General features: G+C 49.6%; 1 protein-coding gene across 1 annotated transcript; it reads right to left on the bottom strand.

The window, feature by feature from the left end:
• Positions 1–10,179: 10,179 nt before the first annotated feature.
• On the bottom strand, positions 10,180–120,013 carry LOC119976361 (transmembrane protein 255B). The gene is given in 10 exon segments (XM_038816845.1): positions 10,180–10,540; positions 14,379–14,510; positions 27,699–27,745; positions 27,748–27,857; positions 37,348–37,433; positions 41,150–41,230; positions 42,934–43,023; positions 85,606–85,668; positions 98,543–98,685; positions 119,764–120,013. Coding segments are annotated over 10 exon segments (951 nt in total). The 5' UTR covers positions 119,816–120,013; the 3' UTR covers positions 10,180–10,393.
• Between the last annotated feature and the right edge of the window lie 9,623 nt (positions 120,014–129,636).

Here is a 129,636-nt window from a genome sequence, read left to right as displayed (position 1 = left end):
GACGGATAAGGGTGGGAATGTGGTGCAGAAGGGGGCAGAGGTGAACGGGGTCTTTAGGGACTTTTACGAGGAACTGTACCGGTCGGAGCCACCGGTGGGGGGGGGGGGGGGGGAATGGAGAGCTTCATGAACAGGCTACGCTTCCCAAAGGTGCAGGAGGAGCTGTTGGAGGGGCTTGGGGCGCCGATAGAGTTGGAGGAGCTAGTCAGGAGGATTGGTCAAATGCAGTCAGGTAAGGCACCGGGGCCGGATGGGTTCCCGGTGGAATTTTATAAAAAGTATGTGTGGTGAATGTGATTCACACCGGATTATAATCTGTATATACATGTGTCTATATTGTAAGTGCAGTTGCACTACCTGTCCTCCAGGGGGAGTAGCTCTGGGAATGCTCGAGTTGTACCGGGCTTCTCCCTTGGCTCTGCCCAGGACTCCTCCCCCGGAAGCTGCTGTATAAAGATCAGTGCCACATGGTCAGCCGGCCAGTTCACCGAAAGTTCAATGGCTAATAGGTTGGCTCTGTTGTGAGTATATTAAAACCGCTATTCTAATCCTACAAGCACGTATCCGTAGAATTGTTGGTTCCAACAATTTAATATACTCAGGAAACAGTCGAAGAAATCATGGAAGCAGTCCTCAAGCCCGGACGCCTAGAACTCGACCCAGAGGATGCAGAGGCTAAGGAAATTTTTTCCCACTCGCTGAGATGTTTTAAAGCCTACCTGGCAGAAGCCAGCACCGCCGGAACAACGGAGGAACAAAAACTCAGCCTACTGCACGCGAGGGTAAGCCACAGAATCTCCACACAGCTAAATCCGGCCGGTTCTCACACCACAGCGCTGGCAATATTGGACAAAATGTACGTTAGGCCCATTAACGAGGTTTATGCACGCCACATGTTTACGACCCGCCGTAGCGGCCTACAGAAACGCTAGCCGAGTTTGTAAGGGAATTGAACAATCTTTCCAATGACTGTAATTATCAAGCCGTTACCGCGGCTGAACATAGGGAGCTTGCTGTGCGGGACGTTTTCGTGGCGGGCCTTAGGTCTAACTATGTGTGCCAAAGACTGCTAGAAAAGGGGGCCCAGGACTTAGACACTACTGTGGAGGCTGCTACCACTATGGAAGTTTCCTTCCGCAGCCTCACCTCATTTCCCGCGGACCCCACGACCTCATCGTGGACCCCCGACCAACAGTCCCCCCAAGCCTGTGCCGCACGGCCCCCGATCAGCTGTGCTGGAGTGGCCCCGTGATGACTGCCCTCTGAGTTCGTAGTGGTGAGTTTCAGAGTTTGAAGGGGATGGATCCCAAGATGGCCGCCCCATGAGTCACACATGGCCGGCCGCATGGAGGAGGATTGCCAAGATGGCTGCCCCCATGAGTCGCACATGGCCGGCCGCATGGAGGAGGATTGCCAAGATGGCCGCCCCCATGAGTCGCACATGTCGGGTGGGGGCGGAGTCGGCATACAGGCTGCAGCATTTCGGGGCCTGCAGGCCTGTGAATTCAGGGAATGAATGCTTTGAGCCGTGGGAGGGTTAGAGGCTGGGGCTTTCTTCGCCAGACACACTCTGGCATAGTGTCTTCACCCTGTTCGGTTCCCCCAGCTACGTGCACAGCGACCGGGGTTCGTCCTATATGAGCGACGAGCTGCGTCAGTACCTGCTCGACAAGGGCATCGCCTCGAGCAGGACTACCAGTTACAACCCCAGGGGGAACGGGCAGGTGGAGAGGGAGAACGCGACGGTCTGGAAGACCGTCCTACTGACCCTCCGGTCTAAAAAAACTCCAAGTCTCCCAATGGCAAGAAGTCCTCCCAGAGGCGCTCCACGCAATCAGATCCCTCCTCTGTACAGCTACAAATCAAACCCCTCACGAGCGACTCTTCATTTTTTCTAGGGGCACAACCACGGGAGTCTCACTTCCGGCGTGGCTGAGGACACCAGGCCCGGTCCTCCTGAGGAAGCACGTCAGGGGGCACAAAACTAACCCCCTTGTTGAAAAGGTGCGCCTCCTCCATCCAACCCCCAGTACGCATTTGTGGAGTTCCCGGACGGTCGCCAGGACACAGTATCCCTTCGAGACCTGGCACCCGCTGGATCCAGCCCCCCCCCCACCCCCGCTGAGGAACCCCTTACCCCGTTCCCTATGCTGCCGCCCCCCCCCCGCGCCCCCGATTCCGCAAGCTCACCCCACCGGTTCCACGTGCCAGAACCAGCCCGCCCCCAGCTCCCCCAGTCTCCGGTCGAGCCAGAGGTGTATAAAATTCGGACGAGATCACCCCGGAGTCTGCCATCGTACCCAGATCTCAACACCCACCCAGCCACCGCAAGAGGCTGCAATCCCGGTGCTCCGCAGATCGAAAAGAACAATTCATCCACCGGGCAGACTAACTCTGTGAGCCACCACTCCCGCTGGACTCGATTTTTTTCACAGGGGGTGAATGTGGTGAATGTGATTCACACCAGATTATAATCTGTATATACATGTGTCTATATTGTAAGTGCAGTTGCACTACCTGTCCTCCAGGGGAGTAGCTCTGGGAATGCTCGAGTTGGACAGGGCTTCTCCCTTGGCTCTGCCCAGGGCTCCTCCCCCGGAAGCTGCTGTATAACGATCAGTGCCACATGGTCAGCCGGCCAGTTCATCGAAAGCTCAATGGCTAATAGGCTGGCTCTGTTGTGAGTGTATTAAAACCGCTATTCTAATCCTACAAGCACGTGTCCGTAGAATTGTTGGTTCCAACAGTATGCGGATCTGGTGGGCCCCCTGTTGGTGCGAGCTTTCAATGAGGCATGGGAGTGGGGGGCTTTGCCCCCGACGATGTCACGGGCGCTGATCTCTCTGATCCTGAAGCGGGATAAGGACCCCTTGCAGTGTGGATCATACAGGCCAATCTCGCTCCTCAATGTTGATGCTAAGTTGCTGGCGAAGATCCTGGCCACCAGGATAGAGGACTGTGTGCCAGGGGTGATACACGAGGATCAGACAGGATTTGTCAAGGGAAGACAGCTTAACACGAATGTGCGGAGATTGTTAAATGTTATTATGATTCCGGCGGTGGAGGGGGAGGCGGAGATAGTGGTGGCGCTGGATGCAGAGAAGGCGTTTGATAGAGTTGAGTGGGGGTACCTGTGGGTGGTGCTGGAGCGGTTCGGATTCGGGGAGGGGTTCATCAAATGGGTGAGGTTGCTCTATGAGGCCCCGATGGCGAGTGTAGTTACCAATGGAAGGAGGTCAGAGTACTTCAGGCTCTACCGTGGGACCAGACAGGGGTGCCCCCTGAACCCCTTGCTTTTTGCACTGGCGATAGAACCTCTGGCTTTGGCGCTGAGGGAGTCGGGGAGGTGGAGGGGCCTGGTGCGGGGTGGGGAGGAACATAGGGTATTGCTGTATGCGGACGACCTGCTGTTGTGGCGGACCCAGAGGGCGGAATGCCGGGAGTGATGGAGCTGTTGGCTGAGTTTGGGAGCTTCTCGGACTATAAGTTGAATCTGGGCAAGAGCGAGGTATTTGTAGTGCACCCGGGTGATCAGGAGGAGGGAATTGGGAGGCTCCCGTTTAAGAGGGCAGTGAAGAGTTTCAGATACCTGGGGGTGCAGGTGGCCAGGAGTTGGAGGACTCTCCATAAGCTTAATTTTGCCAGGCTTGTGGAGCAGATGGAGGAGGAATTCAAAAGGTGGGACATGGTGCCGCTATCGTTGGCGGGTAGAGTGCAGTCCGTCAAAATGACGGTTCTCCCGAGGTTCTTGTTCCTTTTTCAGTGTTTGCCCATCTTTATCCCCAGGGCCTTTTTTAGGAGGGTGACTAGCAGCGTCATGAGCTTTGTTTGGGCGCATGGGACCCCGAGGGTGAAGAGGGTCTTCTTGGAGAGGGGTAGAGATGGTGGGGGGCTGGCGTTACCCAATCTCTCGGGGTATTATTGGGCGGCCAATGTGTCGATGGAGCGCAAGTGGGTGATGGAGGGGGAGGGGGCAGCATGGAAACGGTTGGAGATGGCGTCCTGTGGAGGCACAAGCCTGGGGGGGCCCTGGTAACGGCGCCGTGGCCGCTCCCTCCTACGAGGTACACCACGAGTCCGGTGGTGGCGGCTACCCTCAAGATTTGGGGGCAGTGGAGGCGACATAGGGGGGAAGTGGGGGGCTCGATGGAGGCTCCATTAAGGGGGAACCATCGGTTCGTCCCGGGGAACATTGATGGGGGGTTACAGGGTTGGCACAGAGCAGGCATCAGACAGCTGAGGGATCTGTTCATTGATGGGAGGTTTGCGAGCCTGGGGGAGTTGGAGGAGAAGTTTGGGCTCCCCTCGGGGAACACGTTCAGGTATCTGCAGGTAAAGGCGTTTGCTAGGCGGCAGGTGGAGGGATTCCCTTTGCTTCCCGCGAGGGGGGTGAGTGACAGGGTGCTTTCAGGGGTCTGGGTAGGGGATGGGAAGATATCTGATATCTACAAGGTAATGCAGGAGGTGGAGGAGGCATCAGTAGAGGAGCTAAAGGCTAAGTGGGAGGGGGAACTGGGGGAAAAGATCTGGGATGGGACATGGGCTGATGCCCTGGAGAGGGTTAACTCTTCCTCCTCATGTGCGCGGCTTAGCCTCATCCAATTCAAGGTGCTGCACCGGGCCCACATGTCCGGGTCTAGGATGAGTAGGTTCTTTGGGGGCGAAGACAGGTGTGTCAGGTGTTCGGGGAGTCCAGCGAACCATGCCCATATGTTCTGGGCATGCCCGGCACTGGAGGAGGTCTGGAAGGGGGTGGCGAGGACGGTGTCGAGGGTGGTAGGATCCAGGGTCAAGCCAGGCTGGAGACTCGTGATTTTTGGGGTTGCGGTGGAGCCGGGAGTGCAGGAGGCGAGAGAGGGAGGTGTTTTGGCCTTTGCGTCCCTAGTAGCCCTGGCGGAGGATCTTGCTACAGTGGAAGGATGCGAGACCCCCCAAGCGTGGAGACCTGGATCAATGACATGGCGTGTTTTATTAAGCTGGAGAAAGTCAAATTTTAACTGAGAGGATCGGTACAAGAGTTCTTTAGGCGGTGGCAACCTTTCCTCGACTTTCTGGCTCAGCGATAGGGTACTGGATCAGCAGCAGCAGCAACCCGGGGGGAGGGGGGGGGAAAGGGGTGGGGGGGGTGAGATACATGCGTTGATACGGTCTTGCGGGTGTTACAAATACTATGGTGTTGTATTGTTGCTTTTCATTGTTTGTTGTAATATTTTCTGTAACGAATTTCAATAAAAATTATTTTTTTTAAAAAGCTTCTGCACCCGATCCTCTGAAAGTGTGCCTTACCTTGGTCCACTCCCCCGCCCTATCCCATAACCCCATCTGACTTGCACATCATTGGACATTAAGGGGCAATTTTATCATGGCCAATCCACCTATCCACATCTTTGGACTGTGGGAGAAAACTGGGGCACCTGGAGGCAGACACGAGGAGAAAGTGCAAACTCCACACAGTCACCAACTAATATATACCCCTGACTCCAGGTGACCTTATTTTGAGCATTAATCTTTTGCACAGCACCTTATTGAAAGCTTTTGGAAATCCAGGTCTACTACACCTACTGGTTTCATCTACTAGTTAATGTAAGGTAGACAAGCTTTTAAGTTTTCGTTTTCACTGAATTTGTGGGAAGTTGAAGATAGGTAGTAAAAGAGGAGGCAGCTCTCACACCTCTGCTTGAAGCAGTTGGTTTTAGAAGGCTAAAGATGGAACATCACTCTCAGCCTTGCTTGAAGAAAAGCCATACTATGGAGTCATGGTTAAGAAAACAGATGTTAGGGCAGCACGGTGGTGCAGCAGTTAGCACTGCTGCCTCACGGTGCGGAGGTCCCAGGTTCGATCCCGGCTCTGGGTCACTGTCTGTGTGGAGTCTGCACATTCTCCCGTGTTTGCATGGGTTTTGCCCCCACAACCCAAAGATGTACAGGGTAGGTGGATTGGTCACACTAAATTGCCCCTTAATTGAAAAAAAAATGAATTGGGTACACTAATTTTATTAAATAAAAACAAAGAAAACAGATGCTGGAAATCTAAAGTTCAGCTAGTTAAGGAAATTAGAGGAATGAAGAGAAGTGTCCAAGAAGTCTGGAAGTAAATGAACAGACAACAAGGTAGTTTTTAAGGAAGAGTAAACAAAGTGTTCTGAGTTAAAGAGCCAATTGCAGCAACCAGCTTTAAAGTGAGACAGCACCCTTCAAAAGTAAAACAAACATCTGATAACATTTTAATACAGTACGGGAATAAAGAGTTAAAGCAATTGTAAGCTGTTTGAACAGCAGTCAATACAAAGAAATCCTAAATGTATTGGTGTGGAATTTTGGACTTGAATTGCTATTTAAAGTGAAGCAGAAGCTTGGGTTAAAAGAGTCATTTGTAAAACGCTGGATTTTGGATGGCAAATTGCGAAGGGAATGAGAGAAGATTTGAAAGCGTATTTTTGGAAGCAGAGTTTGGAAACAGTCATGTGATCATCATCTCGGGGGATTCTGAGGAGAAAGCTAGACACTAACTTGGGTTCAGAGCGGAGGGCGTGTATTTGACCACAGTCATCTTGTGTGCTTAAAAGGGCCTTTGTGTTAATTAGACCATTGTAGATTAAGATGTACTTTGCAATCCGTGTTAATCCTAAAAACTGTGTATAATTGTTAAGCTAAAGGGGGAGTAAAGGAGTATTGCATCATAATCCAATTTTCAAATGTTTAATAAATGTTCTTTTCTTCTTCTTAAAACTAATTAGGGGTCCTGTGATTATGCTCCTCCATGTTTTGCAAAGAAGTATTTGATCCATGGTTCCATTCTGGGGTCTTCATTTCCAGTTATAACATCAACTGGTATCATAACAACCTTCAGAAAGGATTTTTGAGATATATCTTTTTACCATGTAAGTCTAATTACAAAATTTGAACCTACCTGTTCGAGGAAGTATTGTGTAATGGTAAGCAACATTTAAAAAGCTAAGTGTTAATGTATATGAAAGCTTGATACTGCAAAACCTTGTCCTTTTTATTCAAGACTCATAATGTAGACTTTTTCTCAGGCTTATTATTGGCATTTTCTTATTTACTTTATTTTGTGTTCTGAAATAAGATATCCCAGTGGAGCTTATTTGCAATGGATTCATATGAGGTGAAGTAACAGGCATTTTGTAGAGCAGCATTGAATTAGAATAACAATTTACTGGATTTAATATCTTATCTTTGTTATTTCAGTCTGTAATGCCCACATTTTTGTTGAAGATATGCCGGCCTGTGGGAAAAAGACCTCCAATCATAGGGAGGAAACTGGTTTGAGGGCATAATTCAGTGTGGTCTGTTTCTAGAATTAGGATACTAGATGTTAATAAGGGACTTCTTAGATTAGAGACTAAAGGTTTAGGTTCCTGGTTGAGATTAGGAAGGTTCAGCAGGATCATGGGAATAAAAAATATTCTTTAACCTGGAGCCAGCCATTTTCAATATTGTTTGGGACCACAAACTCCAGCTAGACTCTGTTATATCTGGAAGTAATCGGTGAGGTCTAGTGCCTTTCAATTTTGATGGAAAATCATTTGCCATTACTTGGGGTTCGGTGATGGTTCTAGCCAACATGCGGAAGTTGCTGTTAGATGAGCTCCCAAGGCAAAGAAAGCCTTTGTCGGTATAAATGTACCTCAAGCAGATAACTGGATGCAAATGCATAATTCAGTTGAGGCAGTTTGATCTGTACACCATAAAAAAACTTCAAGGAATTATAAAAGCAGCAGAGGTCAGAAAGTAAATCACCCCGTCTCTCTCAATGCTAGTAACTTTTCATTGTGCTTAATGCCCCCACACAAGAAAACAAAACTTTGACCACAGTTGCATTGTAGAGATGGTGATGCTTTTGTCAAAAGGCAGTAAACTTGAGTGTGCGATAGGGTCTGATGGCATACTCAATGCCATTTTGTTGTTCATACTGTGTTAACATGTCAAATTTTCCAGGACTCAAGTTTCTTTCCAATTCCGAGAAAGCGGAAGGCCAATGCCCATAATGCAGGACACTAGTAGGAAGGAAACCAGGAGATATCAAAGTTCATCCATAGTGCTAAGGTCATGAGAAGAAAATTAATATACAGCAGCAGAGTAACGAAACATGCAACATCAATTCTAAATGTTGGGTTTCCATCCAATTTTTAATGCTAATCTAGGGGTAGATTTTCTAGCTTGCCTCTTAGTCAGAGCTGTCTTTGCGTTTTGGCTGCCTGTTATTGATGTTGCTTGCAGTTCAACTGAAATGAAATTTGGGTGCTTCCCAATGACAGGTGGCCAATTGATTGGCAGGCGGTGGTGTAGTGGTATTGTCACTGGACTGGCCATCTAGAGACTCAGGGTAATGCTCTGGGGATCCAGGTTCAAATCCCACCATGGCAGATGGTGAAATTTGAATTCAATAAAAATCTGGAATTAAAAGTCTGTCGATTAGTGAACCAAAAATGTCCTTTAGGGAAAGAAATCTGCTGACCTTACCTAGTCTGTCCTAAATGTGACACCAGATCCACAGCAAATGTGGTTGACTCTTCAATGCCCTCCGACAAGCTACTCGGGTCAAGGGCAATTGGGGCACCAAATACGGGCCCAGCCAGCGATGCCCACAACCCATTCAGCTGATAAAATGCTGTTTAATAACAGTGGGAGTGCTGTACTATTAGACATTATGCTCCATTAGGGAAGGAATTTCACAGCTTAGGATCTAGGCAGCTGAAGACGTGAAAGCCAATGGTGGACTAACCGATAAAAATTGGCAAGGAGCACGTTACCTCTCATAGAATCTGTACATTAGTTCTGGCAAATGATGATTTGTGTGCAATAGGAATTGGTTTCTCAATTCCTCCGGGTGTAATAACAGGAAAAATCCAACAAAAGGTCCAACATACATTTGAAAATTTTAATATTCATATTATACCAATTAACATTCTGATACGGTAGAGCCTTTTCACACTGAAATAAAGTTTCATGATATAAATGCAATGAAAAATAGCGAATTCAGTATTATTTATCTGACCGATAGTTTGCAGAAAACAGATGTTGAAATCATTGTTTTCGTAATGCAAGATCAAAGAATGAATCAGAGTCTCTTGGAGGTGCTCCATCCTCCAATTCCTGTGACTCATGCACGAAGCTGAAGTAAAATAAAGAAATTAGTTCAACCACATCTCAAAGGAGGAGAGGTTAGGCGAGGCTGTTCAGAGCTTGGCCCAGACGGCACAGCCAGTAATAGTCAGTTGAAGGTAGCCATACAAGGGCCGGTGCAGACTCGATGGGCCGAATGGCCTCCTTCTGCACTATAAATTCTATGATTCTATGATGTGGAGGTGCCGGCGTTGGACTGGGGTGAGCACAGTAAGAAGTCTTATAACACCAGATTAAAGTCCAACAGGTTTGTTTCAAACACGAGCTTTCGGAGCACTGCTCCTTCCTCACCTGAGGAAGCTAGTGTTTGAAACAAACCTGTTGGACTTTAACCTGGTGTTGTAAGACTTCTTACTGTAGTCAGTTGAAGGAAGAGGGAGATGGACAAGAGGCATGAGTTGGAGGAGCATTGAGCATTGGAGGGCTGCAGGAGATTATGAAGATCAGGAAGTGCAAGCCAACTGAAAGATTGAACATGATGAAAATGTTGGTAGACTAGGAGCCAATGTTCTGTACGACACTTTGTACTGTTCCTTACGGGCTGGAAGTCAGAGTAGCTGCAGGTTATAATTCCAAATAAGTGACAGGCATGTTATTCCATTCTGTCGCCTGATGAATTTAACTGGAATTATCTCTACTTTATACATGAGTTCTATTAAACAGCTATTATATTGAAATTGTATGATATAAATATTTACAATGATTTAATAAAAAGCAAATACATAACATTGTTTTATTTATCATATGTATGCCATAGTGATAACACGATGACTAAGTGACTAAGATACTATTGTAAGTGAGGTGATTGGGAGCCATTATATATCGCTATAGGTTACGGTCAACAAGAATAAAAATTGGGAGAGTGCTGCCGACTCACTATCATTACGACTGAGCTTAAGAGGAACTTCTTCACCCAAAGGGTTATGAATCTATGGAATTTCTTGCCCAGTGAAGCAGTTGAGGCTCCTTTATTAAATGTTTTTAAGACAAAGATAGTTTTTTGAAGAATAAAGGGATTAAGGGTTATGGTGTTCGGGCCGGAAAGTGGAGCTGAGTCCACAAAAGATCAGCCATGATCTCATTGAATGGCGGAGCAGGCTCGAGGGGCCAGATGGCCAACTCCTGCTCCTAATTCTTATCTGTTTTACACAATCAGGCAAGGTCTTGATCTCCCTCTTCAACTCTAATCTTTTTAAACCTCAGATCTGAAACTGAGGTAGTTTACACACAGGCAGACAATAAGTGTTCATATTGGATAACCCAGTGATTTTTCTGGCATCAAATTATATAATGGGGCAAATGGTGGAGGGTTGCTGTCCATCTTCGGCTGGTTAAGACTGCAGCAAGGCAGAGGTGCAGCCACTGGCATTGACATATAATGAACAGAGGGTATCTGAGGAGAGAGCGACAACAGTATTGATTAACACTTTGTATTTTTTTAATGTATATTTTTCAATAATGAATACATGTGTTGTGTTAAATGTGTTTTTATAACACAGGTTAATTTTTACTGACGTACATCCACCAGTGTATTTTCATCTCTGTAGTTACAAGCACTGAGAAAAGGATGTACGCGTGCTTGAAATTTCTTTGTTGATTTGTTTTGTTGATAACCAATTCCTTACAAGACACTGTTCTGTTACAGACTACAAAATGTGAACAATTCCTGCCTCATGTTACGTTGAAACAAGGGAACCTCCCCAGCTGATTTAATCTTGCTTGTAAATTCAGAGATAGGATGTGCATCCTAGTCCAACTGGATTTGTTTTCAGCTGATGTACCATAATAGTTCAGGAGCTGTTCGCTGTCAGTTCAATTATATATTAAAGCAGTGCAGCTGGAAATTGGAGAAAATAAGGCCAACAGTTCACTGTTGCATTAAGCTTGTTTGCATACATTTTTACTTAACACTTTTTCAGCCCTATTCTACAATTCTGCAGTTAATCTAGTTAAGCAATGGAAGATGGATTAAATGTCGACAAATACATGGTGATGTCTGTTTGATCAGGGGCAGGATTCCCCGCTTCGCAACGGCGGAAGTGAGAATCATGATTGGGCGGAGAATCGTGCGAAATGGAAAAAACCCGGCGCTGGATTCTCTGATCCCCGCCGCCGAAATTGCGGTTGGGGACGGAGCGGAGAATCCCCGATGACGACAAAATCGGGGGCGGTGCCGCTTTTGCGATGCTCCGCCCCCTGAATAGCACCGTACTCTAGGAGTACGCTGCGCGTTGTATCCACAGCCTCTTTACATTGGCTGAGGCCCGGCCCGCGATGCTCTGTCCCCGACCGGCCGAGTTCCCGATGGCGCGGGACTCTCATGGCCTCACCCGTTGGGAACTCAGCGTGGTGGTTGCAGACTCAGTCTGTTGAGGGGAGGGCCGATCCGTGGGCCGGGCGGGCATTATTCGGGGTTGGGGGCACTGTGGTGGGCCGGTCCGGAGCGCACGAGGTGGCCAAACGGGGGGACTATTTTTGCAGGCCGATCCACGGGCTGCGTCCACATAAAACACGGTGTGGCTGCAGACCCACCAATTCTGCAGACCGTATCGGCAGGTAGAGCTGGGAACGCTACACTGCTTGGCTGCTAGCATCCCACCCCCTGTAGCAGGGAATCGGTGGCCGTTTTGCACCAATTTTCCTGGTGTAAAACACCACCGTTTTCACGCCGGTGTGGGGACTTAGTCTCCAGAACGGAGAATCCAGCCCCGTTTTGTGCCTGGTGCCCATTCCGATGCCGTGCTCCAGTCCCCAGCTGGCAGCGGTATCGAGGTTTGCGGCCCGCACTCAGGGATTCATGCAAAATCATCATTTGCATGTATTTTATTATCATTGACGGCTTGGACACCTCATGTTCCAACCCTCCGCGATGCTCCGCTCCTCTTAAGCAGACGTTTCACGGGTGCGAATTGGTGCAAGTATTTACAAGCGGGGTCTGGACGCCACAGCTGCGGAGGAGAAACGGGAGGCTAAAAAAACTGAAAAAGCATCAAACATTGTCAGGCTTGATAGGGGTTGGCTGCCCAGGCCGGGGGTAGTAGTGAGGAACGATGTAGTGCCATGTCTTTGGACCTCGGGTGTCCCCCTCAGGATCGGTGTAGAACATAGAACATAGAACACTACAGCGCAGTACGGGCCCTTCGGCCCTCGATGTTGCGCCGACCTGTGAAACCATCTGAAGCCTATCTGACCTACACTATTCCATTTTCATCCATATGTCTATCCAGCGACCACTTAAATGCCCTTAAAGTTGGCGAGTCTACTACTGTTGCAGGCAAGGCGTTCCACACCCCTACTACTCTCTGAGTAAAGAAACTGCCTCTGACATCTGTCCTATATCTCTCACCCCTCAATTTAAAGCTATGTCCCCTCGTGTTGGTGTGTCCTGGCTCAGACCGCCATTGCTTCAGTATGTGTTTTAAATGCACCCCTTTGGTGCTACTTCCAGGCTTCTGGCTGCTCACACTGCTGAGTGCTGACTGTGGGGGCATCCAAATGGAGAAGTCTGGCCCATATTGGAAATGGTGAAATGCCATTGTAATGATACACTTTCACAGACATCGGCCGGGATTCTCCCCTACCCGGTGGGGCGGGGGGTCCCGGTGTAGCGGAGTGGCGCCAACCACTTAGGCGTCGGGCCTCCTCAAAGGTGCCGAATTCTCCGCACCTTTAGAGGCTAGGCCCACGCCGGAGGGGTTGGCACCACGCCAAAACCGGCGCCAACGACCTTTGACGCCCGCTGCCCGGCCTTCGCCGGTTCGCGCATGCGCCGGTGCGTCAGCGGCCATTGATGTCACCACCGGCGCATGCGCGGTAGGGGGTGTCTCTTCCGCCACCGCCATGGTGGAGGCCGTGGCGGCGGCGGAAGAAAATGTGTACCCCCACGGCACAGGCCCGCCCGCCGATCAGTGGGCCCCGATCGCGGGCCAGGCCACCGTGGGGGCGCCCCCCCGGGTCCGATCACCCCGTGCCCTCCCCCAGGACCCCGGGGGCCCGCTCGCGCAGCCAATCCTGCCGCCACCAGAGGTGGTTGAAACCACGTCGGCGGGATTGGCCTCTCAGCAGCGGGACCTCAGCCCATCGCGGGCCGGAGAATCACCGCAGGGGGCACGCCGAGCGTCGGGGCGTGATTCCCGCCCCAACCAGTTCCCGCGTAGCGGAGAATTCCGGCCACGGTGGGGGGCGGGATTTATGCCGGCCCCGGGCGATTCTCCGACCCTGCGGGGGGTCGGAGAAATTCGCCCATCATCTGTGAACCCAAAAAGATTTATTTTTTTAAATATAAATTTAGAGTACCCAATTCATTTTTTCCAATTAAGGGGCAATTTAGCATGTGGAATCCACCTACCTTGCACATCTTTGGGTTGTGGGGGCGAAACCCACGCAAACACGGGGAGAATGTGCAAAATCCACACGGACAGTGAGCCAGGGCCGGGATTCAAACCTGGGACCTCGGCGTCGTGAGACTGCAATGCTACCACTGCGCCACCGTGCTGCCCTAAAGGATTTATTAATAAACAGCAGCCTCATGGCTGCACCTGATTCCCTACATGTTGTGGTGATTGTAGATCTGAGTAGATGCAATACAACTGAGCAAGCACTAGAGGGAGCACGGGAGAGCTATATATACACAGGGACAGGAAGTGATGACACTTCACAGAAGGCAGAACTCGTAGCAGGACACAGACACACAAGCAGGCAGCATTTGAGGTTGCCGTAAGTTCAGCTCTGAAGAGAGAACAAATTCACAATAAAGCATCTTCTCCACCTTTGAGACTACGAGCTTTATTAAGACACGAGGAACAACACACATGTTTCTTGCCTAAGAGGGGACTCCACGCGCTGGGGTGATTCCCTGCTCTGGGTCCTAATTGGTCCACCAGGCCAGGTGACACTTAATCTGCTGTGTTTCCCTTAGAGGGACAATCATCACAGTCATATTTTGCAATGGGCTAGCATTGGAAGTCCAGGGAAGGGCATGGCCTATTTAAACTGATGTTAGTATCTGAAATGAAAAGGAAAAGAGTTCTTCACTGACTTTTTGCAGGCAATGACAAATTGTCACCAAAGCCAACGAATCCAACATGAGGAGAGAGTTAGAGAATTTAGTCAAAATTGAAAATTATTTCCATCTTTTTATGTATCACTGGTGGATACGTACTGGAATAATGTGCAACCTTATTTTTAAAAAGCATTAAAAAAAGACAACATATCTGAAGCACTGCGTCTACCTCTTGTTCTTGTTGGAGCAGAGGAGCTGTTGGAGATACTGAGGGCTGCGTCTGTGACTGCTCTTCTGCCTTATGTCTGGAGTTTTGAATATTGAAGAGCTGAAAACTACCATCAGGTCCAATGAGAGACTCCTTAAGGAAAACACAGAAAGAAAATTTCAAAGTTTTATCGGTAAGATAAACCTCACAACAATTATTGCGCTAGCCTAATAAGCACTTTATATATTCCAACTGAGTACAGTGTGGTAATTATTTGTTTGAAATGGCAATATTTCCTGAGAAATAGGTAACAAATGAATAAAAGATTTTACAAACAGGATGCGATAATATCAATTATTTCAAAGCACATAATATTATTGTAAGTGGCATGATCACATTGGCAATGATGCACAAATCACCCGACGTTCAGCTCCACAAAGCACCTACATCTTCACGCCCACTTCAATAATTAAAGCTGGCACCTGATTAAACAATTTCATCTGTAAATATTGTTATTTTCAGTGTTTTTGACCAATACGTTCCAATTCTTTAAAATTTAACTTATTCATACATCAGCATCTTTATATATAAATGAAATTCTATTTGCAGGCATGGCTCTTATGGAATCTGATTTAATTTATTCTGTGGTCAATGGCCTTGCCTCTGTATTGCTCCTGAAATGAGCTAAACAATTTAAAATGGCAGCAGGCGGGGTGGATAAATTGCCCCAAACTGTTTTTCGCCTTCTGGAGTTGACGTATCCTATCACAGTTGTCACTTGCTAACTTGTCAGGGATTAACGGATGAAATTTTGGTAACAACTGCAGACTAAGTGATGATGATATCACCATTCAAGCAAGCTGAGAAAAGCATAAAATGTGGGGAAGGTGCACTGACATGAACTTTAGATACCAGGGGGTGCAGGTTGCCTGAGATTTGGGGGGGCAGGGCTCCGCAGGTACAACATTTCTAGTTTGGTGGGGAGAGCGAAATCTGATCTGGCAAGGTGGGATGGTCTCCCTCTGTAATTGGCGGGTCGGATACAGGCGGTTAAAATTAATGTGCTGCTGATTTTCAATGCCTACTGATTTTCCTGCCAAAAGCATTTTGTAGAGAGATTAAAGGGATGATTACCTTGTTCCTATGGGGAGAGAAGGTGGCCAGAATTAAAAAGGTGCTACTACTGAGAAGAAGGCAGGCAGGGGGTTTGGGTCTTCCGAACCTGATGTATTATTACTGGGCGGCGAATGTGGAGAAGGTGCAGAGCTGGGTCAGAGGGGGTGACTCCCAATGGGTCAGAATGGAGGAGAGTTTGTGTAGGGGGTCGGGATTGAAGGCACTAGGGTCAGCACCACTCCCGCCTGCCCCGGGGAGATACTCGGGGTGTCCGGCACTAATAGCTTAGTTGAGAATTTGGAGGCAGTTTCGACAGCACTTCAGGTTGGGGGCAGGGTCAAGGGAAATACCGATTCGGGGAACCATAGATTTGAGCCATGGAAGTGGGATGGAAATTTACGGAGATGGGAGGAGAAAGGAATTAGAACACTAAAAGATTTATCTCTTGGGGGTCGTTTTGTGAGATTAAAGGAGCTGGGAGCAAAGTTTTGGCTGGAGCAGGGGGAGATATTTAGATACATGCAGGTTCGAGACTTTGCCAGAAAGGAAATACAGAGCTTCCCAGTAGAGCCGGCTTCCATATTGCTGGAGCAGGTGCTGACGACAGGGGGACTGGAGAAGGGGGTAATATCGGGGGCTACTTTGGAGGAGGAGAAGTCGCCACTACAAGGGATCAAAGCAAAGTGGGAGGAAGAGTCGGGAGAGGGTATGGAGGAGGGGTTCTGGTGTGAGGTGCTCCAGAGGGTAAACACCTCCATCTCGTGTGCGACGTTGGGACTGATACAGCTGAAGGTGGTGTACAGAGCACACCTTACAAGGGCAAGGATGAGCCGGCTCTTGGAGAAGTAGAAGCTGTGTGTGAATGTTGCGGGGGAGGCTCCGCAAACCACGTTCATATGTTTTGGTCCTGTCCAAAGCTGGAGGATTACTGGAAGGAGGTGTTTAGGGTAATCTCTAAAGTGGCGGACGTGAAACTGGACCCGGGCCCTCGGGAGGCCATATTCGGGGTGTCGGACCAGCCGGGGTTGGAAACGGACGCGGAGACAGATGTTGTAGCCTTCGCCTCGTTGATTGCCAGAAGGCGGATCCTGTTAGGGTGGAGATCAACCTCTCCACCCTGTGCCCTGGCGTGGCGGGGGGACCTGCTGGAATTCTTAACACTTGAAAAGGTCGTTCCGGTTGCGGCTATGACTAGCTAAGCCGCACATTTGGAAGCTCCTGCAACAAAGGTGTTTTTGGGCCAATTGGAGGGCCCCAACGGCGCTGAAAAAACGAATCCCGGTGGGGGAAGGTCCCCTGAGGAGAACTAGACCGATTTTATGGTCGGTACCCGGAGTGGAGCGGCAAGAAAAACGGCAGCAGCTCCCCAAAAAAAGCGGGGGAAGAAAATCAAAATGGCGGCCGGCGGTGCACCGGAGGAGTGGAAGAAATGGGCGGAGGAGCAGCAGGCCGCTCTCCTCCGTTTTTTCACGGAGATGAAAGTGGAACTCTTAGAGTCCATGAACGCGACGGCCACCAGGTTGGTGGGAGCCCAGGCGATCCAAGAGGCGTCGATTAAAGATCTGCAGCAGGAGATGGCCGCGAGGGAGGAGGAGGCCACAGTCATCGGGGCAAAGGTGGAGGTGCACGAGGCACTCCACATGAAGTGGCAGAGCCGCTTCGAGGAGCTGGACACTCGGATGAGGAGGAAAAATTTGAGGATCCTGGGCCTGGAAGAAGGCCTGGAGGGGTCGGATCTCCCGGGATATGTGGCGGAGATGTTGAGCTCCCTGATGGGGGAAGGGGCCGGTCCGGCGCCCCTGGAATTGGAAGAGGCATACCGGGTCATGGCCAGGAGGCCTAGGGCAAACGAGCCCCGAGGGCGGTGCTGGTGCGGTTCCAGTGGCTAAGTGATCGAGAGAAAGTCCTGAGGTGGGCTAAAAGGGAGAAAAGCAGCAAGTGGCAGAACTCGACGGTAAGGGTGTACCAGGACTGGAGTGCGGAGGTGGCAAAGCGGCGGGCCCGGTACAACCGGACAAAGGCGGTGCTACACGCGAAAAAGATCAAATTTGGAATGTTGCAACCGGCGCGCTTGTGGGTCACCTACAAGGACCAACATCATTATTTCGAGTCCCCAGAGGAGGCCTGGACCTTTGTACAAGAGGAAAAGTTGGACACGAACTAAAACCTGGGAGCACCGGCGGTCGTAGCCGCCGGGGGACTCTTGATTGTGCAAGTGGCCCTTTTCTTTTTCAGGCCAGGTCGGAACTGGGTAACAGTTTCGTGGAGTGTTTGGGGTGTTTTTTCTCGAACGGTTGACTTTTCTGAATATTTTGAAGGTTTCGAGTTGTTGGGTGTTTCTGTATATTTGTACTGTTGAAATCTCTATTGTGGGTCGTTGGCTTCTTATGGGGTGTTTTTTCCCGTTTCCAATTTCCCTTAGTTATTTACCCCTCTTACCCTTTGTCTTTGGGTGCTTGGGGGGGTTTTTTGTTCTTTTTTTTCTTTTCGGGTTATGGTTATCTGCGGTTATTTATACTGTTTGATGGAGGGTGATGGTTGGGCACACTGTTAGTTGATAGTTAGTTAATTATTTTGTTATTTAAGTATGTAGTTAAGTATTTATGTATTTAGTTGCCATTGGGTATTTGTATTTATATCGTTAAGTTGGGGAGACGGGACGGGGGGGGAGCGGGTTGATTATGCGGGTCTTTCTCGGGGGTTTTAAGGGGATCTTTCACGGGCGCAGATGGGGTGAACCGGGAGGAGTCGGAATGTGGCAGGAGCAGCCGGGTCAGCGGAGACCAGCTGACTCTCGGGAGTACGATGTGGGGTACATCGCGGCTAGGAGGGGTCCTAGCCAGGGGGGGGGGGGGGGGGGGGGGGGGGGGAGGGGGGGGGGGGACTGGGGGGGGGACACCGGGTTGCTGCTAGAAAGACCAGGGACGAGAAGGGGAGAGCCGGGGGGGGGGGGGGGGGGGGGGCCATCGCTATGGGAAGCGGGTCAGAAAAGAAGGGATGACCCGGGGCGAGCAAGGGACAAGACATGGCTAATCGACAGGGAGTAGGGACGGGTCGCTCTGCGACCCGATTGATCACGTGGAACGTAAGGGGGCTGAATGGGCCGGTCAAAAGATCAAGGGTCTTCTCACACCTGAAGGGACTGAAGGCTGATGTAGCAATGCTGCAGGAGACTCATTTGAGGGTAGCAGATCAGGTCCGCCTGAGAAGGGGGTGGGTGGGACAGGTGTTCCACTCAGGCTTGGATATCAAGAACCGGGGGGTGGCGATTTTGGTGGGAAAGAGAGTGTCGTTTGTGGCGGCAGAGGTGGTGGCAGACAAGGAGGGCAGGTACGTGATGGTGAGGGGTAGGCTGCAGGGAGAGAGTGTGGTACTGGTAAATGTGTATGCCCCGAACTGGGACGACGCGGGTTTTATGAGGCGCCTGCTGGGCCTCATCCCGGGACTGGAGGCAGGGGGCCTGATCATGGGAGGGGACTTTAATACGGTGTTAGACCCTGGGCTGGATAGATCGAGTTCCAGGACGAATAGGAGGCCGGCAGCGGCAGAGGTGTTAAGGGGGTTCATGGAGCAGATGGGAGGGGTAGACCCATGGAGATTTGGTAGGCCTAGGGCGAGGGAGTATTCTTTTTTCTCCCACGTCCACAGAGTGTACTCTAGGATCGATTTTTTCGTATTGAACAGGGGGCTGATACCGAGAGTGCAGGACACGGAGTACTCGGCCATTGCGATATCGGACCATGCACCACATTGGGTGGACGTGGACATGGGGGAGGCGCGGGACCAACGCCCGCTGTGGCGCCTGGATGTAGGGCTGTTGGCGGACGAAGAGGTGTGCAGAAGGGTGAGAACGGGCATTGAGAACTATCTGGGTACGAATGACACAGGTGAGGTGCAGGTGGGGACGGTCTGGGAGGCCTTGAAAGCAGTGATTAGAGGAGAGCTGATCTCCATAAGGGCACACAGAGAGAGGAAGGAGAGGCAGGAAAGGGAGAGGCTGGTGGGGGAGCTCCTAGAAGTAGATAGGAAATATGCGGCGGCGCCAGAGGAGGGGCTATTAAGGGAGCGGCGTAGCTTGCAGGCCAGGTTCGACCTACTGACCACTAGGAAGGCGGAAATGCAGTGGAGAAGGGCGCAGGGTGCGGCGTATGAGTACGGGGAAAAGGCGAGCAGGATGCTGGCACACCAGCTTCGTAAGCGAGATGCAGCCAGAGAGATTGGGGGAGTGAGAGAGAGGGGTGGGGATGTAGTGCAGAAGGGGCAAGAGGTGAATAGGGTCTTTAGGGACTTCTATAGGGAATTGTATAGGTCTGAACCGCCGAAGAGGAGAGGGGGAATGAAGAACTTTCTCGACAAATTGGGGTTCCCAAAGGTACAGGAGGAGCTGGTGGAAGGGTTGGGGGCGCCGATAGAGCTGCAGGAGCTAATTAAAGGGATAGGCCAGATGCAGGCGGGGAAGGCGCCGGGGCCGGATGGGTTCCCGGTGGAGTTTTACAGGAAATTTGTGGACTTGGTGGGTCCAGTGCTGGTGCGAGCCTTCAATGAGGCGCGCGAGGGGGGGGTTCTGCCTCCAACAATGTCGCAGGCCCTGATCTCCTTGATTTTGAAGCGGGACAAGGACCCGGTCCAGTGCGGGTCCTACAGGCCTATCTCCCTCTTAAATGTAGATGCCAAGCTGTTAGCAAAGGTCCTGGCAACCAGGATAGAGGACTGTGTGCCAGGGGTAGTCCATGAAGACCAGACGGGGTTCGTGAAGGGACGCCAACTTAACACAAATGTCCGGAGATTGTTAAATGTGATTATGATGCCAGCAGTGGAAGGGGAGGCGGAGATAGTGGTAGCGCTGGACGCGGAGAAGGCATTTGACAGGGTGGAGTGGGAATACTTGTGGGAGACGTTGGAAAGGTTTGGGTTTGGGGAGGGATTTATCAAGTGGGTAAAACTGCTCTATTCAGCTCCGATGGCAAGTGTGGTAACAAACGGGAGGAGGTCAGAATATTTTGGGCTCCATCGAGGTACTAGGCAGGGATGTCCCCTATCTCCCTTACTCTTTGCATTAGCGATTGAGCCGTTGGCGATGGCACTGAGGGGTTCAGGGGGGTGGAGAGGACTGACAAGGGGAGGGGAGGAACATCGGGTCTCGCTCTATGCGGATGATTTGTTGTTGTATGTGGCAGACCCGGAGGGGGGAATGCCGGAGGTAATGGGGATACTAGCGGAGTTCGGGGACTTTTCGGGATATAAATTAAATCTGGGGAAAAGTGAGGTCTTTGTAATACACCCGGGAGACCAAGGGGAGGGAATTGGGAGGCTCCCCTTCAAAAGAGCAGTTAAAAGTTTTAGGTATTTGGGGGTGCAGGTGGCAAAGAACTGGGGGACCCTACACAAGTTGAACTTTTCCAGACTGGTGGAGCAGATGGAGGAGGAGTTTAAGAGGTGGGACATGGTGCCGCTGTCGCTAGCAGGGAGGGTGCAGTCAGTTAAAATGACGGTCCTCCCGAGGTTCTTGTTTTTGTTCCAGTGTCTGCCCATCTTCCTCCCCAGGGCCTTTTTCAAGAAGGTAACGAGTAGTATCATGGGGTATGTGTGGGCACATGGCACCCCGAGAGTTAGAAGGGTCTTTTTGGAGCGGAGTAGGGATAGTGGAGGGCTGGCGTTACCCAACCTTTCAGGATATTACTGGGCGGCAAATACATCGATGGTACGAAAGTGGATGATGGAAGGGGAGGGGGCAGCCTGGAAGCGCATGGAGAGGGCGTCCTGCGGCAACATAAGCTTAGGGGCACTGGTAACGGCACCATGGCCGCTCCCTCCCACGAGGTATACCACGAGCCCGGTGGTGGCGGCCACCCTCAAGATCTGGGGGCAGTGGAGGCGACACAGGGGGGAAGTGGGAGGTCTGATAGGGGCACCACTAAGAGGGAACCACAGATTTGCGCCGGGAAACACAGGAGGGGGATTCCAGAGCTGGCAGAGGGCGGGTATTAGACAACTGAGGGACTTGTTTATAGAGGGGAGGTTTGCGAGCCTGGGAGAGCTGGAGGAGAAATTTGGGCTCCCCCCGGGGAACACGTTCAGGTACCTCCAAGTGAAGGCATTTGCCAGACGACAGGTAGCGGGGTTCCCCGCGCTCCCCGACAGGGGGGTGAGTGATAGGGTGCTATCAGGGGTCTGGGTCGGGGAGGGGAAGATCTCGGACATCTATAAGATTATGCAGGAGGTGGAGGAGGTACCAGTAGAGGAGCTGAAAGATAAGTGGGAGTTAGAGCTGGGGGAACAGATAGAGGACGGGACATGGGCAGACGCCCTGGAGAGGGTTAACTCGTCGTCGTCATGTGCGAGACTAAGTCTCATTCAATTTAAGGTACTGCATAGAGCCCACATGACGGGGACAAGGATGAGTCGGTTTTTTCGGGGGTGAAGACAGGTGTATTAGATGTTCGGGAAGCCCTGCGAATCATGCACATATGTTTTGGGCATGTCCGGCACTGGAGGAGTTCTGGAAGGGGGTGGCAGGGACGGTGTCGAGAGTGGTGGGGTCCAGGGTCAAGCCAGGATGGGGACTTGCGATCTTCGGGGTTGGGGTGGAACCGGGGGTACAGGAGGCGAGGGAGGCTGGAATATTAGCCTTTGCGTCCTTGGTGGCTCGGAGGAGGATCCTGATTCAGTGGAGGGACGAAAGGCCTCCGAGTGTTAACACCTGGTTAAACGACATGGCAAACTTCATCCAATTGGAAAGGATCAAATTCGCCCTGAGAGGGTCGGTGCAGGGGTTTTCCAGGCGATGGCAACCCTTCCTAGACCTCTTGGATCAGAGATAGAAACTGAGGCCATGACAGCAGCAACCCGGGAGGGGAGGGGAGGGCGGGGGAGGGGGGGAGGGGGGGGGGGGGGAGGGGGGACAACGACGAAGGAAGTACGGTAGCGGCGGTGGCACGGGCAAGGCCTGCCCGAGGACGCTGCTAGAAATGATAAGTTGGTCTGACTGTCGGTTCGCCGGCGGGGGGGGGGGGGGGGGGGGGGGTTTTTTTTTTTTTTCTTTTTCTTGTTAAGTAGGGGGGTTTGACTTTGTTTTGTTATAATTTAAATGTAAATGTAGGGGGGGTTAAAATGTTTGTATTTTGAAAAATTCAATAAAAATTATTTAAAAAAAAAAAAAACACTTGAAAAGGTCAAATTTGAACTGAGGGGAAGGATGGAGGGGTTCTACAATTCATGGGTGTTATTCATTATGCACTTGCGAGAATTAGATCACATCGAACATTGAGGGGGTTGGGGGCTGGGAGGGTTGGGGGGAGGGGGACTGTGTGTGTTAATGGCGACTATGGGTGATTCCTGATTCCTTTTTGTCATTTGTTTATGTTAACATGCGGGATAATGTCTGGGATTTGGTGGGAGGATGGGAGCGTTATTATTGATATGGGGATTGACATTACATTCGTTACTGATTATTGTTTATTGTCGGGTGTACATTTGGAAGAAAATGTGAAAAAGGAGAATAAAAAAATGTTTTTTTTTAAAGTTGATGCAGTGCATCTTCACCACAGCCACTGTGCAGAGGTAGTGGAAGGAATGAATGTTTAAGGTGGTGGATCAGGTCCTATCAATTGGGTTACTTTGACCTGGATGGTGTTGAGCTTGTTCGATGTTGGAGCTGCACTGATTATGGAGAATATTCTGCCACTTGTGTGTTATGCCACAAGACCTGTGTCTTATAGATGGTGCACAGGCTTTGGGAAGTCAGGAGCTGAGTTACATGGGCAGAATTCTGAGTCTCTGTCCTACTTTTGTAGCCAGATATAGCACTTGGGGCGAAGGGGACAAAGGGGGGGAAGGAGAGATTAGGCTATTGAGTTGGATGATCAGCCATGATCATATTAAATGGCGGAGCAGGCTCGAAGGGCCAAAAGGCCTCCTCCTGCTCCTATTTTCGATATTTTTGTGGTTGGCTGGTCCAGTTTCTGATCAATTCTCAGGATGTTAATGGTGGGATAATTCAGCAATGGTAATGTCATTGAATATCAAGGGGATGTGGTTAAATTCCCTCTTGAAGGAGATGGTCATTGTCTGCCACTTGTGTGGTGTTAATATTACTTGTCACTTACCAACCCAAGTCTGAATGTTGTCCAGGTCTTGCTGCATGTGGGAATGGACTGGTTCAATATCTGATGATTTGCAAATAGCACTCAGCTCTTTGCAATCCTCAACGAATTTCCCCACTCTGATTTTATGATGGAGGGAAGGTCATTAATGAAGCAGCTGAAGATGGGGAGGTAGTGGTGTAGTGGTATTGTCACTGGGCTGGTGATCCAGAGACCCATGGTAATAATCTGGGGAGCAGGGTTCGAATCCCACCATGGCAGATGGTGGAGATTGAATCCAGTAAATATCGGGAGTTAAAAGTCTAATGATGACCATAAAACCATTGTCAATTGCTGTAAAAACCCAGCTAGTTCACTAATGCCCTTTAGGGAAGGAAATCTGCCAACCTTACCCAGTCTGACCTACATGGACTCCAGATCCAATGTGGGTGACTTCTAAGTCCACTGAAATGGCCTATTCAAACTGCTACAAAGTCAATAAAAATAAAAGGAAAGAAATACAACGGACAACCCGGCATTGACTTTAGGCACTGGAAATGGCAACAGCCGACCCAGCATAGTCCTCTTTACTAACAACTGGGAACCTGTGCCAATGGAGAGCTGTCTCACAGGCTAGTCACACAACAGCCTGACATAGTCATACTGTCAGAATCACACCTTACAGATAACGTCCCAAACACCAGTATCACCATGCCAGGGTATGTCCTGTCCAACTTGGAGGAAGCACTGAGGGTGGAAAGTGCACAGAATGTACTCTGGGGGACTTCAATTTTCTTCACCAAGAGTGGCTCGGTGTTTATTATTGTCACAATTAGGCTTACATTAACAATGCAATGAAGTTACTGTGAAAATCCTCTGGTTGCCACACTCTGGCACCTGTTCGGGTATTCAGAATGTTCAATTCACCTAATAGCACTTGTTTCGGGACTTGTAGGAGAAAACAGGAGCGCCTGGAGGAAACCCACGCAGACACTGGGAGAATGTGCAGACTCCAACTGACCAAGCTTGCATAACTGATAGACTGGGTCTGCGAGAGGTGGTGAGGTAAAACATACTAGACCTCATCCTCACCAACCTGCATGCCGCAGATGCATCTGTCCATGTCAGTATCGGTAGGAGTGACCACTGCACATCCTTGTGGAGACAAAGTCCCATCTTCACAGTGAGGATGCCCTCCATTGTGTTGTGTGACACTACCAATATGCCAAATGGGATAGATTCAGAATAGATCTAGCAAGTGAAGACTGGTTATTCATGAGGCGCTGTGGGACATCAGCAGCAGCAGAATTGTACTCAGCCACAATCTGCAACGTCATGGCCTAGCATATCCCCCACTCTACCATTACCACCAAGCCAGGGGATCAACCCTGGTTCAATGAAGAGTGCAGGAGGGCAGGCCAGGAGCAACACCAGGCATACCGGAAAATGAGGTGTCAACCTGGTGAAGCTACAACACGGGACTACCTGCATGCCAAACAACATAAGCAGCAAGTAATAGACAGAGATAAACGATCCCACAAACAAGGGGTCAGATCTAATCTCTACAGTCCTGCCACATCCAGTCGTGAATGGTGGTGGACAATTAAACAAGTCATTGGAGGAGGAGGCCCCACAAATAGCCCCATCCTCAATGAAAGAAGAGCCCAGCACATATGTGCAAAAGACAAGGCTGAGGTATTCGCAATAATCTTCAGCCAGAAGTGCCGAGTGGATGATCTATCTCAGTCTCCTCCAGAGATCCCCAGCATCACAGATGTCAGTCTTCAGCCAATGCAATTCACTCCACGTGATATTAAGAAACGGCTGAAGGCATTGGGCGTAGCAAAGGCTATGGACACTGACAATATCCCGGCAATATTACTGAAGACTTGTGCTCCAGAACTTGCCGTACCCCTAGCCAAGCTATTCCAGTAAAGCTACAACACTGTTATCTACCTGGCAATGTGGAAAATTGCCAAGGTGTGTCCTATACATAAAAACAGGACAAATCCAACCCAGCCAATTACCACGCATGTCAGTCTAATCTTAATCATCAGTAAATTGATGGAAGAGGTCTTCAAAAGTGCTATTAAGCAGCACTTATTTAGCAATAATCTGTACACTGTCGGTTTGGGTTCCACCAGGGTCACTCAGCTCCTGTCGTCATTACAGCCTTGGTTCAAACATGGACAAAAGAGCTGAATGCCAGTGGTGAGGTGAGAGTGACATCAAGGCAGCATTTGATCGATTATGGCATCAAGGAGCCCTAGTAAAACTGGAGTCAATGGGAATCGGGGGGAAAACTCTCCGCTGGTTGGAGTCTTACCTGACTGTAATGGCCTCCAATTAGCATTATTGGTTGGCCAATTGGAGTATGAGCTCCCTCAATGATAGCTCATTGAGGGGGCTTATATAAGCACCTGTGTAGGCTTTGTGATCCAGTCTAAAGTTGACTGGAATGCTAGCAGCACTGTTGGAGCTGCTCTTGTATATAGTTATTGGCAATAAATATTGGTGTGGTGACGGGACTCCTGCCTCCTGTGGATCATTACACTGACACAATGGAAGATAGTTGTGGTGGTTGGAGGTCACTCATCTCAATCCTGGGACAACATTGCAGGAGTTCCCCAACCTAATCAATGACCTTCCTTCTAACATAAAGTCAGATGTGGGAGTGCTCGCTTGCTGATTGCACATTCCTCAGACTCCTCAGATACTAAAGCCGTCCATATCTCAGTACAGCAAGTTCTGGGCAATATCCAAGCAGAGGTTGACAAGTGGCAACTAATATTCATGTCATATAAGTGTCAGTCAATGGCCATCTCCAACAATCCAGAATCTGGTTGAGAATCCATTTAGGGCAGCATGGTGGCACAGTGGTTAGCACTGCTGCCTCAAAGCGCCAAGGACCTGGATTCTATTCCTGCCTTGCGTCACTGTCTGTGTGGAGTTTGCACATTCTCCTCGTGTCTGCATGGGTTTCCTCTGGGTGCTCCGGTTTCCTCCCACATTCCAAAGGTGTGCAGGTTAGGTGGACTGATCATGCTAACTTGCCCTGAAGTGTTCAAAAGGTTAGGTGGGGTTATTGGGTTACAGGGATAGATAGGGTGGGTCATGGGCCTAGGTAGGGTGTTCTTTGGGATGGACAGTGCAGGCACGATGGGCTGACTGGCCTCCTTCTCCACTGTAGTGATTCTATTCTATGACTCAATGACATAAGATGATAAAAGGTGAAAATGAAATAAAATGAAAGTCGCTTATTGTCACAAGTAGGCTTCAAATGACGTTACTGTGAAAAGCCCCTAATGGAGCTTTTTGACAAAGTATTGACAAAGTTGACATAAAAAGCAATGCTTTCTCTTGTGGGGCAATCTAGAACGAGAAATCATAGTTTTAGGATAAGGGGTTGCAGATTTAAAACAGGGATGAGGAAAAATTACTTCACTACCCAAGTACTGAGTTGCTGGGACATTGAGTTAATTAAGGAGGAGATGGATAGATTTTTAATGAATGATGGGTTGAAGGGTTATGGAGAATGGGCAGGATGGTGTTGAGGCCGAGAGGAGATCAGTCACGATCATATTGAATGGCAGAGTGGGCTCGAGGGGCTGAATTGCCAACTCCTGCTCACAGTTCTTATGGTCAGTCCTGTATTGTAGTTTCATCAGGTTCACACCTCATGTTTAGAAATGCTGTTCCTGACATGCTCTCCTGCACTCCTCATAGAACCATTGTTTGTCCTTTGGCTTGATGGCAATGGCAGAGTGAGGGATATGCTGGGCCCATGAGGATACAGATTGATGATGAACGCAATTCGCTGCTGCTGACGGCTCACAGTCCCACATGAATGGCCAGTTTTGAGCCACTGGATCAGTTCTCAGTCCACCCATTTAGCATGGCAGAGGTGCTGAACAATATGATAGAGGGAGCAAATGGGACGTAATCTAAGGAAATACAAGATGCAGCATAATTGTGAGTTCTGTCCTCATACTTGTGTTATATGTTTACACAGATATATAAGGGCGTCAGAAAGTCTAAACATGCATCCCATAAATACATTGACCACCAACTGACCGAACCTGAATGAAGAAAAGCACCCATTATTGAAATTCTGATAATTCTTGGCAATTTTACATTGTCTTACCATGCTTTTAAAATTACCAAGAACGGCAGCGGTGATAATTCCCAAATAAAGGCCGCCACATTGAGCATGGTTACCAGCCAAATCATGATGTATACAGACTGAACCTCTTGGCAACTCTTCACTCCAACAAACTCGAAGTAATGGTTCAAATAATCACCACTGTAGAAAGAAAAGTACATAACTGATTAATGATTTTCTACCAAATATGAGTTGACTAATATCTGGGGCGGGCTTTTCTGTTGGCAGATGCCGAGATTGGGCGGAGAATCGGTTCCTACGCTGAAATTGAGGCGGGCACTGATTTGATGCCAAATCGCAGTTCTCATCTACCTCAACAGAGGCGTCAATGTGTCCGGAATGCATGTACAGTAAACACCGTTTGCATATCGTTAGCGGACCTGACCCAGTATTCCCCGGGGCCTCCGCCTCCAATGGGCCGAGTTCCCGACAGCGTGGTTCACTAGTGTTTTAAAAATCGTGAAACCGGCGGCGTGGCTGAGAAGAGGCAGGACACAGAGGGGTGTGATTGTGGGATGCCAGGCCGGAGGACACTGGTCGGGCTGGCTGGGGTGGGGGTGAGTGACCAGGGAATGGGCTGTGCGGGCCGGGTGAACCTGAACAGGACTGGGGCAGTGTCCAGGCATGGGCCGCCATTGCCGCAGCCTGCAAGGCAGCCATTTTGCTGCGCACCCCACTGACCACCCACCTTGGCCCCTAGTTCTACAGAGTGACACCGACATTATGGGTGCCACCACATCCGCATCCCACCCTCCACCAACCAGCTGCCACCCACCAGCGGGGCATCAGATAGCCCACTCAAGGGCAGTGCCTACTGTAGCCAGGTCAGCCAGCCATGGCAGCCGGTATAGGTGCAAGGTGGGGGTTCTGCCGCCCTTCGGGTGGGGAGGGGGTTCAAGTTACGGATGCGTGGGACACGGTTAGTGCAAGGGGCACAGTGTTGCCTACTCACCCTGGCCACCCTGAGGAGGTTGTACAGTTTTTTACGGCATTGCTGGCTGGTCCATATGGCGTTGCTCACGGCACTAACCACCTCTGCCAGCTACGTCCAGGCATGGCGGATCGCTGGCAGCCTCTTTCCTGGACCGGGGCACAGGGTCAACGGCCTCGCCTCCACGGCGTCCAGGAGAGTGTCCAGCTCGGCGTCTGTGAATGGGGGGGGGGGGGTTGCTTTCCTCGTTGCCATCTTGTTGGCTGGGAGTGAAGTGTGTATATGTGGTTGCAGCTTGTCAGCCTACTGAGTCTTGGACCATTTCTCATTGGAATCGTTGTTTTCCACGTGCCGCCGGTAATAGCCCCTTGACATCAGTCCAGGTGTGGTGCCAGTTTTGCTGTCATGGAACTGTGCCAGCGCCAACACTTAGTGCTGGATTCTCCGATTGCCGACACCAAAATCGCATTCGCCGATTGGTCGGAAAATCCCTTTTGATGCCAAAATCGAGGTCGGCACCTGTTTTTGGATGCTCCGCCCCCTCCAAAACAGCATAATCGGTGAGTGTACTGCACACCGTTGGGACAGCCTCAAATTCCTGACGGCATAGATCACTTGTGGTGTGAGGTTTCGTCAATCTCGCGTGGCGGCTGCAGACTGTGTCCAGCGCCATCACAGTCCCGGGTGGGAGTTGTTCCGCTGGCCGGGGGTGCTTCGGTGGGGGCTGGCGGGACTGGTTGGGGGGGGGGGGGGTTACAGCGGGGCACTATCTGGCAGGCCGGGTCCGCGTGCAGTCGGCGCCAAGCTGTACAGTGTGACCGCTGCAGGTCGCCGCCATGTGCATGCGAGGCCACGGACCCGATAATTCTCCATCCGTTCCGCAGGAAAGCTGCGGGTTTTACGTGGCTCAGCTGCTGGCCCCCCACCAGGCGGAGCATCAGTGCGGCGGCGGCACCAGCTTTTTGGTCGTAATATTACACAGTTATGAGGGATTTTGACAGAGAAAGTTGGAGGAAACTGTTTCCAAAGACAGGAGATTGGTGACCACGGGAAAATATTGGGAAATCCTTTAGAGATACTCTTACTCAGTGAGCTGTCATGATCCTGTGTCACAGAAAATAACCATAGGTGTGCGTTGCTTTAAATGTGGTGGAAACAGGTTCAAAAATAGCTTTTTAAAAAATAAATTTAAAGTGCCCCATTCTGTTTTGTTTCCAATTAAGGAACAATGTAGCATGGCTAATCCACCTATCCTGCACATCTTTGGGTTGTGGGGGTGAAACCCACGCAGACACAGAATGTGCAAACTTCACACGGACAATGACCCGGGCCGAAATCGAACCTGGGTCCTTGCCGTCATGAGGCAGTAGTGCTGTCAGAGAGATCTAGATGTACAGGTCCACAGGTCACGGAAAGGGGCAACACAGGTGGAGAATGTAGTCAAGAAGGCATACGGCATGCTTGCCTTCATTGACCAGGATGTTGCCTGGTATGGAGGGCATTAGCTATGAGGAGCGGTTGAATAAACTCGGTTTGTTCTCACTGGAATGATGGAGGTTGAGGGGCAACCTGAGAGAGGTCTGCAAAAGTATGAGTGGCTTAGACAGAGTGGATAGTCAGAGGCTTTTCCCCAGGGTAGAAGGATCAATTACTAGGGGGCATAGGTTTAAGGTGCGAGGGGCAAGGTTTAGAGGAGATGTGCGAGGCAATTTTTTACACAGAGGGTAGTGGGTGCCTGGAACTCGCTGCCGGCGAGGTGGTGGAAGCAGGGACGAAAGTGACATTTAAGGGGGATCTTGACAAATACATGAATAGGATGGGAATAGAGGGATACGGACCCAGGGTGTAGAAGATTTTAGTTTTGACGTGAAGCATGGTCGGCACAGGCTTGGAGGACCGAAGGGCCTGTTCCTGTGCTGTACTTTTCTTTGTTATTTGTTCTTTGTTCTTTGCTAACCACTGTGCCACCGTGCCGCCCAATAATAGCTTTTAAAAGGCTACTGAATTCACAATTTAAAAAGGAAAAGACAATGCAGGACTATGGGGAAAGATCTAAGGCGGGATTCTCCGTCTGTTCCCAGTAGCAGGATTCTCCGTCTGTTCCCGGCAGCAGGATTCTCCGTCCGTTCCCGGCAGCGGGATTCTCCGTCCGTTCCCGGCAGCGGGATTCTCCATCCGTTCCCGGCAGCGGGATTCTCCGTCCGTTCCCTGCAGCGGGATTCTCCGTCCGTTCCCAGCAGCGGGATTCTCCGTCCGTTCCCGGCAGCAGGATTCTCTGTCCGTTCCCGGCAGCGGGATTCTCCGTCCGTTAAGGCAGCGGGATTTTCTGTCCGTTCCCGGCAGCGGGATTCTCCGTCCATTCCCGGCAGCGGGATTCTCCGTCTGTTCCCGGCAGCGGGATTCTCCGTCCGTTCCCAGCAGCGGGATTCTCCGTCCATTCCCGGCAGCGGGATTCTCCGTCCGTTCCCGGCAGCAGGATTCTCTGTCCGTTCCCGGCAGCGGGATTCTCCGTCCGTTAAGGCAGCGGGATTTTCTGTCCGTTCCCGGCAGCGGGATTCTCCGTCCATTCCCGGCAGCGGGATTTTCCGTCTGTTCCCGGCAGCGGGATTCTCCGTCCGTTCCCGGCAGCGGGATTCTCGTCCTGACTAGTAGCAGTAGCGGGGCCGACTCGCAAAGGAGAACCCCGGCCGCAATTGGTAGCTTCTTAAGTGAGTCAGCACTGAGACGATAATCTGAATGGCCTTTCTGTGCTGTATGATTCTCTGAAACTATGAATGTGTTCTCTGCCTGACCAGGTTCCACATGTATGCTAGCAATTGTCACTCGATCCAACCAGCCATTCCTGTGGCTTCACTTAGTGTGTTAGCTAACTTAACATCTGTTCATGTCAACTTGATGACAGTTTTATTATGTGAACTCATATTAATGAGGAAATTGATGCAAATTACTCAAGTTATTTTGTACAGGACCTGCGCGGCCAGCAGTGGGAGGAAGAGTTCCACCAGTGTGGGGTTTCTCAAAGGTGCGAAAACTGAATGTATTCTTGTTATGACTGTTATGTATTCTTGTTAGGACTGTCCACTACTGGTAGCATGTTATGTTCCTCGCGTTTTTCTCCAAGATAGCCAAAGTTGAAATGTTGACAAAGAACATAAAGGTATATATTTAAATCAAAACTAGTTTACTTTACACTACTTAAATTGGTTTGCACACCCTACTGAGTAACAGTTAACAAAATAATAGTATTGACTCCATGATACAGTAATTATCTCTCTAATATGTAACCTACTCTCTAACTCAACCTCACACAATCTTTCTACATCAACTTCTCGACCAGCTTCTCCCAAAATGCCTAGAGACGCAGCCTTTTATAAGACTACTCAGTGATGCCATCCACTGTTGATATACATGAACATCATCTTGTTAACCCTTTACTCTCCTTAGATTATATATCTATTAAATGTCTACCTTTGTTTAGTGGCAGGTTTTAACTTCCCTCTGTATTTCTCCACTCGACCTAGCCATGGATAAAAGGCCATGACTCGTTTAAAGTGACTCTATTGTGCTTGAATTTTAACTCCTCTGGATAAAACAGGTATTACCTGCTGGATAGTTTGACAAAATAGAATGAAAAGTATCGGAACCTCAACAACAGTTAACATGTTGGAAAACATCATGATTTGTTTTGAGGCTTCAAATCAACTTTTGTTCAGCTTACAGTCGGGCCTAAGGGGACCTGGCGCAGGGGTTTTACTGGTCACCTGCAGGTTGGAAAGCAGGGGGTTCGATCCACAAATTAGGGCACCGTATCGTCTTTCGTGTGAAGAAGTGCTTCTTGACATCGTCCCGGAATGACCTAGCTCCAATTATGCGTTATATTCTTTGGAAGAAGACCTGGAATGAAGTGTTCCATTTATCAAAGAGGCTGATTTAAACTTCGTTCCTCCAGGATAATGGGAATCAAGACTCCACCACTAGCTCCTGTCCATCGCAATCTCTTTTGTTGCAGTCCAGATAGTATCACACTGTGTGAGTAAATATTGAATCTTCAGAGTGGCACATCGGCTTTAAAAGCCAAACTATATAATGTGCGCAGCTGCCAGTAAGTCAGATAAGCAGTATAAAATGCAGACACAGACAGCAAGACCGGCTTCTCAGAGATCAGGGTGCCATTTTGAAGGGTGTCCAGATCCCGTGAGGGTCCACCACACCCCCACCTACAGACATTGAGACCTCCTGCAGACATGATCAACACCCCCAGTCCTCAACTCTGGAGGGCGAACCCCCCCGCTCTCCCCCCCCCCCCCCCCCCCCCCCATACCCCCACATCACTAAAGGTCTGCACGATTCCAACCACCACCACCAACCACCAAGGCATGAGGGTGACCTGGCCCCACACCCATGCATTTTTGTGGGCATCAGCGCATCGCACCCCCCCCCCCCCCACCACAAGTGCGTGCACCCCATTATTGTAAACTGAGGACCCCCCACACCTTAAGGGCCCCCCTTTCAGTCCTCCCCCTTCGCTCCCCCCACCTTTCATAACCCTAAATGAGCCATACGATTATCTGGATCACGCCCTCGCTGGGCTTAGCAGATCGGTTGTATTGCACTTGGCTCAGAGCGAAACCCATTTTGGGCCTCTCCCAAATGGGAACGGCGCCGAGAGCAATGGAGTGGGAAAATTGCACAATTGCCGCTTGATGGTGTTGGATGCCCAGACCGTGTAGAGCTGCTGGAAGACTGATGTGGCTTTGCCAATTATTGTGTGGATTACCCTCCCTGGGGATGTTGTTTTCTAGGTCGGTGATGGAAAGGCCTTGTTGTCATCCAGTCATCATTGCCTTGGTCTTCTCTCAGCTGTTGCCTAAACTGGCCTTGGCACCACCACTCTCAAGTCTGGTGGTCAGGTCTTGGAGCGTGCACGATTCTTCAGCCAGCAGGGTGATGTCTGTAAAACCCATATCTGTCGACTGTTGGTGCTGCTAAAGTCTGCACTCGTCATTACCTTCCTCGTAATGAGGTGCTGATGTAAGATTGGACCACCAACTTGTGTTCGGCAAGATCTATCTGAAGAAGGGAACAACCACAATGTCACAACAATCATTTGCAACCGAGAACCTGAAGGTGAAGGATACTTAGGTCAGTTTGCAGCTGTGCTTCTTTAACAGATTCAAAATACTAATGAGGTTGGGCAATTTACATTGAAAAACAGTGGGAACTCCTCAAAAGCGGGATTAAGGAGTGTGCAGAAATCACCATGGAGGAGAGGAACCAAAAAAGAATGATGGTTCACTGACCCAGTGTGGAAGTTGATTAATTAAAGAAACCTGGTGAAGATAAGAGGGATCAGGAAAAGAACATTGAGCATTGAGAAGAACAGAAGACTGGATGAAGCCATGAAGAAGAGATGTATGAGAGACAGATGGATAGAGTTTAAAAGCCAGGAGGCAGAATAAGCAGCAAATCAGAATGACACCAAGCGGCTGTACAGGATTGTTTGGGAACTGATTGATGCAAGAAGTAATACCACTGTACCAATCCAGGGTAAGGATGGCAAGATGCTATTGACAAGACGAGGAGCAGGAGGTGAGGTTGGTGGAACACTTTCAGGAGATCCTCAACCAGCTTCATGCTCAAATTCAATGACAGCACTGCACCTCAGTAGCTGAATGGCAACCTGGGAGAAATCGACGGATCCAAGGGCCAAAGAGCCATCAAGGGCCGGCAGAACAGCAAGACACCTGGTATTGAAGAGATACCAGCAGAGCTATTGAAGGATGGCAAGAACGTTATCACGATAGAGCTCTCGGACATGCTCAACAAGATCTGGACTATGGAGGATATCGCGGATGACCGGTGGCAAGGAACAATTGCCCAGCTGGCAAAGAAGGGGAACCTCAGTGGCTGCAACAACTGGAGGAGCCTAAAATTGCTCTCGGTACTTGGCGAGGTCTTCAGCAGTGTGCTCAACAGATTGAAAACAGAGGTAGACGGTACCCTTCATGGAGAACGGGCAGGTTTCCGGGGTGATAGACCTTGCTGTAAGCAAATCTTTCCACTGAACATCATCGAGCGGGTCCTTTTGACAGCATCCAGCAGAAGTCCCTCTAGTGCAATACAAGAGCGTACAGCATCCCAGAGCAGTATATTAACATCTTTAAAGCCTTGGGCCATAACTCCAGCTGCTGCATCAAACTAGCATGGGTACTAAGTACTCTTTCACCATCCTCACAGGAGTTCGAGAAGGCTGCATACTCTCATCATTTCGTTCCTCTTGGCTATTGATTTCATCATGAGAGAGGCCAAAGGTGGTGTAAAATAGTACAAGTATTTATAATTCTTCCATCATCTCAGTTTCTTTGATTTTTATTATTTGGGAGTATTTATAGAAGGCCACCTGTTCAACTACAAGTGTCCCATAGTTAGTCCCACTCTCCTTCCTAACGGCAGATATCCTGTCTAAACTAAAGGTGCTTGCCAATAGTATTTTTAAATGACAATTTGAAATTTGAACTTCAGCAATGTCAGTGTTTCATATCAATTTAAGTGTGAGCACTTTTGGATGATTCCTTAACAATTATTACTCGGCAATGTAACACGTAGGCAGAATTATTTAGAACTGAATCATTACTCGGCAATGTAATACCTAGGCAAAATTATTTAGAACTGAATCGGATTCTGTCAGACTGCTGGGAGAAGTTCCTTTATGTTTAAGTTACAGATGTTTAAGTTTAATTAATCTATCCCTTTATTATTCAGTATTGGATTTTAATGAATGCTAAAACAGGGATGATATGAGACGCACACATACAAGAGGAAAATAATGAAAATAAAAGTCGGATTAGTAGCATTGTATTTATTATGCTGACATATTTCAGAGGTCGACAATGAGTGGACATCACTTTTATTGTTATTTCATAGAATAATAGAAGTCACAGTGCAATAGGAGGCCATTCAGCCCATCGGGTCCGCACCAGCCCCTGAAAATTGTGTTGACTTTTATTGTAAAACTACCAGTTTTTTTAGCAATTAATAAATCTGCTGTGAGTGAAAATTGTACTTTAGTGAAGACCAGGGGCTGGTTCAGCACAGGGGTAAATAGCTGGCTTTTAAAGCAGACCAAGGCAGGCCAGCAGCGCGGGTTCAAATCCCGTACCAGCTGCCTCGAACAGGCGCCGGAATGTGGTGACTAGGGACTTTTCACAGTAACTTAATTTGAAGCCTACTTGTGACAATATGCGATTTTCATTTCATTTCATCTAATTGTTAGACATAGAGACTTGTAAAAGAACCTTGTAAAGAGGAATACATTAACAACATTTAGGTTGCGCATGTGCTACTATAAACAAAATCCTCATTTAGTCATAAATGTTCAAAGGTTTGAAAATGCTGGTTAGCACAGCTGCCTCACGGCGCCGAGGTTCGATACCGGCTCTGGGTCACTGTCCGTGTGGAGTTTGCACATTCTCCCCGTGTCTGCGTGGGTTTCGCCCCCACAACCCAAAGATGTGCAGAGTAGGCGGATTGGCCACACTAAATTGCCCCTTAATTTGAAAAAATAATTGGGTAATCTAAATTTTTTTTTTTTAAAAGGTTTGAAAATGCTTTGCGGCTGAAATCAATTTCTCCTGTCTTTTGTTAATTCTGTGCAGTTTAATCTTTGTTTTGTGTGACATGTGTGTTCTCACGATGACAGGAAATTGTGACTGAGTGGGACTTACCTATATCTTCATCAGCTAACCAAAAACATACTGATTTGTTCAAAGAAGACCTGTTTCTTTTTTAAAAATAAGAAAATACACTGGCAATGATGGCTGCCGCCAGTCACCTGATGTCTGGTATTGTAAGTTGACCAGTTTTCTGAAAAGCTCCTATATGGATTGCATTGCAAACCTGTCCAGACATGTTGCTTGGAATTTCTCATCTGGGGAGTGTCAAGGTCCACTTCAAATTTAGAGTATCCAATTATTTTTTTTTCTAATTAAGGGGCAATTTAGCATGGCCAATCCACCTTCCCTGTGCATCTTTTGGGTTGTGGGGTGATACTCACGCAGACATAGGGAGAGGGGAGAATGTGTAAACTCCACACGGGCATTGACCCAGTGCCGGGATCTAACCTGGGACCTCGGCACCGTGAGGCAGCAGTTCTAACCACTGCGCTACTGTGCCACCCGTCAAGGTCCACTTCAAAAAGATTCTTGAAAGGAAGGTATTAAAAATGCAAAGTGCTAGACTGTAATCAACATTGATTTTTTCAAGACTATGGGAACTGCCAACCAGCTTGGTACAATCAATAGACTTTTAGAGAAGTCATTTGGAAAATCTGCTGAATAAATTTCTCTCTCTCGCTGAAGTCTCCAGGAAAGTGCAGTTGCCTGAACTTTAATTCAACTTTTCAGCATTTTAAAGGAATTGAGCTAACTTCAAACAGCCGCACCACCCAACTTGATTGGCTCCTTATTAAAAAGTAAATACATTTGGAGTGGACAAGTCATTTACAGGATTTTGTTTTTAAAAATAACAACCGAGGGGGCTGAAGACAGGGCAGCTAGTTCACCCCTCCTCACTCTGGTCATAACAGTGTGCTCGCCATTCTTTTGTGCACTTGTCTCTTTCTCAATCCTTTATGTCCCTTCTCCTTGCTCTTATATAAATAAACACAGCTATTTGTATGATACAGAAAGAAGGGATACTCACTTTGCACAATTGTACAAGTCACAGCAATAGCAAGTACTACTGCGTACTTTCAGGCTACATGATTCTGTGAAACTCTGGCAAGGCACCTGCTCCCAACAGAAAATAGTCAATCGTAAAATGATTGCCGTACATTTGTTAACGGAAAAGCTGAAGATGTTGTTTATGACCATCTTAAGAATTATGTTAATGCATGCGAATAAAGAATATTAAATACCACAACCAGAACAATACTGCTATGTGCCTCTAGACAGTTGAAGCTACACAATATCCAGTTGTGCGTTTCCCCATTTCTGATCGTCTACGTGTCTAAGTCTGGAATGTTATTTGAGATTATTGAACCTGAGAGCTGGCTATCTTGCTCACACTCAACATTGAAGTTGTAAACATGGATATAATCAAAGGGCGCGATTTAACGACCGCGTTGTGTTCATTGAGGATATTTGTGTGCTGGTTAGATCGTGGGAGAGGGCCAAATCGGAACCGCACCGAGCAGTTTGCAATCAAACCAGCCAGCTCTCGCTGGCGGGATCCAGTTCCGCCTAGACACGGCGTGAAGCTAATTGAGGCCAATTAAGGACAATTTCCATATCATTAACCAGATGGAAGCCCGAACTAACGCCTCCTGTGATCTAACCAGTTCCTCAGTGAGAGGTCACACTGACGCCAATTAGAACTGGTCCACACAAAGGTGGACCAGGCGGCAGGTCCATGGCCATCGGAGACCCCTGGGCGGTCATGGTGAGAGCAGCGTGGCACCCTGGCTGTCCCTCTGGCACCTTGGCACTTCTAGGCTGGCAACTTGGCACTGCCACCTGGCACTGCCCGACACCCAGGTGCCAGTGCCATGATGGCACTGTCAGGGGGCAGTGTCTGAAGGGAGTGATGCCCATGAAAGGAGGGATGAGGGGGTTATGATGGGTAACGGTTGAAAAAGAGATCTGGAAGATTGGGGGGGGGTTGAAGGTTGGGGCTCCTGAACAGAGAGGGAAGGCGGAAGGCCTGAAAAGAGGGCCCTCAGCGACCCTATAGCGGGGTGTCTTCACTTATGCACAAATGTGGGGGGCTGACATTGCCCATGGATCGTGTTGTGGGGGTCCCTCAAGCTCAGAGATATAGAGATCAAGGCACCCTTTCAAAATGGTGGTCCGATCTCTGAGGGGTTAGTTTGGCCAGCGAGCTCAGCTCTCTGCGGATGAAAATACTTCTAGGTGTGGGCTAACCTGGAGAGCAACTCCCCAGGACCCATAAAATTGATTAAGTGTGATTAAATAGTGGTGGGACACCCACCGATAGAGACGGGGAGAAACAAACTACCAACCAAACCCGCATGAAATGACATGTAGAAACCTTTCCGTTAGATCATGGCCAACATGTATATAGTTATGGAAGTGTGAATTAATTCCTCACATATGACAAAGGCTTCTCACATCTTAGTTGTGTGCAAGTAATTATATTAGTTTCAGCTTCACACTACCACCATCTGGTTATATCAGTAATAAATCGTTGAGCGCATATCCGATGTAATTCTACACCTTCCTCCAGATGTTGGGTAGATTTTTGTCTTCCCCCCCCCTCAGTGACAATTTGGCATGGTGCATTGTTCCAGATTGGTGCGACTAGTCTGCTTTCCATTCCATAGCTTAACAAATTAAGCAAGTGCCTCTGTTCTCAGCTGGTTTTCGCACACAGCCAGGGCAGAGCATGTTGAAAAATCATGTGCTTCAAAAGAGAAAATGCAGGGTTTCTCTTTTCATTTTCTTTTACTACAACCTTTATGTTTTCTCAAACAAGCATCACATTAAGACCGCTTTAGAGAGGGTTTAGAAGAGATTTATGAAAATTGGTCCGGAGTAAGGGACTTTGGTTACATGGACAGTTTGGAGAAGCTGGAGTTGCTCTCCTTGAGAGAAATGAAGATTTTAACCTGGTAAATAAGGTAGGTGAGGTACAGGCACAGATAGTCAAGTGGTTGAGAGATGTTGTGGTGCAGGATTGAGTGCTAAATATTCTGGAATACGAGATGTTCAGGAAAGATAGAGGGGTTCCAGTACTGATTAAGGAGCTAATAACAATATTGGAGCGAGAGGATTTCCTGGAGGAGTCGAGGAGAGAATATATTTGTTTCAAGCTAAGAAACAATAGAATCCCTACAGTGCAGAATGAGATCACTGGCCCACCAGCACAGTGGTTAACACTGTTGTTTCACAGCGCCAGAGTCCCAGATTCGATTCCCTGCTTGGGTCACTGCCTGTGCGGAATCTGCACGTTCTCCCTGTGTCTGCGTGGGTGTCCTCCCACAAGTCCCGAAAGATGTGCTGTTCAATAATTTGGACATTCTGAATTCTCGCTCAGTGTACCCAAACAGGCGCCAGAGTGTGGCGACTAAGGGCTTTTCCCAGTAACTTCATTGCAGTGTCAATGTAAACCTACTTTGACAATTATTATTACCAAATCGACACCGACCCTCTGAAAGAACGCTGTACTCGGGTCCACTGTCCCGTCCTATCCCCGTACCCTAACCTACACATATTTGGACACTAAGGGACAATTTATCATGGCCAATCCATCTAACCTGCACACCTTTGGACTGTAGAAGGAAACCGGAGCACCTGGAGAAAACTCAAGCAGACACAGGGAGAATGTGCAAACCGCACACAGACAACCGAGACCGGAAATTGAACATGGCACCCTGGAGCTGCGAGGCAGCAGTGCTAACCATTGTGCCACCGCGGCGATGAGGAACATAAGTTCCAAGGACAAATTGGAGAAACTGGGGCAACCTGTTCCACTGTAGGATTGCTCTTTCGTGGGTTGGAAACAAATGCTCTTTTTGTAGTTTGCGTGGATGACTATCTCATGTTTGGTTCTTGCCAGAGGGCACTTTGCTTCTATAAATTCAGTTCATTCCGCATTCTATGGAACAGGTCAGTTTATTTTCCTCCCTCCTCTGCATAACAATCAAGTATGTGACAATGGTGTATTTCCCATACTGACTTGTGCAGAACGATCTTTGAATCGCCACTTCAATCTTATTGATATTTCTCACCGTGTCGGGATCTGGGATGCAATGCCTGAGGGTATGGGAGGCTGATTCGATGTTGGATAATTATCTGAAGAGGAAAAACTTTACAGGGCTTCTTGGAAAAGGTGGGGTCAGTTGCGGAGGCAGAGAGGCAAGCTGAGTTGCTATTAGAGAGGGGCGGCATGGATGTGACAGGCTGAATGGCTTACTTCTGTGCTGCAAACATTCTATGGTTCTTGACGGCAGGGACCCACAGCTGGGTTTGATTTGAGCTTTTCAGATCTGCAACTAATTTGTTTGAGAGCCCAATACTTTGCCAACTTTTGGGGATTTCTTTGAATCTATAAATGTCTAATTCAAAATCTTATGCGAGAGTCTGAATGATAACTCTCCTAGCATAATATAACACCCACACAACAGCAAGAACCAATACCTTTGGGAAGAAGTGATAAGGATTTGGGGCAGAGGAAACAGAAAGGTGCAAGTTGAGAAATTGCATCATAAAACAGAAAGAAAAAAAAATGATCAAAACAAAATTGATTATTATTGGAACTTTTCTTCAATTCTTTGCATTACATATTCTGATCTGAAATTATAATGACTGAATTATTTTACTTGATGTTTTTATATTTGATGACCTCTCGATTCCGTATATCAATAGTGATCAATATCAAATCGCAATATTAGAAAACGTTGACTCCGTTTTCTAGTCAAAATTAAAGTTCCAAACAATATTTGACCATTTGAACCATTCAGTGTCCACAAATTACTTCTACTTACAGTAGCCAGATAATTTTCATAAATATAGTTCTGTCCACTTGTGTAATATTGGCATCTACCTACACGCAGTGGTCTTAGATCCTAGGAACAAAAACAGATACTTAAAGAAAAATCTTTGATAAATGTTATCATTCAATAAGTTTCAGAAAACAATCCAAACTATCTTCTTAACTTCAGAAACTTTAGTTTACAGATTATCTGTAACGAGTTGTTCCCATTCGCTCCTGTTTTTGGCAACTGCCTCTATTTGACCCTCACTTGTCCTTCCCTCCTACCAGACTGTTGATTTGAAAATCCATTTTTTGCCTCAGACCTGCTGTTATGTCCCAACTCCTGTTCCTTACTTCTAACCTCAATTTGAATTATTGTCCAGGTCACTGGAGAGTATAGGAACATAGGAATTAGGAGCATAAGTAGGCAATTCAGCCCTTTGGGCCTGCTCCGCCATTCAATCAGAACATGACTGGTCTCTTCCTGGTCTCAAATCCACTTCCCCACCTGTTGCCCATATCCCTTTAACCTGTTATTCATCAGAAATATATCTATCTCCTTTTTAAAACCAATAATGACTCAGATTCCACCGCACTATGGGGCAGCAAGTTCCACAGATTCACCACCTTCTGCGAGAGTAGTTCCTCCTCAACTCAGTTCTAAATCTATCGCATCTCAACCTATATCTGTGACCTCTCGTTCTAGCTTTCCCCACAAGGAAAGCTACACTTACTTATCAATCCCATTTAGTATTTTGTACACCTCGATTAGATCCTCTCACATTCTTCTAAACTCCAGCGAGTAAAAGCCCAGACTGTACAATCTCTCCTCAAAAATCAACGCTTTCAATCCCGGAATCAATCTGGTGAACCTCCTCTGAACTGCCTCCAATGCCACCACATCCTTCCTCAAATCAGGAGACCAAAACTGGACACAATACTTCAGATGTGGTCTCACCAACTGATGTACCATCAATTGAACGCGAGACGAGTTGCTGGACAAAAGTATGGCTTTAATCAGCTAGATGTTAGCCCTGTGGTCGATTACAGTATAAGGACGACCGCCGGGAGTACTGGGTATTTATACCCCGCCCTGGAGGCGGGGTTAACTCAGCCTCTCGACCAATCGGGGAGCCGTCACATGACTGGTCTCAACCAACCGGTCGAGAGGCACATGACCGACCAAGGCCAATGGTAAGCCGGTGTTCTGCACCAATGGCAGGCATCTATGCTAATCATACCACCACACCAACACCCTATACAATTGCAACAACACTTCTCTACTTTTACACTCCAATCCTTTTGCAATAAACGGTAACATTCCATTTGCCTTTTTAATTACATGCTGTACCTGCATACCAAATTCCTGCGATTCCTGAACAAAGGCACTCAGATCGCTCTGCCCAGATGCATTTTGAATCTGCTTTCCATTTAGATAATAATTTGCCTTTCTATTTTTTCGACCTCACACTCGCCTCCATTAAACTTCATCTGCCAAACTTTGGCCCAATCTCCGAGCCTATCTATCTATATCTGTCTGTAGAACTCCCCCCACCCCCATCTGTTTTTGATAAGTGCCACAGGATATGTCATATTCCTTTGAAAGATTGTATGAGGTAAAGGTGGCCCTCAGATTTCATGTCTCATTCAAAGGTCAGTAATAATGTTGTATAATTCCACATAAGGGTGTCTTATTGTTGGAGAGTACTGAGAGAGGGCAACTAATCTATTCTGCTTCTTGAGGACCAGTGTACCTGTCAATTTGTTTTAAATTGAAAGAAAAATGTAACTCACAATATTTATAGCTGTGAAGACACCATCCACAATCACACAGACGAATGCTCCTATAATTCCAAAACTGAGGAAAGTGATGGCTGCGGCCAACTGTGGCATGGATAAGGAAAACAAATGCAGATTAAGAAGTCACTTCCATTTAAAATTTGCATGTTTCCTTTTACAGATAAACGCTTGATATAAAACAATGAAGACAGCTATGAATCAGGCTTTTTCAACAACAACTTGCATTTATCTTTATTTATATTGTGCACTTAATGTAGAAAATGCAGCACAGGGGTGAAGGGTGAATGGGATTTAGTGAAAGGTGGGCACTGGCAGCAGAGATTGTTTTTAAAAGTATATTTATTAGAATTTACATTTTAGAAACAGAAGCAATAAAGTTACAAACTAATATCGCACAGAAGGAGAGTGGAATAAAACGGCTCAACATACATGGGCACAAAATAGGCCAGAAGAACAGCATCACCACTGGCTCAGCGCAGTCATCAGGCAAAGCTGAACATTCCCATGACCCCACCAGAAGACAAAGGAAGAACAGGATGAAGCCCTAAAAACACGACAGGATGGTGCACGCCCTCCCACACCGCATGACTCGCAGCCAGATTGGGTGCACACAAACCTCTCGGCTACAGGAGCACTGGAGGCATCGGTAACCCAACATGGGCCATCTCTGTCAGATATCAAACCCAACTGCACCCATGCAGAAACAAAGAACGGATACATCATACCCAGCACTACCAAAAAAAATCAAAGAAAGTCCACAAGAAATTCAGCTCTAAGGGGAAGTTACATACCTGACCAAAAACACAATCTAACCCCCATCAGAACGAAACCAATATCGATCATATAGCCAGAAAATAATGAAGACAGGACTGGCAACCAACAAGTCCAAGTTGTTCTCAGACCTCGGGTCTCCCACAGAAGAATAGAGAAAAGATCAAAGCTACCGGAACTGACCTCCACGACGATGAGAGCTCAGGACCCAGCCCAGGTCCTGACCCGCCACAACACACATGGAGGAACCAAAGAGGTATGGAGCACTCACCTGACAAGCAGACAAAATGCTGCCAAGGTGAATGACAGGATAACCATGAAGTCCAAAACTTGAGTGAGGATAATCATTCCGGTCCAAGTCAAAGGGAGGGGGGGGGGGGGAGAAAAAAGAACTGACCCTGCTGACCCACCTCCCCCTGGCATCGGGCAACCCAACGCCACTTTTAAGACCCAGGAAGCCGACTGGTAAGGTGAACGTTGAAGTACCTATGGTCATAAGGCGTCTGCCTACGGCAGTGAATATATTTACAAAGTGCAGCCCCGTTGGGACAACCAACATCCCGGTCCCTGTCCGGGCCGGCCTTTATACTAAGTTCTTATGAGTCCCAGCTGGACGGGCTCAGCCATCTAGTGGGGAAGCTCCTCATATTAGACGTGTCCCAGGGGGAGATCAATCAGGGTATCCCTGTGAGCCACATGGGGGTTATTCCACCCACCAACCAGGACCGACCAGGAGAAAAGGCAACACCACCATAAAACAAACACTGAAAATGAACCCACTCCTAAACAGCTTGAACACTGGAACCCAGCCAGCCCCACCATGGCCATAATTAAACTTCACCTCCAAGTATCGCAAAATACAGTGCAGGAGAGGCCCTTCGGCTCATCGACACAAGTAGCTCAGGCAACATGAGAGATGGAGCTGAGGACTCAACCTCAGGCTTAGAAAAAGAAGGAAGAGCAAAACCATCAGAACTAATCACATGAATAACAGGGAAAGAGCATCCAACCCAAACCTCTCATCTTCCGGGCTATTGAGGAGGAGAGCCACCCACACAGTCAACAAGGGAGCATCTCACCAACCCCTGAGGAAAAAAAACAGGATATCTGTTCAGGACAGCGCCCAGCCCTTCCAAGTCCCCACACACCCAGCGTGCCAAGCCCAGCCCCACCAGACACCCCACCTAAAGCATCCCAAAGGAGGGTACCCCTACCACCGCACTGTGCCTGGCCTAGTCCAGCACTATACAAAACAGAAGCACAGGAAATAATGAAGAAGGACCTCTCACTCAAACCCCCTGCCGAGCCTGCACCTATCCAACACAATTTAGGGCAAGGCATCACTCCCACTCACACAAGGAGAGAACGGATAACACATCAGCCCTAGCCAGGAGAGGATGTTGATCTGGAGAAGCAGTGTCAAGGCATCCATCAATTGGGAATCCTGGGAGGGAGGGCCAATCCTCCTCCCCCAACCACCCCATTCCACCAGACCAGACCAAAACCAGGCCCAGCACCACTCTCACCCACAAGAGAGAACAAATATGACATCCGCAGGGAGGGGATACCCAAACCAAATTGTGGAAACCATCGCCATGTAAAGGCCACCCTCATCCCCTATCCTCAACCATGGATCCTGACTCCATTCAGTCTGCTCGAACAACAAACAGGACACCCTATCAGCTCCATAGCACTGAAACAGCTAAAGAGAGAGAGAGATCCATATACGGGGAAAAGACAATCTTGACCCAAAAGTCCTCTCCAGGATAACAAAAGGTTTTCCAGGCCAATGAAGTATAATTCTTAAATTCAAATCAAACAGGAAAAAGAAAAAACACCCGAAACGGATTAATTCTAACTGGGGGGGGGGGGGGGGGGGGGGGGGGGGGGGGGGGGAGGTGGGGATGAACTAACCCTACGAACCGGAATCTTCCACACTCTCCCTGCTCTAGCTCCACTCATTATCCCTCTAAATGAGACAGGGTCTTGATGTCAAAGGATCCTACCCTCCCTCAACCACAAAGATTATAAGACACTATAAAGCATGATAACATTTAGGAATAAAAGTGCGCACAAGTCCCATTTTCCATATTTGACTTCACATGAATTTGCTAAATCAGTATAAACAATAGTTTAGGCCATCACACCCATAATACACACTTCCCTGTAGGAAAGAAGACAGCATCAAGCAAACAACAACACGATCAGGGAGCAGGGCGGCACGGTAGTGCAGTAGTTAGCACTGCTGCTTCACGCTGCCGAGGAGTAGGGTTCGATCCCGGCCCCGGGTCACTATCCGTTTGGAGTTTGCACATTCTGTGTCTGCGTGGGTCTCACCCCCACAACCCAAAGATGTGCAGGGTAGGCAGATAGGCCGCACTAAACGGCCCCTTAATTGGAAAAAAAAATTTTTTAAACATGATCTGGGAGTAATGTCCAGGATGACAGACAAGTTGCTGAGCAGTCTCAGGATAAAGACATCTTCCCGGCGGCATGAAGAAAGCAAAAGTCAAGGAAAAAGCAGGATCAACGAGCACTCTTCAGGATCTCATAACGATTCCAACAACTGAAACACGAGCCATCATTACTTCCACCATGCTGTCCCACCAACACCCAGGTGGCCTGCAGCCTAGGCCCTGGATGGGGTGATGACTTAATCATTTTGGTCACTTCCAACCCCTCACATCGAGAATCAGGAACAGGACTAGTGATTGGTGGACCAGACTGACCCCTGGCCTTAATGACAGGATACGTTATGCTCCACCGGATCTCATAGACCTAGCCAGCCTCCAAATCGAGATCACTGAAACATCTGTTTTTGAAAAATATTTTATTGGAGGCATTTTCAAATATATACATAACAAAGAAGAAAAACAAAAAACAACCATGGCACCAGCAAGCAACCACAACATCCTTACAACCTTCCCTCTCCGGGAACTTTGCCACCACGTCTTGCCAGTAACCAGGCTCAGTGGTGTGCCCCTCTCGGCCCCCCTCTCCTTCTCCTGATCTCGTCAGGGTGGACGGCAAGCCATGAAACAGGACTCAACAGTACAGATGCAGGCCCCCACCAGGGAACTGTGGTGATCGTAGATCTGAGTAGATGCAATACAACTGAGCAAGCACTAGAGGGAGCACGGGAGAGCTATATATACACAGGGACAGGAAGTGACGACACTTCACGGAAGGCTGAACTGGTAGCAGGACACAGACACACAGGCAGGCAGCATTTGAGGTAGCCGTAAGTTAAGCTCTGAAGAGAGAACGAATTCACAATAAAGCATCTTCTCCACCTTTGAGACTACGAGCTTTATTAAGACACGAGGAACAACACAGGAACGTCCTCTCTCCAGTACAAGAACCTCCTCATATACCTCCGATGCCCTCATAAAAGTACCCCGCAATTCTTGGAAGTGAGCCCTGATGGCTCTGTACCTCAGAGCTGGGACTTTCAGCCAGGGCAACATCACCATTGACAACAATCATCACAGCACCTCCAAGGCCAGAGCCCACTCAATAGCAACTGTGCCGCTGAAAGCAGGGTCCAGTCCATCCGCCACAGACAAATGCAGATTTTAATATTCTTGCAAGATTTTTCTTGCAAGAACACCAACCAAATGCTTCTTGGGGCATAGCACAAGCCATGTATCCCATGAAAAGACAAATGTGAAATGTGCAACAGGATGAAAATAATAATAATCTTTATTAGTGTCACATGTAGGCTTACACTAACACTGCAATGAAGTTACTGCGAAAATCCCCTCGTCTCCACACTTGGGCGCCTGTTCGGGTACACAGAAGGAGAATTCAGAATGTCCAATTCACCTAACAAGCACGTCTTTGTGGGAGGAAACCCATGCAACATGGGGAGAATGTGTGGACTTCGCACAGACAGTGACCCGAGCCAGGAATTGAACCCTGGACCCTGCCGCTGCGAAGCAATGGTGATAACTACTGTGCTACCGTGCTACCAGACAGTACTGGGCTGATAAATGTGTATTATTCCTCTGCTGGATTTTGTGCAAGCCCTGGATTTTCTGTTGGATGGTACTGAGTAATAGGTGTACATGATGCTCCATTGCTGAAACCCATATGGAGAGCATATTCGTTTGGGTTCTAGAAACACACACAAACCCCACTATTAAAACCATTAGTGCAGTGTTCTCTTGGTGCGCAATGCAGGATTGGAGCACAGAAGAGGCCTAACAATGTGGCAGCCGTCAGTTAAAGGTAAACCGAGGTTGACCCTAGATCCACCAGGGCTGGATTAACCAAACATGTGGCCAGCTGTCGACAAAGTCTGCACAGTTATGTTTCATTTAAACAGATGATATTGCAATATGATTTGCTTTGTCATTAATGAGGCGTAAATGTCCTATGTCCATCTGTCTGCCTGCATTTTCAACAATTTTGTGTTTTAATGGATCGACTGGATGGGGAAAGTCACTCTGACTGGTCTTAGCAGCTAGCATCCCAAGAGTTTAGCTCTGGTATCCAAGTTTGCTACCCTTCCTGTGAGTTCAGTTTCTCTAGTTTATTTTTAGTCCACTGAGCCAGTTAATTTGACTTACTTCTGTTTAATTTTGAGTGTTACATCAGATTGATAAGTGTTTATTTTGGACTTAACTCCTCCACCGTGAAACATTCAGCCTCGTCGAGACAAATTTTCCCATGCCTTTCTTATCCAAAGCTAATACTTCCCTATTGTGGAGATGAAACAAAAGTTTAAAAAAACAGGAAAAAGAAGCTTATGACATTTGTTAGTTAATATCCAGGGTGATTATGGGAAGTACCAGGAGTGAATTACGAATGTTAATATGGGAGGAAAAGAGAGCTTGTGAGAAAAGATCAGCAGGCAATGTTGAATCGAACCCTGAAATCCTCAATTTTAAAATTCGCATCCTTATTTTCAATTCCTCCATGGCTCCGCTCCTCCCTGACTCTGTAGCTGCCTCCAGAACTACAACCTTCTGAAACGTCCTACATTCCTCTCGTTCCGGCATGTTACAAATTCCCATTGGCTGCCATACATTCAGCTGCCTGGGCCCTCAGCTCTCAGCCTCTCTACCCCACTCTCCTCCTTGAACCAATCTCTTTGATTAATGTTCGGCTCCTGGACGAGAGCCCAGCTATTTTCAATTTGTAAAACTGTGAGGAATTGCACCTCTGCCACATGAGATAACGCTGACCCATAGATACCTTTTATGTTAAAACAAGCTGTGATTTAAACACAGAACTAACTGATGAGACCATCAATTCACATGACACGTGATTGGAAGTGAACAGTGGTTTTAATAGTCTTACAACTGAGCCTGCCTGCGACGAGATGAACCGGCAGCAGGCTCACGACTGCAGATCTTTATACCTCCGGTTAGTGGGAGGAGCCATGGGCGGAGCCAAGGGTGGAGCCCAGTACAAACTCCTCATCTCCCCCTATGGGCAGCGCTGCGCAACGGCTCGTATAGAGAGCTCACAAGGACACAATACATATTATACAACACAGTGTGAATTACTAGGTTTATAATTCACCACACTAACCACATTGGCAACAAAGAAATAGCCTTGTACCTTGGCACTGCCACCCTGGCACTGTCCCATCAGCCAGGCAGGCAGTGCCAAGATGCCTGGGTGCCAGAGGGAGAGCCCTCTCCCCAACCGCCCAGGTGTCTCCAATGGCCTGGGAACCCCCCCCCCCCCCCAGGTGCTGTTACGCTTGGTTCACATTTGTGTGGATCAGTACAAAACGGTGACCGGTCCAGGCCTCGCTGGGGAGGCCACTGGTTCACGGGCCCCGGGAGAATCAGGCACAAGCATATTTAAATGAGCTTAATGGCTCATTTAAATATGTACATCTGGATCTCGCCCAGCGAGTGCGAGGTCCAAATCCTGGGTCTCTGTTGCTCTCCTCATGTCCTTCAATGATAGACTGGGTAAACTAAAATGACAAGTATATATAGACTAGGTACAAGAAGTTGCAGCTGGCTAAGGATTGCACAGAACAAAGATGGATAACTTGAAGCTTTTTGTTCGTCTCTGTCAAGCCAACTCGTTTGTTTTAATGCAAACAGTTGGCATTCTGGGACTGCATCTGCACAATTGCAGGACGTGCTCCACCTAACTTTGTGACACAGCCTAAATTCATATGTTAAATTGAAATTCCATACTTGATAAGATATTTTATTTCTTCGGTGTTGTGTTGTTTCGTGCTGTCAGATAATAAAATTGAAGTCAATGGGAATGAAGGGGATAACTCCTCACTGATTGGTGTCATATCCAACACAGAGGAAGATGGTTGCGGTTGTTGGAAGCACACCAACTCAGTCCTGGGACATCGCTGCCAGAGTTCCTCAGGGTAGTATCCTAGGCCCGACAATCTTAAGCTGCTTCATCAATGATCTTCCCTCTGCCATAAGGTCAGAATGACCTTCCCGAATGATTGCGCAGTGTTCAGGATTATTTGCTACTTGTTAAAGGTCAGATACTGAAGCAATCTGTGGCCTTATGCAGCAAGACCTGGGTAACATTTACACTGGGGCAAGCATTTTTTAATATTAAATTTAGAGTATCCAATTATTTTTTTTCCAATTAAGGGACAATTTAGTGTGGCCAATCCACCTACCCTGCAGATCTTTCGGCTGTGGGGGTGAGACACACGCAGACACGGGGAGAATGTGCAAACTCCACACGGACAGTGACCCAGGGCTGGGATCAAACCTGGGTTCTCAGTGCTGTGATACAGCAGTGCTAACCACTGCGCCACCATGCCGACCCCCAAGTGGCAAACATCGAAACATAGAAAGAGGAGGCCATTCAGCCCTTCAAGCCTGCTCTGTTATTCGTTCCACTATAACCTTTGATCCTTTTCGCCGCAAGAGCTATATCTGACTCCACCTTGAAAAAAATACAATGTTTTGGCCTCAGCTACTTTCTGTGGTAATGAATTCCACAGGCTCACCACTATCCAGCTGAAGAAATTTCTCCTCATCTGAATCTTAAATGGTCTACCCCGTATCTCCAGACGGTGACCCTTGGGTTTGGACTCTCCACCATCGGGAACATCCTTCCTGCATCTTCCCTGTCCAGTCCCATTAGAATTTTATAGGTTTCTATGAGATTCCCCCCCTCATGCTTCTGAACTCCAGTAAATATAATCCTAATCAACTCAATCTCTCCTCAAATGTCAGTCCCACCACCCCAGGAATCAGTCTGGTAAATCTTGACTGCACTCCCTCTATAGCAAGAACATCACTGCAACTGTTCTCGAACCCTCTTGCTATGAAGGCCAACATCTCATTTGCCTTCTTTACCGTCTGCTGTACCTGCATGCTTACCTTCAGCGACTGGTATAAGAGGACATCCAGAGCTCGTTGCACATTGCCGTCTCTCAATTCATAGCCATTCAGATAATAATCTGCCTTCCTGTTGTTGCTACCATGTGGATAACCTCACATTTATCCACATTATACTGCATCTGCCCTGCATTTTCTCATTCATTCAGCTTGCCCAAATCACACTGAAGCACCTCTGCATCCTCCTCACAGCTCACCCAATTTTGTGTCATCTGCAAATTTGGAGATATTACATTTAGTTCCCTCATCTAAACCCTCATATATGTTGTGAATATCTGGCGTCCCAGCAGCGATCCCTGTGGTACCCCACTAGTCACTGCCTGCCATTCGAAAAAGGCCAGTTTATTCCTACTCTTTGTTTCCTGTCTGCCAACCAGTTTTCTATCCATCCCAATGAACTTGCCCTTATCCCATGCACTTTAATTTTACATGTTAATCTCTTATGTGGGACTTTGTCGAAAGCCTTCTGGAAGTCCAAATAAACCCCTCATCAAATCTACCAGTTACATCCTTGAAGAATGCCAGTAAGATTTGTCAAGCATAATTTCCCTTTTGTAAATCCATGCTGACTCTGTCCAATTCTGCCACTGTTTTCCAAGTGTCTCTGCTATGAAAACTTTTATAATGGACTCTTGAATTTCCCCACTACCGATGACAGGCTGATTGGTCTATAATTCCCTTTTTTCTCTCTACCTCCCTTTTTAAATAGTGGGGTTACATTAGCTACCCTCCAATCTGTGGGAACTGTTCCAGAGTCTATAGGATCCCGGAAGATGACCGCCAATGCATCCATTATTTCTCAGGCCACTTTTTAAAGTATTCTTGAATGTAGATTATCAGACCCTGGGGATTTATTGGCCTTCAATCCCATCAATATTTCCAACACTATTTCCCTACAAATACTGATTTCCTTCAGTTCCTCCCTCTTAAACCCTGTGTTCCCCAACATTTCTGGTATGTTATTTGTGTCCTCCTTTCATGGTCAACAATTTCTTATAAATTCCCCTGTTTCTGATTGTAAGGGACCTACATTTTTTTTCACCAATCTTTTTCTCTTTTCCTACCTTTAGAAACCTTTCCAATGAGTTTTATGTTCCCGCAAGCTTACTCGCGTATTCTAATTTCCCCATCTTAATCAATTTCTTGGTCCTCCTTTGTTGAATTCTAAATTTCTCCCAATCCACAGGTCTGTTGTTTTTTTTCTGGCCAATTTGTATGCTTTTTCCTTGGATCGAATACCATCAATAGTTTCTCTTGTAAGCCATGGTTTGGTCATCTTTCCTGTTTGAATTTTGTGCCAGTCAGGCATTAACAATTGTTGCAGTTCACCCATGCCCTCTATGAATGTCTTCCATTGTCTATCACCGTCATCCCTTTAAGCAATGTTTCCCCATTCATCAAAGCCAACCTCATACCATCATAGTTTTCTTTATTAAGATTCAGGAAAATAGTCTCAGAATCAGCTACATCACTCTTCATCTTGATGATGAATTCTATCATATTTTGGTCACAAATCCACCAAGGGGTCTCACACAACTACAATACCAATTATTCCTTTCTCATTACACAATACCCAGTCTAGGATAGCCAGCTCTCTAGTTGGCTCCTCAATGTATTGGTCCAGAAAACCATTTTGTATCCAATCAAAGAATTCCTCCTCTACGGTATTGTGACTAATTTGATTTGTACAATCTATATGCAGATGAAAGTCACTCATAATTACAGATGTTCCTTTATTGCACACATCTCTAATTTCCTGTCCAATGTCATTCCCAACATGACCACTGCAGTTTGGGGGTTTACATACAACCTCCACTAACTTTTTTTTGCCCCTGAGTGTTTCTCAGCTCTACCCATAAAGATTCCTCATTATTGGAGCTAATGGGAGCAATTTAACGGAAACATTTTTAAATGTCATTTTGGGCGAGTTTGGCAAGGTGTTTCATGTGTTTTTCGGTAAGATCCACAGCGGTATTTGCCCACACTTACGTCATTTGTTTCCCCTGGTCTAGACCACACTTCAAAATTTTTCAGGAGTTGGACTCGTTGATGAGATGGGCTCCAAAGAAATCGGATCGCCATTTTGAAAGAGTGTCCCGATCTCTAAATGAGCTTGAGGGTCCCCACACCCTCAGCCCACAGGCAATGTCACCCTTCCCACCCCCCCCCCACCGAAAATGTGTGCATTGCCCCACACTCCCCCCACGTGAGGACACCCTGCTATGGGTTGCTGAAGGCCCCTACCTTTCAGGAACGGTGGTGGATGTGGGGCGGGGAGCAGAAAGTCACAGAACATTGTGGGGGTGGGGGGTGGGGGGGGGGGGGGGGGGGGGTGTTGATACCTCCGCGATATGGGCTGGGGGCCATTAGGCATCAATGCTAATAAGGGCACATGATCTTTTTGGAGCTGACAGTTGGCTCTCTGAGACCCTGCCAGAGTGATGGTGTAAACCACACCCACTCAGTTCTCTTTGTCTAAGAGGCTCAACATTTGGTGAGAAAACTGTTCCGTGGAACTGGAGATTTCAATGCCAGTTTCTGTCGAGGCTGACACTTTGCCAAATTGTGGTAAGGTTCCACCCATTAACGAAGGTTCAGATTTCATCTTGACAATCTTCCGTCCACCTGTGGCGTTCTCACTGCAGCACCCACAATTGGCTCTCCCACTGTTACAACCTAAACTGCTTCTCATTCTCTGCTGCCAGCATTCATTCCGGGAACTATAGGCTGGATTCTCCCATTTTGACGCTATGTCCGGAGGAAGTGTCTAGTTTTATGATGAAAAAGTAGACGGCGCCCCTGTACCGATGCTCAGACTGGTGGTGGGGGGGGGGGGGGGGTGGCTAGCAGCCGTGCCACCTAAAACCCCCAGCATTACCAACATAAACAGCCAGAGAATTGCCGAGTCCGTGCACGGCGATGACCTGCAGTGGTCGCGCCGTACAACATGGCGCCGGCCACGCGTGGACCCAGCCTGCCAGATAGCACTCGGCCCGTCGAATCACCGGGGGGCGGTGGGGGGGGGGGGGGGGGGGGGGGGGGGGTTGGAGGGAATGGGGGGGCGCTTTCAAGGCCCCCGACCGGCGCTGCAGTGATCCCACGGGCGCCCTGAATCGGCGAGCCAGCGTCGGGGCGGCGTGGGTCGGAGAATCCCAGCCAATCTGTTTGGCCACGTTAGGAATGCTCCTTTCTTGGCCACAAGTCTTGGGGTGGGACTGGAGTCCAGAGCTTCTGGCTCAGAGGCAGTGACTCCACTCACTGGGCCACAAGACCTCCAGTGCAAGCTATGGTGTTGGGTTTCTAACTGTCAATGCACTCCATGTTGCCTTCAGATCTTTCATCCTCATCATCCCAATCTCAATCGGTACCCTGGAGAAAGGTGACCTGCATGATTTAAAGACTATGGGCGAGATCTACCGACGCATTATGCCTGAAAGGCAACACGGCGCAGCATAACATGACCGGTAGGTGCCGGGTAATCCCTCTTCCCAGATCTAACCGGCTCGCTCTGCTTCGTGAGATCTAATGCGATCTCGCGAGATGTCACAATGTGAATCCCACCCATTGTGAGAGGGATCAATTTTTGGCAAATCTGCATATTAGATTGAGACAGCTGATCCGTACTCCCACAATCTACCCAAGGCCTGAGAGTTAACTCTCTCGCCTTTGAGATCTCGGACAAGCGTCATTCAGTGCTGATCCCCACAAATGGGGACCAGATGGAACAGCACTCGTGGGGACACCCGAGCACTGCAAGTGCCACCTAGACACTGCCAGCCTAGCACCCTAGCAGTGCAAACCTGACACCCTGGATAGTGTCATCTGGGTGCCAGCCTAGCACTGCCAAGGTGCCTAAGTGGCACTGCCAGCTGGCAGGGGCCCTGTCAAGTTGGCACTGCCAGGGTCCCAGGCTTGCATTTTCCCCAAGCTGTGGAATGGGCCAGAGGTGCCCTGTGTGGGTGTGGGAGGGGGCCTGAGGACCTCCTTATCGTTGAGTTGGAGCTTGGTGGGGTTTGGGAGTCATGTTGTGGGATCGAGAGATCGGGACGCTAGTTACAAATGGTTTCCTAATCTCCTTTTGCACTGAGGAGTTTTGCACTGAGAACCTGGCAATGTGGAAAACTGCCCAGGTATGTCCTGTACACAAGAAACAGGAAAAACCCAACCCAGCCAATTACTAGCCCAACAGTCTACCAATGATCATCAGTAAAGTGATGGAATGGGTCATCAACAATATTATAAACCGGCACTTACTCAGCAATAACCTGCTCATGGACGCTCAGTTCGGGTTCCGCCAGGGTCTCTCAGCTCCTAACCTCATTACAGCCTTGTTTCAAACATGAACGAATGAGCTCAACTCCAGAGGTGAGGGTGACTGCCCTTGATATCAAGGCAGCATTTGAATAAGTATGACATCAAGAAGCCCAGTAAAACTGGAGCCAATGGGAATCAGGGGAAACTCTCAGCTGGTTGGAATCATACCTGGCACAAGGGAAGATGATTGTGATGGTTGACGGTCAAACATCTTAGCTCCAGGATATCACTGCAGGAGTCCTTAAGGACAGTGTACTAGACATCTAGACAATCTTCATGAATGAATTTCCTTCCATCATAAAGTTAGAAGAGGGGATGTTTGCAAATGACTGCACTATGTTCAGTACCATGTGTGATTCCTCAGATACTGAGGGTGGTAGTCGGTATTAGATGTATTACGGTACCTCTGAATATGCTGTAAGACCATTGGTGTGGGAGGTACCTGAGACTGCTGTTTCATTGGTTAAGCCTGCCTGCTGGTTCCGCCCAGTAAGGCGGAGTATAAGAGCCCGTGTCTCCCCAGTAGCTGCCTTTTGTACCTGCGCTGCCGGGGGAAACATCTAGTGCAATAAAGCCTTCAATTGTCATCCAATCTCACTTCTGGAGTTATTGATCGTGCATCAATAGATTACTAGATTTTAAAGAATGGAGCTCCGAATCAATCCGGAGTGTCTGCAACTCAGCCGCCATGCGGCAAATGCAGCAGCAACGTTCAAACACTGGCTGGCATGTTTCAATGGACATCTCAGGACGGCCACAACTACACCCACAGAGGACCAGAAATTGCAAGTTCTGCACTCAAGAGTGAGCCCAGAAATCTACACCCTCATCGAGGACGCGGACTATTTCGAGGCTGCAATGAATCTGCGAAAAGGACACTATATTCGCCCTGTAAACCAGGTCTACGCCCGACATCTACTAGCAACAAGGCGACAAATCCCTGGGGAATTGCTGGAGGAGTTCTACCGTTCGCTCCTGGTGTGAGGGAGGAACTGTCACTGCCCGCAAGTTTCGGCCAAAGATCACACAGAACTTTTGATCCAGGACGCTTTTGTCGCAGGTATGCTGTCCTCCCAAATCAACCAGCGATTGCTGGAGAAAGAGACACTAGGCCACAAGGAGGTATGAGCCCTTGCTAGCGCCCTAGATGTGGCCTCCCAAAATGCCGGGCGGTCGCTGCGGTCTCCGGAGGCGAATCGGGACAGTCATCACAACCCTCTCCACGAGTCACGTGCGGCCAGCGGGCGCCGCCATCTTCCTTCTCCTGAGCCACGTGCAACATCCGGGCGCCGCCACCTTGCCCCTCGAACACCACGTGCGATGGATGGGCGCCGCCATCTTGTGCATCCCCGGCCATGTGCGACCAGTGGGCGCCACCATCTTGGCTGACTCTCAGGACCCCGACTCGGATGACTGCACACTGCCCGAGGAAAATCTCCAACTTCTGCCACAACTCGCCTCGGTGACACTGGACCAGTCTCGGCCCCGAACGCTCTCGACTGCAACGACGACCGTGCTCTCAATGGGCAAAAAACATCCTGTCTGATCGACTCCGGGAGCACAGAGAGCTTCATGCACCCCAACACGGTAAGGCGCTGTTCTCTTCCCATCCATCCAGTTAACCAAAAAATCTCCCTGGCCTCCGCGTCTCATTCAGTGGAGATCAAAGGGTTCTGCATAGCGAACCTCACGATCCAGGGAAGGGAGTTTAAAAATTACCGACTCTACGTCCTTCCCCACCTCTGCGCTGCCACGCTCCCAGGGTTAGATTTTCAATGTAACCTCCAAAGCTTAACTTTTAAATTCAGCGGCCCTATAACCCCCTCACTGTCTGCAGCCTCGCGACCCTCAAAGTCAATCCGCCTTCTCTGTTTGCGAACCTCACCCCGGATTGCAAACCCGTCGCCACCAGGAGCAGAAGGTACAGTGCCCAGGACCGGACCTTTATTAGATAGGAGGTCCGGCGATTACTGAGGGAAGGTATCATTGAGGCTAGCAACAGTCCCTGTAGAGCTCAAGTCGTGGTTGTAAAGACCGGGGAGAAGCATAGGATGGTCATCGACTACAGTCAGACCATCAACAGGTGTACAGAGCTCGACACGTACCCTCTCCCCCGCATATCCGATCTGGTCAACAAGATCGCACAATACAAGGTCTTTTCCACAGTGGATCTCAAGTCCGCCTACCATCAGCTCCCCATCCGCCCTAGCAACCGCAAATACACTTCATTCGAAGCAGATGGGCGGCTCTACCACTTCCTAAGGGTTCCACTTTGGTGTCACGAATGGAGTCTTGGTCTTCCAACGAGAGATGGGCCGAATGGTTGACCGGTACGGTTTGCAGGCCACGTTTCCGTACCTCGATAACGTCACCATCTGCAGCCACGACCAGCAGGACCACAACACCAACCTCCGCAAATTCCTCCATACCGCAAAAATCCTTAACCTCACATATAACAAGGATAAATGCGTGTTCAGCACCGACCGTCTAGCCATCCTCGGCTACGTAGTGCATGATAGAGTCATAGCCCCAGATCCCAAACGCATGCGCCTCCTCATGCAGTTTCCCCTCCCCCACTGCTCCAAGGCCCTGAAACGCTGCCTGGGATTTTTTTCTTATTATGCCCAGTGGGTCCCCAACTATACCGTCAAGGCCCGCCTACTAATCCAGTCCACGGCTTTCCCCCTGTCGACAGAGGCCCGCCAGGCCTTCAGCCGCATCAAAGCGGACATCGCAAAGGCCACAATTCACGCCATCGATGAATCCCTCCCTTTCCAAGTCGAGAGCGACGCGTCTGACGTAGCTCTGGCGGCCACCCTCAACCAAGCGGGCAGATCCGTGGACTTCTTCTCACGCACCCTCCACGCTTCAGAAATCTGGCACTCCTCAGTGGAAAAGGAGGCCCAGGCCATAGTGGAAGCTGTGTGGCACTGGAAGCATTACCTGGCCGGCAGGAGATTCACCCTCCTAACTGGCCAATGATCGGTTGCTTTCATGTTCAATAATGCACAGCGGGGCAAGAGAAAAAACGACAAGATCTTACGGTGGAGGATTGAACTCTCCACCTACAACTATGAGATCATGTACCGTCCCGGGAAGCTAAACGAGCCTCCTGATGCCCTATCCCATGGCACATGTGCCAACGCACAAGTGGACCGCCTCCGGACCCTCCACGAGGACCTCTGCCACCCGGGGGTCACTCGATTCTTCCATTTCATTAAAACCCGCAACCTGCCCTACTCCATCGAGGAGGTCAGGACCGCCACCAGGAACTGCCAAATCTACGCGGAGTGCAAGCCGCACTTCTACAGGCCAGAGAAAGCGCACCTGATAAAGGCGTCCCATCCCTTTGAACGCCTCAGTATGGACTTCAAAGGGCCCCTCCCCTCCACCGACCGCAACACGTATTTCCTGAACATGATTGATGAGTGCTCCCGGTTCCCATTCGCCATCCCCTGCCCTGACATGACCGCAGCCACTGCCATAAAAGCCCTCCACAGTATCTTTACACTGTTCGGTTTCCCCGCCTACATACACAGCAATTTGGGGTCCTCCTTTATGAGCGACGAACTGCATCAATTCCTGCTCAGCAAGGGTATTGCCTCAAGCAGGACGACCAGTTATAACCTCCGAGGCAACGGGCAGGTAGAGAGGGAGAACGGAACGGTCTGGAAGACCGTCCTACTGGCCCTACGATCCAGGAATCTCCCGGTCTCCCGCTGGCAGGAGGTCCTCCTGGATGCTCCCCATTCCATCTGGTCACTGCTGTGTACCACGACCAACCAAACACCACACGAACGTCTCCTTGTCTTCCCTAGGAAGTCCTCCTCCGGGACCTCGTTCCCAACCTGGTTGGCAGCTCCTGGACCCATCCTGCTCCGCAAACACGTGCGGGCGCACAACTCGGACCCGTTGGTCGAGAGGGTCCACCTCCTTCATGCTAACCCTCAGTACGCCTACGTGGCGTACCCCAACGGCCGACAGGACATGGTCTCCCTTCGGGACCTGGCGCCCGCTGGGTCCCCACCCACACCCACACCACCACCACCACCCCCCTCCCTCCCACCAGCGCACCCCACAGTCGCCCCCTTCCCAGGTGGATCGGTCCTCCCACTGGTCCCATCTAGGGGTGATGAAGAAGAAGCCAAGCCATGCTCCTGGAGCCACAGACGCCGGCGCCTGCATCACCGCCGAAGCTACGACAATCGCAGAGGACGACCAGGGCCCCCGATCGACTTATTTCTTCGTTCTGAACTGTAAATAAATTTGTAAATAGTTGCGACGTAACAAGGCAAAACACTGTACTGATGTATACCGGGTACCTCCATAACCTTAACCTCTACCACGCTGAAATGCGAAGCCACCACCCTGCCGAACTTTTTTTTAAACAGGGGGTGAATGTGGTAGTCGGTATTAGAGGTATTACTTAACCTCTGAATATGCTGTAAGACCATTGGTGTGGGAGGTACCTGAGACTGCTGCTTCATTGGTTAAGCCTGCCTGCTGTTCTGCCCAGTAAGGCAGAGTATAAGAGCCCGTGTCTCCCCAGCAGCTGCCTTCTGTACCTGCGCTGCTGGGGGAAACATCTAGTGCAATAAAGCCTTCAATCGTCTCCAATCTCGCTTCTGGAGTTATTGAATGTGCATCGCTGAGGCAATCCATGACCAAATACAATAAGACCTAGGCAATATCGAGACTTGGGCTGACAAGTGGAAAATAGTATTCGTGCCATACAAGTACCTTGTAATGTCCATCTCCTATAAGAGAGGATCTAACCATCGCCCCTCACATTCAATGGCATTACCATCTCTGAATTTTCCACTAACAACAATCTGGGTGTTACCAATGACCAGGAAATGAACTGGACTAATCATGTCAATACTGTGGCTACTAGAGCTGGTCAAAGGCTAGGCCTGTGGTGAGTAACTCATCTCCTGACTCCCCAAAGCCTGTCCTCCATCTCCAAGGCACAAATCAGGAGTGCGATAGAATACTCTCCACTTGCCTGGATGAGTGCAGTTCCAACAACACTCAAGAAGCTCAATACTATCCAGGAAAAGCAGCCGGCTCGGTTTCTATTTCTTCCACGAACATTCAAACCCTCCACCACCAAGGAACAGTGGCAGCCGTGTGTACCATCTACAAGATGCACTGCAGTAACTCACCACGTTGCCTCAATGGCATCTTTCAAAACCACGGCCCCTACCATCTAGAAAGACAAGGGCAGCAGATACCTGGGAACACCGCCGTTCCTTCACTGTCACTGGGTCAAAATCCTGGAACTCCCTCCCAACAGCACAGTGGGTGTACCTACACCTCATGGACTGCAGCGGTTCAAGAAGGCAACTCACTACCATTTTCTGAAGGGCAACTAGGGATGGGCATTAAATATTGATCTGGCCAGTGGTGCCCATATCCCAGGAATGATTTTTTAAAAAGGTTTGCTATAATTCCCTTTGCTCCAAGTTGCTCTACCTCTTTATCCACATCTAAAAGTTTTTTCCAAACACATATTGACAGAGCAGCTGGTCATGTCTTGCAAAGCTTTTCACCAAATCGATTACCGCTCTGTAAAGTGTCGTGAGCATTTTAACTACTTTAAAGGATTGCATTGCATCAACTTGTAGGGTGGAGACAGCATTACAGTACAATCCTAAGAAAATGTACAGAATTATTGTTTCCTGTTGCAACGTGGCATTATGTTTTGGTATTTATTAAGACCAACAAATGAATAAGGAAGCCAGATGTTTAGGGAACTAGAACATTTTCACCCACAAACCAGTTTTCCGTGACTGCTGATTGAGTTTGGAGGATTCAGGGCCTGGATTCTCCCCTACCCGGCGGGGCAGGGGTCCCGGCGGGACGGAGTGGCGTGAACCACTCCGGCATCGGGCCTCCCCAAAGGTGCAGAATTCTCTGCACCTTTAAGGGCCAAGCCCTCACATTGAGGGGCTAGGCCTGTGCCGGAGTGGCTCCTGCTCCGCCGGCCACCGCAAACGGCCTTTGGCGCCATGCCAGCCTGGGCCAAAAGGCCTACTCCGCGCATGCGCCGGTGCGCCAGTGGCTGCTGATGTCATACCAGGGCATGCGCAGGGGAGGGGGTCTCTTCCGCCTCTGCCATGGTGAAGGCCATGGCGGGGTGGAAGAAAAAGAGTGCCCCCACGGCACAGGCCCGCCAGCCGATCGGTGAGCCCCGATCGCGGGCCAGGCCACCGTGGGGGCACCCCCCGGGGTTAGATCGGCCCGCGGCCCCCCCCCCTCCAGGACCACGGAGCCCGCTCGCCCGCGCCGCCTATCCCGCCGGTCAGGTAGCTGTTTTGATTCCCGCCAGCGGGAGAGGCCTGTCAGCGGCGGGACTTCGGCCCATCGTGGGCCGGAGAATCGCCGCAGGGGGCCCGCCGACCGGCATGGGGGGCCAACCGGCCGGCGCGATTCCCGCTCCCGCTGAATATCGGGGGGCGGAGAATTCAGGACATGGCAGGGGCGGGATTGACGCAGGCCCCGGGGGGTCGGAGAATTCCGCCCCAGATTTTTATTTCACACTGACAGGAGACAGTGAGCAGAGCCACCTCGGAATTGCCTCAGAAATGGAACAAAAAAGCCTCCTCCAAAGCACCTATCTCCTTTAATTATTGATTTTACAAGTTGTGATAGTCACCACTATTGTATCATATACTGCATACGAGGGTATTACAGTAAGGCCCCTATACTACAGGTACGGGGGTAGATTCCTGCCTGCTGGCTCCGCCCAGTAGGCAGAGTATAAATGTGTGGGCTCACCGAGCTGCAGCCATTTCGGCAGCAGCTACGGGAGGCTCCACATCTCTGCGTAATAAAGCCTCAATTACTCCCTACTCTTGTCTCATCGTAATTGATAATGCATCAATTTATTACGCAGAGATTTTAAAACGATGGATCTCCGCATCAAGCCTGATCGCCTGCAGCCGCACCCTCAAGCAGACAATGCCAAGCCGGCCTTCGCACATTGGCTAGCTTGCTTCGAGGCATACATAGGATCTGCGACTGAACCAACCTCAGAGGCACAGAAGCTCCAGATCCTCGACACGCGGCTGAGCTCGGACATCTTCCCCATCATCAGGACACGCCGACATATGCTGAGGCCATGGCACTACTGAAGGAGAACTACACGCAGCAGACCCACAATATCTACGTCAGGCACCTCCTCGCTACGCGGCATCAACTCCCCGGTGAGTCTGTGGAAGATTTCTGGCGTGCCCTGCAACTCCTAGTGAGAGACTGCGATTGCCAAGCCCTTTCGGCCGTTGAACATTCTGACCTGCTACTTAGAGACGCGTTCGTTACAGGCATAGAGTCGGCCTAGATCCGCCAGCGACTCTTAGAAGGGGCTACCCTCGACCTCGCGCCGACCAAAAAACTAGCGCTCTTGCTCACGGTCGCCTCACACAATATTCAGGTGTAAACCCTCGACCGTGCGGCCCACCCCTCCTGGACATTGTCAGCGCCAGTGAACACCCTACCGTGTACCCCACCAGCGACCTCCCCCAGCCAACCCCAGGCCTGCGGCGCGCGGCAACCACACAACCCTAGGGGACCCAAGTGCTACTTCTGCGGAAAGTCAAAAGACCCCCCGACAACGCTGCCCGGCACGGAGCGCACTCTGCAAGGCCTGCGGTAAGAAGGGACATTTTGCTGCTGTGTGCCAGGCCTGCTCGGTCGCTGCTGTTGCCCCGGTGCTCCCCATGTGCAACCCACGGGCGCCGCCATCTTCCTCGCCCCAGACCACGTGTCGCCCGAGGGCACCAGCATCTCTCTCCCCTGACAACACGTGCGGCCTGTGGGCGCCACCATCTTCCTCACCATCTTGCTCGCCTCCCACGTGCGGCCCATGGGCACCACCATCTTGCCCGCCTCAGGACACGTGCGGCCCATGGGCACCACCATCTTGCCCGCCTCAGGACATGTGCGACCCGTAGGCGCCGCCATCTTCCCTACCTCAGGATCCCTGCTCGTTGGACACCTCATCGGGCCGCTCATCGCCTGCAACTGCCGCCGACCAGCCACGTCTGGCCTCCGTCACAATTGACCAGACACGACCGCACAACCTCGCGACCGCGTCGACGACGGTGAAGATCGACGGGCACAAGGTTTCCTGTCTCTGGACTCCGGGAGCACTGAGAGCTTCATCCACCCCGATACGGTAAGGCGCTGCTCCCTCATGGTCCACCCCACCAACTAGAGAATCTCCCTGGCCTCCGGATCCCACTCCGTGGCGATCCGGGGGTACTGCACCGGCACCCTCACCATCCAGGGCGTAGAGTTCAGCGGCTTCCGGCTCTACATCCTCCACAACCTCTGTGCTGCCTTGCTACTCAGCCTGGACTTCCAGTGCAACCTCCAGAGCCTAACCTTGAAATTTGGCGGGCCCCTACCACCACTTACTGTGTGCGGCCTCACGACCCTTACGGTCGACCCACCTCCTCTGTTTGCGAACCTCACCCCGGATTGCAAACCCGTCGCCACCAGGAGCAGACGGTACAGTGCCCAGGACAGGACCTTCATCAGGTCTGAGGTCCAGCGACTGCTGCGGGAAGGTATTATCGAGGCCAGCAACAGGCCCTGGAGAGCCCAAGTGATAGTGGTAAAAACTGGGGAGAAAAACAAGATGCAGCTCGACGTGTACCCCCTCCCTCGCATATCTGATATGGTCAATCAGATTGCACAGTACCAGGTCTTCTCGACAGTGGACCTGAAATCTGCCTACCACCAGCTCCCCATTCGCAAGGCGGACCGCCAGTACACCACATTTGAAGCGGACGGCCGCCTTTACCATTTTGGTAAAGATTTTGGTAAAGATTTTACGAGGTTTCGTATCGCCCCGGTGATGTGACCATCAATTCACACGACACGTGGTTAGAAGTGAACAGTGGTTTTAATAGTCTTTCAACAGAGCCTGCCTGCGATGAGATGAACTGGCAGGCAGGCTCACGACTGCCAAGCATTATACTTCCGGTTAGTGGGAGGAGGCATGGGTGGAGTCATTGGGCGGAGCCAAGGGTGGAGCCCAGTACAAACTCCTCATCTCCCCCTATGGGCAGAGCCGCGCAACTGCTCGTATACCGAGCTTACATAGACACAGTACATCATATATAACAGTGTGAATTACACGGACTGTGATTCACCACATTCACCCCCTGTAAAACAATTGAGTCCAGAAGGGGTGATGTGTCTACAAATCCAAATTACGAGTTACAAGTTACAATTTACAAGTTATAAATCACGTCCTCTGGGATCAGTGAAGCACCGGGGTTGCAGCCTCTTCTGGTGGCTGGGTGGTGGCAGTGGGCGAGGGGACCATGGCGGACTCCGGGGGTGATTCGGTCAGAGCTTCGTATCCGACTGGTTCGACTGGTGACGGGGACCGCCGGAAACCCAAGGGCGCGGGGGCGCGGAGCACGGGCAGCGAAACTGCAGGCATGGGGGCGCCGGCGCAGGGGGTTGGGAGGGGTATCTCAGCGGAGATAGTGTCGGAGTTGGATCCTGCAGGCGCCAGGTCCCAGAAGGAAAGTGTCCTGACGGCCGTCGGGGTACTCTATAAATGTGGGTTCCAATGGAGCAGGAGCACTCTCTCTACGAGTGGGTCAGTTTTGTGAGTCCGGACGTGCTTCCAGTGGAGAACCGGGCCCGGTGTCTTCAACCATGCCGGGAGCGAAACCCCCGTGGTAGTGCCCCTGGAGAAAACAAATAGCCGCTCGCGAGGGGTCTGGTTGGTGGCCGTAAATAGGAGGGACCTAATAGCATGGAGCGCGTCGGGGAGGACTTCCTGCCAATGGGAGGTCGGGAGCTTCCTGGACCGGAGGGTCAGTAGGACAGTCTTCCAGACCATCGCGTTCTCCCTCTCCACCTGTCTGTTCCCCCTGGGGTTGTAGCTGGTAGTCCTGCTCGAGGCAATGCCCTTTTCAAGCAGGTACTGATGCAACTCGTTGCACATAGCTGTGTACATAGCTGGGGAAACCAAACAGGATGAAGATGCTGTGCAGGGCCCTAATGACTGTGTGGGAGGTCGTATCGGGGCACGGCATAGCAAAGGGAAAGTGAGAGAACCCGTCGATGACGTTCAGGAAGTACACATTCCTATTGGTCGAGGGAAGTGACCCTTTGAAATCGATAGCGAGGCGTTCAAAGGGCCAGGAAGCCTTGACCAGGTGGGCCCTGTCTGGTCTATAGAAGTGCGGTTTGCACTCCGCACAGATCGGGCAGTCCCTGGTGATGGCTTTTACCTCCTCAGTGGAGAAAGGCAGATTTCGGGCTTTGACGTAGTGGGCGAGCCGGGTGACCCCTGGGTAGCAGAGGTCTTTGTGGATAGCTTTCAGGCGGTCGTCTTGCGCGCTGGCGCATGTGTCGCGGGACAGGGCATCTGGGGGCTCGTTGAGCTTCCCCGGTCGGCACATAATGTCGTACTTGTAGGTGGAGAGTTCGATCCTCCACCGTAGGATCTTATCATTTTTGATTTTGCCCCTTTGAGAGTTGTCGAACATAAAAGCAACCGATCTTTGGTCGGTGATGAGGGTGAACCTCCTACCTGCGAGGTAGTGCCTCCAGTGACGTATAGCTTCCACGATGGCTTGTGCTTCCTTTTCGACCGAGGAGTGTCAAAGTTCCGAAGCAGAGAAGGTTCGGGAGAAGAAGGCGACTGGTCTCCCTGCCTGATTTAGTGTGGCTGCGAAAGCGACCTCTGAGGCATCGCTCTCTACCTGAAAGGGGACGGATTCATCCACCGCCCGCATGGCCGCTTTGGCGATGTCCTCCTTGATACAAGTGAAGGCCTGACGAGCCTCATCCGATAGAGGGAAGAGTGTGGCATTAAATAGTGGGCGGGTTTTGTCCGCATACTGAGGGACCCACTGGGCATAATAAGAGAAAGATCCCAGGCACCTTTTAAGGGCCCTGGGACAATGAGGGAGAGGGAGTTCTAAGAGGGTCATACGGTCCGGGTCGGGGCCCAGGACTCAGTTCTCCACGACATAGCCGAGGATGGCTAGCCTGGTCGTGCGGAAAACGCATTTCTCCGTGTTATACGTGAGGTTGAGCTTCTGGGCCGTCTGGAGCAATCGATCGAGGTTAGCGTCGTGGTCCTGCTGGTCGTGGCCATAGATGGTGACGTTATCCAGGTACGGAAACGTGGCCCGCAGCCCGTACTGGTCCGCCATTCGGTCCATTGCTCGTTGAAACGCCAAAGGGAACCCAGAGGAAGTGGAAGAGGCGGCCGTCGGCCTCAAGCGCCGTGAAGTACCGGTCTTCCGGGCAGATTGGGAGCTGGTGGTATGCTGACTTAAGATCCACCGTGGAGAAGACTTTATAATGGCCGATCTGATTCACCATGTCTGCAATTCTGGGGAGGGGAAACGCATCAAGGAGCGTGAACCGATTAATGGTCTGGCTATAGTCCACTACCATTCGGAATTTTTCCCCGGTCTTGGCGACCACCACCTGAGCTCTCCAGGGACTGTTACTGGCCTCTATGATCCCCTCACGTAGAAGCCTATGGACCTCGGTTCTGATAAACACCCTGTCCTGCAGGTTGTATCGCCTGCTGCGAGTGGCTATGGATTTGCAGTCCGGCGTGAGATTGGCAAAGAGTGGAGGGGGGTCGATTTTTAGAGTGGCGAGGCTGCAAATAGTGAGTGGGGGCAAGGGCCCGCCGAAGCTGAGTGTGAGGCTTTTCAGGTTGCACTGGAAATTGAGTCCCAGTAGGAGTGGGGCGCAGAGTTCAGGGAGCACGTACAGCTGGAAGTTTGAGTACCTGGTGCCCTGGATCGTTAGGGTCGCAACGGTGCGCCCTTGGAGGTGAACAGAGTGGGAGCCCGAAGTGAGGGAGACAGTTTGCTGTGCAGGAAAAATAGGGAGCGAACAGCGTCTTACCAGTTCTGGGTGTACGAAGCTCTCGGTGCTCCCGGAGTCGAAGAGGCACAGTGTCCTGTATCCGTTGATTTGAACGGTCATCATAGAATTTCGGAGGTGTTTTCGACGCGACTGGTCCAGTGTCACTGCGCTTAGTTGCGGGTAGTCGTCGGCTCGATCAGCTGTGCTGGAGTGGCCCCGTGATGACTGCCCTCTGAGTTCGTATTCTTCTGGACGAATTTCTGAGTTGGACGAAGATGGCCGCCCCCGTGGATCGCACGTGGCAGGCGGCGAGGAAGATGGCGCCCAAGATGGCAGCCCCCATGAGCCGCACGTGTCGTTTGGGGACGGAGTCGGAGTACAGGCCGCAGCATTTCGGGGCCTGCGGGCCTGTGGATTCTGGAAATGAGTGCTCAGGGCTGCGGGGGAGTTAGGAGAGGAGGCCTGCTTTGCCAGGCAGACCCGGGCATAGTGTCCTTTGCGACTGCAGCTGCTGCAGGTCGCGTTACGGGCCGGGCAGTGCTGCCATGGGTGCTGGGGCTGTCCGCAACAGCGGCACACTGGGGCTGCGTGATGGCTGGGTGGCCACGCGGCGCAGGCCTGGGGCAGTCGCTGGTCGGGGGCCCAGGATGGGGTCCTTGGTCCGCGGGGAACGAGGTGAGGCTGCGGAATGAGACCACCATAGTGGTAGCTAGTTCAACTGTGTCCTCTAAGTTCTGGGCCCCTTTTTCTAGCAACCGCTGGCGCACATAATTCGATCTGAGGCTGCCCCGTACACATCTCTAACGGCAAGTTCCATGTGCTGTTCGGCTGATACAGCCTGGTAATTACAGTCCCGAGCTAAAATCTTTAACTCCCGCAGGAATTCTTCCAACAACTCCGCGGGGCGCTGGCGGCGGGTCGTAAAAATATGGCGCCCATAGACCTCGTTGATGGGCCTCACGTACATTCGATCTAGCATAGCTAGGGTCCCTGTATACGAGTTGGTACTATTGAGTTGAGAAGATATACGGTGGCTCACCCTTGCGTGCAGTAGACTGAGTTTCTGCTCCTCTGTAGTTTCAGCAGTACTTGATTCAGCCAGGTAGGCCTTGAAACATCTGAGCCAGTGCTGAAAGATTTCTCTTGCCTCTGCAGCCTGCGGGTCGAGTTCTAGTCGGTCAGGTTTGAGGGCTGATTCCATAGTTGTTTCTTCGATTTCTTCTTGTTTCCAAAGACTATTAAATTGATGTGAGCATCAATTCACACGACACGTGGTTGGAAGTGAACAGTGGTTTTAATAGTCTTTCAACAAAGCCTGCCTGCGATGAGATGAACTGACAGGCAGGCTCTCGACTGCCAAGCTTTATACTTCCGGTTAGTGGGAGGAGCCATGGGCGGAGCCATGGGCGGAGCCAAGGGTGGAGACCAGTACAAACTCCTCATCTCCCCCTTTGGGCAGGGCCGTGCAACTGCTCGTATACCGAGCTTACATAGACACAGTACATCATATATAATAACAGTGTGAATTACACGGACTGTGATTCACCACACCCGGTAAGTTCAACGAGCCCTCCGATGCCCTATCCCGAGACACATGTGCCAGCGCACAAGTGGCCCCACTCCGCACCCTGCACAACGATCTCTGTCACCCAGGGGTCACCCATTTTTATCACTTCATAAAGGCCCACAATCTGCCCCACTCCATCGAGGAAGTCAGGGCTATCACCAGAGACTGCCAGGTCGGCACGGAGTATAAACTGCACTTCTACAGGCCACACCGTGCGTGCCTGGTGAAGGCCTCCTTCCCCTTTAAACGCCTCAGCGTGGACTTCAAAGGACCCCTCCTCTCCACCGACCGAAACACGTACTTTCTCAATGTGGTCAATGAGTACTCGAGATTCCCCTTCGCCATCCCATGCCCCGACATGACGTCTGCCACCGTCATCAAAGCCCTTAACGCCATCGTCGCTATGTTCGGTTTCCCCGCCTACGTCCACAGTGACCGGGATCCTCATTTACGAGCGAGGAGCTACATCAGTACCTGCTCAACAGGGGCAGTGCCTCGAGCAGGACGACCAGCTACAACCCCTGGGGCAACGGGCAGGTGGAGCGGGAGAATGGGATGGTCTGGTAGGCTGTCCAGCTGGCCAATAAGTTCCAGAAATCTCCCAGCCTCCCACTGGCAGGATGTCCTCCCCGACGCCCTCCATGCCATTTGGTCGCTCCTGTGTACTGCAACTAACGAAAGTTCCCATGAACATGGCTGGCAGCTCCAGGACCCGTTCTCCTCCGTTAGCACGTGCAGCTACACAAGGTGGACCCGTTGGTTGAGAGGGTACAGCCACTCCACGCGCACCCACAGTACGCCTACGTAGTGTACCCCGACGGCTGCCAAGACACAGTCTCCCTCTGGGACCTGGCACCAGCTGGGTCCCCACACACACCCCCTCTGCCCCGGCACCTCCTTCCCTTCCCCCAGCGCACCCCACCACAGCCTCTGCTCCAGGATGTTTCACCCTCCCCTTGGTCCCACCCGTGGATGAAGATGAGGTCGACACTCTCCCGGAGTCACTGATGACCGAACCAACGCCTGCATCAACACCACACCTGCGGCGCTCACAACGGTGGATCAAGGCACCCGTCCATCTAAATCTGTAGACTCTTTATAAATTTTTTAACAACCTGTGTGTAAATAGTTTCCACCACCCCCGCTGGACTCCTTTGTAACAGGGGGTGAATGTGGTAGTCACTACTGTTGTATTATATACTGCATACAAGGGTATTACGGTAAGGCCCCTGTACGACAGGTATTGAGGTAGATCCCTGCCTGCTGGCTCCGCCCAGTAGGCGGAGTATAAATGTGTGGACTCTCCGAGCTGCAGCTCCACATCTCTGCGTAATAAAGCCTCGATTATTCTCTACTCTCATCTTGTCGTAATTAATAGTGCATCACAAGTTCATATCATGTCACGCCGAATGTTGAATACGGAATTTCTGCGCACTCTTTATTCTTTATCCTCAACGTATTTGGGTCTTATATTGTCCGACTAATCCTTGTGGTGGAGGGCGGGGGTGCTTTTTGTTGTGTCGTCCCCCCCCCCCCCCCCCCCCCCCCCCCAAGTCTCACTGAGGAAGATGAGCGGAACCGGAGTGGGGTGGAGGGTGGGATTTGGTAGGGTTAGTTTGTCCTTGCTGTGATCGAGGAAGGTCCCTGTAGTTAAAGCTAATTTTCTTTTTTGGGGGGAGGGAGGGGTTATACTTTCCCTTTAAACTGGATTCAGAACATCTGTGCCTTTTTTCTTTTAAGGCCCAGACTGAATATAATACTGGTGAGGACTGGGTTGACTTGGGTCATATCAATCTTTTCTCCTGTTTTGTGTCTGCCTCTATGGCTTCCACCTCCCGGGGTCCCCTTCTCTCCCCTTTGGGCTAGGCCAGGCCAACCATGGTAGCGGCAGAACCGGCAGCCGATGGTCAACCCTCTGGGAATAGCCCCTACCTCTGTTCTCTCCCAAAGCAGCCACTGCGCCTGTTCTCCTGTTCTTAAAATCACAAGTGAAATTGGCAGAGGTGGAGCATGCTGAAAGCGCCGGAGAACAGCGGGGCAGTCCCGTTAATGATACGCCAGCACAGTTTAGTGTCCGTGCGGCATGGAATGCAATCACGCCGCTGTCGAGGCACCGGACGATGGCATTCCGTCGGGCGCCTAGCGCCAACCTTGTTCCTCCGATCAATCGCGTTTCCTGATTCCAGCATCGGCCATCGGAGAATCCTGCCCGATGTGTTGACACCATGAGCTGCATGATTTTACTTTCTCATTGATAAAAGCACAAAGAAAAGAGATTTGAATTGAACCTGTTTTTCTGGCCTGGTCTGGTCTTGTTTTATACACCACTACAGCTTATATGTGAAGGGAATTCAGAAAAATCGGAAATCTAACCAATTCAATTTCTCCACCACATCGACATACACTGGAAAATACGATATTTTCACTTCAAACAGTTCAGAGAAGGTTCACCAGGCTGATTCAGAAGGGGCTGTATTATAAGGAATGTTTGAGCAGGTTCATCCTATACTCATTGGGATTTAGAAAAATGAGAGGTGGTCTTATTGAAACATATCAAATTCTGAGGGGGCTTGACAGGGTAAATGCTGAGAGGATGTTTTCCCCTTATGGGGCAATCTCAAACTGCAGTCATAGTTTAAAAATGGATTCTCCAAAAATGGGGCTGTGTCCCCACGCCAGCATTAAAATGCTGGTGTTTCACTCTGGACTTTCCTTAAGAGCTGGCAGGGTCCCGGAGTGCTTCTCACAGCTCTGGCTGCGGATACGGGTCCCTGCACGTCGGGTAGGGAGTCCGTGCATCCACACGGCGGCAGCCTGCAGCTGCCACACTGTGCGCGATGGCGGACTTGGACCATGGACCTACATCGATAATGTAGACCCCCCCCCCCCCCCCCCCCCCCCCCCCCGAGATCGCGCGCGCCCACGGATCCATGCCGCCTGATCGCTCCCCTGGCCGTCCATGAGGCCACCCACAGTGATCTATCCCCCCGCCCCCCCCCCCCCCCCTCCAAAGCGGCCGTGAACTGAGTCCGTAGCCGCCACCCGAGGTTCCCGATGACTAATACATGGTTAAAATCACGCCGTTGGGAACTCGGCAAGTTTTCCGTGGAGAATCACGAGGGGTGCCTATGTCAATGGCCCCCTAGCCGTGCTGCGTAAATTGCGGGCGAGCGATTCCCGAATCGCTTCAGCGGCGCCGGTCCTGATTCCCTCGTAAACTGCCATTCTCCACCCTCGCGCCAAACGCGATTTTGGCGCAAGGCTGCGGAGAATCTAGCCCAAGGGATCTCCCAGTTAAGCAGAGATTGGGAAGAATTTCCTCTCTCAGGGGGCTGTTGATCTTTGAAGTTCTCTTCCCCAGTGCAGGCTGGGTCTTTGAATATATTCAAGGCGGAATTAGACAGAATTTGGAGTCAGGAGGTACAGGCAGGAAGGCGGACTTAGGTCACAATCAGATCTTATTGAAAGGGGGAGCATGTTCAAGGGGCCGACTCCTGCTCCTATTTCTGTAATTATGAACGACCACTGTTCCCCATGATAAATGCTCAGGAAGAACAGCTTCTCTTCATGATTTCCCATTTCATAGAAATTACAGTGCAGAAGGAGGCCATTCGGCCCATCGAGTCTGCACCGGGTCTTGGAAAGAGCACCCTACCCAAGGTCAACACCTCCCCCTATCTCAATAACCCAGTAACCCCACCCAACACTAAGGGCAATTTTGGATACTAAGGGCAATTTAGCATGGCCAATCCACCTAACCTGCACATCTTTGGACTGTGGGAGGAAACCGAAGCACCCGGAGGAAACCCACGCACACACGGGGAGGATGTGCAGGCTCCGCACAGACAGTGACCCAAGCCGGAATCGAACCTGGGACCCTGGAGCTGTGAAGCCATTGTGCTATCCACAATGCTACCGTGCTTCCCAATTTAGAAGGTTCGAACTGAATTCAGACCCTGTTATTACAACAACAACAGCACTTCGTATTTTGTTTTGCCGTTAGCCTGGTAAAACATTCCCAAGGAAGTTCACAGAAGTATTATCTGGCAAGTTTGACATTGAAAATATTTTTAATTTCATTCAAGGGATGTGGGCATCAAATTGCCCTTGAAATGGTGGTAGTGGTGAGCTGCCTTCTTGAATCACTGAGGTCCTTGTGTTGTAGGAATATCAACAGTGCTGTTTGGGAGGGAGTTCCACAATTTTGACCCAGTAACAGTGAACAACAGTGATATAAGTCAGGATGGTGAGTGACCTGGAGGGGAACTTCCAGGTGGTGGTGTTCCCAGGTATTTGCTGCTCTTGTCCTTCGAGGTGGGAGATCATGAGTTTGGAAGGTGGTGCTGAAGGAATCTTGGTGAGTTTCTGCAGTGCATCTTGTAGATGGTACACATTGCTGATGTTGTGCGTCAGTACTGGAGGGAGTGAATGTTTAAGGTGGTGGATGGGGTGTCAATCAAGTAGATTGCTTTGTCCGAGATGCTGTTGAGCTTCTTGAGTGTTTTGATGATGGTAATGCCATTGAATGTCAAGGGGAGATGGTTGGATTCTCTTTTGTTGGAGATGGCTATTGCCTGGCACTTGTGTGACATGTATGTTTCTTGTCACTTATCAACCCAAACCTGAATACAGTTCAGGTCTTGCTGCATTTTTGCACAAACTGCCTCAGTATCTGAAGAGTTGCAAATGTTGCTGAATATTGCGATCATCAGGGAACATCCCACCTCTGACCTCAGGTTCGATAATAGGACCTAGAGCATTACCCTGAGGAGCTCCAGCAGTGATATCCTGGAGCTGGGATGATTGACCTATAACAACCACAACTATCTTCCTTTATATTAGGTGTGACTCTGACCGGTGGAGAGTTTTCCCCCTGATTCCCATTGATTCCAGTTTTGCTGGGGTTCATTGATGCCATACTTAGTCAAATGACGCCATGATGTTAAGGATATTCACGCTAATAATAATAATAATCTTTATTGCCACAAGTAGGCTTACATCAACACTGCAATGAAGTTATTGCGAAAAGCCCCTCATCACCACATTCTGGCGCCTCTTCAGGAACACAGAGGAAGAATTCAGAATGTCCAAATTACCTAACAGCACAACATTCGGGATTTGTGGGAGGAAACTGGAGCAAACCGACGCAGACACAGGGAGAACGTGCACTCCATAGACAGTGACACAAGCCGGGAATCGAACCTGAGACCCTGGTGTTGTGAAGCCATAGTGCTAACCACTATGCTACCGTCTATCTCTGGAGTTCAGCTCTATTGTTACTGTTTCAACCAAGGCTGTAATGAGGTCAGGAGCTTCGTGGCCCTGTCCGAACCCAAACTGAGCATGTTATTGCCGAATAAGTGCTGTTTGATAGTACTGGTGACAAAACATTCCTTCATAGAATTTACAGTGCAGAAGGAGGCCATTAGGCCCATTTACCGGCCCTTGGAAAGGACAACCCACCCAAGCCCATAACTCCGCCCTATCCCCGCAACCCTACCGAACCTTTTTGGATACTAAGGACAATTTAGCATGGTCAATCCACCTAACCGGCACACCGTTGGACTGTGGGAGGAAACCGGACCACCTGGAGGAAACCCACACAGACACGGGGAGAACGTGCAGGCTTCGCACAGAGTGACCCAAGCTGGGAATCGAACCTGGGACCCTGCAGCTATGAAGCAACTGTGATAACCACTGTGCTACCGTGCCACCCATAAATCACTCTAATGATTGAGTGTAGACTGGTGGAGTTGTAATCATCTGGGTTGGATTTGCCCTTATTTTTGTCTCCAGGACCTGGGCAATGTTCCACATTGCTGGTTAGATTGTAGCTGTACTGGATCAGCTTGGCTATGGATCGGCAGGTTCTAAAATGCAAATCCTATTGCCAGAATGTTATCAGTGCCTATTGCCTTTGCAGTATCCAGTGTCCAGTGGCTGCAGCCATTTCTTGCTATTTCATGGAGTGAATCAAATTGGCTGAAGCCTGTCACCTGTGATGTTTGGCACCTCCAGAGTAGGCCGAGATGCTTCATCCACTTGGCACTTCTGGCTGAAGATGTTTGCAAATGTTTCAGCCTAGCCTTTTGCACTGATGTGCTGGGCACCCCATCATTAACGGCGATATTTGTGAAGTCTCCTCTTCCGGTCAGTTGTTTAATTGTCCACTACCATTCATGATTGGATGTGGCAGAACTGCAGAGCTTACATCTCATCTGTTGGCTGTGGGATTGCCACAATTAGAGGAGTACACGTATCTCAAAGGAGGATACAGGAGAAACGGGGGTTTGAAAAGATGAAAATTTTAAAATCAAGGCCGAGCTTAATCAGGACCTACAAGATAGCACGAGAGGCTACATGACACCTGGTGTGAGTTGACGCTCTCAAGTCTCCGAAGGGTAGATCATTGAAGACCATCTACGACTGCAGAGGAATAGTAAATTGACATTAAAAGACGTTAACAAGGGTTTCAGCAGCAGGTGAGCCAAGTTAGGTAGAGTCAAGTGATGTTATCAACAAGGGGCAGCATGGTAGCACAAATGGCTAGCACTGTGGCTTCACAGCGCTAGGGTCCCAGGTTTGATTCCCTGCTGGGTCATTGTCTGTGCGGAGTCTGCACGCTCTCCCCGTGTCTGCGTGGGTTTCCTCCGGGTGCTCCGGTTTCCTCCCACAGTCCAAAGACGTGCGGGTTAGGTGGATTGGCTATGATAAATTGCCCTTAGTGTCCAAAAAGGTTAGATGGGGTTATTGGGTTACGGGGATAGGGTGTAAGTGAGGGCTGAAGTGGGTCGGGGCAGACTCGATCGGCCGAATTGCCTCCTTCTGCACTGTATGTTCTATGTTATGGAGGTGGAAACTGATGGGCTTTATGGGACACTAAGCCTATTAGCTAAATGCAAATTGCTGCAGATGCTGGAATCTGAAACAAAAGCAGAAAATGCTGGACAATCTCAGCAGGTCTGATGATATATGTGGAGAGAGAAGGGAGCTAATGTTTCGAGCCTGAATGACTCTTTGTTAAAGCCTTTTGACATTGGATTTAAACAGGCACTGCAGACTGTCGTGTGAAACAGTATTGGGGAAAAGGTTACCTTTGCCTCTGGAGTCAGATTTGTGAATCATTCTTATCATTCAGACTTCATAAATTCACCCAATGATGCAATTTAAAGTTCCCTGTGTTCCTCTGCTTTGTGTTCTTCCATAAAGCACAAAATAAAGGGCGCGATTCTCCGCAAATGCGGAGAGTCGTAAAGGCTGCCGTGAAACTGGCCATGTTTCACGGCAGCCTCCGCGCCCCCTCTCGGGACCCGATTCTCCCCCCCGGGCGGGGCTAGCAGCGTGGCCCCGTGAAGCACGGCATCGCGGCCGTGCCAACCGGTGCCATGGTTATCCGGGACGGGCACTTTGTGTCCGTTTTCACGAACGGTGAGAGCAGGTGTGTTTGCGTTCGTGAAAACGGCCGTAAAGGCCTGGGAACTCAGCCCATCGGCCTGGGGAGAATCGCTGTTCGCCGTAAAAACCGGCGAGCAGCGATTCGTTTCGTGGGGCGGCCATGGGGGGGGGGGGGGGGGGGGGGGGGGGGGAGAACAGCGGGAGGTCGGGAAAAATGTCGGGAAGGCCTCCCGCTATTCTCCGACCCGTCGTGGGCAGCGGAGAATCGCGCCCAAATTGTCCACTGTGTTTTCAAAAAGACGAGCTTCTTTCAGAGGTGTTTTAAAAAAAGGTCACAATGGCTTAAAAAAGTGCAGTCCCTTTAGAAATGCGAAGAGCCAAAATCATACTGCTTGTAGTAATTTCCTCTAATTGATGGATAAAAGATAACCATGTTAATAACACTTTCTTTTCTATTTAATAGTAATCTTTCCATGTTCTATGCAAATTAGAAGTTGGTCTCTGTCTTGACAGTACGAAGTGATTGCTTGAGAATAATATTGGGCGGCCTTCTCCGTTTCTGAGACTAAGTGTTGATGCCAACTCGTGGAGTTCCACAACAACAAAACTGGCGCCATGGCTGGACTGATTCCGCTACTGTTAAGGGACTCGCGCCAACGCCACGTGGAACACAATCGATTCTAATGAGAAATGGTGCCGGATTTGCCGTTTTCGCGATTAACACTCAGGAGGCTGACAAGTTGCAGCCACACATACGCACTTCACTCCCCCCACGCACCATTCCAGCCAACAAGATGACAGTGAGGAGAATGGCACCAAGGTTCCCAGATGCCAAGCTGGAGACCCTCCTGGACGCGGTAGGGGATGACCCGGTACCCCGGCCCAGGAAGGAGGCTCCCAGCCGCCACTGTTCGCCGTAACTGGGCTCAGGTGGCAGAGGAGGTTAGCATCGCTGTTGGCAACGTCACCCAGACCGGACAGCAGTGCTGTAAAAAAACATGACTTCCTCAGGGCAGCCGGGGTGAGTAGGCACCAACCCCCGTCCCCCACACCGGTAACCAGCCTCCTTGCTCCGCAGCACAGGGGGCGGCCGAACCCACAACTGGCAACACATGCCGGCTACTGAAGCCACCAGTCACCCACCCCCTGGGCGACATGCGTCAGATTCTCTAATGCTGTAGTCTTCTACATCCCCCCCCCCCCCCGGAAGAGGGGACTGACGGACCTGCAGCGCCTTACTTTGGCAGAGCAGAGGGCCCTGGACATGGTCAGTGAGCTGGAGGAAAGGGAGGTCGCCAAGGTGGAGTTCGGCTGCGAGTGAGGAAATGAGACCCCGCTTAGTTGCGGTTCCCTGTGACATGTGTGTCAACTCCCACCAGCACCACACGCAACCCCACACCACCCTCACTCCACCCTATCCCCCACACCACCCTCAAGCCCACACCACCCTACATCAAATCATGGGCCTCGTCTTGTGTCTTGCAGGACCTGCTGGTGATGGGGCGGCGGCGCCATCTGGCATCCCCTGTCTCCAGCCAGTGCCACAGTTGGAGCCCCCCAGTGAGCAGAGCAGCGATGAGAGCAGCTCGGATGGCAGCCCTCCGCCCGAGACTGAGGATGACACAGATTTTCCATCACAGCCAATCTCCAACACCCTCCACCAACCCAGAGACACTCACCTCGGCTGGGCACTTTCGTGAAGAGGACACTATCAGGTATGCACCTCACAGCTGACCCGGTACAGCAGGTGGACGTAGGAACTACCGAGGGGTGAGAGGGCAGACCAGCCCCAAAAACTAGCTGCCGTCCAGATGGGTTTTGGGCTTCTGGAAAGGACAGTCCCCTTGATCGTCAGAGCCAGGAACTACATGAACGGTTGTCAGCAAGCATCCAGAATGTGCAGATGCAGTTGGAGGAGTCCAACCGCGTGCAGCAGCAGGAGGTAGTGCCAACCATGCATGCCACCCAGGTCAACACCGCATGGGTGGTGTCTGTGGTGGTGGCATTGGGTGGGGTGACCCTGGCCAGTCCCCCCCCCCCCCCCCCCCCCCCCCCCCCGAGTCGCTGAACCTGGAGGCGATCAGAGCATCCCGTGCACGTTGGCCCTGGCACACACATCGTCCGGCCTTCCATGCCTGGGCCCCATGTCCTGCCAACCCTTCCCCAGCCCCTCCTTGTCGGGCGAGGACTGGCATTCCTCCTCATCCTCCAGCTCATCACCACTCTGCTGCCCGATGTTGTGGAGGACATAGCAGGCCGCCATGCTGCGGGCAACCCTCTCTGCACCATTCTGGAGGGACCCTCCAGAGAGGTCCAGGCATCTGAACCGCACCGTCAAGAGGCTCGATCATGTTCCTGGTTGTTGGATAGGCGTCATTGTCACAGGTTTCCGCATGGGTCTATGGCCTCCAGATTGGTGTCATCAGCCCAGACCGCAGTGGATAACCCATGTCATTCCAGATCCAAACTCCAGCCGGGGGGGGGGGGGGGTCTCAATAATGGCAGGAATCGTCGTGTACAGTGCCCTGGTATCGGGCATATAGGTTAAAGATGCACAGCTGATGGTCATATATCAGCTGCACGTTCATTGAGTGGTACACTTTTCGGTTTATGTAGCGCAGCCTGTCATCTGCAGGTGCTCGTAGGGGAACATGCATCACGTCAATCTGCCCCAAACCCGATTCATCCCTTCGATGACGGTGACCCCTGCTGTCCGGGCGTCTTGGTAGGCTCGGTCCACATTGAAATGGATGTATTAAGCTGCGTGGACATATAGGGCCTCCGTGACGGAGCGGATGCACCTGTGCACTGAGTTCTGTGAGATCCCAGACAGATCCTCACTCAGTGTCTTGAAGGATCCCCGTGCCTTAAAAGTTCAGGACGACCGTCACCTTGACGGCCACCGGGGACGGGTGTCCTTCCCCATACCCCTGCGGTACCAGGTGTACCACCATCTGGCAGATATGTCGCACTGTCTCCCTGCTCAGCCGGAGACTTTGACAGCGTAACCGGTCGAGCAGGTCCTCGAATGACAGGCGTTGCCAGTACACACGAGGCCTCATGCGGCGCCTCCTTGGCGCCCTCCCCTCCTCCTCAGCCTATTGGGCAGCCGGCTCTCCATCCTGGGCAGCTGCTACATGCTCTGCTGCTGCAGCTTCTTCCTCCTCCTCGAGCAGCGATAGCTTGTACAACCGCAGGGAATTCCCCAGGGCTGTGGCAACTAGCAGGAAGACCACCATTGCTGGTTGAGTTCCAACATCCATTGTCTGTAGGGGGTGAACGGCCGACATGTTAGCATGCCCTCATGTCCAACCAGGTCCACCTGTTTACATGGTGACCCCATGATGTGACCATCAATTCACTTGAGACACGATTGGAAGTAAACTGTGGTTTTAATAGTCTTACAACAGAGCCTGCCTGCGACCAGAAGAACTGATGGCAGGCTCACGGCTGCAGCACTTTATACTTCCGATAGTGGGAGGGGCCATGGGCGGAACCATGGGCGGAGCCAAGGGTGGAGCCCTGTACAAGCCCCTCACCTCCCCCTATCGGCGGAGCCGTGCAACGGCTCACAGACAGAGCCCACAAGGACATAATACTATGCAATACAATACAGTGTGAATTACAATACAGTATAAATTCACCACATTCACCCCCTGTAAAAAAACCAAGTCCGGCGGGGAGGACGGGTCTACAAGTTGAGCCGGTCCAGTGGCCGAGTCGTCCTTTGGGATCGGCGGACCACCGGGGTTGCAGCCTCTTCGGGTGGCTGGGTGGTGACGGTCGGTGTGGGTATGAGGGTGGACTCCAGGGGTGTTTCGGTCCGAGCTTCATTCCTGACCGGTGTGACGGGCAAAGGGGGGCACAGGATACCTATAGGCGTGGGGGCGCAGAGCGTGGGCAGTGAACCTATAGACGTGGGGGCGCAGGGCGTGGGGGGTTGGTGGGGTGTAGTGTGAGGGGTACCTCGGCGGTGGTAGTGGTGGTGGTGGATGCTGCAGGCGCCAGGTCCCGGAGGGAAACGGTGTCCTGACGGCCGTCGGGATATTCAATAAAGGCGTAGTGGGGGTTCGAGTGAAGCAGTAGCACTCTCTCTACTAGTGGGTCTGTTTTGTGTGCCCGGACGTGCTTCTGGAGGAGGATCGGGCCCGGTGTCCTCAACCAGGATGGGAGCGAAGCCCCCGTGGTAGTGCCCCTTGGGAAAACAAATAATCGTTCGTGAGGGTCAGGTTGGTTACGGTGCATAGGAGGGATCTGACGGCATGGAGCGCGTCGGGGAGGACCTCCTGCCAGTGGGAGGTCGGGAGATTCCTGGACCGGAGGGTCAGTAGGACGGTCTTCCAGACCGTCGCGTTCCCCCTCTCCACCTGCCCGTTTCCCCTGGGGTTGTAGCTGGTAGTCCTGCTCGAGGCGATGCCCTTGTCGAGCAGGTACTGACGTAGCTCGTCGCTCATGAAGGACGAACCGCTGTCGCTGTGTACGTAGCTGGGGAAACCGAACAGGGTGAAGACACGGTGCAGGGCTCTGATGACTGTGTGGTAGGTCATATCGGGGCACGGAATGGCAAAGGGGAAGCGGGAGAATTCGTCGATGACATTAAAAAAGTACAAATTTCGATTGGTCGAAGTGAGTGGCCCTTTGAAATCGATGCTCAGGCGTTCAAAGGGCCGGGAAGCCTTTACCAGGTGGGCCTTGTCTGATCTATACAAGTGCGGTTTGCACTCCGCGCAGATCGGACAATCCCTGGTGTTGGCTTTTACCTCCTCGTTGGAGAAAGGCAGATTTCGGGCTTTGACGTAGTGGGCAAGCCAGGTGACCCCCGGGTGGCAGAGGTCATTGTGGATAGCCTTCAGGCGGTCGCCTTGCGCGCTGGCGCATGTGCTGTGGGACAGGGCATCTGGGGGCTCGTTGAGCTCACCCCGGTCGATATATATCGTAATTATAGGTGGAGAGTTCGATCCTCCACCACAAGATTTTATCATTTTTAATTTTGCCCCTTTGCGAGTTGTCGAACATGAAGGCAACCGATCTTTGGTCGGTGATGAGGGTAAACCTCCTACCTGCGAGGTAGTGCCTCCAGTGCCTTACGGCTTCCACAATGGCTTGAGCTTCCTTTTCGACTGAGGAGTGTCGAAGTTCCGAAGCGGAGAGGGTTCGGGAGAAGAAGGCGACTGGTCTCCCTGCCTGAATCAGAGTGGCGGCGAGAGCGACCTCTGAGGCATCGCTCTCCACCTGAAAGGGGACGGATTCATCCACCGCCCGCATGGCGGCTTTGGCGATGTCCTCCTTGATGCAGTTGAAGGCCTGGCGGGCCTCAGCTGACAGTGGGAAAAGTGTGGTCTTGTGATGAACGGTATCAATAACTGCCGTAAACGGTACCTGACCTTTAATACCTTGCCCCTTTAAGAGGCTTGGAACCCTGGGGGACTCCGCCTCTGGCTACGCCCCCAGGAAACAGTATATCGGATAAGGCTCCATGTGGTGAGCACACCTCTCTCGAATGCTGTCCTGTTCTCTGTAGATTAAAGCCTTTGATTACCGACCTCGCTCTTGCGTCGTAATTGAGAGTGCCTCAGGTCTTAAATAGTGGGCGGGCTTTGTCCGCATACTGGGGGACCCACTGGGCGTAATAAGAGAAGAATCCCAGGCACCTCTTGAGGGCCCTGGGATAATGAGGGAGAGGGAGTTGTAAGAGGGGCATACGGTCCGGGTCGGGGCCCAGGACTCCGTTTTCCACGACATAGCCGAGGATGGCTAGTCTGGTAGTGCGGAAAATGCATTTCTCCTTATTGTAGGTGAGATTAGGTTTCTGGGCGGTTTGGAGAAATCGGTGGAGGCTGGCGTCGTGGTACTGCTGATCATGGCCGCAGATGGTGACATTGTCCAAGTACGGAAACGTGGCCCGCAGCCCGTACTGGTCCACCATTCGGCCCATTGTTCGTTGGAACACCAAGACCCCTTTTGTGACGCCAAAGGGGACCCGGAGGAAATGGAAGAGGCGGCCATCTGCCTCGAACGCCGTGTAGTGGCGGTCCTCCGGGCGGATTGGGAGCTGGTGGTAAGCAGACTTCAGATCCACCATGGAGAATATGCAGTACTGGCCGTTCTGATTGACCATGTCAGCAGTTCTGTGCACCATCGCGCATACGCAGTGCGGTCCGCCGACGTTCTCACATGCGCATCGGGGTCTTCGGCCTCGTCGTCCACCCGGTCGTGGCGCGCATGCGTAGGGACCCGGGAAAAACGCGCTAAACGGCCACTCTCCTCGATGCTCAGGCCTTGCATTTTTGTGATGGCCTGCACCCATTCTGCCTCGTGGGAGGCTAGTTTTGCATTTTACGCCGCCGTGATGCGGGAGTAACGATTCCTGGCATGCTCATGGACAACGCACGTTTCGATGGCGACAGAGAGGGTCAACTGTTTGATTTTGAAGAGCTGCTCCTGCAGGGAGTCGGACTGGACCCCGAAAACGATCTGATCCCGGATCATGGAATCAGCCGTCGAGTCATAATTACATGACTGCGCCAGGATGCAGAGTTGGGTCAAGAAGGAATGAAAAGGTTCATCCTTATCCTGAAGCCTCTGTTGGAAGATGTACCGTTCAAAGCTCTCATTCACCTCAATATCGCAGTGGCTGTCGAATTTCAGCAGAACCGTCTTGAACTTTGTCTTGTCTTCGCCATCGGCAAACGTGAGCGAGTTATAGATGTGGATGGCGTGATCCCCCGCAGTAGACAGGAACAGCGCGATCTTTCGGGCATCCGATGCTGCCTCGAGGTCGGAGGCCTCGATATGCAGGAGGAACTTCTGTTTGAAGACTTTCCAGTTGGCGCCAAGGTTGCCGGAGATCCGGAGTTGCAGAGAGGTTGGATCTTTTCCATGCCGCTGGATGGCTGCGTGTTGGTCGTTGCAGATTCACTCGAGGTAGGATCGTTAGAGTTAATAGCTCCCTGGTACCATGATGTGTTATCTGTGTTGGTCTAACATCGATTGCAACTGGATGCAGTGAAACGAGAAACAGGCTTCCGACACAGGAGATGGTCCAACACTGTTTTATTGAACCTGTTGATTGCTGTACATAATCTGCTGTGGGTTGACACTCTATTAACCTAACTGATAACCTCCCACTGGCTTGACCAGACTAGCTCTCTACCACATGGTGATGATGTTCACTGGCTTGTGCACTGTGACTATCTCCTTAGCCGTGTCCTGTGAGAGAGGGAGAGCCTTAATGCCCTGTGGGCTTTATAGTGGTGGTGTCCTGTCTGGTGATTGGTTGTTCTGTGTCGTGTGTGTTCATTGGTTATCCTGTGTGTCAATCACTGCCTGTCTGCATCTCATGATATACATGAGTGGATATTATGACAGCCCCGTCATTGCCCATCAACGTAGGGGCCCCTGTCCCTGATGCCAGAGGTACCTTCGGCTGGCACTGCTCTTGCCAGGGGTACGTTCCACGGCCCCCACGCCACGCTCCCGTAGGGGCTATTGTGGGTCGCCAGCGGTCAGATTGGGGATGGTGTGGCGGAGGGTGGGGTGGGCACCCATACAGCCAGTGTCACTCTGCAGAACCAGGGGCCAAGGTGGGTGGTCAGTGGGGTGCGCAGCAAGATGGGCACCCTCCACCGCCCCAACTCCAGCCAACCCGGCCAGTTTTCGGCCCGGCAGCCTACAGCTGAGCCTCTGTGTCCTACCTCCTCTCTCTCTCCCTCAGCAGCCATGATGCTGGTTTCATGGTTTTTAAAAGCACAAGTGAACCGCGCCATTGGGCCCGCTAATGATGTGCAAACGGTGTTCGCTGTCCGTGCCTTCCGGGCCATATTGACGCCGCTGTTGGGTGACGGGGAATTGCAATTTTGCATCAAATCGGTGCCAGCCACGATTTTGGCATCGGAACCTATTCTCTGCCCAATCATGTTTCACGATTTCGCCATCGGCCAACGGAGAATCCCGCCCATTGTTTTTCAAATTCTCTAATGTCATTTTTCTAATTAGCTGTAACTTGACAAAATGACTTGAACACCAGTGGTCACTGAAAGCACAGGAAGTTATCATAGAGTCATAGAATTTACAGTGCAGAAGGAGGCCGTTTGGCCAATCGTCTCTGCCCTTGGAAAGAGCACCCTACCTAAGCCCACTTCTCCACCCTATCCCCGTAACCCAGTAACCCCACCTAGCCTTTAGGACACTAAGGGCCAAATTTGGCACGGCAAATCCACCCAGAGGAAACCAGAGAACCCAGGTCCCTGGAGCTGTGAGGCAGCAGTGCTAACCACTGTGTCACCATGCATGTGGGGAAAATGGCACTGGAATTAATTTGGCCCAAAGAGTAGCAGTTTTGCATCATAAGGCCAAAACAAAGCATTCAAGTGCCACTTCAAAGAACTAAATATGCAAACCAGGCTGAGAATACATTGATGCATGGTGAAGGGTGCCAACCCTTCAAAGGAGTTGTTAAACCAAGGCCTTGCCAGCTTCCTCTGGCAGTAGTTAACAATATCAGATATGCTTCCTCTTCTTAATAATAATAATCATCATATAACTGCTGCCTTTTTAGTCCTCAGAGTATGTACAGAGAGTTCATACAACTGTCCAAATATTTCATTCACAAAACACTAGGGTACGTTTTTGTCTTCGGTACCAGAATGTAATGTGGCAGATCAGCCTAGTCTTCCCCTTATAGTTGTCAAGGTCATCAATATCGAGTGGATTGTCCAGTGTGCGGGGAATTTGCTCTGCCAGTCTACCGTCAAGACTGTGAAGACATTCCGTTATAGTATTTCTGCAACATCAACAATCTGGTCAGTCACGTGAAAAAGGCAAGATCCTGACAAAGTCTTAAAGTTTCATGGTATAGACTTGTAGTTCCAACCAAGCAGACTTTAATCTTAAAAGTATGACACATTAGGCAATGTTCAAATCTTAGAAAACCCCATGTATGTTTTATATTTATACACATATATATATATATATATATTACAGATGCATTATTTATATACACATAATATATACATACATATATATTTGAGATTGGAGGGTGCAACAAATGATACTGCCATTCTAAATTAAAGTAACTCTGGCCGTGCCCGCCCGGCGACAGGGGAATCCCACGCGAGGTCAATGGACTTTTCCACTGTCTGCAGCTCGCCAGTGCTGATCTTGCGGCGGGCGGAAGAAACCACACCTATAATATTTGATTATTATTTCATAGACCAACATTGTACATTTTACGAAGAATACAGAGAAATTTATATCCTGCATTTATATAGTGCCTTTCACAACCTCAGTGTGTTCCAAAGTGCATTTCCTGCCAGTAATATGTCTCAATATTCTCTCTCCACAGATGCTGCCAGGCCTGCTGAATCTACATAATATCATTTTAATCGCCAGATTATTAAAACACCTCACCAGTTGTTTCCGGTTTACATCCAGCGATAGTCCCAGCAATCCAAGAAATGATCCAAAGGCAAGCTATGGAGGGAATGGAACATGATTCAGTAAGTTATGGACCTAATGGATCCTAACAATTACCATTGCAATAGACATTGTAATAGGATTCTAGGTAATATAACGTTCCCAACAGTATGTTCAGCCATTTGGGCAAGTTGCCGAGTCTTGAGTTCTATTTACCTCATCCTGTTGTTGGACTTGAAAAATAAATACTTCAAAAGATGAACCGAGGAGAAATCAGTGGCATTTCTTGCCAAAGTCATAAAATAAACACAGGAAAAAGCAACTCATCAGAACAATTGCCTAACCTTTGGCTGCGATTTCCCCTCTACCCCGTGTAGTTGTGCAACCCTCCGATCCTAAAGTAATATTTATTCCACGTTTCCTCGCATGCAACTTTCAGCAGAATGCCCCAACCTTCAAAATACTACATTATCATCTTAATTCTCGTCCTGCCTTTAAATTTCCGTTGAAACACAAATCACTCCACCTTCCATGTTCTATCAACCTTCAACATATTGTTCCCTAAATTGTTCTCTTCATTCTTTTGTGACAACTGAGAAACCTCCACAGAGGGCTGCACTCACTATAATCCACACCATGTCTGGAGGAGCTAAGGGAGAGGGTAGAGCTGACGAGTGGGAGTGAGTTCAGGTATCTGCAGGTTAGGGACTTTGCGCGAAAGGTCTGGAGGGGGTTCCCAGAGTTGCCGGGATACACCCTGCTGGAGCGACTGCTGCTTCCGGATGTAGAAGGGAGGGAAAAATTAGGGATATATATAACTGGTTGGGGAGCAGGGAGGTGAGCAGGTGGTGAAGATCAAGGAGAAATGGGAAGCGGAGTTAGGAATTGAGATCAATTGGGGAGTATGGAATGAGGCACTGCGAAGGGTAAACAGGACTTCCTCTTGTGCAAGGATGAGCCTGATACAGTTCAGGGTAGTGGACAAGGTGCACATGACTCGGGTGAGAATGAGTGGGTTCTTTCGGCGGGTAGCAGATGAGTGTGGGAGGTATGGGCGGGGGCCAGCGAATCACGTCATCATGTTTTGGGGTTGCGAAAAATTGGGAAGATTCAGGGCGGGAGTGTTCATGGTCTCAGCCAGGATAGTGGAGGAGGAGGTTGACCCCGACCCTCACCATTTGGTGGCGATATTTGGGGTTTCAGAGAAGCTCATGGAGAGGAGGAGGCCGATGCTGTGGCCTTCGCCTCACTGATTGCATGACCGCGAATTTTGCTGGAGTGGCGGTTGCATCGCCAGTGGGGGTAGCAGGATGGTTGGGTGACCTGTATGACTTCCTGCGGTTGAAGAAGCTAAAGTATGAGTTGAGGGGCTCAGCAGGGAGTTTTCAAAAAAAGGTGGGGGGTATTTATGACCGTGTTTGAGGAGCTATTCGCAGCAGGAGGGTGGGGGGGAGGTGAAAAAGGGGGGAAATCTGTACAGACTGTATAGTTGATTGTTGGGAAGTATGTTTCCCAGGGTGGCTATTTGCTGTAACTGCTTTGATACATGTTCGTAATAATAAAAAAAATATATAATCCACACCATGTAATAGTCAGTCCCACTACCCCATCAACTGCCCTTTGGTGAAGACTGCCTTAGCAATAGGACTATATAACCTTGGATGCAGCATGTTGTGAGGAGTCCAAAATGAAAGGGAATCGACTGAACCCAGTTTGTGGCCAAGATGATCATAGTCTTATGCCACGGCAGATGGTAGGTATTAGTCTTGTGACACTGCTGTAACCTAGAAATGCAGTCCACTTATAGGTTGATTGGTAACATAGGCTCGAATGGTCAAGCTCCTCAAGTCAGGTTTTATTCCCAGATTGAGAAGTGAGTGTGAGGATTCTTCGCTTGATTGGGGTGGGGACTTCACTTCCTCAAAATGCAGGTGCAACCCCCCCACCCCCACCACCGTTATTCATAGATAGGCATTTAGGGCCTATACCATCACTTAAAATAAAAGCAAATTACTGCGGATGCTGGAAATCTGAAATAAAAACAGAAAATGCTGGACACATTCAGCAGGTCTGGCAACATCTGTGGATTCCTGACCTATTCATGTATATATTCATATATATGGGGTCGCACAGTAGCACAGTGGTTAGCACTGTTACTTCACTGTGCCAGGGTCCCAGGTTCGATTCCCGGCTTGGGTCACTGTCTGTGTGGAGTCTGCACGTTCTCCCCGTGTCTGCGTGCGTTTCCTCCGCGTGCTCCGGTTTCCTCCCACAGTCCCGAAAGACGTGCTTGTTCGGCGAATTGGGCATTCTGAATTCTCCTTCTGTGTCCCCGAACAGGCACCGGAATGTGGCAACCAGGGGATTTTCACAGTAACTTCATTGCAGTGTTAATGTAAGCAGCATGGTAACATTGTGGATAGAAAGAAAGAAAAGAAGAAAATCGCTTATTGTCACGAGTAGGCTTCAATAAAGTTACTGCGAAAAGCCCCTAGTCGCCACATTCCGGCACCTGTCCGGGGAGGCTGGAATGGGAATCGAACCGTACTGCTGGCCAGCTTGGTTTGCTTTAAAAGCCAGTGATTTAGCCCAGTGAGCTAAACAATTGCTTCACAGCTCCAGGGTCCCAGGTTCGATTCCGGCTTGGGTCACTGGGTCACTGCCTGTGCGGAGTCTGCACGTCCTCCCCGTGTGTGCGTGAGTTTCCTCCGGGTGCTCCGGTTTCCTCCCACAGTCCAAAGATGTGCAGGTTAGGTGGATTGGCCATGATAAATTGCACTTAGTGTCCAAAACTGCCCTTAGTGTTGGGTGGGGTTACTGGGTTATGGGGATAGGGTGGAGGTGTTGACCTTGGGTAGGGTGCTCTTTCCAAGAGCCGGTGCAGACCCGATAGGTCGAATGGCCTCCTTCTGCACTGTAAATTCTATGATAATCTATGATACTTGTGGCAATAATAAAGATTTTAGTCCTGACCTTCTATAGTGCCCCACTTCTTCCACCCCCCCCCCCCCCCCCCCACTATAAAATCCATCACATTTCTACCTCTCTTCAGTTCTGAAGAAGAGCCACACGGACTCGAAACGTTAACTGTTTCTCTCTCCTCAGATACTGCTGGGCTTGCTGAATCTATCCCGAATTTTCTATTTTTATTCCGAACCCCCCACTCCTGCACGGAAAGTCATGTTGGTCCTCCGGTTCAACTTCCATATCCAAAAACATTCCATTGCCTCTGGCCCATATCGGGAGAAGGAATCTGTCAAACACAGGACAGTAGTCTCAGTGTCTCTATCATGCTGCTGATGCAGGCCGGGGAAATAGAAGACAGTCAGATATTTGCTCACAATTACTAACTTTGTCCTACCGCAAATCATCGACTTCAAAAGTAGCAGGCAACCTCTGAGATACCTAACTTCAGCAATTCATTCATCTCCAGGACTGGGCAACACCATGAGTTACTATTGAGTCAGATATCAAAGAAAATGATCTTTTAAAGCACTGAAACATTTGCAAATAAATATCTGATGACAAGAACCCCTTCTTGGCCTGCTGTTTTATATAATTATTTCTGTCATTTGAATGGATTGAAAATCTGGTATCATTTTTTAAACAACACAAAACATACTTCCCAACAATCAATATAAATATAGGTGACACGTTTTTATCAATTTTTCACCCACCCTTTAATCCTTCATGATAGGCTTTCCAGAAAATGAATACAGTAACTAATTTAAAATTGTCAAAACGCTGGCATATCGCCAAATGCTTGTTAAAATATTCATATGATCTGACACTAGCTTTGGCAGCACATACATTAAAGTTGCAGAACAAAGACTAAATGATCCACTGCTGTCAATACATGTTCCTATAAGACAGCACAAAACTCTAATCTGACGTGACGATCTTTGACCGAGTTGCGGGGATAGGGCGGGGGAATGCACCTGGGCTGCGGTGCTCTTTCAAAGGGTCGGTGCAGACTTGGTGGGCTGAATGGCCTCCTTCTGCGCTGTAAGAATCATATGCTTATCAGGACCTCGGACCCGACCTGGCCGAACGTCGAGCGGGCTTCAACAAGGCTCTTTAGGAACAAGGTTAGCTTTGGGATGATGCATCTGGCAAAATTGTTGGTCACATTCAAAAACAAAGAACATTATTTTAATACGGAGGAGGCGAATGATTGTGTTAGGAAGAATGGTTTGGGAGAGGACTAATGTGGAGTTTCGATGTTTTTATAAGCTGAATGTTTGGAGGTGCTACGTTTTCATGTGTGGGTCTTTTTCACTATGGTCGATGTTTGGGTTGTTCAGAGTCCTTTTCTCTCGCTGGGAGATTGGGGGTGGGGCCTTTGAGAAGAGGAGATTTGGGCCTGTTCTTTCCCGATTGCAGTGCTTTGGGTGGGGGAGTAGGGGGAGAAGGGTGGTTTGGGTTATTTGGGCAGGGCCTTTTGTGTGGTTCTGTAAGTAGGGATCAGCATGCTAGAGAACGGAACCAGTGTGGGGCTGCAGCGGGTAGCCAAGGATTGGGGGTGGGGCGGTATGTGATGGTGAATGGGAGGGGGGGGGGGGGGGGGGGGGCTTCGGTAGTTTTAGTGAATATTTAAGCACCAAATTGGGACAGAAAGATCGAGCCCCAAATCATTAGTAACATCAGGAATGGCGAAGGAACTGGGAGTTTTCATGGAACAAATGCGGCGGGGGGGGGGGGGGGGGGGGGGGGGGTGGATCTGTGGAGGGTTTGGCATCTGGGAGAAAGGGAGTTTTTCTTTTTCTACCCTGTGCACCGGGTATACTCCCAATTAGATTTTATTATAGTGGGAGAATAGATATCCCCGGGAATATACTGCAGGTGATTTCGGACCACACGCCACATTTTGTGGGCGTAAGGTTAGAAACAGGTCAAGCCCAGTGAACTCTGTGGAGGTTAGATTTGGTGCTCCTGACGGACAATAAATCTTGCAAAAAGGTAGCCTCAGCAATAGAGCACTATGTGGAGTTTAACCAGAATGGGGAGGTATTGCCCTCCAGGTTTTGGGAAGAACTGAAGGTGGTGATTAGAGTGGAGGTAATATCTTACAAGGCCCACAGGGAAAAGGCTAAGGTGAAAGGCAGAGGTTGGTTAATGCTATTTTGGAAGTGGACAAGCCGTATTCAGCATCCTCGACAAAAGAGCTGTTAGCGGAGAGAAAGAGCTTGCAGATGGAGTTCGATCTAGTTTCGATAGGGAAGGCAATGAGCCTGTTGCGTCACTCACCGGGGGGGGGGTATTCTATGAGTATGGGAAGAAGGCTAGTCGCCTGTTAGCTAACCAGTTGAGACAACGCAGCTACACAGGCGATAGCTCAGGTTAGGGATGAGGGGGGATGGCTGGTATTGGCTGCAGATAAGATCAATGGAGCATTTGAGGATTTTATCGCGGGCTGTGTTGGTCCGAACGTTGGCAGAGGACTCGGAGATGGAGGGGCATTGAAAGGGAGGGTAGAGAGAAAGCACAGAGTGCCCCCTATGTGGACCACATATTGCTGTATGTTTCGGGTGCTCTCTCATGTATGGGGAAGATAATGGGGTTGTTAAAGAAGTTTGGATCCTTCTCAGGGTTGTTATGGATGCCAGACCAGATCTCAACAGTGGCTACGATACTGAACCAGAAACACAACTTTTTTTTATTTTTAAAGACCGATTCGCTCCAGGAGTGACTGCATGAGAAATGAGGCATGATTATGTTTACAAACAAAACTTTACTATAGGAAAATAAAAACAATATTTAACTTTCAAACTTTGAATCTAACAAGAACAGCTTACATGTGTCTCTTAACCCTAACACACGATTTCCCATTAAACAGCATGTAAAATGAACATACAGCACTCAATTCAATTCCATTTATACAGGCAGGCAAAAATGATACTTGCAATACAGAACATATTCCTGCTGGAACTTGAGCTCTTTTAGACCCTGCTCGAAAGCCTGTCTCTGCAGCAGTTTTTCATGGCTTCTGCCGATCGTTCTCTGAATCCTTCTGCTCCCACCTGTTAAAACAGGGTTCTTTTATCTCTCTAAGCTCTGCCTAAACCCTCAAAGATGGTTCTGTCCAGGCATTTCCAGACTTGAGCTAATCATCACTATCTGGGCTTTTGATTATCCACTCCCTTTTACACAAAAGAACAGGGCCATTCTATGAATATGCATCTAACCTCCACTTGCGGACAAACGAGGTCATCAGACTCTGTAATGGGCTATTGGCGCTGACGCTGCCAAATTTATTATATTACTATTGGTGATGAATGTAGAAAAGGTGCGGCAATGATAGGGGGAGCGGGATTCGGGGTTGGGGCAAATGGAGAAGGCTTCTTGTCTTGGGACCTGTTTAAAGGCATTGGGCCACGGCCCCTCTCCCGTTCTCCCCAGCCAGGTATACTGTGAGCCCAGTGGCAGCGGCATCCCTTAAAACTTGCAATCAGCTTAGGCAGCACTTCGGATTGGGGAGCATGTCTGTATGTCGCCAATCTGTGGAAATCATAGATTTGCGTCGTGGGGAATAGACGCAGCTTATAGGAGGTGGAGGAGGGAGGGGGTCGAAAGGATCAGGAATCTATTTGTGGAGGATAAGTTCACAGGGCTTGAAGAGTTGAAGGAGAAATACCAGCTCCCAAGAGAGAGTGAATTTAGGTACATATGCAGGTGTGGGACTTTGTTCGCAAAGAGTTTCCTCGTTCCTTCAGCTGCCAAGGCATAAGTTGATGGATAGATTGTTATCATGCGACGATCTGGAGTAGAGGAAGATCTCCAATATATATGGGTGGTTGCAGTAAACGTGGAAGGCTTCATTAGAAGAGATAAAAGGGAAGTGGGAAGAGGAGCTGGGAGTGGCACTGGGGGAGGGCCTTTGGGGGAGGTGCCTGGGGGGAGGGGCACAACGTCCACCACAAAATGGCGTCAAGACATTCTCCGTCCAATCACGTTTCATGATTGCGACGTCAGCCGACGGAGAATTCTGCCCCTTGTGTTCCAGGACCAAGTTGGAAATTGTACAATGCCACTTTTATGCAACAGCGGTACAAATTATTTCAATCTCGTGGGATTGCCTTTTTTGTATCTGTAATCCATGAGTAAATTGTACTTTCTACATACCATAATTTGCCTGTTCATGTTTAATTATCGTGGATTCTGATCTATATCAAAATAAAACTTACAAGGAATGGAATGTGTTGGTAATTTCTTCATTGTGGGGTCAGCCCACCAGTTTCCCCACCAGGATCACTGAATCTTTTTTGAAAGGGAGAACAAGATAACATTTGGAATAATTACTGTTATTTGTAAGGACTTGTCGATAGATTGCTTCCACATAGTTCTCCATAAACCGCTTCTGCATAATTGTCAACGTTCTTCTTAATTCTGTAAGTAATAATCAGAAACTGCAAAGCAAAAGACGGCCCAAGATTGGTTTCTAAATGGACCAATTCCACTGCTCCGCTTGACAAAGGTTGGACTTGCTTGCAAAGGAATAGTTAATCTTCGATCACCCAGCACCTTCCTGAATAATGTGGTTGAATATATGGGATGTAAATGCCAGCGAGACCCACAGACATTGACTCAAATCCCACAACCACACACCCCTGCCCCAAAGTGCTGGAGAGCTGCTGGCTTCTGTTTGGCAGGAAGCTCTCTTAAGTCGGATTTCCTATTCCTGAGATGCAGAAATACCACCTCCAGCCTATTTCAGTGGCTTTGGGGCAGCTTGTGCACCCGTATGTAGCCCCCCCCCTCCCCCCCACCCTTTAGCTGGGAGAGGGTACGGGGCCAGGTTCAGCTCAATGACTATGGAGAATCGGCCCAACGTGCCACCATTTAATGCTGCCTTGGAATGTTGATCCAAATCATTGTACTGCCAAGAGTTCATACAATATCAGTTTCCCAGAAGACCCATTAATGATTTTGCTGATGTATCAACCAGTCCAAGGTCAATCTTAAGAAATATTGGGAAAATTAAATAAAGCATTATTTCAGATCAGTTTGTTTGCAATCAGAGAATATCATGGGCTGGATTCTCAGGTCTACAGACTAAGTGATCACGCCGGAGTAGAATCACTCCTGGTCTCCGCTGGGTACCGGGAGTGATTCCTTCTCCTCTTCCATGCAAATTTATGCATGGAGGAGAGCTCCCGGGATTCTTTTTTTTTTAAACCATTTTATTAATGCATTTATAATTTTATAATAATAACAGTAAACAGTACAAATACAAATCTAAACATAGTGCACCTCCTCCAAACAATAATCTAACTCCCTCCCCCACCTCTGCTGACAGTTAGTTTTTTCCAAAGAAGTTGACAAACGGCTGCCACCTCCGGATGAACCCTCGCATTGACTTGCTGAGGGCGAACTTTTTTTCTCAAGTCTGAGAAACCAAGCCGTGTTACTAAGCCAGATCTCTGAATTCGGGGGCTTCGAGTCCCTCCACGCTAACAATATCCCGTCTCGGGGCTACCAAGGAGGCAAAGGCCAAGACGTCAGCCTCTCTCACCCCCTGAACTCTGGGATCTTCCGACACTCTGCAAAATCGCCACCTCTGGACTCGGCACCACCCTTGTTTTTAACACCGTGGACATGACCTCTGGAAAACCCTGCCAAAATCACCTACGCTTCAGGCATGCCCAAAGCATATGGACATGGTTTGCTGGGCCTCCCGCACACCTCGCACACCTGTCCTTTATCCCAAAAAACTTTCTCAACCGGGCCACCGTCATGTGTGCCCGGTGCACAACCTTAAACTGAATCACGCTGAGGACATGTTGACTGCTTAACGCATTAGCCCAAAGACCTGCCTCTATCTCCCCCCCAGATCACCTTCCCACTTGCGCTTTAGCTTCTCTGTCTGCGTTTCCTCCGACTCCATGAGTTCTTTATAAATATCCAAAACCTTCCCCTCTCTCAGCCCCGTTCTAGAAACTACCCTATCCTGCACCCCCCGTGGCGGCAGGAGCGGAAAGGTCAAAACCTGCCTTCACAAAAAATCCCGTGCCTGCAGATATCTGAATCCATTTCCTGCTGGCAGTTCAAACTTCTCCTCTAAATCCTTCAAACAGGGGAAGCTCCCCTCTATAAATAGAACCCCCATCCTCTCAATCCCTGCCACCTGCCATCTCCAAAACCCCCCATCCAGCCTTCCCGGTACAATCCGATGGTTACTGCAAATTGGGGTCCAGACCGATGCTCCCTCCACTCTCATATGCTACCTCCACTGCCCCCAGATTCTCAGGGCCGCCATTACCACCGGGCTTGTAGAGTACCGGGCCAGCGAGAATGGCAGAGGTGACATTACCAATGCCCCCAAACTTGAATCTTTGCATGATGCCGCCTCTACTCGCTCCCATACCGACCGACCCCCACCACCACCCCCACTACCCACTTCCTAATCATGGCTATATTTGCCGGCCAGTAATAGTTGCTAAGGTTCGGCAGCGCCAACCCACCCACCCCCTCGGCCACGCTCCAGCCAAACTTTCTTCACTCGCGGGGTTTTACCTGGCCACACAGAACCCAAATTACCTTGTTTACTCGTTTAAAAAAGGCCCTTGGAATAAAGACGGGGAGGCACTGAAAAACAAACAAAAACCTCAGGAGGACCGTCTTTTTCACGGTCTGTACTCTTCCTGCCAGTGATGTGCAGTGATGTGCCAGTGACAGCGGGAGCATGTCCCACCTTCGAAAGTCAGCTCCCGGGATTCTATCGGAATCCAGTATCGGGCCGCCGCTCAAAATGGCGGCCCAGTACCAAGGTCTGGCGGCCGGCGCCTCTCACCCTCACAACAAAAATCCTGCCCCTCCCCCGTGCACTGACAAGTAGGGGCATCCTCCACTCCCACCACGTGAATATTGGGTCACCCCCCCCCCCCCCCCCCCCACAGCACACAATGACGAGGGGGATCCTACCCTGCCTCCACCACCCTCCATCAGACCCCCTCATCAGACCTTCCACCAGTCCCCGCAACAGCCTCCACAGAGACATCCAACAGAGGCCCCCAATCATACCTGCAACACAGACCTCCGCAGCAGACCCCATCAGAGACCACCCCCAGCAGAGACCCCCCCCCCCATCAATGCAAATCTTCCATTCAATGTCACACAGCAAAACATTGTATTAGCCAGTGATTGACAGTTTTATTACTCCAGAGGCAGCTGCTTGGTGGAAAGATAGGGATCTATCTTTCCCTTCGTGCTTGAATGCATCTTCATTGACCTGCTTTAATGCTAAACACAATGTTTATAAACACACTTGCTGTGCTTGACAGCTTCTCGCCACATAAAAAGTAGCTAAGTGTTTTGACATCCTCTTTTCACGACAGAAAGCATTCGAGGAAGCCTCTGACACTTGTAACAGCTGCTACTTTGAACACCTTTTCTGAGGCAGCAGATGTTCTGAAAGGGTAAGTGGAAATGCGGTGATATTTTTTCCTACTGCCAGGACTGCTCTTCAGCTTTTATGCAAGGATCTCTGAGGGAGTCTGTGATAGGAGGGTCTCTGTTGAGGGAGTCAGTCTGTTTGGGGTCTGATGTGGAGGTCTGTTTTGATGGTCTCTGATGGTTGGATTTGGTAGGGAGAATCCGATGGGTGGGCAATCTGATGTGAGGGCTAATGAGGCACTGGGGGGCCTAATGTGATGTATGTTGGGGGGGTCTGATTGAGGGCTGGCAGGGTAGCAGTCAGTGGTAGAAGCAGGACGTACCTTGTCGGGGGGAGGGGTCCATCCAATCAACTTTGGAGGGCACCTCCATTATGCATTGACCCCAAATAGATTGACTCCCTCAACAGAGGGCAGAGAGCTCCAGGGTCCCAGGTTCGATTCCCGGCTTGGGTCACTGTCTGTGCAGAGTCTGCACGTTCTCCCCGTGTTTGCGTGGGTTTTCTACGGGTGCTCCGGTTTCCTCCCACAGTCCAAAGATGTGCAGGTTAGGTGGACTGGCTATGCTAAATTGCCCTTGGGCGGAATTCTCCGACCCCCCGCAGGGTCGGGGAATCTCCCGGGGCGGCGTAAATTCTGCCTCCGCCGTGGCCGGAATTCTCCGCCACCCGGGAATCAGCGGGAGCGGGAATCGCACCGCGCCGGTCGGTGGGCCCCCCGCGGCGATTCTCCGGCCCGCGATGGGCCAAAGTCCCGCCGCTGACAGGCCAATCCCGCCGACGTGGTTTCAACCACCTCTGGTGCCGGCAGGATTGGCGGTGCGAGTGGGCCCCTGAGGGAGTTCACGGGGCGATCGGACCCTGGGGGGTGCCCCCACGGTGGTCTGGCCCGCGATCGGGGCCCACCAATCGGCGGGTGGGCCTGTGCCGTGGGGGCACTCTTTTTCTTCTGCCGCCGCCACGGCCTCCACCATGGCAGAGGAAGAAGAGACCCCCCCTACCGCGTATGCGCCGGTGGCGACGTCAGCAGTCGCTGACGCACCGGCACATGCGCGGACCGGCGAAGGCCTTTCGGCCAGCCCCGACGCCGGGTGGCATAGCGCCAAAGGCCGTTGGCGCCGGTTTTGGCGCCAGTTGGCGTAGCGGGAGTCACTCCAGCACTGGCCTAGCCCCTAAAGGTTAGGGAGGCCCGACGCCGGAGTGGTTGGCGTCACTCCGCTACGCCGGGACCCCCCGCCCCGCCGGGTAGGGGAGAATCCCGGCCCTTATATTTAAAAAAAATTAGGGGGGGTTACTGGGTAAGGGGATAGGGTGGCGATGTGAGCTTAGATAGGGTGCTCTTTCCAAGGGCTGATGCAGACCCGATGGGCCGAATGGCCTCCTTCTGCACTGTAAATGCTATGATTCTATACACCCTCCCACCACAGAGACCGCTGCCTAAACGATGAAGAGCAGTCCAGGCAATAGGAAGAAAAATCACAGTGTTTCTACTTACCCTTGGAGTCCATCAAATTAGGGCCATGCTTGAAAATTCCTGTCCCAATTCACACCCACGTGAATCCCAGCTGAGAGGTCGGAATGCAAATGGGTGCAAATGACTCATTTCCATAGTGCTGATGTTGCGAGGTGTGCAGCTCGCTGCCGCCGCTGGTGGGAGACGGGAGCATTGAAATGGTATCGGCGCCGATCCAATTTTTCGGCCGATGCTCAATTATCCGCCGAATAGGAAAAACCACTACCATCGGCAGGCAATGGTGAATCCACCCATAATCACCATATCACTTTCTAAGATGATGTATCCTGTTACTCATTTGCATATCACACTGTTGGAATTGACCCTTATACTATAAACAAGAGGCCATCCAACTGAATAGCATTTACATTTATAATGAGCTAGCTTTTGGTTAAAACAAATATAACAGGTAAATAAGCCTTGTGCACTTTAATTCATTTATTGTGGATGATACTGGTAGACCCAAAACTGCTCCACGAAATGATATTTTAAAACGTTTGATGTCACCCATAGATAGGTCCAACGTCCCAATAAAGAACATCCGAAGGGAAAAAAAATCAGAAATCCTCATGTAAATGCTGGAGAATCTGGTCCCCTGTTTGCTGCAACTCTGGGACATTGTACTCAACTTGAAACACAACTTTAAAGTGTGGTCTTGACTAGATTTCTCACTATCAAGTATCTTCTTGCGTACACAGCATATAGCAGAATGAGAAAGAACGGAGTATAAAGTTTATAATCAACCCCTAATAAAATGCATCAACTGCTACATTTTTGGTGTCAGTGGTGATCATCATTGCCATTGGATGGATATCATCATCTTCCTAACTGACAGGAAAAATTAAAACTGAGGAGTGGCGAAGTAACATAGGGGAGGAATAGCGACACAGTACAAAAATGTATTGCCATAAATGCATAAAACTGCATTTGACATTATCACGTAGAAAGTGTGCATGTCTGTAGATATTTATGGGGGGATAGAGAATGTTGCATTTTCTCATTTGGAGGGTTTTCTCGTTTGCACTTACAATTATTCCAGATGCATAGCCGATGATGCTGATGTTCTCTGTTCTTGTTTCAATGAAAATGCCAACAGCAGTGATCAGAAGTGAGAGAAGTAACAGAATGCTCGAAAGCCACACTGCCCTCTTCCTTCGTTTCATCAGCAACTCTGTAGAAAGGGAAATCCCAGTGATATTATGCCAATAGGTTGCTTTCCGATCTTAAACATAATATATTAATTTTCTGTGTCAAGTCGGGTTACTGTCTTTTTTAGGTGCATAAATCGATGTGGTGTTTCAGTTGACCTAATTAGATTTCCAATTTTTTCGGAACTTGATTCGTCTATATGTTGATGTGGTGTATAACAAACCAAATCATAAAAACAAATTCCAATTCAAACAAAGAACAATACAGCACAAGAACAGGCCCTTCAGCCCTCCAAGCCTGTACCGGTCATGATACCACCCTTGGCCAAAACCCTCAGCCTTTCCTAGTGCCGTATCTCTCTATACCCATCCTATCCATGTACTTGTCGAGATGCCCTTTGAACGCTGTTAATGTATCTGCTTCCACAACCTCCCCTGGCAATGCGTTCCAGGGACTCACCATCCTCTGTGTAACAAACCTGCCTTGCACATCTCTTCTAAACTTTGCCCTACAGACCTTAAACCTATGCCCCCTGGTGACCCCTCCCCCCTGGGGAAGAATGCCTGCCCTTCCACGCAATCCATACCCTCATAATCTTGTAGACCTCTATCAGATTACCCCTCAACTTCCATCGTTCTAATGAAAACAGTCTGAGGTTATTCAGCCACTCCGCAAAGCTAACGTCCTCCAGACCAGACAACATCCTGGTAAACCTCCTCTGCACCCTCTCCAAAGCCTCCACATCCTTCTGGTAGTGTGGCGACCAGAATTGTACGCGGTATTCCAAGTGCATATGTACCAAAATCTCTTTTATTAGTACATTTGTCAATGAAAAGAATAATCATACAACACATTTTATTTGCAAATCCAAATTTGGTTCACTAACAATGATAAACTTGCAACAGTCATTTACTTGGATTTATTTGTAAGGAGTCGGCATCTAAAATCCACTTAAGTGGTAGATAGGTTGAAGTGGTGTGTAAGACGAGGCCTGATCTCCAGGAGAATGATCTTTTACACTGAAAAATATGATACATGCCTAACGCCCTTTATGGAAGGCAATCCTGTTCTTACCTGCATGTAACTCCACACCCATGATATTATGTTTGATTCTGAAATGGCCTAGCAAGATACTCAGTCTTATTAAACCAGTATGAAGTCCAAAAGAAATGAAACTAGCTGGCACTGACCGAAGCACTGGAAACGACAATGACACATCAAGTCCTGTCGACCCTGCAGATTCCTCCTTACTAATATGAGGGGGCTTGTGCCAAAATTGGGAGAGCTGTTTCACAGACTAGTCAAGCAGCAAACTGGTGCAGTCATATTCACAGACTCATACCGTACAAAGGAATTACTGAGTAATTTGTTGGAGCTCTAGGCTGACGTGCCCGGGTCCTGACTGTCTTAAAAGAAGTAAATAATGAAATAGTTGATGGATTGGTTTTAATTTTCCAAAACCTCCAAGGTTTGGGGAAGGTCCCATTAGATTGGAAGATAGCAAATGTAACTATTATTCAAAGTAGGAGGGAGACAGAAAGCGGGAAACTACAGGCCAGTTAGCTAAAGTTGTTATATAGCAGGGCACTTGATAAATTCAAGATAATCCAGCAGAATAGGCATGGCGGGTTCTGTTGGGGTGGAAGTCAGCTTCTCCACCCTGTGCCTCGGTGTGGCTGGGAGATCTAATGGAGTTCCTGCATTTAGAGACGGTGAAGTCTACCCTAAGAGGAGCAAATAAGCGGTTCCATAAGAGATTGGGTTTGTTTATTCTGCATTTGGGAGAGCTAGTTACCGTCAACTGTTAGGGGGGTGGAGGGGAGGTTGATTGGGGGGGGACGGGGGAGCGGGGGTGAGGTTTTGTGCTGGGTTTATTTTATTTTGTATTGTAATGTTTTGTAAATGTTAAAATGTTAAAAATTTGAATTAAAATACTTTATAAAAAAAGAAGACACATGATTTGTTTTTTTTTAAAATAATTTTTATTGAAATTTTCGATACAAACATTTACCCCTATTACATTTTAAATTATAACACCACAAGTCCCCCCTGGAAAAACCTCCCCACGCCCTCCCCCGCGCGCACCCCCCCCCCCCCTCCCTCCCCCCCCCCCCCCCTCCGCGCTATCAGTCTAGCAACCAAACCGTTTTTCCCTTTCTGCCGATGGCCTCGGGCAGTCCTTGCCCGCGACCCCCCGCTGACGTGCTCCCTTCGTTGCTATCCCCCCCCCCCCCCCCCCTCCCTCCCCCCCCCCCCCCCCCCCACCCCCCTTTTCTCCCCGGGTTGCTGCTGTTTCGGCCTCCGGTTCCTATCTCTGATCCAGAAAGTCAAGGAAGGGCTGCCACCGCCGGAAGAACCCCTGTACCGACCCTCTCAGGGCGAATTTGATTCTTTCCAATTGGATGAAGCTTGCCATGTCGTTTAACCAGGTGTTAACGCATGGTGGCCTTGTGTCCCTCCACTGAATCAAGATCCTTCTCCGAGCTACCAAGGACGCAAAGGCCAATATTCCGGCCTCCCTTGCCTCCTGTACTCCTGGCTCCACCCCAACCCCAAAAATCGCTAGCCCCCACCCTGGTTTGACCCTGGTTCCCACCACTCTCGATACCGTCCCCGCCACCCCCTCCCAGAACTCTTCCAGTGCCGGACACATCCAGAACATATGTACATGGTTCGCAGGGCTTCCCGAACACCTAACACACCTGTCCTCCCCCCCGAAGAACCGACTCATCCTAGTCCCCGTCATATGGGCTCTGTGCAGCACCTTAAATTGGATGAGGCCCAACCTTGCGCACGACGACGACGAATTGACCCTCTCTAGGGCATCCGCCCATGTCCCATCTTTTATCTGCTCTCCCAGCTCCGCTTCCCACTTGTCTTTCAGCTCCTCTATCGGTACCTCCTCCACCTCCTGCATTATTTTGTAGATGTCCGAGACCTTCCCTTCTCCGACCCAGGCCCCTGACAGCACCCTATCACTCGCCCCTCCATCGGGAAGCAAGGGGAATCCTTCCACCTGTCGTCTGGCAAATGCCTTCACCTGCAGGTATCTAAACGTGTTCCCCGGGGGGAGCTCAAATTTCTCCTCCAGCTCTCCCAGGCTCGCAAACCTCCCCTCTATGAACATGTCCCTCAGTTGCCTGATGCCCGCCCTGTGCCAGCTCTGGAATCTCCCGCCAGTGTTCCCCGGGACAAATCTGTGGTTCCCTCTCAGTGGCGCCGCCATCAGACCCCCCACTTCCCCCCTGTGTCGCCTCCACTGCCCCCAGATTTTAAGGGTGGCCGCCACTACCGGACTCGTGGTATACCTTGTGGGGGGGAGCGGCCATGGTGCCGTTACTAGCGCCCCCAGGCTTGTATTGCCGCAGGACGCCCTCTCCATACGTTTCCAAGCTGCCCCCTCCCCCTCCATCACCCACTTGCGCACCATCGATGCGTTCGCCGCCCAGTAGTATCCGGAAAGATTGGGTAGCGCTAATCCTCCACTGTCCCTACTCCGTTCCAAGAAAATCCTTCTCACTCTAGGGGTGCCATGCGCCCACACATAGCCCATAATGCTGCTAGTTACCTTCTTGAAAAAGGCCCTGGGGAGGAAGATGGGCAAGCACTGGAACAGAAACAAGAACCTCGGGAGGACCGTCATTTTGACTGACTGCACCCTCCCTGCTAGCGACAGCGGTACCATGTCCCACCTCTTGAACTCCTCCTCCATCTGCTCCACCAGCCTTGAAAAGTTCAGCTTGTGGAGGGTCCCCCAGTTCCTTGCCACCTGCACCCCCAAGTACCTGAAGCTCTTTACTGCTCTCCTAAAGGGGAGCCGCCCAATTCCCTCCCCCTGATCTCCCGGGTGTATCACAAACACCTCACTTTTACCCACATTTAATTTATATCCCGAAAAGTCCCCAAACTCCGCTAGTATTTCCATTACCTCCGGCATTCCCCCTTCCGGATCCGCCACATACAACAACAAATCATCCGCATAGAGTGATACCCGATGCTCCTCCCCTCCCCTTGTCAGTCCTCTCCAACCCCCTGAACCCCTCAGTGCCATCGCCAACGGTTCGATCGCTAATGCAAATAGTAAGGGGGATAGGGGGCATCCCTGCCTGGTACCTCGATGGAGCCCAAAATACTCCGACCTCCTCCCGTTTGTAACCACACTCGCCATCGGGGCCGAATACAGCAGCTTCACCCACTTGATAAATCCCTCCCCAAACCCAAACCGTTCCAGCGTCTCCCACAGGTATTCCAACTCCACCCTATCGAATGCCTTCTCCGCATCCAGTGCTACCACTATCTCAGCCTCCCCCTCCACTGCTGGCATCATAATTACATTCAACAGCCTCCGGACATTTGTATTAAGTTGTCGTCCCTTTACGAAACCCGTCTGGTCCTCATGGATTACCCCTGGCACACAATCCTCTATTCTGGTTGCCAGGACCTTTGCCAACAGTTTGGCATCTACATTCAAGAGGGAGATAGGCCTATAGGACCCGCACTGTACAGGGTCTTTGTCCCGCTTCAGGATCAAGGAGATCAGGGCCTGTGACATTGTCGGGGGCAGAGCCCCCCCCTCTCGCGCCTCATTGAAGGCTCGCACCAGCACTGGACCCACCAAGTCCACATACTTCTTATAAAATTCCACCGGGAACCCATCCGGCCCCGGCGCCTTCCCCGCCTGCATCTGGCCTATCCCTTTAACTAGTTCCTGCAGCTCTATCGGCGCCCCCAGCCCCTCCACCCGTTCCTCCTGGACCTTTGGGAACCTCAATCTATCGAGGAAGTTCTCCATTCTCCCCCTCCTCCTGGGCGGCTCAGACCGGTACAATTCCCTGTAGAAATCCCTGAAGACCCCGTTCACCTCTTGCCCCTTCTGCACTACGTTCCCTCCCTTCTCTCTCACTCCCCCAATCTCTCTGGCTGCATCTCGCTTGCGCAGCTGGTGTGCTAGCATCCTGCTCGCCTTTTCCCCGTACTCATAGACCGCACCCTGTGCCCTTCTCCATTGCGTCTCCGCCTTCCTAGTGGTCAGTAGGTCAAACTGGGCCTGTAAACTGCGCCGCTCCCTCAACAGCCCCTCCTCTGGTGTCTCCGCATATCTCCTGTCCACTTCTATAAGTTCCCCCACCAGTCTCTCCCTCTCCTGCCTCTCCTTCCTTTCTCTGTGTGCCCTTATGGAGATCAGCTCTCCTCTGATCACTGCTTTCAGGGCCTCCCATACTACCCCCACCTTCACCTCGCCCGTGTCGTTCGTGCCCAGATATCTCTCAATTCCCTTCCGGACCCTTCCGCACACCTCATCGTCCGCCAGCAGCCCCACATCCAGGCGCCACAGCGGGCGCTGGTCCCGTGCTTCCCCCAGTTCTACCTCTACCCAGTGTGGTGCATGGTCCGAAATCGCAATGGCCGAGTACTCCGTGTCCTGCACTCTCGAAATCAGCCCCCTGCTCAGTACAAAAAAGTCTATTCTGGAGTACACCCTGTGGACGTGGGAGAAAAAAGAATACTCCCTCGCCCTTGGCCTGCCAAATCTCCAAGGGTCTACCCCCCCCCATCTGCTCCATGAACCCCCTTAGCACCTCCGCCGCTGCCGGCCTCCTATTCGTCCTGGAACTCGATCTGTCCAGCCCAGGGTCGAGCACTGTGTTGAAGTCCCCCCCCATGATCAGGCCTCCTGCCTCCAGACCCGGAATGAGGCCCAACAGGCGCCTCATAAAACCCGCGTCATCCCAATTCGGGGCATATACATTTACCAGCACCACATTCTCTCCCTGCAGCCTACCCTTCACCATCACGTACCTACCCTCCTTATCTGCTACCACCTGCGCCGCCACGAACGACACCCTCTTTCCCACCAAAATCGCCACCCCCCCGGTTCTTTGCGTCCAAGCCTGAGTGGAACACCTGTCCCACCCACCCCCTTCTCAGGCGCACCTGGTCTACTACTCTCAAGTGAGTCTCCTGCAACATTGCCACATCCGCCTGCAGTCCCTTTAGATGTGAAAAAACCCTTGATCTCTTGACCGGTCCGTTCAGCCCCCTCACATTCCAAGTAATCAACCGGGTCGCGGAGCGACCCGTCCCTTTCCCCTGTCTATTAGCCATGTTCTGTCCCCTGTTCGCCCCGGGTCGACCCTCCCCTTCTGACCCGTTCCCCATGGCGATGGCCCCCCCCCCTCTCTCCTCCCGTTCTTCCCTTCCCGTCCTCAGCCTTTCCAGCAGCAACCCGGTATCCCCCCCTAACCCCCCCCCCCCCCCCCCCCCCCCCCCCCCCCCCCTGGCTAGGACCCCTCCTAGCCGCAGTGTATCCACCATCGTACTCCCGAGAGTCAGCTGGTTTTCGCTGACCCGGCTGCCCCTGCCACACTCCGACTCCCCCCGATGTGGGGGGGGGAGGGGCCTCCCCCCCCCCCCCCCCTGCCATCCCTCTCTGACTCCGCTTCAGCGCGGGAAAAGCCGCCATTGCTGGCCACACCCCACTCTTCTCTCCTCCCCCTTCCTCCGTCCCGCGCGCGGGAAACAGGGGAGAGCCCGCGCTTTCGCCCGGCCACACCCTACCCCGCCATCTTCAATTCCACCCCCGTCCCCATCCACACCGATAACAAAGCCCCCTTAAAACGAGAGGAAGAAAAAAGAGAAAAAGAAAACACGCATAACCCACTTGCTCCCCCCCCGTCCCGCCTCCCCAACTTAACAATATAACAATATAAATAACAAATCGCAAATAAATACATAAATACATAACTATGCCTGCACAACTAAATAACTAAATAACTACCCAATAATAACGTACTTAACCAACAGTAACCATAACCCTTAAAGAACAGATCAAAAAACAGTAAAAAAGCCCCCCCTACAACAACAATAATTAAGGGAAGTTGGCAACGGGAAGAGACACACAAAAAGGAACAAAGAAACCCCCCATAACACAAGTTTCAAAGAAACCAAACGATCCATCAACTTTAACCAAGTTCCGACCTGGCCTAAGAAAGACATGGGCCACTTGATCAGTCAAGGGTACTCGGGCGGCCTCGACCGCCGGCGTTCCCAAGTTCTAGTTCAGGTCCAGCTTTTCCTCCCGAACAAAAGTCCATGCCTCCTCTGGGGTCTCAAAGTAATGGTGCTGGTCCTTGTAGGTGACCCACAAGCGCGCTGGCTGCAGCATTCCAAACTTGATCCTTTTTGCGTGCAGCACCGCCTTCGTTCGGTTAAACCGGGCCCGCCGCTTTGCCACCTCCGCACTCCAGTCCTGATATATCCGCACCGTCGAATTCTCCCATTTGCTGCTTTTCTCCCTCTTGGCCCACCTCAGCACTTTCTCCCGATCGCAGAGACGCTGGAACCGCACCAGCACCGCCCTCGGGGGCTCGTTTGCCCTAGGCCGCCTAGCCATGACCCGATATGCTTCTTCCAGCTCCAGGGGCGATGGACCGGCCCCCTCTCCCATCAGGGAGCTCAACATCTCCGCTACATATTTCGGGAGATCAGGCCCCTCCAGGCCTTCTGCTAGGCCCAGGATCCTCAAGTTCTTCCGCCTCATTCGCGTGTCCAGCTCCTCAAAGCGGCTCTGCCATTTCAGGTGGAGTGCCTCGTGCACCTCCACCTTTCCCACGAGGACCGTGGCTTCCTCCTCCCTCACCGCCATCTCCTGCTGCAGCTCTCTTATCGACGCCTCTTGGGTCGCCTGGGCCCCCATCAGCCTTGTGGTCGTCGCGTTCATGGACTCTAAGAGTTCCACTTTCAGCTCCGTAAAACACCGGAGGAGAGCGGCCTGCTGCTCCTCCGCCCATTTTCTCCAATCTTCTAGTGCACCACCGGCCGCCATTTTGGTCCTCTTCCCCCGCTTTTTTTGGGGAGCTGCTGCCGCTTTTTTTGTCGCCCCTCTCCGAGTACCGACCATAAAGTTGGTCTCACTCTCCTCAGGGAGCCTTCCCCCACCGGGATTCGTCTTTACAGTACCGTCAGGGCCCTCCAATCGGCCCTTAAACACCTTTGTCGCAGGAGCTGCCAAATGTGCGACTTAGCTGGTCATAGCCGCAACCGGAAGTCGACACATGATTTGTTTTGAATGAAAATCAGGCTTAACCAATTTATCGGAGTTGGTTGAAGAAGTAACCTGAGCTATGGGTAAAGGGGAATCAGTGGATGTGCTGTATCCAGATTTCCAGTAGGCATTTGATAATTAAGGTGCCCCATCAAAGGTTATTGTGGAAAATCAAAGCTCATGTTATGGGGGTAACATATTGGCATGGATAGAAGATTGGCTAGCTAACAGGAAGTAGAAAGTGGGAATAAATGGGTCTTTTTCAGGTTGGCAAGATTTGATGAGTGGTGTGCCATGTTAAGACCTCAGCTGTTTACATCTTACATGAATGACTTGGATGCGGGGATTGAAGGCTTGGTTCTCAAATTTACTGATGACACAAAGATAGGTAGGAAAGTAAGTTGTGAAGAGGACATAAGGAGGCTACAAAAACATATAGATAGGTTAAGTAAATTGTAAGTTGGCAAAGATCTAGCAAATGGAGCATAATGTGGGAAAATGTTTATTTTGGCAAGATGAATAAAAAAAGAAGCATCTTAACTAAATATTGAGAGATTGCAGAGATTGGAGATGCAGAGGGATCTTGGTGTTTTAGTGCATTAATCACAAAAGTTTAGTATGGAGGTACAATGAGCAATTAGGAAAGTGAATAGAATGTTACAATTTATTGTAAGGGGAACTGAACACCAAAGTAGGGAGATTATGCTTCAGTTGTACAGGGCACTATTGAGACCACATCTGGAGAACTGTGCAAGTATTAGCCATCTTATTTAATGAAGGATGTAAATGCATTGGAAGTTCAGAGAAGGTTTACCAGACTAATGCCTGGAATGGGTGAGTTATCATATGAGGAAAGATTGGACAGGCTAGATTTGTATCCGCTGGAGTTTAGAAGAGTAAGAGAAGAGTTGATTGAAACATATCCGGGCTCAGAGAATTGTTGGTGACACAGGAAATTCCCGCCACGCCGCTCCGACGTGAATCTCCGGCGACCGGAGAATCGGCGGCAATCAGGCCCACGCAGTCGACGCGGTGCCGGTTGGGGGCCACTGAAAGAGGCCCCCACGGCGATTCTCTGGTCCACCGGCCAATTACCCGGTGGAAGCACGGACCCGCGGCTGCAGTGGCCATCCTGGTGGGGGGGTGGGGGCATCAGACGCCGGAAGGGGCCTCTACGGTGTCCAGGCCTACGATCGGGGGCAACCGATCGGCGGGGGCCGCGATCTGGAGGGGGCCTACCTCCTTCCTCGAGGGCCCGTTGCATTGCTCCGCCACGTTGCTCAGTGCCATCGCGGAGACTGCTACTATGTGCATGCACCAGCGTGGAGACGGCCATCACATGCACACGCGGACCCGGGCCGGCTGCGCAGGGCCGTGTATCGGCGCCAAAGCTGCATGCAGCACTCCAGCACCATGCTGGCCCCCTGCGGGCCGCTGAACCGCTGGGCCAGGAGGCTCGTTGACGCCGACGTCAACACTTGGCCGGAATTTCGGAGAATCCCATCTTGAAGTGTTTGAAAGGGTGGATGTGAGAGGGTGTTTCCTCTTGTGGGAGAATCTAAAATTAGGGATCACTGTTTAAAAATAAGGGACTGCCCATTTAAAACGGAGAACAAAATTCTTCCTCTCAAACAGTTGTGGGCTTTAGAACTCTCTTCCTGAAAAGGTGGTGGAAGCAGTCTTTGAATATTTTTAAGAGAAAGGTGGATAGATTCTAAGCAAGGGAGTGACAGGTTACTGGGGGTAGGTGGAATGCAGATTTGAGGTTACTATCAGATCATATGTCCAAAACACCTCCATCATCATCCCTGGGTATGTCTGTCCCACCAACAGGATAGACGCACTAGAGATGGCAGAACAGTGGTATACAGTCATCAGGTAATTACCCTGGGAGTCCTCAACATCAACTCTGGACCCCATGACACCTCATAGCATCAGGTCAGACATAGGTAAGGAAACCTGCTGATTGCTGCCTACTCTCCCCGCCCCCCACCCACCCCAACCCCCAATCAGTACTCCTCCATGTTAAACGCAACTGGGAGTAGACACGGAGGATGATAAGGACACAGAATGCACTCTAGGTGGGGGAGTTCTTTGTCCATCACCAAGAGTGACTCAGTAGCACCACTATTGACTGAGCTGGCCGAGTCCTAAAGGACATAGACTGAGTCCTCAGCAAGTGGTGAGGGAACCAACAGTGACTGCATCCCTCGTCACTGGGAAACCCGTGCACCGGCGCGGGACCGGAGTATCCCGTCGGAGTGAACCGAAATCCTGGTAGATCACGCCAGTAATTATGTGCAACTTACAAACTTGGTGCCTATAACTTTACTCAGGAGCAGTCAAGGATTCTGCAAATTTTATACAAATTTTGGGTTAGTTCACTTGTGTTGGGTCTCCAGAGTCTGTGGGGCTGGAATCGATCATGCACTAGCCCAGCGTGTTGTAATACAACTCACTGGAGGAGGAGGCTCCACAAATATCCCCATCCTCAATGATAGAGGAGCCCAGAATATCTGTGCCAAAACAAGGTTGAAGCATTGGCAGCCAACTTCAGCCAAAAGTGATAAGTGGATGATCCATCTCGGTCTCCTCCTGAGGTCCTCAGCCCCACGATTGTCAATCGTCAGCCACTTCAATTCACCCCATGTGATATCGTGAAATGTTTGAAGGCAGGGGATACTGCAAAGGCTATGAACCCTGACAACATTCCAGCAACAATCTGCGATTTCTGCACCAGAACTGGCCAAACCCCTAGTCAAGCTGTTCCAGTACAGCTACAATACTGGCATCTACCGACAATGTGAACAATTGCCCAGGTATGTACTGTCCACATAAAGCAGGGCAAATCCAACCCAGCCAATTACCTTCAGGCTATCTTGGAACATCAGAAAAGTTAAGGAAAGTGTCCTCAACAGTGTTGACAAGTGGTACTTACTTGGCAATAAACTGCTCACTGATGCTCAGTTTGATTCTGCCAGCATCACTCAGCTTCTGCCCTCATAACAGCCTTGGTCCAAACATTATCATGAGAGCTGAATTGAAGAGGTGAGGTGAGAGTGACTGCTCTTGAAATCAAGTCAGCATTTGACCGAGTGCGGCATCAAGGAGCCCCAGCAAAACTGGAGCCATTGGAAATCAAGGGGTAAAATCTCCACTGGTTGGAGTCACAGCTGGCACAAAGGAAAATTAATATGGTTATTGGAGGTCAATCATCTAAGTCCTGCAGGAGATCCTCAGGGTAGTATCCTAACCCCAACCATCTTCAGCTGCTTCATCGGTGACCTTTCCTTGATAATAAGGGCAGAAGTGGAGATGTCCACAGATGATTGCACAATGTTCAACACCATTCGTGACACCTCAGATACTGAAGCAGTCTGGTTCCATATGCAACAAAACCTGGACAATATCCAGGCTTGGACTGATAAGTGGCATGTATTATTCATGCCACACATGTGGCAGGCAACATCTTTCAAGAGAGGATTTAACCATCTCCCCATGACATTCAATGGCATTACCATTGTTGAATCCCCCACTATCAGCATCCTTGGGTTACCATTAATCAGAAACTAAAGTTGACTAGCCGTATAAGTACTATGACTACAAGAACAGGTCAGCGACTAGGAATGCTGTGACAATTAACTCACCTTCTGACTCCCCAAATCTTCCCACCATCTACAAGGCACAAGTCAGGAGTGTGATGGAATACTCTCCACTTAACTGGATGAATGCAGCTCCAACAACACTCAAGAAGCTCAATACCATCCAATACAAAGCAGCCCACTTAATTGACACCCCATCCACCACCTTCAACATTCACTCCCGCCACCATTGACGAACAGTGGCAACAGTTATACCATCTCCAATGTACCTATGCTCCTTCACCATCACCTTCCAATCCCAAAACCTCTACTGCCTAGAAGGACAGCGGATATATGGGAACACCACCACCTGTAAGTTCCCATTTAAGTCAAGCCACACACCGTCCTGACTTGGAGCTGGTGTCAATCCTTCACTGTCATTGGGTCAAATCCTGGAACACCCTCCCTAACAGTACTGTGGGTGCACCCACAACGTTTGGAGTAGCAAAGTTACAAGAAGGCGCTCATCACCACCTTCACTATGCTATGTTGCATACATTCTGGAGAATATCATTACACATTCCACTGATTTAAGGACTTTAAATTTAAAATGACTTCAAAATGTGGTTTCAATTTCAACCAACTTCATGTACCATTGAGCAGCTTGCTTGGTAATTTCAGAGGGAAATTAAAAGGTGTGGTTCTGGAACCAGTCATATATAGACAACACTGGGTAAGAGTGGTGATATCTTTCCCTGAAGGACATTTGTATCTTTTGTATTTGTATCTTTTATTGTTATAAAACCATAAATGCCGTAATAAAATGTTTGTGAATAAAAAAAGAAAGGGTACAATGGTAACATCCTTTTTGCAAGCACATCACTGATTGCATTAACAGCATGCAATTAAACTTTACATAAATTGGTTTTCACTGTCAGATTTGGCCTGAGCTGCCAATGCTCGTCATGTGTTTAGAGATAGCTCACTCTGTGAAGCAAATTTGGAATGCTTATTTTGTCAGCAATAGTCCTAATGTAAACCATGGCGGATTCTGGTATAAGGTGGGAGGTGGGGGTTACGTGTAGAGATTAGAATGGGGGCTACTGCAGACCTGGAGAATGGGCTGCAGAATTAACATGGAATAAAAATAGAAAATGCTGCAAAAACCCAGCAGGTCTGGAAGCATTTGTGGAATGAGAATTAGAGTTAATGTTTTGAGTCCGTATGATTCTCCTTCAGAGCTTGATGTAGAAATGTGATGGATTTTATAGTGGGTGTGATGAATGCAACAAATGGTCATGTTTTATATTTTTTGCAATAATGTTATTAAAACTTGGATTAATATGCATACAGATACTATGACTGCTAGAGCAGATTAAGGTGTCGTAAAACTGAGGTAATCAGTGATTTGTAGGTGGAATGTTCTGCTAATAGTTCTTGGGAACCATTTACTTGTGCACAGATAGCTAACTAATGGAATATTGTTTGTACTTCAAAGACCCCTGGGGTGTAGATAATAGATGAGAGGTATTGTTTGGTCCTGGCTAAACAAGTCAAGGAGCATCCTGTAGGAAGAGACAAAAGAATGCCTTATGCTTTGGGTACAGACTATATAGTTAATGGGAGGAGCCAGATCTGTGTGAAACGTCAGTTGATCCTAGAACTTTCACCTGAACAAAAGTGTTTCAGTTTGGTCATGAAAGGTTCTCTCTCAAAATAATCCGCACAGAGAAAAGCAAGTAGAAATCTGGTTGTTAACTTTATTTGTGAGTGGTGTTTGAAATATATTGGCTTGCTTAATTGGAATATAGTAACAGGTTTAGGAAGTAAGTTATGATTTTCACTTTTCTTAAGAACTGTTGTAACTGTTAATCTATTTCTTTGTTACCATTGCCATTAATTATGTGTTTAAATTAAAGTTTGTTTTAACATAAAAGATCTCTATGGGTCAGTGTCATCACTCCTGTGGTGCAGTAACAATTTCTCACAGTTTTACAAATTGAAAATAGCTGGGCTCTCGTTCGGGATCTTAACATGTGGATGAGAAGAGATGGAGCAAAATAGAAGGCTAGTGATATGTGGGAACTCAGGAGAGATTTGACACAGACACAACATAAAGGGAGTAGGAAGGTGCTAATAGGTAAAGGTCAGATAGTTGAATGTGTTAATAGTAGAAGAAAGGTCAATGCTCTCTGAATGCAAAATATATGTCTCCATTTCTGATGATTGACTGTCTACTAATGTTTGTTACATGCCCACCAACTTACATAACTAACTCAACTGCTCCTCCTTACGCCCTGATTATGGTAAGAACTCCATCCTTTTTCTCAGTTTCTCCACCTTCGTTGCATCTCTTCTGATTGTGCTATCTTCCAAATTGGGGCTTCTGACATATCTTCCTTTTTCCTGAGCCAAGGTTTCACCCCCCCACCCCCCCCCACCCCCCCCTCCCCCCACTATGGTTGACAGGACCCTCAACCATATCCAGCCCATCCCCCCTACCTCTGTCCTCACCCCTTCCCCTCCTTTCCAGAATCATGATAGCGTTGCCCATGTCCTCACTTTTCACCACACCAGGCTCCAGATTCAAAAGATCACACTCTGCTATTTCTACCAACTCCAGCATGATGCCACCATCAAACACATCTTCTCCTCACCTCCCAGGTCAGCATTCTCTTGGGAAAGTTGCCTCCCTGACTCCCTGGTCCGTTCCTCTACCATTCTAACATATCTTCCCCATCCCACTGCACTTTGTCATGCACTTACAGGTGGTATAACACCTGCCCTTTTACCTACTCCTTCCTCACCATCTAAGATCCCAAACACTCTATCCAGGTGAAGCACCAATTCACTTGCACGTTGATCAATTTGGTCGGCTGCATTTGCTGCTCACAATGCATTCTCCTCTACACTGGGGAGACTAAATGCAGACTGGGGCAACTGCCTTGCTGAACACCTCCGCTCAGTCTGCAGGCATTGCCCTGACCTTCCTGTCACTTGGCATTTGAATTCACCATCTTGCTCTCATGCCTATATTTTTGACTTTGGCCTGCTACAATGTTCTACTCAACTCAAACTGGAGGAACAGCAACCCATCTTCCGATTAGGCACTTTACAGCCTTCTTGGCTTAACACTGAGTTCAACACCTTCAGACGATGAACTCTTTCCTCCATTTTTATATTTATATTTTTCCCCTCCCCCTCCACGATAGGGCCTGCCCTTAACTTGTTCTTATGTTGTGCTTACAGAGCCCACTGACCCTTGCTCTGCTATTAACACATTCTGTTATATGACCTTTAAGTCACTATTCACACATTTAATCTTTAACACTATCATTAACACTCACTTTGTCTTGTGCCTAAAACATGTTTGTCAAATCTCTCCTATCCCTGACCTTCTACTTTGTTCCACCTGCTCCACCCACCCTCTTCAATAATATAAAACCCATCACATTTCTCCCTCTCTTTGACTCTGAAGATGTCATATAGACTCAAAACGTTAATTCTGTTTCTCTCTCCACAGATTTTGCCACACCTACTGAGTTTTTCCACCATTTTGTTTTTATTTCATATTTCCAGCATCCGCAGTATTTTTATTTTATTTTAGAATTAACACAGCACAGTCTGGACCCCCTGGCTCCACACAGAGTTAAGTACAAATTTGTTTCTTCAGTGACCTTTGATCCCTGGTTGGGCTGCTGCACCCTGAAAAAAAAATTGTCAGAGCTTGCGTTGTGCAAGTTCCAATTAATCTTCACAAATTTTACAAGCTGGTCACAAAAAGGCCACAATATTGAAGGTAGGCCTATGCTCATTTGCCCAGCCTTGCCGCTGACCAGTAGAGATATTGATACATGACCCAGAGGAATGGTGATGGCTAGAGCTGGATATTGTTATTCTCTGTGCAGAATTGATTCCAACAAACCTGAGGCCATCTCACCAATAATGCTAAAAATCCAGTTCATTTTGCATGCCAATGTTCCAGGACACAGCAAGCCACAACTACAGCTTTCACCAGTTAGCTATACTGAAACCTACAGGAGTAATGGGACATGGCTGTGTGGATATGAAAGTAGCTCAAGGACAGATACAAGTGTAGTGGTGAATGCTTGTTATTCAGACTGGAAGGAAATACCTAGTAGTGTTTTCCAGAGGGTGATACTTGGAACACTTCTTATTTTGGTCTGCACGAATGGTCTTCAGGACATAATAAATTGGGAAGTGGGCCGAGGTAGGATGCTCTTTCAGAGGGTCTGTGCAGATTTGATTGGCTGAATGACCTCCTTCTGCACTGCAGGAATTCTATGTTCTAACAATAGATCCTTAAGCTGAAACTCGAAACATTACTCTGTTACACTCTCCACAGAGATTTGCATATTAGCCTTTCTGTGTTACTTTGGCAATTACACGAATATGGCGGGATTCTCCCTTTTGGGGACTAAGTCCTCACACCTGCCGGAAAACAGGCGGGAATCACTCCGGACTTTTTCCTCGAAAGTCCGGGGTGATTCTCCGTTTTCCAGGGGGCTAGCAGGGCACCGGCAGCAGCCAGTGCTGTGGGACGGATGCCGGGGCCCTGCTGTCCAGACATGGCGGACCCACACAACGAGCCCGCGCGGAAGACGATAGGTTCCCCCCAGATCGCAATTGCCTGCCTATCGGTGGCCCCCGATCGCAGGCCTGGCCACAGCTGAGGCCCTCCCCGGAGTCAGATTCCCCCCCCCCCCCGCCCGCCACCAGGACCGCCACTGCGGGTCCGAGCTCCCGCCGGGTAGTACCAGATGTAAACCACGCCGGTGGGGGTTCGGCTGGTCGACCGCGGAGAATCACCGTGGGGCCTCTTTCAGCGGCCCCCAACCAGTGCCGGGCCCGATTCCGGCGCGGAGGATCAGAGAATCCCACCCATGATTTTTAAGTTTGCACTTCATACGAACACATCAAATAGGAGAAGTAGCCATTCGGCCCCTCAAATCTAACCTGCCATTCGATAATATCATGGCTGATCTGTGTGTTTCGAATACCACCTTCCCTTCTACCCCCCCCCCCCCCCACCCAGTAACCTTTGATTCCCTTACCTAACAAGAATCAATCTACATTAAAAATTTTCAGTAACCCGCCTCCACCACCTGCTGAGGGAGAGTTCCAAAGTTGCACTGCCCTCTGAGAGTAAAGAATTCTGCTCATCTGTGTCCGAAAAGGGCAACCCCTATTTTTAAAGCAGTTCCCCCTAGTTCTGGACTCACCCACAAGAGGAAACATCCTTTCCACATTCACCTTGCTTAGACCATTCAGGATCTTGTTTCCTTCAATCAAGTCATCTCTCCCTCTTCTAAACCCCAGTGGAAACAAGCCCAGTCTGTTCAACCTTTCCTCAGACAACCCGCTCATTCCAGGTTTCAATCTAGTCAACCTCCTCTTCACCACCTCCAACGCATGTGCATTCTTAAATAAGGAGACTCTCCTAGGGCAGCGTGGTGGTGCAGTGGTTAGCATTGCTGTCTTACGGCACTGAGGTCCCAGGTTTAATCCCAGCTCTGGGTCACTGTCCATTTGGAGTTTGCACATTCTCCCCATGTTCGTGTGGGTTTCACCCCCACAACCCAAAGATGTTCATGGTAGGTGGATTAGCCACGCTAAATTGCCCCTTAATTGGAAAAAATGAATTGGGTACTTTAAATTTTTTTTTAAATAAGGAGACTCATTAGGATGAAATGGGCAAAGGGCAACATGGTGACACAGTGGTTAGCCTGTTGCCTCACGGCGCCGAGGTCCCGGGTTCAATCCCGGCTCTGGGTCACTGACCATGTGGAGTTTGCACATTCTCCCTGTGCTTGCGTGGGTTTCGACCCCACAACCCAAAAGACGTGCAGTTTAGGTGGATTGGCCACGCTAAATTGCCCTTTAATTGGAAAAAAAATTGGTACTCTAAATTTATTTTAAAAATAGATGTAACAGGCTGACACAGAGTAGATGAGAGCTACACACAGAGAGGCATGAAGTGATTAGTTATGGTCGGAAGAAGGGGGAGGAGTGGAAATATAAACAAAATGGTACAATTTTAAATGGGGTGCAAGAACAGAGAAAATTGCGGATGTACCTACATATATCATTGAAGGTGGCAGGGTAAGTTGAGAAAATGGTGAAAAAGGCATATGGGATTCTGGGCTTTATCAACAGAAGCACACACATGCAACCACAAGGAAATGTCGCAAAAGCGTGCAACAGAATCTAGAGGAACTGAGGTTTTGTGATGGAAAACTGGCATAACTGGTTCCTGCTCTATTTTCCTGCCACAATAAAGTTTATTGCCCCAATCACGCATAGATATTACACCAAAAACATTATGAATAGCCTACCCCTCGTCAGTGGGCACTGCAACAGTATATCGTTCATGCACGAATGAACTGAGAAATCACATTTTAGTGCTGCTGTTATAATTTCAGTCGATGATTTGGCTTACACACAACTTTAAATATTCTGAGGTGTCTTGTGACACAGTTGGTAACGTTCATGCCTCTGAATCAGAAACTTTGGCTTAGAATCCCACTCCAGGCACTTGAAGACCACCAAAGATGTGTTCATAACCTGCCCAAACAGGTCGATTATCAACTGGTAAATCATTTCATTATAACTGTGACAGGTGGGAAGAGTGAGAAAGTCTCCTGCTCAGCCATGATTGTTGCAGAGTGGTACTTCCCAAGCTTTTTCTGTTCCAGGAAAAACTAGCTATGGGAAGAGACATGAGCAGTGTTGTGTTAGGTACACTGGTATAACACTGGCTGCAACTGGATGCAGCTTAGATCAGAAAGATACTCCAGACCTTGAAGTTAGTTCAATCAGGTTTATTGAACTAATAGCACAGTTAGCACAGTTCTCTGTGAGTTCGACTCTCTGCAAACTTAAGTGTGGTTACTCTGTCTGACTGAACCAGACTAGCTCTTAGCCACGTAGTGGAGGTGTGAGATTGTAACACCCTTGACTGACTCTTTAGATGTTCATCAGTGGAAAGAGGCGGAGTGTGAGTGCCTCGTTTCTTTTATAGTCAGATCCCACCCCTGAGTGTCCTGCCTGCTTATTGGTCATATCCTGTTCTCTGTGTCCATTAGCTGCTTGTCTGTGCCTGCCTGTATATCATTATGTGTGTGTCTGCATATCATAACAAGCAGATACTTTGTCTGTCTCATGTGGCACTAGGCATGGGAAAGCAATAAAGATAAATGTTCCACATTCCTACAACATGTTACATTTGAGAAATAGATCCTTGCATTGCTTAAATTTTAAGAACTGTTTAATTTCAATTAACTTGCTCTATGCTTATAAATCTTTATATTTTTTATACCTTTATATTTAATCACAGAATATTTTCAGGTCTATATTAAACAATGTTGAGAAATTGGAGTAATTGCCACAGTTACACAGAAAGGCTAATATACAAACCTCTGTGGAGAGAGTAACAGACTAATGTTTCACGTTTCAGCTTAAGGACCTATTGTTAGTTCATTCAGCCCATCGAATGTGTGCAGACCCTCTGAAAGAGCACCCTACCTCGGCCCACTTCCCCATCCTATCCCAGTAACCCCACCTAACCTGTACATCTTCGGATACTAAGGGGCAATTTAGCATGACATGTATAGCTTTCGTCTATGGGAGGAAACTGGAGCACCCAGGGGAAACCCACGTGGACAATTTTTAACAAATTGAGGCACTTAAATAAAATCAGCTCCAGTGAAATGTAGGAGAATAGATTGACCAAAATTGAACAAAACAATAAACTGGTACCAATGGCTCTCATGATGTGGAGATGCCGGCGTTGGACCGGAGTGAGCACAGTAAGAAGTTGTACAACACCAGGTTAACGTCCAATAGGTTTCCGGGTACTTCTCCTTCCTCAGGTGAATGAAGAGGTAGGTTCCAGAAACATATATTAGAATTAGAATTAGAACAGTACAGCACAGAACAGGCCCTTCGGCCCTCAATGTTGTGCCGAGCAATGATCACTCTACTCAAGCCCAGGTATCCACCCTATACCAGTAACCCAACAACCCCCATTAACATTATATTTTTTTAGGACACTAAGGGCAATTTAGCCTGGCCAATCCACCTAACCCGCACATCTTTGGACTGTGGGAGGAAACCGGAACACCCGGAGGAAACCCACGCACACTCGGGGAGGACGTGCAGACTCCGCACAGACAGTGACCCAGCCGGGAATCGAACCTGGGACCCTGGAGCTGTGAAGCATTGATGCTAACCACCATGCTACCGTGCTGCCCCGAATATATATAGACAAAGTCAAAGATGCAAGACAATGCTTTGAATGCGAGCATCTGCAGGTAATTAAGTCTTTACAGATCCAGAGATAGGGGTAACCCCAGGTTAATGGCTCTCATGGAAGACTTACATCAAATTAACTTGCATCTTGCAATTATACATCTGCTGCATATTTCCGGCATTTCGCTACTTCAGTTCCCATTTTTCCATTTTAAAAAAATACGTCCATGAATTCGGCGACTACTTTAATAGGACGGGGTTAAATTTCCTTTTCTACATTTTAATATTTTACCAGCTGGCAGACTGCATGTTGTTAATCGCTTCGAAGTAGTTGTGCCCTGAAATGCAAACCACTCGTCCTTGCGGTTTAAAATCATTTGCAAATTTTACTCGTCGCGTTTTCCAAAAACTTTTTTTAAACAGCCTTGTAGAGGATCAATTCGCAATGCACTCTCGGGTAACCTGACCCAGCATCGGAATATGCCAGCGTTAAGGATTTTACACGGCTGTTAACATAATTGTGAGTGAGGGCTGCCGTGCAACGCAACGAATTCGTATGGACATCGTGCGAATTTACACAAGACACAGCGCAATGTGGACCCATTTTAACGCCTTTCGCTAAATGTTGTCCTTCCAAACAAATACATGATGCGCAGGTAAGTGAACGCACATCGAATTCAACGGCGATGAAAAAGGCAAATGCAACCGGAGTTAAATGTAAACATGCATAAAATATTCCTTTAAAAGTCAGAATTACGGGAATGTGTTTGTGTGTGGGGGGTGGGGGAGAGAGATTTCTGTGAGGAAAAACTAATGGATAATTACAGAGGGAAAGCGGGTACGGGAATGGGGGTTGAGTTTTGGGGTCTTTGATGAAGAAAACTGACTGGATTTAGGATTGAGCACATTGGGAAACTCGGGCTGGAACACTTGGACACGTCCTCACTGCGCCCGCCCAAATCAGGCGCGATTCCATCCAGCAATGGGCTTCTTGGGCGTTCAGCGCGGTTCCTCCAGGGTATCATCTTGTTCTAAGATTTTTTTTAAAAAGCTATCACTACTCCTCAATTCAGGTTCCACGTTATTGAGCGGCCGAGGATCAGACAGCTGGCTCCTTGAGGGGAAAATAACCTGCTTTTCACAATTGGAAGAGAATGACAAATTATCTTCAGGGACATTGGTATTTACGAAATCAGCAACTCACCGAATTGTTCAAAACGAACGTGGGATTGATTTTGTTCCGGAGTCTGTTGCATCTCTCCACCTCCCCCCCACCAACCAAATCTAGATTAAATGATACAAAGTAGCGGCCTCGAGGGCGCAGACAAGCCGGGATGAGACAAGGTTATTCTGTAACTCTTTGTGGACGATGATGGACTAGACGGCGGCTTCACACGGGCTGAATCCGCCTCAGCTGTCCACATACTCCAGGTCCTGAGCTTGATCGCCTTGGCTCCACTCTCTCGGCTCTTGGGGGTGGCGGGAGAGATGTGCTCAGAGCCACTGCGCCTCCCAGTGTTGCCTCTCGCCCACAGAACCCCCCCCCCCCCCCCCCGGGTTGCATTCATCGCCCGCACATTCCAGCCACACATCGCAAGATGTCATATCACAGGAATTATATAGCCTTATTATATAGGCTTATATAGCAAAGGCAGCGCCTTTGACGGAAGTGAAAGTTCCACTGGAGCGTTAAAAAGTAAAGGTTGCCATGATGTGGAGATGCCGGCGTTGGACTGGGGTGAGCACAGTAAGAAGTCTTACAACACCAGGTTAAAGTCCAACAGGTTTGTTTCAAACACGAGTTTTCGGAGCACGGCTCCTTCTTCAGGTGAAGAAGGAGCCGTGCTCCGAAAGCTCGTGTTTGAAACAAACCTGTTGGACTTTAACCTGGTGTTGTAAGACTTCTTAAAGTAAAGGTTGACACCGAGCCTTGGGCAGGTCAAAATTTGGGCATTTGGCCCTGGGGGGGGGGGGGGGGGGGGGTGAGGGTTGTTTTCAGGATCACCTCAAAAGAGAGATGGGGCCACAGTGGGTTGGGGGTATGGGTATAGGCATCTTTTCATGAATAAGATTAACTGCATTTAATACGTTGAATATTTCATAACAAGTTAGAATATGCTTAATCATTCATAGATCAATAGAACTTTTGTATTTTTAAATAAGTTTGCAATAAATACATTTTTAAAAAATAGATCAATAGAGCTTTCCTCAACTTCAAATTGTAAAAACGAAATAAACACTTTGGAAGCAGCGGGAGCGCACGGCTGTGAGCAATGTTGTCAATGTTGTGAGCAATTAGCACACACTTTGCTTTTTGTATATATCCCTTGGCCTGTATTCCCAGCCTAGACTTTTGAAGAATGAGAGACGACCTCATTGAAACGTGCATAATTCGACAGGATGGATGTAGATAAGATGTTTCCCCTGACTGGGGAGTCTAAAACCAGGTGGCATCATCTCAGAATGAGGGACAGACCAGTTAAGACTGAGTAAGAAGTCTTACAACACCAGGTTAAAGTCCAACAGGTTTGTTTCAAATCACTAGCTTTTGGAGCACTGCTGCTTCCTCAGGTGAATGAAGAGGTAGTTTCTAGAAACATATATATGCAGTGGTGGACTGGGTTTAAAAATATTGGTTGCCAGGAGACAAAGGGGGCCCATCCACAACTACAATGCTATCATTTAATTTTCATAACGAATAAATAAAATTTTCCAAAAATACATATGGAAAAAAGGGTACAATTAAAATTTTTGTGGAACAAATGTGTATTTCTTAGTAATTACAGTGTACACGTACTGTACATATTACTGGCAGTAGATACCTTTCGGGGTATTACTGGGCGGCTAATGTGTCGATGGTGCGCAAGTGGATGATGGAAGGGGAGGGGGCAGCTTGGAAACGAATGGAGAGGGCGTCCTGTGGCAACATAAGCCTGGGGGCCCTAGTAACGGCGCCATGGCCGCTCCCTCCCACGAGGTACACCACGAGCCCAGTGGTGGCGGCCACCCTCAAGATCTGGGGGCAGTGGAGGCGACACAGGGGGGAAGTGGGAGGTCTGATGGAGGCACCGTTAAGAGGGAACCATAGATTCATCCCGGGGAACATGGATGGGGGATTTCAGAGCTGGCACAGGGTGGGCATCAGGCAGCTGAAGGATCTGTTTGTAGATGGGAGGTTTGCGAGCCTGAGAGAGCTGGAGGAGAAATTCGGGCTCCCCCCGGGAAACGTGTTTCGACATTTGCAGGTGAAGGCATTTGCTAGCCGCCAGGTGGAAGGGTTCCCCTTGCTCCCCAGCAGGGGGGCGAGCGATAGGGTGCTCTCGGGGGTCTGGGTCGGAGGGGGGAGGATATCGGACATATACAAAGTAATGCAGGAGGCTGAGGAGGCATCAGTAGAGGAGCTGAAAGCCAAGTGGGAGGGGGAGCTGGGTGAGCAGATAGAGGATGGGACTTGGGCTGATGCCCTGGAGAGGGTTAATTCTTCCTCCTCGTGTGCGAGGCTTAGCCTCATTCAATTTAAGGTGCTACATAGAGCCCATATGACGGGGACAAGGATGAGTCGGTTCTTTGGGGGTGAGGACAGATGTGTCAGATGTTCGGGAAGTCCAGCGAACCATGTCCATATGTTTTGGGCATGTCTGGCACTGGAGGAGTTCTGGAAGGGGGTGGCAAGGACGGTGTCGAGGGTGGTGGGATCCAGGGTCAAACCAGGATGGGGACTAGCGATCTTTGGGGTTGGGGTGGAGCCGGGGTACAGGAGGCGAGAGAGGCCGGAATATTGGCCTTTGCGTCCCTAGTTGCGCGAAGAAGGATACTGATACAGTGGAAGGACGCGAGGCCTCCAAGCGTGGAAACTTGGATTAATGACATGGCAAGCTTTATCCAGTTGGAAAGGGTCAAATTCGCCCTGAGAGGGTCGGTACAAGGGTTCTTCAGGCGGTGGCAGCCTTTCCTCGACTTTTTGGCTCAAAGATAGGGTGCAGAGGTCGCAGCAGCAGCAACCCGGGGGGGGGGGGGGGGGGGGGGGGGGGGGGGGGTGGCAACAACGGGTGTGGTGGGTTATTTAAGGTTGAAGTGCGGGCAAATTTGTTCGCAGTTCATGTTTGATGTTAATTGTTGCTTTGTTTGTTTTTTTTGGGGGGGGGAGGGGGGAGGGACAGCGCGCGCGGGGGGTCGGGCGGGGGGGGATGTCTGTTAAGAGGGAATATTGTGTAATAGTCTATGGTTAGGGGGGGTAAAGATTTTCATGTAAAAAATCTCTTCAATAAAAATTATTTAAAAAAAAAAATTACTGGCAGTAGATACCAAATGTAAATACAGAATGTTATAATTGAATTTTTATTTATTTTTTAAAATTTTAAGTAATTGGTTGATCTTTTTAAATAGTTTACTGCACAATTTACACATTAACAGATAGTTCAAAAGCACAAACGAGCATTGCATGCAGTCCACTATATTAGAGCAATCGTTTGTGTTCGCTAGATGATTGTGCGAATCTGCCAATAATTGCTTCTGCATCCAATTCATCTAACAATTCTTTTCAATGGATAGCAACATGTATGATTCCAAATTCTCCTCAGACAGCGAATGTCTTAACCTTGTCTTTTTGATCTTTAGCTTTGAAAATGTCCTCTCACATTAGACTTGAGTAACTGATAGTGTGCAGATGACTTTATAAAGTTCATAAAGGTTATCATATGCCTTGTCATGAAGTCTGTTGGATGCCAGAATTTTTAGTACACACGATGGGCAAGTGCTGCAAATTTTACAATTGTTGCAACTGGAATCCATATTCTCACCATCATTAAGCAATAGCTTTAATACATCAAAGTTTGAAGCAAAATAAAACAATTCCAATATTACTTGATCTTTGCTGATTTGTGGAAACAGCTTAATAATACCTTCCAATGCTTCATCTTCAAGGCCCTTCTCTGCAATAGTTTTAAACTTTGCTGGGTCCAAACAGGACAAATCTTTATACAACTGTTTGTGTTGTACAAAGCGTGATTCTAGTGACTGGACAATGCGATCCATTATTAGGTTAAACACATTTACTCGAAAATCAGCTAGAGAATCTGAGGAATTTATTTCATCATCAATAAGCTCATCTGCCATTCTTTTCTTCTTCCTCTGCCTCTTTTTTTTTTTTTTTTAATAAACAATTTTATTGAGGTAGTTTTTGGCTTTATAAACAGTTACAGACATCATCAGAAAGGAAGCAAAAAAGGCAAAAATGTGCAAACATCCACGTACTTTCAATACTTCCATCATACCGTATTGCACAAGCCCGCTCCCCTCCCACCCGTACTACCCGCCATATTTTCCCTCCTACTCTACTCTACCCCCCCCCCCCCCTCCCCCCACCCCCCTGCTGACGCTCACTCTCCCGCAAAGAAGTCAATAAATGGTTGCCACCTCCGGGTGAACCCCTGCACAGATCCCCTCAAGGCGAACTTAATTTTTTCCATCCCCAGGAAACTTGACATGTCCGCAAGCCACCACTCAGTCTTCGGGGGCTTTGAGTCCCTCCACGCCAATAATATTCGTCGCCGGGCTATCAGGGAAGCAAAGGCCAGCACATCGGCCGCTTTCTCCCCCTGGACGCCCGGGTCTTCCGAAACCCCAAAAATTGCCACCCCTGGACTCATCACCACCCTTGTTTTTAGCACCTGGGCCATGACCCCCGCAAATCCCTCCCAGTACCCCCTCAGCTCAGGGCATGCCCAAAACATGTGCACATGGTTCGCTGGTCCTCCCGCGCACCTAGCGCATTTGTCCTCTATCCCGAAAAATTTGCTCATCCGAGCCACCGTCATATGGGCCCGGTGAACGACCTTAAATTGGATCAGCCCGAGCCTTGCACATGTCGCGGTCGAGTTTACCCTACTCAGGGCCTCTGCCCACAGCCCATCCTCCATTTCCCCGCCTAGCTCCTCCTCCCATTTAAGTTTCAGTTCCTCTGTCTGGGACCCTTCCTCCCTCATGAGCACCTTATAAATACCTGAGACTCTACCCTCCCCTTCGTCCCTCCCAGAGACTATTCTGTCTAGGATCCCCATTGGCGGGAGGCGCGGGAAAGATGGGACCTGTCTACGAACAAAGTCCCGCAGCTGTAGGTATCTAAAATCATTTCCCCCTACCAACCCAAATTTCTCCTCCAAGCTCCTCAAACTCGCGAAGCTCCCTTCCAGGAACATATCACCCACCCTTCCCGCCCCTGCTCGCCGCCATACTCGGAACCCCCCATCCATACTGCCGGGGGCAAACCGATGGTTGTCGCAGATTGGCGCCCAGACAGACGCCCCCATCTCCCCCACATGCCTCCTCCACTGGCCCCATATCCGCAGGGTCGCCACCACTACCGGGCTGGTGGTGTACTTGGCCGGCGGCAGCGGTAGAGGAGCCGTGACCAGGGCTTCCAAACTGGAGCCCCTGCACGAAGCCGCCTCCACTCGCTCCCAAATAGACCCCGTACCCACCATCCACTTCCTTATCATAGCGATGTTGGCTGCCCAGTAATAATTGACCAGACTCGGCAACGCCAGCCCTCCCTCGCTGCGGTTCCTCTCCAACATCGCCTTCTTCACCCGCGGAGACTTTCCCGCCCAGACAAAGCTCATGATCAGCCCGTTAACTCTTTTGAAGAAGGACTGTGGGATAAAGATCGGGAGGCACTGAAAAATAAACAAAAATCGAGGGAGGATTGTCATCTTTACAGTCTGCACCCTCCCTGCCAGCGACAGCGGGAGTGCATCCCATCTCCGAAACTCTCCCTTCATTTGCTCCACCACCCTGGCCAAATTTAACTTGTGCAGCCTGCCCCAGTCTCGCGCCACCTGGATTCCCAAATACCGGAAATTTTCCTCAACTAACCTAAACGGTAGCCCTCTCAATCTGTTCTCCTGGCCCCTTGCCTGTACCACAAACATTTCACTCTTGACCGTATTTAATTTGTATCCTGAGAACTGGCCGAACTCCCTCAGCATTCCCAGTATAGTTCCCATCCCGGCCACTGGGTCCGACACGTACAGGAGCAGGTCGTCTGCATAAAGAGAAACCCTATGTTCAACCCCGCCCCTCACCATCCCCTTCCAACCCTCTGCGGCTCTCAGCGCAATCGCCAGCGGCTCTATGGCCAGCGCAAACAGCAGCGGGGAGAGCGGGCAGCCCTGCCTGGTCCCTCGGTACAACCTAAAGTACTCCGACACTTCTCTGTTGGTCCTGACGCTGGCCCTCGGGGCCTGATATAATAATTTGATCCAATCCACCAATCCCTCCCCGAACCCAAACCGTCCGAGCACCTCCCATAGATATTCCCACTCCACCCGGTCAAAGGCCTTCTCGGCGTCCATAGCCACCACTACCTCCACCTCTCTACCCGCCGGGGGCATCATTATCACATTGAGCAATCTCCTCAGATTGGCCGCCAGCTGCCTACCTTTCACGAACCCCGTTTGATCCTCCCCAATCACCTCCGGTACACAGTCCTCCATTCTACCCGCCAGTACCTTTGCCAGGAGCTTGGCATCTACATTAATCAGGGAGATTGGCCTGTAGGACCCGCACACCTCCGGGTCTTTACCCCGCTTTAATATCAGAGATATGGTGGCTTGTGACATCGTCGGCGGCAGGGTCCCTCTGTCCCTTGCCTCATTGAAAACCCTCGCCAAGACCGGGCCCACCAGCTCAGAGAACTTCCTATAAAACTCTACTGGGTATCCATCCGGCCCCGGGGACTTCCCCGACTGCATGGCCTTTAGGCCCCCCAATACCTCCTCTACTCTAATCGGGGCCCCCAGCTCTTCCACTCGCCCCCCCCCAACTGTTGGGAATGTTAACCCATCCAGAAACCTTTTCATCCCCTCCGGTTCTTCTGGCGGCTCCGAAGTATACAGCTTACGATAGAAGTCCCGGAATACCCTATTCAATTCTGCCGGATCCTCCACTTTGTGCCCCCCCTCGTCCCTCACTCTACCTATTTCCCTGGCCGCCTCCCTCCTCCTAAGTTGCTGCGCTAACAGTCTGCTAGCCTTTTCCCCATACTCGTACACCACTCCCCTCGCCTTCCTAAGCTGTTCCACGGCCCTGCTCGTGGATAGTGCCCCCAGTTCCGCCTGTAGCCTCTGCCTTTCCCTGAGTAAAACCTCCCCCGGGGACTCCGCGTGCTCTTCATCTATCCGGCCCATTTCCCTGACCAATCTATCCATCTCTGCCCGGTCTGCCTTGGCTCTATGGGCCCCAATTGAAATCAGCTCCCCCCGCACTACTGCCTTTAGCGCCTCCCACACGGTCGCCGCTGAGACCTCCCCAGTGTCATTCACCTGCAGGTAATTTTTTATACATTTCCGAAGCCTCTCGCAGATCCCCTCCTCCGACAGCAGTCCCACATCTGAGGAAGTGAACAAACGAACAAGGTGTACTTTAGGACCATGCGGATTGAGTGTTCACAGACAGGACAAAAGGATTCAGCCAAAAGCCTGTTTGAAACCATCGGGGGAAGGGGAGCTTTTGCCTCGTGGTAAGCAGGGGGCAAAGGATGATGGGATTACAAAGGCAAAGCGACCAATTAAGATATAGAGCCAGGTCAGGAGGTGTATAGAATGACCAATGGGAAGCTTATATGTGAATCTTACTGTGATTTTTGAATATATCAGCTAAAGCTCTTTTGTATTCTGTCTCTTTGGTCCGGAGTGCTGCAGGAGACAGCATGTGGGTCCTGCAGCTCTATGGATTAATGCAGCCTTGCAAGTGAGTCGATTAAATGATATTATACCTGCAAATCCATCTCGATTTAATTGAATCTAGACTGACTGCGAATTAACAAGGAATTAACACATCTAGCCTCCATTGCGGGCGTTGATACCTCGCTCCCCCGAACTGCAGGTCCACCCAATGCGGGGCATGGTCTGAAATGGTAATTGCTGAGTATTCCGTGTTCTTTACCTCCCCCCTACAGTCCCTGCTTAGCACAAAGAAATCTATCCTGGAATATACTTTGTGGACGTGCGAGTAGAACGAGTAGCCCCTTCCTGTTGGCTGTCCCTCCCTCCAGGGGTCCACTGCCCCCATTTGCTCCATAAACCCTTTCAGCTCCCTTGCCATTGCTGAGAGCCTACCCGTTCTGGGACACGACCGATCCAAAGTCGGGTCAAGGACCATGTTAAAGTCCCCTCCCATTATTAGCCTGCGAGAATCCAAGTCCGGGATCTTCCCCAGCACTCTTTTAATGAAGTCCACGTCATCCCAGTTCGGGGCATATATATTCACCAGCACCACTCTTCTCCCCTCCAGCCTGCCCCGTACCATCAGGTACTTCCTCTGCCTCTTAATTGGCAATGCTGTTTCCAACGCATCAATTTCCAATGTTTTATTTTCATCCATATTCATCTGTGAAATCCTGTCATTACATTTATTTACAAATTCCAAAGCCTTGCTGTGAACGTTATAAAATGTTCTTGTCTGTTCCTTCAACTTTGTTGTAGCTGAATCTACCAAACTCCATGCAGTAAACATATCTAAACCACTTGTCTGTAGATAACTTGATAACGGGGTTGTAGTTTCAAATATATACAAGTAAGTAAATGCTGTCAATATGGTTTCAAACTTTAGAAGACTTTGAAGTAAAACATTTGCTTCATGTTTTGTTTTTGCATCAAACTTTTCTGAATCTTGTATCATTGATAAGCATGTCAATAGATTTAGGAAAGTACTGGCAGCGGCATCATCAAAACGTCCAAATATAGTTGTTGCTGCATTGGATTTTCTTGACCATCTGGTCTCACCAATTAGCTTTAATCGTTTCATTTTTTTCTTGTCCTAGATGTTTTCCAACAACTTCTATCCATACAGCCATTCTCTTGTATGATGCTTTCACAAAAGTTGCTATATTCTGGAGCAAATTGAAAAAAGAAACTGCAGGCACACAACATTTTGTTGTTTCAGTTATCACCAAATTCAAGACATGGGCATAGCACCATATATGAACATGTTGATCAGCCACATCTGCAATTTTACTTTGTAAACCATTATACTGGCCATGGTAGCTTGCAGCGCCATCTGTGCTATCAGATAAACATTTTTGGGGGTCAATTTTAAGATGCTGTAATGTTTCAATCAATAGATCAAAAAGTCCCTGTCCTGTACCATCATTACTTGGCACAACTGAAAGTAGTTGCTCACAGATAATACCTTTAAACACATACCGAATAATAATGCTAAACTGATCAATGGATGAATTATCTTGTGTTAAATCAACCTGAATAGAATAATATTTTGCTTGAGAAACTTCATGACTAATTCTTTCTTGTATCATATTCTTCATAATTTTGATTAACATGTTTATAGTTGTTTTACTCAGGTATGTAACAAGTCCACCACGGTCTTTACTTTGAGCCTTTCCTTGTTGCTCTAATCGTTTGATTCTTTGTTTAGACTTGTTTTGCACTGCAGAAACGTGAGCTGCCATAATGGGGTCATATTTTGCCATCAACTGCACTGTAGCTAAAAAATTGCCATGATTCAGAACCTCATTATCTAGAGTGTAGGCCGATTCATTTCTGTGACCTCGAACAGGAAATGCTTGCTTGCCTAACATCTTTATGATGTCTATAATCCTCATGACAATACTTCTCTGCTTCAATACTTCTTCTTTCCTTTTCATTAATGATGCTGCAAAAAAATTATCTAAGGTGCCATCATTAACCACACTGATATATTGCTGAGCATTTGCTCGTGATGGATATTGGAAGATTCCAGTAATTGATCTTTCATTTTCTTGCATAGGTTCATTTACAGGATGTGCTTCAGAAACCAAGTCATTTGTGCTTGTAGGAATACCTGATTCCCTGTCACTAGTTGAAGCTATGTGTTCAGATGTTGCAACTACAGGCAGTACAGATACCGGAACAAGGAAGCCAGAAGAAATATTGGGCCTGGGTTGATTAGTAATGGATGCACTTGTATTTGTCATTCAAAGTAGCTCTTCTCTGTTCTTGTAACTTGCATGTCATTGCATCATCACCATGAGCATTGTTTCTTGCTTCTTGATTATTTGTTTCAGAACTGGATATTGATGTGG

Source organism: Scyliorhinus canicula, chromosome 13 (assembly GCF_902713615.1).
Source record: "Scyliorhinus canicula chromosome 13, sScyCan1.1, whole genome shotgun sequence".
Classification (NCBI taxonomy): domain Eukaryota; kingdom Metazoa; phylum Chordata; class Chondrichthyes; order Carcharhiniformes; family Scyliorhinidae; genus Scyliorhinus; species Scyliorhinus canicula.
This window is presented reverse-complemented; position numbering and strand designations above follow the sequence as displayed.